At 42.4% G+C, this 121896-nt stretch overlaps 2 protein-coding genes across 5 annotated transcripts in view; one reads left to right on the forward strand and one right to left on the reverse strand.

Annotated features, from left to right (window-relative positions):
* Positions 1-3532, reverse strand: part of adam10a (ADAM metallopeptidase domain 10a) — a 146456-nt gene extending 142924 nt beyond the window's left edge. The window contains exon 1 of the mRNA XM_073032922.1: positions 3337-3532. Coding sequence (XP_072889023.1) covers positions 3337-3388 — 52 coding nt within the window. The 5' untranslated portion in view covers positions 3389-3532. The remainder of the gene's footprint in view (positions 1-3336) is intronic.
* A 32701-nt stretch (positions 3533-36233) lies between these two features.
* On the forward strand, positions 36234-121367 carry mindy2 (MINDY lysine 48 deubiquitinase 2). Of its 4 annotated transcripts, none has more exons than XM_073032926.1 (9): positions 36234-37425; positions 37873-37930; positions 58647-58711; positions 69269-69427; positions 77737-77839; positions 80320-80462; positions 104208-104381; positions 109835-109981; positions 117590-121367. In XM_073032926.1, the coding sequence occupies exons 1-9, from the start codon at positions 36643-36645 to the stop codon at positions 117701-117703; spliced, it is 1746 nt and encodes a 581-aa protein (XP_072889027.1). In that variant the 5' UTR covers positions 36234-36642; the 3' UTR covers positions 117704-121367. The 4 variants fall into 4 exon arrangements, with proteins under 4 accessions (XP_072889027.1, XP_072889029.1, XP_072889028.1 ...); XM_073032925.1 differs by having other exon boundaries at positions 36236-37425; positions 109805-109981; XM_073032928.1 differs by lacking the exon at positions 104208-104381 and having other exon boundaries at positions 109805-109981.
* The last annotated feature ends 529 nt before the right edge of the window (positions 121368-121896 follow it).

A 121896-nucleotide genomic window follows, 5' to 3' on the forward strand; every position in this document is an offset into this window, starting at 1 on the left:
AGCCAGAGGGTGATGAACCTCTGCAATTCACTGGCATAGACTGCTGTGCAGGTAAAAATATTTGGTTATTTAATACTGAGGTTGATAAGATTCTTGATCAATCAGGGTGTCAAAAGTTACAGGGAAATGGCATGAGAATGGGGTTGAGAGGGAAAATAAATCAACCACGATGGAATGGCAGAGCAGATTTGATGGGCTGAATGGCTAAATTCTGCTCCAATGTCTTAAGCACAGATAGTCAACCTTTACTTGGCAGCTTTTCCAAATAGCAAATCAATGGAGTACTTACAACTTACTCCAAAATTATAACCACAACTATAAAAGAACCATGCCCACAACGCCGTTAAGAAACAAACCAAATGGATAAGAGATAACACTGGCTGCAGTAGTTTCAAAATGAGTGCAACATTGGTCGGGCTGACAGATAACAATTATAGGGACTCCAAGCAAAGCCATTTACAGGACAAGTTCAGTGTGTTCAATTACTACAGCATGCACTTACTTAATAGGATTTCTGTTGACAGTATACTGAACATTAGAGCTTATCCTGTTAAAAAAATGAAGCACCAAATGACCTCAGGCACGAGACAGGAGAGCTGGAGGCAAGGGGAGCCATGAAAGGTGAAGAAGCATAAAATTGAAAGATGTTTTTTCAGTAATTAAAGTAAAAATGTTTTAAAAGTGCAGGGATCTGTCTGGCCTGCAATTGTCTAGAATCAAAGCAGGGAACAAATATTAAATTTGATTTTTAATCCAAGCAAAATATGTTGGATGCAAGGCAGTGTTAAACAACTTACGCAAAGGGCCTTGTCAACAGAATAATATACATTTAACCACATCTTTCAAAAGACAAAGACTTCTGCTGATGCAAACTCAATAGACGGACGCCTATTTATAACAATTGCGTAACTACACTGAGAATTCTCATTTGTAAAATAAATTCAACACAATGTGTTCTTTGAAATTTCACAGCAGGGGATTGGCGAGTTCAGCATTCATTCATTTGCCATCCTCTTACAAATAAGGGTAATGGCCAAGGGTGCAAGGTAAACAGGGAAATAAAATTATTTTCCTCTTTCTCAGGAAATAAATTACTTTTCAAAAATAGGTCTGAAAACTGCAGATAGCAATAATCAAGAAATATCAAAATTGGGGCAACCATTATTTCTATAAACACATCTGACAAAAAGAGAGACTGCAGATGCCAGAATCTGTAATAAAAAGAAACTCTGAACATGGGAAGAATTCAGTAGGTAAAAGAGCAGCTGGGGAAACAAAAGGTGAATTGACATCAAGTCAAAATCCTGCACAAGAGGAAAGAGGAAAGATTGCTAGTAGGAGCAATAAGCCTGTGGGAGTGGGGTGGAAATAGATGCTGGTAGATTAAAGCATATTAGGGAGGGTATGGGAAAGGGAAAGGAGAACTAGGGGAACAAGTGAGGGTGTGCAGGAGGAGCCAAACCTGAAGACTCAGAAGTTCATGCTTCTGGGTTGTAGGCTATGCAAGGGTGCTGGTCTTGTGAGCTGTGACTGGTCTCTCCCTGGCAATGGAGAATGCCAAGGAGAGGTCACTGTGGTAGTGGGAAAGAAAGGATGGACATGGCACAGAGGGACCATGAACCAGTCACTTACATTTCGTTTCACTAATGCAGAGATCTGTGCAGGTGCAAATTTTAAGTCAAATATCAAGTTCCTTGTTTTAAAGATAGCAGTAGTTAAGGAAAACTTCTGGCACCCTTGCCGCAAAAACAGAGCCATTAGAAAATTTTATTTCCCCACAATGAGCGGAAAGCTTAAGAAATGGATGGGAAATTATAACAGGAAACAGCAGCAAACCCACTGGTCCAATCATCTTGATGCAAGAGTTTTATTCTTGTTTGTGTTGCAAAGCTAATTTATGGGTTATCTGCAACTGTTAGGTGGAGTTCAAAAAATTCATTTCCTCTCACACACACACACAGGATAACTAAATACCCCACACTGTAATGAGATTTTAAAGGAGCATCACTCTGAAAAACTTACACAAAATTAAAAACTGATAACTGTGAAACCTTGTGAGTTGTGTCATTGTTCCTTTGTGTGAAACAAGATAACATGATTGAAAACTTCCTACTTTTGCCTGAGAAAACCCTTGGACACAGCCTAAAAGACATATCTTCACTGTGACTTTAAAGCATCTTACTTTTAAGCGTATTTATTATGATGGATCCAATTTAAATGGAAAGTCTCTTCTATTTGCGTAACAAATTTAAAAAAGGAACTGTAGCATAAAACAAAAATACTGCCACGCATGACAAGTGCAATGGAATAGCAGCCATTAACATGTGCTCCTGCATCCTCAACATATTATCCAGTGACAGCTACCAACAGCTACAATATTTTAAAATATATTGATATCTTCTCTGAAGTACAACAGGTCAACATTTTACAGATGAGCAAAAACAAAAATAAACAGGTCATTGGCATCAACCTTAAGAAACTCATCGCAGTTACAATGAAAAAGATTTTTTTTTTAAAGTGCCTTCTCAACATTTGTACACACACACACACATACACAATATTCGCTCCGCTTCCTGGAACAGTAAATGACTGCTCCAAGCTGGAAATCATCTCTGGGTGTGGACATCCACCACCGGCTGAGATGACCTAACCCTATGAAGACCAGGAGTGAAAAACAACCGTGTATGACGAACGGTCAGTGAATAGGAAACATCAGATTTGATCTTAGATGATTAGGTAACAGAAATTTTACAACTTCTTACGTTCCTCTGTAAGCGCGGAAGAATGGGATCCTCGCCCCTTAAGTAACGTTATGATCTGATATGAGTTTACAAAATCATCGGAACGAAAACCTCAGCAATCGCCCACATATAACAATACGTAAATCACACTCAAATGCCAACCAACATACACGAACGGTGCTTTCACCGAGCATGCACCTGCCCGGACCCCAAACAAACTGCAGTCTCGCTTTGTTTACTAGCGCAAGCCTTTACCTTACCACATTAATTAAAAATTAAAGCAGCACAATAGTCAACCCGAATCATACGTTAAATCCAGCTAGCGTTGCTCGAGTGAAGGAGCTAGGACTGCCGTGGCCGGGGCTGTGCTCTCGCCGAAGGAAGGCAGAGAGGCGCCGCCGTTTCAGCGACCGCGGGCCGAGATCAGCCGGCTCCGGCGGCACTGAGGGAACCACACGCCCTCCGACGTGGGTGAGGGGGCCGAGGGGAAAGCTCCGGCGCCCGGGTCGCTCGCCGGAGAGAACGCCGGGCTCCGGGCCGAGGCCGCAGGCTCTGGTAACCGAAGAGAGTGGCGCCGTACCCGGCCGCCTCTTACCCATCAAACTCGACGCCCAGCACAGCAGCAGCGCGGCTCTGAGCCACCGCATCGCTGGAGCCCGATTCCCCGGGGCCTGGCCCTGGCCCGCAGCCGCTCTGCCGGATCAGATCGCCGACGTCCAGCCGCGCGTCCTCGGTGGCCAGCCAGCGAGCGAGCGAGCAGTTCCTGTCTTCCTGAAAGCGCCGCTCCCCATCCCCTCCGCCCCCGCTGCCAAATAAGGAGCCCGGGCGCCCTTAAAGGAGCCGCGCCCTGCTCGCCAACTCTCCCTCCCTCTCTGCCCTTTGTAAACACTTTAGATCAAAACCCAATGACAGAAAATTGCATAGATCTCTAAAATTCGTTCGCGATAGCAGAAATAGGCCATTCGGCCCCCCATACTTGTTCTACCATTCGTAACTGATCTACTTCTTAAAATTTTACACCTCTATCTCTTTATTCCTTTATTAAGAAATCTGTTGATTCCAGCAGTGTGAAATCTCGCAGTGGCTGAGCCTGCACAGCCCTCCACTGTAGAGAAGTCCAACCATTCACCCACCACTCTCAGCTGAATCCTAAATGGCACATCCCTTATTTTGTGTCTGTGAACCCAAGGTAGGGACTCAGCAGTCAGTGAAACATCTTTCCCGTGTCTGTAGTCTCCAGCTTATTGAGTCTTTGATTCATTGCCAGCCCGATGAAAAGGAGAAGCCAGAGGGTGGAGTGGCGTGACGGGCTTTGGATTAAAACAATATTTCTGTACAGAAATATTCCATAAAGTTTCAGTATAGTTGGGTCTTCACCTTGAGCAGTGGATAACTTGTTGATGGAATGAGAAGCAAATCATTGATCATAAGTTATCATCTAAAAAGGCAAGGCTTGTACCTGCAGTGTTAGTTTCAACAGGCAGGATAGTGAGTGTTGATGGAATGGAAGAAGGAATCATGCTGTCCATGAGAGTCAAAGTCAAAGCAGATGAAAAGTCTTGACCCAATCCATGTCCCTCCACAGAAGCTGCCTGACCTGTTGAGTTTTTTCAGCAGCTTGTTTTCCCTCTGCTCCAATTATACTCCCCTCCCTTCCCTCTTTTCTCTGCAATCTTAAAATATAGTTTGTCTCCAAATGTATCCACTTCCAAAGGAAAATCATTTTCATTATCTTACCATGAGAGATCAGAGCTAAAATGACATCAGTCTTCACAAATGGCCATCACTTTCAACTACTTTCTGTCAAAGTATGAATGCCGGTGCAGAACCATCTAGAAAATTATATACAATTAACTCACCATATCTGATGCAAACTCTACAACAAAACAGATGGTGCTTTAACTCTTTAATTGGTTGCAATATATCTTTCAATTTCAACAAAATTTTGTGTAATAAAATAAATTCTTGTTGGAAACATGGCCACATCATGAAATCTTTCAAAAAATAATGTATGCAACTGTCCAGATCAAAACATTATAAATAAGATTTACATTATAAACTTTAAAACATATCAGTTTCCACTTTGTACTTATAAAAATAAAGCACAGAAATCATACAACAATGCAGTGTATAATTTAATATGTGAGTTATTGCTTGATAGGTGCAAGAAATATCCCGCATACTGAAACTTATAATTAAACAATGTCTTTAGAGAAGTTGAGAAGATTCACCATACTATCAAAGACAAATTTCTAAAGATGTACAGTGGAAAGCACTTTGACTGGTCGCATCAGACCTGGTACAGAAACTCTAATGCAGAGGAATACAAGATGCCACAGAGAGGAGTGAACACAGTCAGTTTCATCATGGGTACAGCTCAAGGACATCTACAAGAGGCAATGTCTCAGGAGGCAACATCTATCATCCAGGGCGCTGACCCTCCAAGCCATACCCTCTTCTCAATGCTGCTCTGAGGCAAGAGGTATAGGAGCCTGTAGACCCACGTCTTAAGGTTCAACAACAGATTCTTCCCCGCTGTGAGCAGGATCTTGAACTGACCTGAAAATCCCTGCGAACACCTCAGACTATATTTCTTTTTCTCTCTCTCAACTTGCACAAGTGACATTAAGTTTATTTTGTTGTGTAAGTTATGTATAGCTAATGCTATTTTAAGTTTATGCTAACTTGTTTGTCATGTTTGTAAAATATGATGCTGCTTGTGCAAAAAAAAGCTAATTGTTATTGACATTTATACCCTCTGTATGTGTGCCTATGACAACAATAAACCTGAACTTCACCTGAATTAATATTCATCAGGGTTTGGATGGGGTCACAATTTTAAATGAATATTTTAACTTTTATCCACTTAACCACTGTGCTTATAATGTTCAGTACACCCATTGTCAGATTGAGAAGATAAATATTATCTAGAATTATTTTGAAACCATAGTACCTATTGCATTTCTTGCATTTATATTCTAACCCCTTCTCTTCATTCCAAGAACCAGGAATAGGCTCCCTTGTCCTCAGCTTTCAAGTCACAGGGCTTCATGTTCAATATATTATCATCCAAAATGTTTTAAAATTTCCATAATGATGCAAACATAGGACTCATTCCATTACAGCATTCCAAAATATTCACTCATGAACAGTATGACTCCTTTCATTTCCATCAATACTCACTTAAAATAGAAAGTACAAGTCTTGCCCCTTTAAATCATAACTTGCCACCATCAGTGATTTGCTTTTAATTCCCTCAATTTAATATGTTGTACCCACTGCTCATGATGATAGCCCCCTACGCTCAAACTGGGTGACAACATTAAGAAATCTCTACAAAATACAAAGTAAATTTTATTATCAAAGTACATATACAACATGTCGCCATATACAACCCTGTTTTCCTGTGGGCAAACTCAGCAAATCTGTAACAGGATTCATGAAAGATCAACCAGAATGCAGAAGGCAAGAAACAGTGCAAATGCTGATATAAATACATAGCAATAAATCAGGAGAACATGAGATCATGAAATAAGGAATCCTTGAAGTGAAATCTTTGGTTGTAGAAACATTTCAAAGATGGGGCAAATGATTGCAGTTATCCCCTTCCCGATGGTTGAGTGTTAGTAACTGCTCTTGAACCTGATGGCACAAGCCCTGAGGTTCTTGTATCTCCTACCTGATGGCAGCAGCAAGAAGAGACGTGGATGATGACGACCTCCCTGATGATGGATGCTGCTTTCCTACGACAGTGTTTCATGTAGACGTGCTCAGTGGTTAGGAGAGCTTTACCTGTGATGTACTGGGCCGAATCCACCACCATGATGCAGCCAGTCAATATACTCAGTGTGCTGTTATACTGGGCCGAATCCACCACCATGATGCAGCCAGTCAATATACTCAGTGTGCTGTTATACTGGGCCGATTCCACTACCATGATGCAGCCAGTCAATATACTCAGTGTGCTGTTATACTGGGCCGAATCCACTACCATGATGCAGCCAGTCAATATACTCAGTGTGCTGTTATACTGGGCCGAATCCACTACCATGATGCAGCCAGTCAATATACTCAGTGTGCTGTTATACTGGGCCGAATCCACCACCATGATGCAGCCAGTCAATATACTCAGTGTGCTGTTATACTGGGCCGAATCCACTACCATGATGCAGCCAGTCAATATACTCAGTGTGCTGTTATAATCCTAAATTTCTAGTTGTCTGTCACTCCTCTCCCGCTCTGAACTCTACCCCAAGATGTTGCAACTTTCTAGATTCAGAGTAATTAATTTCACATAATAAGCACTTCCTGATTTTCATTTCAGTTTTCCACATATTAACGTGACAATTTGTCTTTTTCTCGCCTTTCGTTTTTATCATTTATCATGCAGTTTCTTCAACTTTCCTGCCAAAGTACATATATGTTACCAAGCACTACCTTGACATTCATTTTCTTGCAGACACTTACGGGAAAATAAAGAAATACAATAGAATTTCTGAAAACCTATACATAAACAAAGACTGACCAACATCCAATATGCAAAAGAAGGTACATTTTGTAAATAAAAATAATAACACTGAGAAAGCAGAATTGTAGTGTCCTTGAAAGTGGGTCCGTAGGTGTGGAATCAATTCAGAGATGTGGTGCAGATCCAGGTCACTCCAGAGGTAGGAGCTGATATGCTCAGGAACAAGCTCACAAAGCACTTTATGTAGGAACAAATGTCTCCTTCCTCTACATTTTGAAAACTCAGTCCTGAACCTGGAACCCAGTTCTGATTCATTTGTTTGGTTATTGACTTGTTTCTCTTCCAGCAGCATGCTCTGTTTGTATCCCATGGATGTATGTGTTAATCTAACATAATGAATGAAATATGAAAGAACTTTTTCCTGTAGGGCTTCTAAATTTGTATCAGAATTAATTGCCAGTCTAACAAAGCTGCAACACACAACTACATGCATGTTAAGGAACATACTGTACATAGCATATAATAGAGCAAACTGGCCTCAGACCAAATAACAACACAGTGGAAAGCTATTAGAGCTACTGCCTCAAACACCAGGGAGCCAGGTTCCATATTAGGTTCTGTCCCCGTAGATTTCCTTTGGGTATTCCGATTTCCTTCCACATCCCAAAAATGTGCAGGTTGGCAGGCTAACTGGCTCCTGTAAATTGCCCCCTAGTGCATAGGCAAGTGGTCTAATCTGGGGAGAATTGATGAGATTGCAAGGAAAATTAATGCAATTAACATAGAATTAGTGTAAATGGGTGGTTGATGGTCACATGGACTTGGTGGGCCAATGGATCTGTTTCTCTGCTCTATCTCCATGACTATGACAAAGAATCAGATTGTATCTCTGCAATGCATCATGTCCAGTCATAAACGATGATGCACAGATAAATATATGGGAGGAAGAGAGGCTCCAAGAACATGCCTGTCAGCCATCCACCATTACAACTGAGTTCTTAGAAGATTAGCATATTGAAGCAGAGAGGTTCATCTGCCTTGGCTTCATCCAGAGTTCCCCATCGTTGTAGAACGCTGGTCATCAACCAATTCAGTTTGCACTATGTGATGTAAGGAAACAGCTAAAAGCATTTGATACAGCAAAGACTTTGAGAGACAACACTCCAGCTGTAGCATTGGAGACTTGTACTCCAGAACAAGCTACAGCTCTAATCAAGCTGCCCCAGTACAATTTCAACACAGGCATCTATCCATGCCAGTGGGAAATTTCCCAGATGAAGTCTGTCCTATCGACAAAAACACAGGACAAACCTAGTCCAGTACAATTATTCTATGCTCAATCACCAACTATATGGTATCATCAACAATGACACTTTATACCATTAATCTGCTCGCGGGTGCACACTTTAGATTTTTCGAGTGGCCCGGGGCCTCATCACAGCCTGAGTCAAAACATAAAGCAAGCACTCAATTACGGAAGTGTGGTGAAGGCAACTACCCTTAACGTCAAGGCAGCAGTTGAATGAACCTACTAAATGGATGGTACTCCATTCCATTCAATGGACATCAAAGGAAAATGCCACTGGTTAGAAGACCATCTTGGTTGTTCGAGGTCCATCATCAAAGTGTGATGATATTATTGCGGGGTTCCTCAGGGAAGTGACTTGGGCCCTTTCCATTGTAATGTCAGTAATGATATCTGTGCAATATCCAAACTCATTTGTAGCTCCTTCGCAAACTACTCAGCCAATGCCCAGCTACAGCAAAATCTAGCCATTATTTTGTTGTGGGCAGATATTGTAAGTAGCAAGTAATAATTTTGTCATGACTAGTGCTAGACAATGACTATCTCCAACACCAGAGTTTACCTTTAATACTCGTTAGTATTACCCCCTACTACTCAGGACATGCCCTCTTCTCATTATTACCATCAGAAAGGAGGTACAGAAACACGAAGGCACACTCTCAGCAATTCGGGAACAGCTTCTTCCCCTCTGCCATCTGATTCCTAAATGGACATTTAACCCATGAATACGGCCTCACTACTTTCTTTTAATTTCTGCTTTTTTGCACTATTTATCTTAATTTAACTATTTAGTATACATATATATACTTGCTGTAAATCAGTTTTTTTTCTATTGTTATCATGTATTGCTTTGTACTGTGGCCACACAGTTAATTTATTTCATGACATATGCCAGTGATATTAAACCCATTCTGATTCTGATGACTAACAGCAGATCCCCATTAATATCCTGGGTGGGTGGGAAGGGGATATCCGCAATGACTAGAAACTGGATCAGTCACAAAAATACTATGGATATAGGAGCAGGTCTGAGATTTGGTATCCTGCAGTGAGTGACTTATTACTCGGCATTCCAGAACTTTTCTGAACAACATACATCAGGAGCCTGATGGACTTCTCTGGATGAATGCCACTCCAACAATCCTCAAGAGACTTGATAACATCCAGGGCAAAGCTGTCAACCATGCTAAGCACTCAATGGTATGATTCATCAGGAGTAAACTGTCTACAAAATGCACTGTGGGTACTTGCCTACTCTGATAGCACGACTCAGGATTATCTTTCTAGATACTTTCATCCAGCTGCATGGAAACTCCAGCACGTGCAGCTTGCCCTCTGTGTGGCACACCGTTCTGACTGCCAAGCTTATTGCCAGTCATTCGTGGTCACTTTCCAAGACGACCACAACTTTGTCGTAGTTTGGAGGCTTGTATGCCTCAATAACCCGGAGAGCTACGTTGGCTTTATGCTTTAGCTCTTGGTGGGGTCATCTGTGCCAAACAAACCAAGAGGCAGAGGCCAAACTAGCCCTCCACTGGCCGCTGGCCCTCCAGGTTTGGGGGTTCAGCTCAGAGCTAACCACACTAACTAGCAATACTGTTAAGTTCAAAGGTTCATTTATTATCAAAGTATACAACTCTGAACTTTGTCTTCAGATGGCCATAAAACCAAAAGAACGGCGGCATAATCAACACTCAAATCCCTCCTCCCCAGATAAAAAAATGAACAAAAATAGAACAAGCACATTGACCCACCCCCCTGCCAAACCCTCCTCTCCAGCACATAAAAAAGCTAGAATATCAAAACTTTAGGACTGAGACAACTCTATAGTTCAAGTCCTTATCCAAAACACAGAAAACCTGGGTAACATTCTCCGGGCACAGTGGCAGACCTTTCCCTCTCCGGCAACAAGAGTGATCCCACCAACGATTAAAAGGCAAGTCTCCTCGTCTAATAGCAGCATGATCCCACGAGCGATCAAAAGGCAGTCACCCCTCTCTAGTAGCAGAGTGATCCCACCAGCGATCAAAAGGCAGTCACCCCTCTCTAGTAGCAGAGTGATCCCACCAGCGATCAAAAGGCAGTCTCCCCTGTCTAATAGCAGCATGATCCCACCAGCGATCAAAAGGCAGTCGCCCCTCTCCAATAGCAGAGTGATCCCACCAGCGATCAAAAGGCAGTCACCCCTCTCCAGTAGCAGAGTGATCCCACGAGCGATCAAAAGGCAGTCACCCCTCTCCAGTAGCAGAGTGATCCCACCAGCGATCAAAAGGGTGTCGCCCCTCTCCAGTAGCAGAGTGATCCCACCAGCGATCAAAAGGGAGTATGCCCTGTCTAGTAGCAGAGTGATCCCACCAGCGATCAAAAGGCAGTCTCCCCTGTCTAATAGCAGCATGATCCCACCAGCGATCAAAAGGCAGTCGCCCCTCTCCAATAGCAGAGTGATCCCACCAGCGATCAAAAGGCAGTCACCCCTCTCCAGTAGCAGAGTGATCCCACGAGCGATCAAAAGGCAGTCACCCCTCTCCAGTAGCAGAGTGATCCCACCAGCGATCAAAAGGGTGTCGCCCCTCTCCAGTAGCAGAGTGATCCCACCAGCGATCAAAAGGCAGTCGCCCCTCTCCAGTAGCAGAGTGATCCCACCAGCGATCAAAAGGGAGTATGCCCTGTCTAATAGTGGTGTGACCCCAGCAGTGATCAAAATGCAGGCACCAGGGCTCTCCTTCCACATTCGCCTCGATGTTTCAATCTCCCCCATTGCTTTAAATGGCAAACAATGGAGTCAAACATTCGCCTGCACCCCGTCCTGCAGACTTCTCTCCACAAGGTTCGCGCAACCTGCTTTGTCTCCCGGAATCCTCTCAGAAATTGCAGAGCGCTGAAACTCACAATCTCCAAACTGCAAATCACAGGAACCCCAACAGTTCCAGAATCACATTCAGGATGAAAAACAAATGTAAAAGACATTCGTGATCTATGCAGAAGATGTCAACTGAAGGAGCAATATACGCAGGTGCCATCTTGACCAGAAGTTTATGGAAACAGCAATAAAGAATCCTCCTGCATCTGCGTCCCACTGCATTCCTGAGTTTCCACCTGGGACTTGCATGGCTGACAGAATTGAAAACTGAGAGGAAGCCCTGAACACCAAGATCAAGATCAAAACTGGTTTTGGCCAAAGACAGACAGAGATGGAGGACTTTTGTTGCTGCCTCAAACACCAGCTTCACAAAGTGTATCCTTGGAATTTCCTACCCAAGGACACCGTGGCAGTATCTTCATAGAAAGTTTCAACAAAAAGACAGCTCACCATCACCTTTTCAAGGGCAATGAGGTATAGGCAACAAACTCTGGTCTTGGACTGACTTGATGCCCAAATTCAAAGAAATACCAATATTGTTAATGTAAGATTTTAATAACCCTAAAAATCACTGTTTACAGACCAATTGCCAAAATACGAGATTCATCAGAAGACAATGAACATTGGTGCTGCTCTATCACATTACAAAACTGATGCTTCTATTACTGGAGGATGACAGTTATCCTTTATAAGACAGAAATCAAATATTGGAGACCAGGCTAATGATCTGTGTTGCTGTTTGTATAAAATATCAACTCAGCATAATATTGAACATTGAATAAATTGGAGATGTCGCTAATCTACAAAATTAAAATGTATCAAAAGGAATTTCAACAAATGGTTCTTCTTGCATGTGCTTATACACTTGTATTGTACACGTAACAATATTTTACTCACAAGTTGAAAGCTTTTAATATGTGTGGATGACCACCACTAATTTTTGACACAATTTCATGTAAAATAAATGGATAGAGTCATAGAGCAGAGCACTAAAGCACAGAATCAGGCTTTTGGCACAACTAGTCCACACCAAACTATTGACCTACACTTGAACCATAGCCCTCTACACCCTTCCTGTCCATGTACTTACCCACAAGTTCCCTTAAATACTGCAATCAAATCTGCATCCATCAATTCCACTGCCACTTTGTTCCACACTCTCACCACCCTCTCAATGAAAACGTTCCCTCCCATGTTCCACTTAAATATTTCTCCTTTCACTGTTAACCCTTGACCTCTAGTTTTAGGTTAATCAACCTCAGTGGAAACAGTCTGCTTGCTTTTACCATGTCTATAACCACATATCTTCTAAAGTTGATACCTCAAAAAGGTGACATCCATCTTTAAGGACCTCCATCACCCAGGACATGGCCTCTTCTCAATGCTACCATCAAGGAGGAGGTACTGAAGCCTGAAGACAAACTCAATGGTTTAGGAATAGTTTCTTCTCCTCTGTCATTAGATTTCTGAATGGACAATGAACCCATGCATACTACCTCTATTTTTTCTTCTTTTTAATCTCTTTTTGCATAGCCTACTTAATTTTTTAAATATATATAATTTATAGTTTTATTATTATCATATATTGCATTGCACTGTGCCACAAAACAACAAATTTCATGATATGCAAGTGATGTTAAACCTGATACTGATACCCCTCTCAAAGCTCCCCTCATTTTTCTACACTCCAGGGAATAAAGTTCTAATCTATTTAAACTTTCCCTATAACTCAGGTTGATAACTTTTTCAAATGTCATTGATATCTTAAATTTCTTTACTGCAACGGCAATGAGAATTTTATATGAATGCTTTAAAGCGTGGAGGTAATTGGCAATCCATTTAGGTTGCCAATTAAATGAATACAAGACAAAAATTAAGATCTGGAGATAAACCAGAAAGAAAGGGACATTTCCAACTGTCCAGCAAAAGAGGAAATGCTAATGAGGTTAAGTAGAAGTTTAGAAAACGTGGTCAATAAGAATGACCTACTTTGAGTGAGAAGAATGGTTGAGAAACATCCTGTTTTTTTCATAAGAATGTAGAAGAATAAATACGACATCATCATCACTCAAAGTCATAGAGTTATGCAATTATAGATAGATACATCACAGAAACAGGGCCTCTGGTTCACCAAGTCTGCTCTACCAAGAGCCAACTTGCCACATTAAGCCCATATTTGTTATTGACACCACTTCGTCACCTCACATTCTACCAATCAATGACAAACAGGAGCAATTCAGTGACCAACGACCCTACTAACCTGCAAATCTCTGGGATGTGGGGGTAAGTGGAGCACCAGAAAATCCGCACAGTCCTAAGGAAACTGTAAACTCCACAAAGACAGCTCCCAAGGTTGGAAATGAGCCTGGGTTTTTGGAGCTGTGGGCAGTCACTCTGTTATCTGTGTCACCGTGAGTTGCTACTGAGATAGTGTATCCAGAGATACTGGCTGCGTAACAGTTGCACTGCCACCTGGCTGGTCGGAGGACACACCACATGCCAATCAACATTTGGTCCCTCCCAACTAATCAATGCACACCTAAATTATTGGTCACCTTAATTGGATTATCACGCCCAGCACCATGCTATAAAAGGTGAGACATGTGCCTGGCTCGCTCTCTCTTACAGACCACCTCATTGAAGGTAAGTGCATTGATTTATGTTTGGGAAGGTCTATCGTTTGTCCTGGTAAGGGAGCCGCAGCTATCCAAGGTCGAGGGGGATAGCTGTCGTAGTGCTTTTCCCTTGTTCTTTGTATGTGTAACTGTACCCTGTCCCCACACCGCTTTCTGTGTATTGTAGTTGCTTGTGTTGACCCGACTTCCCCTTGTAAATAAATTCCTTATTATTAAAACTGTGTGTGTCCAGGCCTCTACTGTTGAGACTCAAAGAACCAGTTATTTTCCATCACAACATTTGGCGCTGCGGAGCAGGGTCTCATAGGTTTTGGCTGGACACAAGCACAGGGGATAATGTTCTGGAATAAGGGGAAGAAAGCCAGTGCAGGCACCCAGGATAAGATCCCCGGGTGGGCTGATGAAAGGGAGGGATTTGAGAGTCTGGCCAGCATGCTGGCAGACCACGGAAAACCAGTGGACTGGTCTGAGCAGTTAGAGCCCCGTGGAGAGAAGCTGGGCCATCATGTGGTCTCCCTCCTGAAGGAATCAGGGTTCCCCAAAGCCAAGGGGAGTCAAAGGGGTGCCTTCTGGTTGTTTGTGTCCCTGCTGAGACGCCAGGTTAGAATTACTGATCACCTGCAGCACTTGTGTGCTCAGAAGGACAGGGAAATTGAAGACCTCAGTCAGCGATGTTGCACGCTGAAGGAAGCAGCACAGGCTGCCCAGGCCCGAGCCAACGACCTTGAAGTTAGGGGAACTGAACTTGCCTGTCGCCTCATAAAACTTCAGCAGGCCAGGGCAGCCCGTCGGTCTGGCTGGCAGCGGACCCATTAAAGATTCGAGCCTTAGTCCAGTGTGGCGACAAGCTGGATGCATGGCTGGGGGATGGGGACATCTGGCTGGATAGTGACGACGAGGGGGTGCCCGAGGAACCAAGGTCCCACAACCACCCTTCCCCCTTCTCACCCGAGCTCCAACATGCCCGACCCGTCACCACGCGGTCCCAGGTTCACCGCAGTGAGGAAGGGGACAAGGGGGAGACGCTCGGACCTTCCCCTAGTCATTCCGAGACCACGGAGACCCGGGACTTCTCCCCCAGGGAGCTGACCCAACTGGCGGATCGGTACCGCCAACGACCAGGCGAGCACCTCGCGGCCTGGCTGCTCTGGCTGTGGGACGAGGGGTCCCCAACCTCAGCCTCTCCCATCAGGAGGCAAGCGCCCTGGGAAGCCTCTCTGACCAGCAGAGCATATAAACAATGCGCTGCGGGTGCCACAAGCAGAAATCCGCGAGGGCACAACCCTATGGGATCGGGTGGGAACCGCGGTACGAGCTCGCTATCTCACACTTCTGGAGTGGGATCTACACGGGCGCCCGCAATGGGGTACGGTCAGTGAGGGCACACGGGTTATCAGGGAATGGGCACTGGTCAACGGCATCTATCAAGGTGCCTGCGACCGTAACTTCCTTGAAAACACACGAGTGACCGGTGCCCTAGCGGGATACTTGGTCACTACCGCACGCCCCGATCTGACGTCTGTAACCCTGCCCCTCATGGCACCAGCCAGGGGTAGGACCGTACGGGATGCCATCACCCTCCTGGAGGGATTAGAATATATGCAGAGGGGGGCACCTACGCAGGTCCGCAAGACCGAGACAAGGGCCCTAGACACTGTCCCTCTCAGATATACACGCAGGCAGCTGTACACGGACCTGCTGCGTGCAGGGGTGGATCGTAACAATATAGATGGCATCCCCACCCCCAACCTATATGCCCTGTGGAAGGAGCATTGCAGGGGGAAGACTACTTACAAAAAGACCGCCAGGCCAGACCATGCCCACACCAAGCTACCCTCCACGCCTCCCCTACCTGAAACTGTCTCGAAGGCCCTCGAAGCTGAATTCAGACAGCTCGTCAGGCAGGAAATGTCCCACCTCCACCAGCAAAGTGCCTCACCCCCGGCGTGGCAGCCCTCTTCCCCCCTCCCATAGGATGAGGGCCAGGGCCCCCGGCGCATTTGCTCTCTCACCCTTTCCCACCCGGGGGACCTGAGGCCACATATACCCGTCACAGTACATTGGGGAAAGGGAAACACTTTTGGATGGGGCTTGTCGACACAGGCACCCAGCACACGATTATCCCAGGCAATCCTGCCTTATGGAGGGGTATGGACATGCAGATAGAGGGATTGGGGGCTCCCTTTTACCCACCAGGGAGGTCACCCTTCGCCTAGCCATAGGCAACCATTCCCCCAGACGTGTACAAGTCCTTATTGCCTCCTCCCCGGAATGTATCCTCGGGATCAATGTTTTAAAGGGACAATCCCTTGAAACAAACAGGGGCAAGTTCACCTTCGGCATTGCACGAGCCACTATTGTGGTCGGGGTGGCTAAGTGGGAGCCAATTGTTGTTCCCCCCCCCTCCAAGATCATCTGTAACAGTCAGAACAGAGTGCCGGGGGGGCGCCAAGAAATCGCAGACTCCATTCAAGCCCTGTTACGGGAGGGAATTATTAGAACTACTACCTTGCCTTTCAATAGCCCCATTTGGCCTGTCCGTAAGAGGAACGGCTCCTGGCGGATGACCGTTGATTATAGGCAATTGAACAAGGCTGCACCCCCCCCCCCGCTGCCACTGTACCTGACATTGTCACCCTTATTGAAGACATCGCAGGTCGTCCCCATAAACCCTCGTACGCTGTTGTCGATTTAGCGAATGCATTTTTCTCGATTCCCCTGCACTCAGATAGCCAAGACCAATTTGCCTTTACTTGGGATAGCAGACAATACACATTTTGTCGCCTACCCCAAGGCTACATTCACAGCCCCACTATCTGCCATGGCCTTGTCTCCCGCGATTTACACAACATCCAATTCCCACCGGAGATTTCGATTGCACGTTATATAGACGATATCCTTCTCCAAGGTCCTTCTGAGACCATTGTGTCAAAGGCCCTTCACATGCTAATCGAATCCCTCGGGATGGGGCTGGGTCATTAATATGGAAAAAATACAGGGCCCCAGCCAGGGTGTCATTTTCCTCGGAGTACAATGGAACTCCGGGCACAGAAGCATACCCGATGCCCCTAAAAATAAAATTTTAAATTTTGCCGTCCCCTCGAATAAAACTGACACACAGAGATTCGTGGGGCTCCTGGGCTATTGGCGGCAGCATGTACCCCACCTGACCATGCTTCTCCGGCCACTCTATAGGATCTCCAGGGAAAAATCCACATTTCTCTGGGGGCCAGCGGAACAGGCTGCCTTTGATAGGGCGAAACTAGCGGTGGAACAAGCCATGCCACTTTCTTCCCGCCAGGCGGGTCTGCCTTTTGAGTTACAGGTCTGAGCGAGCGAGACGGTCGCCGAGTGGAGCCTCTGGCAGAAGACCCTAGGGTGTAGAGTCCCCCTTGGTTTCTGGACTAAGTTCCTACCTGAAGCGGCAGTGCGCTACAGCCCCTTCGAGCGCCAGCTGCTAGCCTGCTACCTGGCGCTCCTCGCCACAGAACACCAAACCAGCACCGACCCTGTCGTCCTTCGCCCCCAGCTCCCCATAATGCGATGGGTCAAGTCCCCCGATTCTACCCACAAGGAGGGCCGTGCCCAGAGGTCCTCCATTGTCAAGTGGAAGTGGTACATTGCGGACCGGGCTGAACCCGGTCCTGAAGGGGTCAGCCACCTCCATGAACAAGTCATAGCTTTCCCCCAGTTCCAGGACCCTGCCCCGGACATCCCCGAGGTACAACCCTCCCTAGCATGTTGGGGTCAACCCTTCGAATCCCTCGACCCCGACAGCAAACTGCGGGCCTGGTTCACAGACGGCTCCAGCCGCTGGAAAGGGGGTAAACAATTTTGGAAAGCGGCAGCACTTCATCCCGCCACGGGTAGAATTTTAACCACCGAGGGAGAGGGGGGTTCCGGTCAACTTGCCGAGCTGGCGGCAGTAGCCCTCACCCTCCAAAACACTACCGGACCAGTCCACATCTACACTGACTCCTGGGCAGTAGCTAACGGCATTGCAGTGTGGATGGCCCGGTGGGAAATACACGGACGTCCCCTCTGAGAACAGCACCACTGGCGTTTCATTTGAGACCAGGCTACCCACAGGAAAATTTCTGTCCACCATGTGGATGCCCAAACTCGGAAAGATAATGAAGAGGAAACGTTTAATGCTGCTGTGGACCAGGCTGCCCGAATATCATCTGCCACCACTTCCACCCCTGACACAGACCCCAGTGCATTAGCTGCGTGGGCACACCACAAAGATGGCACGCGGCGCTGGGCTGAACAATTCGGTGTCGCCTTGATCAATGTAAAACATCTGTAGATAACTGCCCCACCTGCCAGCAAGTCAAGCCACGGGACTGGCCAATAGGGCCACCGGGCCACATTCATCACGGCACGGGAGCGGGTCAGGTATGGCAAATCGACTATATTGGACCGCTCCCGCGACAGAATAAGAAGCAGTATGTCCTCACGATGGTGTCCTGGTGGCGGTGCCCTGTGAGAGGGCCGACCAGAATGGTACCAACAGCACCTCTCCTCTCTCTATGGGGTCCCATGGGAGGTACAATCCGATCAGGGCTCGCACTTTGCTGGGACCAAAGCCCAGACCTGGGCGGCTGAGGAGGGGATCTCGTGGCTGTTCCATATACCCCACCACCCCCAGGCATCGGGCTTAATTGAAAGAATGAACGGCCTGCTCAAGGAAAAAATCCGCACTCTGACACCCTCTCGCACGCTGCAGGGGTGGCTAAGTGTCCTTCAGCAGGCCGTCGACCAGTTAAACACACGGCCCACTAGCCAAGGGGGATGCCCACTGGCCCGCCACCTGACACAGTCCCCATCTCCCGACTGGGAAACCACCGAGCCTCCCGAGACCGAGGACTCGGGCAGAGTACGGATCCGACAGCCGCAGAGCCTCCCCAGAAAGGGAGAAATTGTCACGCGCGGTCCAGGGGACACCCGCTGGGTTGCCATTCCAGGCAAATCTGATTTGTCCTGTATACATACCTGGCATTTAACCAGACGGGAATGAGTTTCCTCCTACACCTACCCCCACCCCTCCACCCCCGTCTCCCTCCACAGGACAGTGGTGCGACTCCAGTCATCCCTCCTGGTCGCTGCGATGCTCGGCTCCGTGACAGCTGCCAACACCTTCCTCAGGGTCGCTTACGAGTTTGCCAGCAACACCAACAGATCGGACTGCTGGATCTGCTTGCGGGCGCCAGCACACGCTGATGATGCGCTGCCACTCACGCCGATCCCGCTGGATGACATTGAGATGAACTGTTTACACAGACTGTTTGCTCCAGCTGGTTTTGGTATATCTGTTTGGGGGGGCCCTGCTGGCAGTCCCCCACCACTCTCCTCCCCACTACACAATATCTCGTCCCTTGACCCCCGATGGGCTGGGTGCTTCAGGAACTGGTATGTCCCTCCCTACAATTTGACCTCCACCCGAGTCCCCACCCTCAGAGTTATTCCACAGCCACTGAGTAGACCTAACGAATGCTGGTGCAGACTCTGCAATGAGCACACTTCTAACTTTTCAGTTGGTCACAGCCACTGTGAGCGAAACTGGTACCTGGGTGCCCCAGAGACCACTGCCAACGATGCCGCTAAGCTTGGATCTCCCTGGACCCTGAACGGGACCCACTGGATCTGCGGCCACCGCGCCTACCCACAAGCTGGTACGGCTGCTGCTTTCCAGCATATGTGGTGCCCTTCATCCACCCCCTGAATGACCTTGGGGAGCATCAGGCGTACAGTGGCCACCGGGACAAGAGGGCTATTACAGAGGCAGAGAGGTTCTGGATGATAGCCTTTCCCAGTTGTGGCACAGCCCGGCTGTCCCAGGAGGTGATCCAGATGGCCAGTGTGCTCGAGACTCTGGCCAACGAGACGGCAGTGGCACTGCAACACACGGAGGATGCCTTCACCCGAACGGCGGCAGAACTGACAGCTGTCAGGATGGTCGCCCTGCAGAACCGAATGGCACTGGACTACCTACTCGCTGCTGATGGTGGAATGTGTGCAGTGGTTGGTAAGGAATGCTGTACCTTTCTCCCTGATGAGTCCAGCAACATCACTCGGCTGCTCACATTCGGGACTCGGTGGCTAAAATTCAAAAATCAAGGGACCAGCTCCTCCAGCACAACACCTCATGGGGCAATTGGTGGCCGTTTGGGTCCCTAGAGGGGTGGTGGGCAACTGTCATTCACTGGTCCATCGCACTCATTCTTGTAATCATAGCCATTTTTATACTATGTTGTGCATGTCAGATGATTAGGAGTGTCTCTGCATTTACTTAGCTGCTTAAAAATAGTTATTTCTGGTATGTGATATTGTTTCACCCTCTTATGTGTGTTGGCTATGTGGTGTGTCTTCCGAGGGGTGAAGTGTATCCAGAGATACCGGCCACGTGACAGACGCACTGCCACCTGGCTGGTCGGAGGACACACCACATGCCAATCAACATTTGGTCCCTCCCAACTAATCAATGCACACCTAAATTATTGGTCACCTTAATTGGATTATCTCACCCAGCCCCATGCTATGAAAGGTGGGACGTGCCTGGCTCGCTCTCTCTTACAGACCACCTCATTGAAGGTAAGTGCATTGATTTATATTTGGGAAAGTCTATCGTTTGTCCTGGTAAGGGAGCCGCAGCTATCCAAGGTCAAGGGGGATAGCTGTCGTAGTACTTTTCCCTTGTTCTTTGTATGTGTAACCGTACCCTGTCCCCACACCGCTTTCTGTGTATTGTAGTTGCTTGTGTTGACCCGACTTCCCCTTGTAAATAAATTCCTTATTATTAAAACTGTGTGTGTCCAGGCCTCTACTGTTGATACTCAAAGAACCAGTTATTTTCCATCACAGCAGATAGCTCTGTTCTTACTTTGACAGTTTCTTTCAGAGGAAAGGCAATAATCTGTTTCATCAAAAACCATTGAAAATATAATTTTTTAAAGAGATTTCCAAATGCTTGTGCAACATGTAAGATTTTAAACCTGTTTGTAGTAGATGGAAATTTTAAAAGCTCTGGAGAGTGATATGATCTCTCGCCATAGGCCAACTAGTAGAGTCACTGCCTGACAGTTTTAGAAAAACAGGTGCAATGCTCACCTCCAATGTTGTCTGGATGACATTTTCATGTTCCCAGTGTTTAGCCTCCCCTGTCATAAGGGGACAGGAGGCTGGACCCAAGTGCAGGACACAGGTACTGAAGTACTAGGGGCAGGACAGGAACAATTAAACAATAGACAAGATGTGGTGACCGTGGTGTGCATGAGGGATGTGACGTTCAAGGTAATTCTGGGGTTCCAGGACAGTCTTAGAGTTCAGGCAGGAAGGAGGATCTCAGAGCTCAGGCAGGATCTAGGAGTTCACTGGGCAGGCTACATAACTCCTAGGCAGGGCCCAGACCTCCCAGGCAGGAACACAGGGGCCTGAGCAGGTCACAGGACACCTGGGTAGGTAGCAGGGCACAACCCATCAACAAGAGATAGGTAGGGGCAGAGACCTCTGGGCAGGCCACATAACTTCTAGGCAGGGCCCAGACCTCCCAGGCAGGAACACAGGGGCCTGAGCAGGTCACAGGGCGCAACCCATCAGCAGCAAGGGATGGAAAAGGGCAGAGTCCCCCACCAGGCAACAGCAGTCCAACCAGGTTTGCCCAACAGAGGCAAGGGATAGGAAGGGAACTAGGTCCAGGGTGACTGCCAGACTTAAAGAACTCATCTTTAGCCAGGGGCCCTCTAAGCCAGAGAAACAGGATCAGCAGGACAACCCACCCCCAACTCCACTCAGTCCCAGAGCCCCCTATATACACCGCCAGCCAATGGGCATCAGGTGCGCCTCCTTGAGTCCAAACAAGCCACGATGATCCACAGGTGTGACTAATTGGGCTCAAGGGCGAAAGGAGAGATGGCTACAAGACCCGGAGTCTGGAGTCTGCGGACCGGATCAAGACCCGGAATGCGGGCACCGGACCGGACCATAACATCCCCAGGGTTCTTCGGTTTCCTCCCATATCCCAAAGGCATGTGGATGACATTGACCCTAATGTGTGGGTGAGTGGTGGAACCCTGAGGGAATGGATGGGAATTTGGAAGACTTAAATAAATAGCACTTGATGCTTGACACTGTCTCAGTGGGTCAAATGGCTTGTTTCCATGACTGCCAGTACCATTCTTGAGTCAGCCACTATGACTGCAGAAGGTGATGATGTACTCTGATGTTTCTATTTTCCTTATTGGGAAGCATAAGTTCTCTGCTTATCACATCTCCAGATGGCACTGCTGAAGATTGCAGGTCGCAGGAACACATTTTTCATCAAAGTGATCAATTACACAATGACTGCAGAAATAATTATATATTTAAATTCTATTAATGTGCAGCAGTACGACTTGAACTATGTTTTACTTGTCTAAAATATTACTACTTATTATTTGCATTTCTTGTCCAAAGGATAAAGAAGAATTTTCCTGTGATAATTGGAATACAATTTTGAAAAGTAAGGACTTTTTTATATCTATCATATCAGGCAACTCTTTCGAAAATTAGTAGCTGTGGGATTATATGATGAGGTGAAACGTTTCCATCTTAAATCAAAATGGCTTAAAAAGATCACAAAAGCGATGTTTTTGTAACAACGTCAGTGGGTCAATATATAGTAGATTCTGATTAAGCGGGATACATTGGGACCAATTAAATGGCTGCCCAATTAGCCAAAGATTCATGGAAATAGCTAAAAAGGTAAAAAAAAACAATAAACAACAAACCACCAGTTAACTGAGTAACAAATTATATATTTAAATAAAATACAGAACAAGTTAGAACACTTTCAATTCTATTACAGTACTATAAAACTTAGTATTATTTCTTTATAGTTATCGAGAGAGGAATTCATCCAGTGTACATGTTCTTTTGATTGACTATAAATGAACAAAATCAGCGTAGTTAATAGACAATGCCAATGATTGTATCCTTCAAATCTTTATTTTCATTGTAACATTCAATACTATTTGTTGATACCTTCAAATTCTTCATAATTCCTAACTTACTGAAATAGTGAAATTATTTCCTTTTCACTCTCAGCTGTTTCTGGCATCTGTAAGCCTGAATGCTTGAAACTGCAGTGAGTCTTGCTTCTTATTTCTTGCTAACTATCTGTGACAAAAAAACACTGCTTTTTGAATACAAATACATGCAACTAATGCTATTTAAAAACTGTTCATTCTAAACATGGTGTATTGTCTTACATCTATGTCTGATGCTATTTAGAAACTGTTTGGCAACAGTCTCTTGCCCCAATTAAGCAGCAGAGTGTCCCAAATAAATGAAGGGAATCCCAGCTATTTTCTCGATTAAGTTTTGTTCTTTAAGGGTTGTCTCAAATAAGCAGCTGCCCTGCTTAACCAGTGGCCCAATTAACCAGAATCCACTGTAGCAGCTGAATCAGTTCGTATTACATATATTCAACGCAGACAACATGAATTCAAATCATTTCCATTGATGTCCAGAAAGGTATTTGTGATTGGATGCTACATGTTGCTAATTCCCTCAACTTAAGTCAGCAACCTGAGTGTGGGAGCCACGTATCTGTTCTCTATTTGCTCTGTATTCTGTGTTGCACATTTGTTATGGTAACTAGTCACATCGGGGACAAGGAAATAAATTACGTGATCTCAGTTATTTTGTGGCAGTTTGTAACTTGGGGCAGCCAGACGTCATTTCTTTGCTGACCACGTAATATCGCATCAAGATTGTAAGTTTGCTAAGTGCTGATAAAGGTTTCAACTCTTTTGAACAATCGTTTCAATGGTGCTGAGGCTGCATCATGCACATATAACAACTCCGTGGCGGTCGCATGCTTGCGGCAATTGTTTTCATTTTGGATTAGTTTTGTAAAATTTAACAACTAACATTTTTAGGTGCAGGAAATTTTGTGATGCTCAAGCAGAGCGGTCAGTGAAGGAGTGGAGCTTTGAGGCTTTGGCTCGAGAGGCTTTGGCAGTTGGAGGTGGAGGACGAGCTTGCTCCCAGTGAGGCAAGTACGGGTAGGTTTCTTTAATTAATTTAATTAACTTAGGAGTTGGTCATGGAGGCAGTAGATAGGGCAGTCCAGTGCTCCGATTGTAGGATGTGGGAAGTCAGGGACAGCACAATTGTCCCTGATGACTACACCTGCAAAAGGTGCATCCAGCTGCAGCTCCTGTCAAACTGAGTTAGGGAACTGGAGCTGGATGAACTTTGGATCATTCGGGAGGCAGAGGCAGTAATAGATCGGAGTTTCAGGGAGACAGTCACCCCTGAAAGTCAGGAGACAGGTGACTGTCAGGAGAGGGAAGGGGAATAGACAGAAAGAGCAGAGCACCCCTGTGGCCATTCCCATCAACAGTAAGTATACTGTTTTGAATACTGTTGGTAGGGACGACCTACCAGGGACAAGTTGTAGTGGTCGCGTCTCCAGCACTGAGACTGGACCCTCAGCTCAGAAAGGAAGGAGGGAAAAGAGAAGAGCAGTAGTGATAGGGGATTTGATAGGGGGACAAATAAGAGGTTTTGTGAGAGAGAGAGATCAAGAATCCCGGATCAAACACGAGGAAATCTGCAGATGCTGGAAATTCAAACAACACACACAATGCTGGTGGAACATAGCAAGCCAGGCAGCATCTATAAGGAGAAGCACTGTCGACGTTTCGGGCCGAGACCCTTCGTCAGGACTAACTGAAAGGAAAGATAGTAAGAGATTTGAAATAAAGTGGGGGGAGGGGGAAAATGCGAAATGATAGGAGGACCGGAGGGGGTGGGATGAAGCTAAGAGCTGGAAAGGTGATTGGTGAAAGTGATACAGAGCTGGAGAAGGGAAAGGATTGTGGGACGGGAGGCCTCGGGAGAAAGAAAGGGGGAGGGGGGAAGCACCAGAGGGAGATGGAGAACAGGCAAACAACTAAATATATCAGGGATGGGGTAAGAAGGGGAGGAGGAACATTAACAGAAGTTAGAGAAGTCAATGTTCATGCCATCAGGTTGGAGGCTACCCAGCCGGTATATAAGGAGTTGTTCCTCCAACCTGAGTTTGGATTCATTTTGACAGTAGAGGAGGCCGTGGATAGACATATCAGAATGGGAATGGGACGTGGAATTAAAATGTGTGGCCACTGGGAGATCCTGCTTTCTCTGGTGGACCGAGCGTAGGTGTTCAGCGAAACGGTCTCCCAGTCTGCGTCGGGTCTCACCAATATATAAAAGGCCACACCGGGAGCACCGGACGCAGTATACCACACCAGCCGACTCACAGGTGAAGTGTCGCCTCACCTGGAAGGACTGTCTGGGGCCCTGAATGGTGGTGAGGGAGGAAGTGTAAGGGCAGGTGTAGCACTTGTTCCGTTTACAAGGATAAGTGCCAGGAGGGAGATCGGTGGGAAGAGATGGGGGGGACGAGTGGACAAGGGAGTCGCGTAGGGAGCGATCCCTGTGAAAAGCAGAAGTGGGGGGAGAGGGAAAAATGTGTTTGGTAGTGGGATCCCGTTGGAGGTGGCGGAAGTTACTGAGAATTATACATTGGACCTGGAGGTTGGTGGGGTGGTAGGTGAGGACAAGGGGAACCCTATCCCGAGTGGGGTGGCGGGCGGATGGGGTGAGGGCAGATCTGCGGGAAATGGGAGAGATGCGTTTGAGAGCAGAGTTGATGGTGGAAGAAGGGAAGCCCCTTTGTTTAAAAAAGGAAGACATCTCCTTTGTCCTGGAATGAAAAGCCTCATCCTGAGAGCAAATGCAGTGGAGATGGAGGAATTGTGAGAAGGGGATAGCATTTTTGCAAGAGACAGGGTGGGAAGAGGAATAGTCCAGGAAGCTGTGAGAGTCTGTAGGCTTATAGTAGATATCATTAGATAGGCCGTCTCCAGAGATGGAGACAGAAAGATCAAGAAAGGGGAGGGAGGTGTCAGAAATGGACCAGGTAAATTTGAGGGCAGGGTGAAAGTTGGAGGCAAAGTTAATGAAGTCAACAAGCTCAGCATGTGTGCAGGAGGCAGCGTCAATGCAGTCGTCGATGTAGCGAAGGAAAAGAAGGGGGCAGATACCCGTATAGACTTGGAACATGGACTATTCCACAAAGCCAACAAAAAGGCAGGCATAACTGGGACCCATACGGGTGCCCATGGCTACACCCTTGGTTTGGAGGAAGTGGGAGGAGCCAAAGGAGAAATTATTGAGAGTAAGAACCAATTTGGCTAGATGGAGGAGAGTGGTGGTAGAGGGGAATTGGTTAGGTCTGGAATCCAAAAAGAAGCGAAGAGCTTTGAGACCCTCCAGGTGGGGGATGGAGGTACATAGGGCCTGGACATCCATGGTGAAAATAAGGCGGTGGGGGCCAGGGAACTTAAAATCATTGAAAAAATTCAAAGCGTGAGAAGTGTCATGAACATGGGTGGGAAGAGATTGAACAAGGGGGGATAAGACAGTGTCAAGGTATGCAGAAATGAGTTCGGTGGGGCAGGAGCAAGCTGAGACAATCGGTCTACCTGGACAGGCAGGTTTGTGGATCTTGGGTAGGAGGTAGAAACGGGAAGTGCGGTGTGTGGGAACTATGAGGTTGGTGGCAGTGGATGGGAGATCCCCAGAGCTGATGAGGTTGATGATGGTATAGGAGACAATGACCTGTTGCTTCTTAGTGGGGTCATGATCAAGGGGTAAATAAGAGGAGGTATCAGAGAGTTGTCACTGTGCCTCGGCCAGGTAGAGGTCAGTACGCCAGACAACAACAGCTCCCCCCTTATCAGCAGGTTTTATAATGAGGTTGGGATTGGTGCGGAGTGAGTGGAGAACAGAGTGTTTGGAAGGAGTGAGGTTGGAATTGGAACAGGGTGTAAGTGAAGTCGAGACTGTTGATGTCCCGTCGGCAATTAGCAATAAAGAGATCCAAAGCAGGTAGAAGACCAGAGCGGGATGTCCATGAAGAGGAGGAGGGTTGAAGAATCCTGAATGGTCTGTTGCCTCCCTGGTGCCAGGGTCCACAATATCTCGGATTGAGTTCTCGGTATTGTTATGTACCCCGTAACTGGGTGTCTTACCAGCAGAGATAGAAGTGTCTGTTGGAGCCTGGTGATACTATTTTCAACAATATTTATTAGCAAAAATATACAAAATAATATCAATGCGAATATACAGAGAATATACGTTAGCAATACTAAACCTAAAAGTGCGGGTATAATAATAATCACTAATGAAACAAGCTCTATCGTTGTCTAGGGGATAATGAATAGTCAGATGGAAATAGTTCAGTTCAGTTCATACAGGCTGCGGTAGTTGTTTGTCGATGTGTTGCAATTGTTGGAGAGAGAGAAAACGTGTGAACAGTAACGGTTATTATCTTGCCAACCTTCCTTTATGATTTTGATCCGTCGATGCGTTGTTGTTGTGGTCATTCACGTATGACCCCTTCGTCCTTTAGCTAGACCGTTCTTCCGTGGTGGACTCATCACCCAGGCAAGGGTGAACACACACACAAGCCCCCACCGGTCTCGCTACAAAATACTGAGTTAAAATTTACCGACCCTTCATTCGGTCTCCGATCTCCAACCCTGTCTCGTGGGATTCTGATGCTCACTAGCGTTTCTCCTGGTGCGTCTGAGGGGTGTTACCCCAGACCTCACTTTTATCCCCACTCACGGGGTCTCAGGTGTCAATCAGGTTGGGATGATGTAACCCATCAAACCAGCCCACTCTGGTTGCCCCCTGAGGGGTTTCAATGAATAGAACAGTACCAAGTAAACAATCCTTCTCCAAAAGACAATAGCAGTAATCAATGGTTCCGCTCCTCTTTTGTCAGTTGTGTCTCTCTCTCATTAACTTTCATGAGCTGTTATCAATAACAACTGCCCTGGCAGCTTTCCTTCGTCTCGTACTTCCTTGATAACAGCATCGAAATAGTAGCAATTTGCGATTCTCCAAAAGGGGGGGGGGGCATGGGCAACTCTGCACCCTTCTGCCCATCAGAGTTGTTCATCCTTCGTAACACCCCCATCCTTCTAAGAATTTTCACCAAAGGGGAAATTTAACTAATACAGAGTCTTACAGAATTACAGAATCTAACACAATACAAAAGAGGTTTTAACTACAGAGTAATACAGATATACATTCAACTTAGCATCTAAACAGTTAGCGATTACATTGTCACTTCCTTTAATATCTTAATATCTTGTACCTTAATAAATTCCTGTAGCATCAGACTCCAATTTAATAACCACCTATTTTTATTCCTTTTCTTCAGCAAAAACAAAACTAAAGGGTTGTGATCTTAAGTATATATTACAAAATGTGAACCAATACATGTGTGATTATTCTGTAGTACATTACAAAAGTTTATGCAAATACTAATCTTTATTTTACTTTTAAACTTAACAGTCAACCTTCCATGGTGTTGTCTTTATTATTTACATGCTTTGTTGAAATCCCTCAAAACCAGATCCTGTTATTTAAAGTGGCATTTTGTCAACCTTTGCCTCTTTTCCACTTAACTCTCACATGGTTAGCTTGCTCACCAGTGTGGAATAGGCTTTCACACACTCCTTTCATAGGAGTTATTTTATCAACAATGTTTTCCAAGCTTAGCCCATCTTCTGAACTTCCACACAATTCTTTATTTTTAAGCAAGTCATTAGTTTTATCTTCAGGACCCTTCATTCTATTAGTTTTCAGTCTAACATCTGCAAGTTGTTTACCTTTAAATTCCAAAACAAACTGTAATTGATTCACAGGCACCTTGTTAACAAGCCATTGTTCCTTCAGCCTGGTTACTGCTTCTGAAACCAATCCAGACTTTAAATTTTCTTTATTCAATTTAGGAACTACACTTTTCCCTTCTCCTTCAACAATAATATTCACATCACCAGCTCCCATCTCCTCACTAACTTTTAACACACCTTCTAACACAGACAACTGAGAATTCTCACTTCCCACTGGTACCAAGGTTAACCCTTTCTTCACTGAACCAAGTCCATCTGACCCAAAAGGACTGCATTCCTTTTCAACTAAATCAGATACCTCAGACTTTTCCTGAGTTTCATTACTAGGTTCAATACCATGTGCATCCATATCTTGAACACACTCAAACAGGACATCTGCCTCTTCCAGGCTTTCCATACCAGTCCCTTTTTCAAATTCTAAGTTCCCCTGATCCTCCCAGTTACTCTCTGGGCAACTCCCATCCGGAGTAAACTCAACCCTGCGGGTTAAAACAACTTCATCTGCTAACCCAGCAGACTCCTTCAAGGTAACGGCATCCTTTAAATCTAGGATTGCCCTTATATCATTATCGGGAACACGTTTAAATTTTTCAACCTTTTCAAACAGTTCTGTCAAGCCAGACAGATCATCCATGTCCAACCCTGGACCTTCTAACTGCCTTATCTGTTTCTCATCTTTACTCTGTGCCTCTATAAATTCCCTCTTGGCTAAGGGTAGGTCTACCTCCTCTCCTTTACTCTCTTTCACCTCCCTATTCTCCGTTTTACCATCCCCTAACCCCTCTTGGTACAGGGTCGGTAAAAACGTCTCAGCCAAATCGACACTGGACTGATTTAAACTGGTCTCTTTCTCAGCTGCCTTTCTCGACATGCTGCGAGTGATCACGCATGCGGGATAGATCTTGGAATCTAGGGGCGGGTCCTCAACCTTCACAGGCTTGCTCGTCAGCTTCCTTGCTGAACACACCTCACCCCCTGCTAAATCATTACCAAGAAGGACGTCCACGCCGTCTCTCGGTAATTCTGACCGCACCCCTATTTCAACTGGTCCAGATACCAGGTCACAATTTATAATGATCCCATGCAAAGGTACAGCTTCTGTCCCTTTTCCTATGCCTCTCAAAACTACCTCTCCAGTCTCAGGACCAAAATCTAGTACCTTACCGAGAATCAATGACTGCTCAGCTCCAGTATCTCTCCAGATCCTCACTGGAACTGGGGCTTCTCCCTCTTTCATAGACACGGTCACTTCTGAAATAAATTTCTCACGCCCCTCTCATATTTTATCTACCTTGGCCTTTCTCGTCGATTTGCTGATCGACACAATACACCCTGTAGGGACTGCTGCGTTCCCTTTTCCTGTCTCCTTCCTCGGAGCAAAGCACTTAGATGCAATATGACCAACCTTTCCACAATTAAAACAGGTCAAGCCAGGACCAACCTTTCCACAATTAAAACAGGTCAAGCCAGGAACCCTCCTGCCAGCCTGCTTTTCTTCCTCCTTACCTTTACCACAAGCTCCCAGCTTATTTTCTACCTCAGCCGGCGGGCTTTCTCTACCGTCCCTACGGTCTTTCTGGTAACTCTTATTCGAGGAAAACTTTGTCTTGTGGGTTAGGGCATATTCAACTGCGAACCTGGCAAATTCTGATAGAGACTTATTCGGTTTCTCGTTCAAATACATCCGGATATCATCCGAAACACAACCTTTAAATTCTTCAATCAGAATTAACTCTCTGAAACAATGGAAATCCTCCTCCACCCTTTCTGCCACACACCAACGATCCAAGAGCACACCCTTCTCATAGGCAAACTCTGCATACGTCTGATTCGACACTTTCTTTAAATCTCTGAACTTCTGTCTATATGCCTCAGGTACCAACTTGTAGGCCTGAAGGATGGCCTGTTTTACTTCCTCGTAATTCTCAGACTTCTCCACAGACAACGCCGCATATGCCCGTTGTGCCTTCCCTTTTAACACACTTCGTAACAACGCCACCCACTGATCTCTGGGCCACTTCTGATTCCCTGCCACCTTTTCAAAATGCAAGAAATAACTATCAACATCTGTCTCCTCGAACGGAGGTACTAACCTAAACTCCCTACTAACATTAAACTTCTCCTCTCGGTCTGCCCCTTGGAACCTTCCCTGTTGCTTTAACTTCTCCATTTCCAGCTCATGCTGCCTCTGTTTCTCCTTTTCCTCCCTGTCAGCCTGTTTTAACCTAAGTTCATGCTCCCTCTGTTTCTCTTTCTCCTGTAACTGGAGCTCATACTCCCTTTTCTTCTGTTCCAACCTTAATTTTTCCAACTCTAACTGAGCCGTCCCAATAGCTGGTACCTTTTCAGGGATATGTTCCAATACCTCAGCCGAAAATACATCCTTCTCAATATAATACTGAGTTATGGCCCTCCGCATCTCCCACTTTTTCATTGACGACTTCACCTCTGTGAGATTTAATCCTTTCGCAATATTTACCAAGTCCGTCTTTGTGGCCTCCTCTAGCGCCTTCAAAGTCGGGTTTTGTGTAAATTCGTCTACATCCATCTTTGCTGGTTTCCCGTCTGGTTACCCACACAACCAGATCAAAGTCTGGACTTATAGCCCGATTCACTGGCCCTCCAATTTGGTATCAAATCCCGAGTCGAGGCCCCAATTTGTTACGTACCTAGTAACTGGGTGTCTTACCAGCAAAGATATAAGTGTCCGTTGGAGCCTGGTGATACTATTTTCAACAATATTTATTAGCAAAAATATACAAAATAATATCAATGCAAATATACAGAGAATATACGTTAGCAATACTAAACCTAAAAGTGCAGGTATAATAATAATCACTAATGAAACAAGCTCTATCGTTGTCTAGGGGATAATGAATAGTCAGATGGAAATAGTTCAGTTCAGTTCATACAGGCTGCGGTAGTTGTTTGTCGATGTGTTGCAATTGTTGGAGAGAGAGAGAGAGAGAGAGAGAGAGAGAGAGAGAGAGAACATGTGTGAATGGTAACAGCTATTATCTTGCCAACCCTCCTTTATGATTTTGATCCGTCAATGCGTTGTTGTTGTGGTCATTCACGTATGACCCCTTCGTCCTTTAGCTAGACCGTTCTTCCGTGGTGGACTCGTCACCCAGGCAAGGGTGAACACACACACAAGCCCCCACCTGTCTCGCTACAAAATACTGAGTTAAAATTTACCGACCCTTCGTTCAGTCTCCGATCTCCCACCCTGTCTCATGGGGTTCTGATGCTCACTAGCGTTTCTCCTGGTGCGTCTGAGGGGTGTTACCCCAGACCTCACTTTTATCCCCACTCACGGGGTCTCAGGTGTCAATCAGATTGGGATGATGTAACCCATCAAACCAGCCCACTCTGGTTGCCCCCTGAGGGGTTTCAATGAATAGAACAGTACCAAGTAAACAATCCTTCTCCAAAAGACAATAGCAGTAATCAATGGTTCCGCTCCTCTTTTGTCAGTTGTGTGTCTCTCTCTCATTAACTTTCATGAGCTGTTATCAATAACAACTGCCCTGGCAGCTTTCCTTTGTCTCTCGTACTTCCTTGATAACAGCATCGAAATAGTAGCAATTTGCGATTCTCCAAAAGGGGGGGGGGGGCATGGACGAGTCTGCACCCTTCTGCCCATCAGAGTTGTTCATCCTTCGTAACAGTATTCTCAGGAGAGAGGGTGAGCAGCCAAATGTCGTGGTTCATGTGGGGACCAATGACATAGGTAGGAATAGGGATGAGGTCCTGTAGAAGAAATATAGGGAGTTAGGAAAGAAGTTAAAAAGCAGGACCTTAGGGTGGTAATCTCGGGATTGCTGCCTGTGCCACGAGACAGAGAGGGTAGGACCAGGAAGTTATGGCAGATGAATGCGTGGCTGAAGAGTTGGTGCAGAAGGCAGGGGTTCAGATTTCTAGATCATTGGGAACTCTTCTGGGGAAGGTCTGACCTGTACAAAAAGGACAGGCTGCACCTGAACTGGAAAGGGACCAATATCCTGGTGGGCAGGTTTGCTAGAGCTGTTGGGGAGGGTTTAATCTAGTTTGGCGAAGGGCGGGGTGTGGGAATCAGAATGTGTGTGCAGAGATTAGGGTAGAAGGACAAGGACATGATGCTATGTGTTCTGAGTTGGTGAGTAAGGACAAGCAGGGGACAAAACAAATGTAGTCAGTTAGAGGGGTTGAGATGTGTCTATTTCAACGCTAAGAGAATTGGGAATAAAGGGGATGAACTTAGAGCATGGATCAGTACGTGGAACTACGATGTTGTGGCTGTTACTGAAACTTGGCCGGAGGAAGGGCAGGATTGGCTGATGCAGGTACTGGGATTTAGGTGTTTTAAAAGGAATAGGATGGGAGGTAGAAAAGGTGGGGGAGTGGCATTACTGGTCAGGGATAGTATCACGGCTATAGAAAGGGAGGACACTGCAGAAGGAGTGTCCACAGAGTCAGTCTGGGTGGAAGTCAGAAATAAGAAGGGATCAATCACTGTGCTGGGAGTAGTCTATAGGCCCCCAAATAGCCCTCGGGAGACTGAGGAGCAGATAAGCAGGCAGATTTTAGAATGGAGCAGGAAATACAGGTTTGTAGTTATGGGTGATTTCAACTTCTCTCATATTGACTGGCACCTCCTGACTGCAAGGGGGATAGATGGGGCTGAATTTTTCAGGTGTGTTCAAGAAGGATTCCTGACACAGTATGTGGACTGGCTGATGAGAGGAGAGGCTATACTGGATCTAGTTCTGGGTAATGAACCTCTTGGGGGAGCATTTTGGTGAGAGTGACCACAACTCCGTCAGCTTCAGCATAGCTATGGAAAAGGATAAAAACAGACAAAATGGGAAAGTGCTTAACTGGGGAAGGGCTAACTTTGAAGGGATGAGGCAGGAACTAGCGAGAGTAAATTGGAAACAGCGTTTCAAGGGTGAAAGCACAGAAGTAATGTGGAGGAAGTTTAGGGACCACTTGTGCTGGGTTCAGGATAGGTTTGTCCCACTGAGACAGGGAAAAAATAGGAGAAGGGAACCGTGGCTGACGAAACATGTGAGGCAACTTGTCAAGAGGAAGAAGGAACCATATGTTAGATATAAGAAGCAGGAAGCAGGAGGGGCTTGTGAGAAATATAGGGTAGCCAGGAAGGAGCTAAAGAAAGGACTTAGGAGAGCTCGAAGGAGGCATGAGAAGGCCTTGGCATGTAAGATTAAGGAGCACCTCAAGGCGTTCTATGTGTATGTGAAGAACAGAAGGATGAGAAGAATGAAGGTGGGGCTGCTAAAGGATAAAGAAGGCAACGTGCCTGGAGGCGGAGGAGGTTGGGGAGGTCCTAATTGAATACTTTGCTTCAGTATTCACAAGTGAAAAGGACCTTGATCAGGGTGAGGTCGAAATAGAATAGGCCTGTGTGCTGGACAACGTGGAGATTAAGGAAGAAGTAGTGTTGGATCTTCTTAAAAACATCAAGATTGATAAGTCCCCAGGGCCGGACTTGATGTACCCCAGGTTGCTGTGGGAAGTGAGAGAAGAGATCGCTGGAGCAGTAGCTATGATCTTTGAATCTTCTTTGGCTGCAGGGGAGGTGCCGGAGGATTGGAGAATGGCAAATGTAGTTCCCTTGTTTAAAAAAGGTAATAGGGAGAATCCTGGGAACTATAGACCAGTGAGTCTTACGTTGGTGGTCTGCAAACTATTGAAAAGGATTCTTAAGGATAGGATCTATGAGCACTTGGAGAAGTACAGCCTACTCAAGGACAGTCAACATGGCTTTGCGAAGGGAAGGTCATGCCTCATGAGCCTAATAGAGTTTTCTGAAGAGGTAACAAAAGAAGTTGATGAGGGTAGGGTGGTAGATGTGGTCTACATGGATTTTAGCAAGGCATTTGACAAGGTCCCCCACAAGAGACTCATCCAGAAAGTCATGAGGCATAGGATCAGTGGAACCTTGGCATTTGGATTAAAAAATTGGCTTACAGGAGGAAGGCAGAGGGCAGTAGTGGAAGGAAAGTATTCTGCCTGGAGGTCAGTGACTAGTGGAGTGCCGCAGGGATCTGTCCCGGGACCCCTGCTCTTTGTGATTTTTGTAAATGACTTGGATGAAGAGGCAGAAGGATGGGTGAGTAAGTTTGCGGATGACACGAAGATTGGAGGAGTTGTGGATGGAGCTGTAGGTTGTCGAAGGTTGCAAGAGGATATAGACAGGATGCAGAGTTGGGTAGAAAAGTGGTAGATGGAGTTCAATCTGGACAAGTGTGAGGTGATGCATTTTGGAAGGACAAACCAGAAGACTGAGTACAGGGTTAATGGTCAATTACTTAAGAGTGCGGATGAACAAAGAGACCTTGGGGTTCAAATCCATACATCCCTCAAGGTCGCTGCACAACTTGGTAGGATAGTTAAGAAAGCCTATGGGATGCTAGGCTTCATTAACGGGGGATTGAGTTCAAGAGTAGAGAGGTCATGTTGCAACTCTACAAATCTCTGGTGAGATCACACTTAGAGTATTGTGTTCAATTCTGGTCACCTCATTATAAGAAGGATGTGGAAGCTATGGAGAGGGTGCAGAGGAGATTTACCAGGATGTTGCCTGGATTGGAAAACATGTCTTATGAGGCAAGGTTAGAAGAGCTAAGACTTTTTTCTTTGGAGTGTAGAAGGATGAGAGGGGACTTGATAGAGGTCTACAAGATTATGAGAGGCATAGGTAGGGTGGATAGTCAGTTCCCAGGACATGAATAGCAAACACCAGAGAGCATATGTACAAAGTTAAGCGAGGGAAGTTTAGGGGAGACATCAGGGGTAATTATTTTACTCAGAGGGTTGTGGGTGCCTGGAATGACTTGCCAGGGATGGTGGTGGAGGCTAGAACATTAGGGGTATTTAAGAGCCTCTTGGACAGGCACAGGGGTGAAAGAAAAATAGAGGGTTACAGAGAAGAGTGGGTTTAGTACTTTTTTTAAAGAAATATATGGGTTGGCACAACATCAAGGGCTGAAGGGCCTGTACTGTGCTGTAGCATTCTAGTGTCTGGTGTAGGAAACATGGCAACCAATTTGTACATTGACAGCTCCCACAAACAACACTGAGATCGTTTCCAGATGTTTGTAATTTTCCCAAATGATGCCGCACGATTTTTTTTTGCATCCTTCTGAATGATCGGCCTTGGTTACAGGTTAAATCAGAGGATAACGTTAAAATATGCTGAGTTTTCTGGGCGGGGTTGGGGGAGGGAGTCTCATTTCAACTTTCTCATGTCCTGCCCACACTGAGCTACGATTCAACGCAGTTCAACTTTTTTATTATTAAGGTGCCATTGCGTCATCACGAGTAGCTAAACTTTAGCTCCACAACATTTCTTGATGCAGTTTACCTTTAATCCCGCTTTAAGAATATAGGCGTGGTCACCACAGCGCATGCTTACAATCCCTGATCTCAATTTCCTGCCAGATAGTGTTCCTTTGTTTTCATGTTATCGCATTAAAGAGAAAGACCGTAATCCTCTCTGTCGTCAGAATTATGAAACACAGAAATCTCTCCAGGAACAAATGTCAGATATTGATGCTGTTGCAAACACTTTTCTCAGCATTTTGCAGAAGACAACGAAAGAGGTTGAGTGCACGTTAAATAGACTCTAACCACTTTCTGCATGCTTTTTGTTTGCAATTTAAATAAAAATGAGAATGGCAGTTCAGCAGCAAATCTCGGGGCCCGGCGGAGCGGCTGGGCGGAGAGTGGCACGCGGGGGTCTGACGTCACGGGCTGCTGGCAGTGTCATGGCGGCTGCCTGTCAGCGGCTGGAAGCTTCTTCTATGTAAACACCTCGACACTCCCTCCTCTCCTTTCCCTCCCTTTTCCCTCCCTCTCCCCCCACCCACGCACCCTGCCTGGAAACACATGGAAAGTAATGCCGGTGCCGAACGGGGCGACGGCGTGGCCGTGGAGGGAGTGGGAGCGGGGCCGGCCGTTGCCAGGGGCGATGGCAGCGGCGAGCGGCCGAAGGGCACGGAGAGTCTGGGGGCCGGGGCCGGGGCCGGGGCAGCGGCTTCGAGACGCGCGGCCGTCCCCGCTCAGCGAAGGGCCGCTGCCCGGACTGATGCTCCGTGCTCGAACGGCGCGGCACCGCCGCAGCGGGAGGAGAATGAGGGAGAGGTGGAGGGCACGCCCGGCCGGGAAGAAAAAGTCAGGGATGGCCCTCTGCAGAACTTGGTAAACAAGATGAGCGAAGTGAGTGAGGGGGCTACAACCGGCCCGAGGAAGGATGCTCTGCCCGGCCTTGCTCTACAGCCCACGGATCATCAACCGCAGGAGGAATGTAGCCCGATTGAAACTCCCGACTGTGACAAGAACCACAGCGCCAGTGACCAAAGCTTGCCTGGCGAATCGCGAAGCATCGACTCTCTCGAGTCCTTTTCTAATTTGAACTCTTGTCCCAGTTCTGATCTTAATAGTGAGGGGACTGAAGATCGAGGCCTGGCTCTCACTTTACAGAGCGAAGAGAATAATAACAAGGATGGTGTTGCCAAGCCATCTGGTTCAAAGGAAAGATTCCCCGGACAGTCAGTTTATCATATAAAGTGGATCAAATGGAAAACAGAAAACACGCCCATTATTACACAGAATGAAAATGGCCCTTGTCCTCTACTTGCGATCATGAACGTTCTTCTTTTGGCATGGAAGGTATAATTTATAGTGTTGAAAGTTTCTTGATAATATAGTGATGCCAATTTATCTGACACCATTCTTGCACTCATCGTTAAGACAAAAACCTTGCTTTGTTTCGGCATCAGTTTAAAAATCCTATTCTTCATATTCAAATCTCTGTGTGTCCTAGCCCTTACTACCTTCCTATTCTCCGGGCTACAATGCATTGATGCACTCAGATTTGGAGCTTGGCTAATTTGGAGAATGGCTAAAGGCGTTCTTGCCTGTGGTGGGTGAAGAAAGTGGGGAAGTGCATAATGTGTGAGGCTGGAAGGTAGAGAGTTCTTGTGTCTTTCTTTTAAGATACTCTTGTTGTTTTCACTTAACCTATAGCACTTTTTGGATGTGATATTTTAGTAGATGCTATATAAATGTAAAGTTTCTGTATTACATTTGATTTATGAATGTCCATTTTTACTGTAGATTAAATTACCACCCATGATCGAAATTATAACAGCAGAGCAGTTAATGGAGTACTTGGGTAAGATTGTTTTTTCTTGATCCTAAAGTGAATTGTTATACATTTGAAATTGTTTCACTGTTATAGCCCTTATTGTGACACTACTAATTGTTGTTTTTTGCTTTGTCAAATGAAAGACTGGAAATTCTATAATATTTGAAATGTTTCTTTGCAAAGTTGGAAGACTTTAAGATATAAGAGCAGAATTAGGCTATTTGGCTCCTCAAGTCTGCTCTGTCATTTCATCATGATTGATTCAATTTACCTTTTCAGCACCATTCCGCTGCCTTCTCCAGGTGTCCCTTCATATCCTGACCAATCAAGAATCTGTCAATCATTGCTGCAAATATACGTAAAGACTTGGCTTCCACAGCTGCCTGTGGCAAAGAATTCCACAGATTCACCACTATCTGGTTAAAGAAATTCCTCCTCATCATCTTTCCAAAAAGACGCCCCTCTATTCTTAGGCTCTCCCCTTTGGTCTTAGATTCATCATCCATGGAAATATCCTCTCCACATCCATTCGACCAAGGCCTTTCAACATTTGATAGCTTTCAATGAGTTCACCCCTCATTCTTCTGAATTTTAGTTAATACAGGCCCAGAGCTATCAAACCCTCTTCATGTGACAAACCATTCAATCCTGGAATCATTTTCGTGAACCTCCTTTGAACCTTCTTCAGTTTCAGCACATCATTTCTAAGATAAGGGGCCTAAAACTGCTCACAATACTCCAAGTGAGGCCTCACCAGTACTTTACTCTCAACAAAGTCTCAACAGTACATCCTTGCTTTTATATTCTAGTCCTCTTGAAATGAATGCTAACATTGCATTTGCCTTCCTCACCACAGACTTGACCTGCAAATTAACATTTAAGGAATCCCAAGACCATTTGCACCTCAAGTTTTTGGATTTTCTCACCAATTAGAAAATAGGCAACCCTTCCCCCCTTGCTCAGTACTTAGTTGAGCCACCTCTCGGAGCTATTACAACCAGTAGTCTTTTTGGATGTATTTTATTAGCTTTGCACAACGTGATGAAGCAAGATTAGCCCATTCATTCTTGCAAAATTGTTCAAGCTCTGCCAGGTTTGTTGGTGAGCAGTGGTGGACAATAATCGAGGTCTTGACAGAGATGTTCAATTGGGTTAAGGTCAGGACTCTGACTGAACTACTCAAGGAAATCAATTTTCTTAATTTGAAACCACTCCATGGTTGCTCTAGCACTGTGCTTTCGGTCATTGTCCTATTGAAAGATGTACTTGTTTGCTTCAGCTGAAATGTAAAACACTTTAACTGTAAAGTACTTTAATGGGAACTTTCTTGTAGTACTCTTGACTGAAGTAACTTTTAAGTTGTTTCATCAATGACCATCTTCTGTCATAGGATCCAAAATGGGACTGTTGGTCATTAAGTAAGGCACAGCAGTCTCCTCCATCTGTGCCTTAACTAATGATTTTGTCCATATCCAGATGCAGTGGGGTCAGGATGATATATAACCTTAAGCTGGTATGGTGCAGGCCATCACTTTCACTTGTGCAGCCCATTCACAACAGGAGGGAATCTAACCAATTCCCTTTGCTGCTTCAGTGTCATTGCCATCACTGAGGCCTCCCTCACCAGTATCTTGAGAGTTAGCATTAATATGGATTTAAACCATATGAAATAGGAGCAGATTTGCTATGCCATTTCATCATGGCTGATTTATTATCCCTCTCAACCCTGTTCTCTTGCCTTCTTCCCATAACTTTTGATGCCCTGACCAATCAAGAACTGATCGATTTAAATATATTCAACAAATCCCATAGATTCACTACCCTATAGCTAAAGAAATTCTTCCTCATCGCTGTTCTAAATGGATATCCCTCTAGTCTGAGTCTGTGTCCTCTGGTCCTAGACTCACCCGCTATAAATATCTTCCTACATCCCCTCTATCCAGACCTTTCAATATTCAACAAGTTTCAATGAGATTCTCTTCCCCCCCCCCCCCCCCCCCAATTCTTCTAAACTCCAGGGAATACAGGCACGGAGCCATCAAATGCTCCTCATATGTGAACTCTTTTATTCCCAAAATCATTCTCATGAACCTCCTCTGGACCCTCTCCAATGCCAGCACGTCTTTTCTTAGATAAGCAGCCCAAAACTGCTCACAATACTCCAAGCACATTCCGACCAATGCCTTATAAGGCCTCAGCATTGCGTCTTTATATTCTAGTCCTCTCAAAAAAAAATGCTAAGGTTTCATTTGCCTTCCTTATCAATGACTCAACCTGCAAGTTAACCTTCAAGGAATCCTGCACAAAGACTCCCAAGTCTCTTTGCACTTCTGAATTTTGAATTTTCTCCGTTTAGAAAATAGTCTACACCCTTATTTCTTCTACCAAAGTGCACGACCATACACTTCCCTGAGCTACAGTGCCTTGTAAAAGTATTAAGCCCCCAATCCTTCATTTACATAAATGAGTATTACAACAAGGGATTGTGATTGATTTAACTGAGTTTGTTTATTTATGAATCACATGCTTCATTTTTCACAGTAGAGCCCAAAAAACATGGAAGACTGTAAAGCAAGAAAAACAAAAATTCAAAAATGGAATTGTTAGAAGTTCAGAAGTATTCATCCCCCTTTGCCCAGTACTTAGTTGAACCACCTCTTGGAGCTATTACCGCTAGTGTTCTTTTTGGATAAGTCTCTATTAGCTTTGCACAACATGATGGAGCATGATTTGCCTATTTGTTCTTGCAAAATCGTTCAAGCTCTGCCAGGTTTGTTGGTGAGCAGCGATGGACAGCAATCTTGAGGTCTTCCCAGAGATATTCAATCAGGTTAAGGTCAGGACTCCAACTGAATCACTCAAAGACATCACCTTTCTTCATTTGAAGCCACTCTATGATTGCTCTGGCAGTGAGCTTTTGGTAATTGTCCTGTTGAAAGACGGACTTCCTCCCTAGTTTAAGCTTTCTGGCAGAGGCTAATGGGTTTTCATCCAGGATCTCTCTGTATTTAGCAGTATTCTTTGACCCTGACCATAAGACATAGGAGCAGAATTGGGCCATTCAGCACATCGAGTTTGCTTATGGCTGATCCTGGATCCCACCCAACCACATACACCTGCCTTCTCATCATATTCTTTGATGCTCTGACCAATCAGGAAACTATCAACTTTTGCCTTAAATATACCCACAGACTTGACTTGTACCGCAGTCTGTGGCAGAGCATTCCACAGACTCACCACTCTCTGGCTTAAAAAAACTCCTCCTTACCTCTGTTCTAAAAGGTCGCCCCTAGTTTTGAGGCTCTATCCTCTAATTCTGGATACCCCCACCATATGAAATATCCTCTCCAGATGCACCCGATCTAGTCCTTTCAACATTTGGTCCGCTTCAATTAGATCACTCCCACCCCCTCGCGTTCTTCTAAATTCCAGTGAGTACAGACCCAAAGCTGCTAAATGCTCCACATATGTTAACACCTTCATTCCAGAATCATTCTCATGAATCTCCTCTGGATTTTCTCCAAAGACAACACATCCTTTCTGAGATATAGGGCCCAATACTCCGAGTGCAACCTGACTAGTGTCTTATAAAGGTACAGTAGTACCTCCTTGCTTTTATATTCTATTCCCCTTGAACTAAATGCTAACATTGCTTCTGCCTTCTTTACCACACTCTGAACCTGTAAATTGACCTTCTGGGAATCTTGCACGAGGACTCCGAAGTTCTGGTGCACCTCTGATGTTTGAATCTTCTCCCCATTTAGATAATAATCTGCACTATTGTTCCTTGTACCAAAACATATTATCAAACATTTCCCAGCACTGTATTCCATCTGCCACTTTTTTGCCCATTCTTCCAATTTGTCTAAATCCTGCTGCAGTTGCATTGCTTCCTCAGCACTACCTACCCCTCCACCTACTTCATATCATCCGCAAACTTTGCCACAAAGTCATCATTTCCATTATCCAAATCATTGACAAACAATATGAAAAGTAGCAGTCCCAATACTGACCTCGGAGGAACACCACTAGTCACTGGCAGCTAACTGGAAAAGGCCCTGTTTATTTCCACCTGCTGCCTCCTACTGTCAGCCATTCCTCTATCTTTGCCAGTATCTTTCCTGTAACGCCCTAGAAATTTATCTTGTTAAGCAACCTTCCTGTGGCACCTTACCAAATGCCTTCTGAAAATTCAGCTAAATGACATCCATTGCCTTTCCTTTGTCCATCCTGCTTGTTACTACTTCGAAGAACAGATTTGTCAGGGAAGATTTCCCTTTACATAAACCGTGCTGTCTTTGACTTATTTTATCATTAGTCTCCCAAGTACTCAAAACCTCATCCTTAATAATAGACTAACACTTTCCCAACCACTGAGGGTTAGGCTAACTGGCCTATAATTTCCTTCCTTTTGCCTTCCTTCCTTCCTTAAAGAGTGGAGCGACATTTGCAATCTTCCAGTCCTCTGAGACCATGCCAGAATAAGTAATTCTTGAAAGATCATGACCAATGCATCTGATCAGATTAAATCTGACCTCGCTACTAAAAAGTATCTCCTTAGCCTGACACTACTTCTGCCATACTTTACAGTAGGGACGGTGTTACCTGCTTGATGTGCAGTATTGGATTTACGTCACATGCACTGCTTAGTGTTGAGGCCAAGAAGTTCCACTTTAGTCTCATCCAACTGCAAGACCTTCTGTCGTATCTTTGCGGTATCTTCTAAGTGACGCTTCGCAAAGTCTTTATGGGCAAGGGTGTGCTTTTTTTAGCCAGGGCTTCTACCTTACCACTTTTGCATAATTACCCTTTTTGTGCAAGGCCTTAGAGATTGTGGTGCCGTGAACCTATTTCCAGTTGCAGCCACTAACTTTTGCAGCTCACTTAGAGTGACTGTTGGTGTCACAGTAGCCTCTCTTAGAAGTACCATTCTTCTCTGGCAACTAAGTTTAGAGGAGCAGCCTGACCGGGCTAGGCAGTGTGGCTGTGATTTCATATTTTTCCACTTTTTCATGATGGGCTGCACTGAGTTCTTGAATTGTGTTCAGTACCTTTGTTTTGTACCCTTCACCAGATATATACTTACCTATTATCATTTCCCTGGCTTGACTTGAATGCTGTTCTGTCTACATTTTAGTTTGGTCTGTTGAAAGTCTACCACACTGTTGGATCTTTCAAGCGGGGGGTATTCTTAGGAACTAATTGAATTCAATTCTATATCAACAATTTGGGTGAGTACGTAAGTAATATACAATACTGCACCTGAGGAAAGTTAGTGTAGTGATTACAAAGGGGATGAACACTTTTAGCTTCACAATTTTGGTTTTTAATTTTTGGTAAATTATTGACAGGTTCTGGAATTTTTGATCTGACATAATACACAATGCTTTGCAGATTAGCTCAAAAATCTTCCTTCGGTATGCAGTTTTAAACTTAGAAAACGAGACAGTAACGTGAAAATAGTTTTGGGTGCTGAATACTTTATAAGATGCAGTATATTCCATCTGCCACTTCATTGACCATTCTCCCAATCTAAGTTTTGAAGACTCTTCTTCCTCAACACTGTCTGCCTCTCTGCCTATCTTCGTATTGTCTGTAAACTTAACCACAAAGCTATCAATTTCAAATCATTGACATTAATGTAAAAAAGAAGCAGTTCAAATCCTGACCCCAGCAGAACACCTCTAGTCACTGGCAGCAAACCAGAAAAAGCCCCATTTATTCCCACTCTTTGCCTCCTGCCAGTCAGCCAATCTTTCTGTACATGCTAGTATTTTTCCTGTAATACCATGGGCTCTTATCTTGTTAAGCAGCCTCGTGTGGCACCTTGTCAAAGGCTTTCTGAAAATCCAAATGAACCACAGCCATTGATTCTCATTTGTCTATCCTGCTTGTTGTATCCTCAAAGAATTCAAACAGATTTGTTAGGTAAGTTTTCCCATTAAGGAAACCATACTGACTTTGGTCTATTTTATCATGTGCCTCTAAGTACCTCAAAACCTTATTCTTAGTACTGTAATGGATTGCAATATCTTCCTAACCACTGAATTCAGGCTAACTGGCCGACAATATCCTTCCTTCTGCCTCCCTCCTTCTTAGAGTGGAGTATCATTTGCAATTTTCCAGACTTCCAGAACCATTCCAGAATCTAGTGATTCTTGAAAGATCAATACTAATGCCTCCACAATCTTTTCAGCTACCTCTTTCAGAACTCTCAGATGCAGTCCATCTGGTTCAGGCGACTTATCTACCTTCAGACCCTTCATCTTCCCAAGCACCACTTACTTCTGCCCTCTCACACTTTCGCATTTCTGGCATTTGGTATTGACCTCTATAGAGAGAACTGATACAAAGTTCCCTTCCCATTACTACCTCTCCAGTGTCATTTTCCAGTGGTTCGAATCCACTCTTGCCTCTTTTTTTACCCTAAAGTCTGGGTATTATTGGCTAGCTTCCCTTCATCTGTAACTTGTTACTTCATTTGTAATTGCCCATACATATTATGGTACCTAGACACTGGAATAGTGAGCAGTTCATTTAAATGCTTTTAACCTAAATTGCATAAGTGAAGTGTAAATGGAATACTCACACTTACAAGGTGTAACAGCATTCAATAAGTCTGATACTAATAAGCAATCCACTTGGTTGCTTCCCTTACAGGCTGTATCTGTGGGCTAGTAATTGTAGTTTTCACACAAATCTTTTGAGCTAGTAGGAAATTCATAAAAGCTGCTTTGTTGTCTTTTAAATAGCCTGTGGAATCTTTGGCTTTCTATGTCATAACTGGGGATGAGGAACTTCCGTTAAGTAGAGAGAAATAGAGAACAGAGTATTTTCTTTAGTGTAGAGGAGGTTAGGAGAGTCTTAAGAGGGATTTTGCTACGATAAAGTAAGAATTCTTCTCCAGAGTTGGAAAAAAGACGACACTAATTTAAGATAATTGGCAAAGAACCAGAGGGCAAAAGAAAATTCTTTTTCATGCAATAAATTATGATCTGGTTTGTAATGCCTGAAAGAATGATGGGAATTAAATATAAACCAAGTCCCTGGTTGACTTTTATTTGTTGGCATCAGGGAGCTACTGAAACAGCAACTTGAATATGCATTAGTGTTGATGTCTTGGAGATTATACTTGTGGAGCTTCATGAATCTAAGCTATTTGTAGGTGACACAGATTTTGGATTTATATGGCATGTTAATCTATCTAAAGTTTGTAAAGGCTCGATGAGCTTTGCACGACATCATCAGGTACAAGTAGTATGAGCCAAACTTAATAAAAAATGAAGTTTTAAAGTTATAGCGCAAAAGGCAACTTCTTGAATAATCCATTGTTAATCGTATGCTGAAAAGTAATTGTCTTTCAAGGGTTTTAAATTGATTTTTATTAGGATTTTTAAATGTGGAGTGCAGAGCAAATCATACACAAGATTGAGCAGGTGTTGGAAAACTAAAGGAATAAAAAAAATTCTGGAGGAACTCAGCAGGTCAGGCAGCATCTATGGAAATGAATAAACAGTCGACATTTTCAGCCAATACCCTTCATCAGAACTGTAAAGGAAGGGAAAAGAAGTCAGACAGGCAAAGCCAAGTGAGGGGGGAAGATGTTTGGATTAGGAAAGAGGGGATGAAGTGAAACTGGGAGGTGATAGGTGTAAAAGGTAAAGCGCTGAAGAAAGAACCTGATAGGAGAGGAGAGTGGACCAGGGGAGAACGGAAGGGAGGAGGGCACTGGGGGAAGCTGATAGGCAGGTAAGAAGAAGAGAAAAGGTAAGCTGTGAGCCAGAGTGGAAGAAGGGGGAAAGAGAAGGGGGAAAACTTACCCAAAGTTGGCGAAATAAATGTTCATGCCATCAGGTTGGAGACTACCAGATAGCACATGAGGTCTTGGTCCCTCAGCCTGAGAGTGGTCTCATTGTGGGAGTAGAGGAGGCCTTGGATCAACATGTTGGAATGGGATTGGAATTAAAATAGTTGGCCACTGGGAAAAACTGCTTGTTGTGGATGAAGCAGAGGTATGCTGAATGTGGAGACTCATGGGATTGTAGGTAAGGAAAGAGAAACTCTATGCCTGTTAAGGTGGTGGGAAGATGGGTTGAGGGCGTATGTCCGGAAAATGGAGGAGATGTGGGTGAGGGCAACATCAACGGTGGAGAAAGGGAATCCCCGTTCTTTGCAGAAGGAGGTTATCTCTGATGTTCTGCAAAGGAAAGCCTTATCCTGGGAACAGATGCGGCAGAGATTAAGGAACTGAGAAAGGAGAATGGCATTTCTACAGGTGAGAGGGTGGGAAGAGACACAGTCAAGATAGCTAAGAGATTCGGTAGGTTTATAAAAGTATCAGTGGACAGTTTGTCTCCAGAGATGGAGACAGATTGAGAAAGGAGAGAGAGGTGTCAGAAATGGGCTGTGAATTTAAGAGCGGGGGCAAGTTGGAAGTGAAGTTGATGAATTGATGAGTTTAGGATGAGTACATGAAGCAGCACCAAAGCAGTTGTCAATGTAGCGCAGAACATTGAGGTTCTGTCACTGCGTTGTTGGGAAAGAAGATCATGGTCATTGACTATGTGATCTAAAGGAATCCGATTAATGTGGACTGTGAAACTTTAATTTGTTTAATTATCTAGAATAATTTAATTACCACAAAGTCAAAATTTGTCCTCTCTAGTATATGCAATGAAGTATTTAAGCTGCAGATCACTTCAACCTCTCACGCTGCTCAGGAGTTAAATAATTCCATAGACTATTGTCACTCATTTGTCTCATGAATTGGAATCTTGTTCATTTTATAATATGTTTAAAATTATGCTGAAATTTTCTGAGCATTTGCAAAGCAAAATACAACCTATTTCTTGACTTAAAATTTAACAGATCTACACAGAAACCTTTGAAGATTTACGCTGAAAAATCTAGAATCCCCAAATGTGATTTCTTGTAAGAACACTTCAGGAATAATAATGAAAGCCTAATACCTATGTCAGCAGAGCTTTAACTAATGAAGCCAGCAGAAGTTTACAAAAGGCATAAGATGGTACAAATCCACTGCTTTAGGGTCACAGTGCATCATTATTTATGGGTGTACATGCTGATAGGAGAATGCTGACTTTGCCATGACTTGAAGTGACTCTTGAAGTGATCTTGTCCACCTTTCTATTATTATAATTCAGTGCTACATTTACATGAAATAATAAGTTAAAGATTTGATTCAGTCAAAAGCAAGGATGCAATGTTTGAATTAAATTACTGATTTAGTAATCTGTAGGCCTAAATATTTAATGCAGAAAAATTTATATGAAATGGCAGTATGAGAATTTAAACTTGGTCCAGAGATCTGAATCTTAAGGAGAACTAAAATGTGAGGCTATTGGTGGTTGTTTCAGGGATGGGAAACAGATGACTTTAACTTGATCTGACTTGTTTGATTGCCATCTCATCTCAGCGCCATTGACCTTCAGCTGTCTGCTGAAGTGGCTTGTCCTGTTACTTAATGCGCAATGTTATCACATCTTTGTCAGGGCATAAAATAAAGAAAATTAATTAATACTTGCTTTGACAATGAGTCCCAGAATTCAAAGAATTCAAGTTCAAGCATTGAAAGATAGGTCCCTTTTATTCAAGTTATAGTAAAAAGCTTTGGCATCTTTAGCCTGTGCTTTTTGTCTGGTGAGGTATTAGAGGGAAGAAACATAGGATTGTTCAGTAGACACCTGTTATAACCATAATTAGATAGTTCTAGTCATTAGATAAAATATACAGGTACCCTACAGTTTAGACTCAGGCCCAGTGTCATTTGAAGTGTGAGGGCAGGCTGTACAGGCTGAATGTTGTGCACCATGACCCAATGGTCTCTATAATTAACGTGATCAATGATTTTATTCAGGAACTTTAAACTGTTTACTAAAGGAGACATTTATTTATTATTGAGATATCGTGTGGAATAGGCCTTTCCGGCCCTTCGAGCTGTGTAGTCCTGCAACCCACCAATTTAACAGTAGCCTAATCGCAGGACAATTTATAATAACCAATTCAACTACCAACTGGTATATCTTTGGACTGTGGGAGGAAACCCCTGTGGTCACGGAAAGAACGTACAAACTCCTTACAGGCAGCGGTGGGAATATTTAATTGTGGGGGCATAATAAAGTAAGAGTTTGACAGTCATCTTAGATTTAAGTCTGCTCAGTTAGGATATGCCTTTTTCCTTTCTGAAATTCCCTTCATCTCTCTCTTTCCAAGTGCCTACAAATGAAGCTGTCTCTGCTTCTCCAAAAGTTGGAACATGATCATACCTTATTATTCTAACTGGCTTTCTGTCTATCTGTCCATGCTGCATCTTGGTCCTGTAGGTTGAAGATGCGATAAATTGCAGTGGAGAAGTTTGTTTGCAGTGTTTCATTTTATTAAGTTTTTTGAAAATTCTTTCTTCCGGAGTAAATAGATAGAAAATAGAAAACCTACAGCACAATACCGGCCCTTTGGCCCACATTACTGTGCCGAACATGTACTTACTTTAGAAATGACTGAGGGTTACCCATAGCCCTCTGTTTTTCTAAGCTCCATGTACCTATCCAGGAGAATCTTAAAAGACCCTATCAGTCCGCCTCCACCACTGTCGCCGGCAGCCCATTTCATGCACTCTGCATTTAAAAAAAACTTACCCCTGACATCTCCTCTGTACCTACTTCCAAGCAGCTTAAAACTGTGCTCTCTTGTGCTAGCCATTTCATCCCTGGGAAAAAGCCTCTGATTATCCAACCTGCTAACTTTACCTTTTATTCTTACAGGCACATTCAAGCATTGTTCTCTCAAAATTTCACTTCTGAAGGCCTCACACCTTTGGCATAAATAGCCTGTTCCAATCCACACTTGCCAGATTATTTTTGATACCATTAGAATTGGCCTTTCTCCAATTTAGAATCTCAACCTGCAGAACCAGACTCATTTTTGTTTGCATATTTGCTTTAAAACTAATGTCATTGTGATTACTAAATGCAAAAATGTTCTCCTACACAAACTTCTATCACCTGCCCTGTTTCATTCAAGTATCTCATGCACTCTCAGTGGGACATCTGTGTACTGATTAAGGAAACTTCCCTAAACACATTTTCCAAACTCTATCCCATCTAATTTTTTACAGTATGGGAGTCCCAGTCAATATGTGGAAAGTTAAAAATCACCTATTACAACAACCTAATGTTCCCTGCAATGGTCTGTGATCTCTCCATAAATTTTCTCCTCTAAATCCTGTGGACTGTTGAGTGGTCTGTAATATAGTTCCATTAATGTGGTGTTACCTTTCTTGTTCCACATTTCTGCACACAAGGCCTCACTGGACAAGTTCTTCAGTCTGTCCTGACTGAGAGCTGCCATGACATTCTTCCTGACTAGTAATGCCACTCCTCCTCTGTTGCGTCTAAAATAGCAAATCTCGGAATATCGAGCAACTAGTACTGCCCTTCCTGTAACCAAGTCTTTCTAATAATTCCATGTGTTGATCCATGCTCTGAGCTCATCTGCCTTTCCTATGATACTTCTTACATTGAAATATATGCATCTCAGGACATTAGTCACATCATGCTCAACCTTTTGATTCCTGACTTTGTCTGAGATCTTAACATCATGTCTCCACAACTTGTCCATTATCTGGTCTGGTACTCTGGTTCCCATCCCCTGCAATTCTAGCTTAAACCACCCTACCCCACCCCACTAGCATGTGGCATGGGTAGCAATCCTGAGATCCCAACCCTGGAGGTGCTGCCCTTTATCTAAGCACCTAAATCCCTGAACTCACCTCATCACTCTTCATGCAGATGTCGTTGGTATCTACATGGACCACAACCTCTGGCTGCTCACCCTCCCACTTAAGAATGCTGAGGATTCAATCCAAGATGTCTCAGACCCTGGCACCGGGGGGGGGGGGGCAATGTACCATACTGGAATCTCGTTCTCGTCCACATCCACACAATCTCCTTTCTGTCTCCCTAACTAATGAATCCCGTATCTTCACAGTTTGTGTCTTCTTCCCCCTTCCCTCTGAGTCACAGAGCCAGACTCAGTGCTGGAGACCTGACCACTTTGACTTTCTTCTGCTAGGTCCTTCTACTCCCCCCACCCCCTCTAACAGTACCCAAAATGGTGCATCTGTTGTGATGGAGATGACCTCAGGGATACGCTGCACTGGCTATTTAATCCTGACTGTCACCCAGTCTCCTGTGCCTTTCACCTTGTATGTACCTCTCTATATGTTCTATCTATCACACCCTCAGCATACTGAATGATCGGAAGGTTATTGAGTTCCAGCTCCAACTCCTCAATGCAGAGTATTAGAAGCTGCTGCTGGATTGGATTGAATTGAATTAACTTTATTACTTACATCCTTCATATACATGAGGAGTAAAATTCTTTACATTCCATCTCTATCCAAATGTGCAATTTATAATAAATAGTATGTATAACAGGACAGTCAATAGAAATACAGTTGTGTTAGCATGAATTAAGCAGTCTTATAGCCCATTGGAAGAAGCTGTCCTGGAGCCTGTTGGTCCTGGCTTTTATGCTGTGGTACCATTTCACAGATGGTAGCATTTGGAACAGTTTGTTGCTGGGGGTGACTTGGGTCCCCAATGATCCTTAGGGCCTTTTTACACACCTGTCTTTGTAAACGTCCTGAATAGTGGGAAGTTCGCATCTACAGATGCGCTGGGCTGTCCACACCACTCTTTGCAGAGAACTACGATTGAGAAGAGTACAGTTCCCATACCAGGCAGTGATGCAGCCAGTCAGGATGCTCTCAATTCTGCTCTTATAGAAAGTTCTTAGGATCTGGGAGCCCATACCAAACTTCTTCAACCATCTGAGGTGAAAGAGGCGCTGTTGTGCCTTTTTCACCACACAGCCAGTATATACAGACCACCTGAGATCCTAGGTGATATTTATGCTGAGGAACTTAAAGCTGTTCACCCTCTCAATCCCAGATCCACTGATGTCAATAGGGGCTAGCCCGTCTCTATTCCTCCTGTAGTCCACAACCAGCTCCTTTGTTTTTGCAACATTGAGGGAGAGGTTGTTTTCTTGACACCACTGTGTCAGGGTGATGACTTCTTCTCTGTAGGCTACCTCATAATGATGTGAGATTAGGCCAAACAGTATAGTGCATTTGTAGGTGTAGCAATTTCAATTTCCTGGCTGTCAAGACTCTGAGGATCTAACCTGGTCTCAACATATCAATACATCTATAAAGAAGGCCAGACAGCAGCTCTATTTCATTAGGAGTTTGAAGAGATTTGATTTGTCAACTAAAACACTCAAACTTCTATAGATGTACAGGTGGCCCCCATTTTCCGAATGTTCGCTTTACGGCACCTCACTTTTACGAAAGACCTGCATTAGTTACGTGTTTTCGCTACTGGAGAAGTGTTTTTGTTTTTACAAAAAAAGGCAGGGCGCACCCCAAGAAGCCAAGCTCCTGCCCTGGAACTGCATTCTAGCCGCCATAGCTTAAAGAATAAAGACATTTTTGCGAAAGTGGAATTTAAAGGTAGTCATGGGTAGTTTGATCAGTTTTTGAGGCAATTGCAACTTCATAGCTTAAAGGTTACTGGAGAGAGTACTTCCGCTGAGAGCACTTCTGCCAAGAGTGCTTGCATGAGATTTTTGCTACGCTTGACAGTGCTGCAATGATTGCAAAAAGGTATTTCTAATTTATATAGGCTGTCAACACACACAAAATGCTGGTGGAATGCAGCAGGCCAGGTAGCATCTATAGGGAGAAGCACTGTCGACGTTTCGGGCCGAGACCCTTCGTCAGGACTCATATATAGGCTGTGTAGGTTTTATGTGTTATCTGGTATGATTTGGTAGGTTATTTTTTGGGTCTGGGAACACTCACAAATTTTTCTCATATAAATTAATGGTAATTGCTTCTTCCCTTTATGCCATTCTGACTTACAAACCGTTTCATAGGAGTGCGGTACCTTCGGATAGCGGGGGAAACCTGTACCTTGGAAAGCAGTCTGACAGGCTACATTACTGTCTGTTATGGGGGTGGGGTGGCTACTGCACAGGACCTTAAGAAGCTACAGAAAGTTGTAAAATTAGTCAGCTCCATCTTGGGTACTAACCTCCATAGTACCCAAGATATCTTCAAGGATTGGTGCCTCTGAAAAGTGATGTCCATTATTAAGGACCATCATCACCCAGTACATGCAACACACACAAAATGCTGGTGGAACGCAGCAGGTCAGGTGGCATCTATAGGGAGAAGCTCACCCAGTACATGCTCTCTTCTCATTGTTACCATCAGGAAGGAGGTATAGAAGCCTGAAAGCACACACTCAGCGATTCAGCAACAGCTTCCTCTCCTCTGCCATACGATTCTTAAATGGACATTGAACCCATAAATGCTACTTTACTTTTTAAAAAATATATATTCTTTCTGTTTTTGCACTATTTTTAATTTATTCATTATATATATATTTACTGCAATTTATTATTTCTTTTCTTTATATCATCATGTATTGCATTGAATTGCTGCTACTAAATTTACAAATATCATGACACATGCCGCTGATTCTGATTCTATTTGTCAGGGGCACTGGATGTCTCCCTACCAGCCCACATTCCTCAAAGCATTCAACAGTAGGGGATGCCTGGCATTTTCACTGTTCTAACTGATCAAATAAAAAGGAAAACAATAAATAAACTGGAGGAGAATACTACCTGCAGCTTTTTCATCTCCTCTCACTCAAGCCTCTTCTTGCTGAAGTTTTGAGGAGCTAAAGCCTCAAAATCTCCGCTACAACAATGGCCATTCCACTTGACCCTGCTTTATTTTAATTTGTTCTTGCCAATCAATCCCAATTACTGATTGGCTGCTGCTCAAAGCACCAAACTACTGTGAATCGATACCATATGTACTCATTCAGCGATCCTGAGTGAGCTATGTCTTCTCATGCTTCCTATCGCTAAATGGCCGCTGCCACCTTTCTGTCAGCTTGGAGCAATCTGGCCATTCTCCTCTGACCTCTATCCAGTATCAAGGGTTTTTCACCCACTGAACTGCTGCTCACTGGATATTTTTGTTTGTGCACCTGTCTGTGTAAACTCTAGGAACTTGTGTGTGAAAGTCCCAGATCAGCATTTTCTGAGTAGTCAAAGCACCCGGTCTGACACCAACAATCATTCCATAGTCAAAGTCACTCGGGTCACATTTCTTCCCCAGTTCTGTTGTTGGGTCTGGACAACAGTTGAACCTCTGATTCTGCATTGTGTTGCTGCCATGTGATAGGCTTATTAGATATTTTCATTAACGAGTAGTTGTACCTAATAAAGCAGCCACTGAGTGTAACTTGCTTTGTTTTCTTCAGAACGGTAATTTTGGTAGGGTTGTGATACTGTATGGTAGAGTCTGCAGTTGATTTTTAATACTGTTTTACAGTATTGTATCATGGAAATCATTGTCTTTTTATCTGACAAGTCTAATGAATGTCTTTAAAATTTTAAATTTAATCTACATGTGGAAAATAATAGACCATCACAATATTAAAAAATTGCTTGTATCTCAAAAATAGATCACTTTATCATTCACTGTTTTTCCCTTTTGCTTTATAAACAAGTTCAGAGTACAAGAGATTCTGCAGTTGCTGGAAACCCACAACAAAACACAAATACTAGAGGAACTCAGTAGGTCAGACAGTATCTATGGAAATTAATCAGGACTGGAAAGGATTAAAAATGGCTGGCCATTAGGAATTGTGCTTTTCGTAGATGTAGCGAAAGTGCTTGAGAAAACAGCCCCCCAATCTGCATTGGGTCTTCGTCTTTCTTTTTAGCTTAAGAGCTACAGCACTTCATTGGAATTTTGTATTTTGTTCTGTCAGGATGTGTTGCACAAAAATGTATGTGTATTCTGGTAACTAGTCATGTGAGTAGGGGCGTGGTAAAAGCGAAGGGAATAAGTTGCATATTTATGCTTTGTTCTGGGCAGTTTGGGGCTGGGGACCACTTTTTTTGTTGACCACTTATGCTTAACTGTATCACTTCTAGATTGTTTTGCTAGTTGCTAATAATAATGGATCAAATACATATCTTCAACTTCTTGAACATTATTATTAGATTGATCGGCGGGCAGTCATGCAAGGATAACAATCAGTGGGGGTTGCCAGCAGCTGCATTAGTTAGTTGGAATTGGCCATTACGTTCTGTCAACAAATATTTCTACAGTTATACCAAATGAACATTAGCATTCAAGCATGTCTTCAAAATTACAAGTTCTGCAGCTAGGAGCATCTTGTGGCAAGAAAGAACCTTTTGTTGATTCATGCTGTGTGTTAGGGTTTGGAACACAGTATGGAATGGTCATTGCAGACTATGAATTCTGTGGTGTGGTGTTTGCCTAAGAGTTCATTGGTTGGTTCTGTTGAAACACTGATACTTAGATGTTGACATCTGAAGCGAATGTCTGATTTGTGCACCTGAAAAACAGCATGAGTCAAGCTGGAAACATGACCTTGAAGTCTACACTAAAAGAGGGATTAAAGCTGGAACAGCTTTGGCAACTAAAATTGATAATGTTTGAAAGAACTACAATAAAATTGTTAAAAAGATTAATGATTTAATACCATTAATTAGAAGTTTCCTGCTACCAGAAGAACAACAAGATGTTTCGTGAGTCCAGTCTCATTTGGGCGATTGAAAAAATCTTCATGAAGATGTTGCTGAGCAACAAAACTTGCTGTTGTCTTTAATGCCTATCTCAGAACAAGATAAACAAACTGAAAGCTATGCAAATATTGATACTGTTATTAATACAGTCACAACAGAGGCTGAGCAATGGTTGAAACAAATGTGATGTTAAGGTCACATTGCTGGAGGAAATGAAAATGTGTCTAAAGCCACAAAACATGCTGTGACTACATATAAAACTGATGATTTTCAAGATGACGTACAACCAGAAGACTGTGCGTGCAACAGGTTCTATTGCTAGTAGATCATCCTATGTGTCTGATACCATGCCTGCATGCATTAAAATGAAGGCTAATTTAGCTGCATTATTTGCATGGTAACAATTATTGAAACAGAAAGAAGAGCAGGAGGAGCAGCTTCAGAGGAGGAAGGAGCAGATTAAGTTGCAGGAAGAAATTGCAGCCAAGATGGCCAAAGTACTAGGGGGCTCATTTGGGTGTAAACATGGGCAGGACAGTTCCATTGTGTGATTTCCTGTGCTGGCACGGCACAGAGAAAATCCAGCATACTTGATGTCAGTGTGGATACATTTGAGGAACAAATGTCTATGAACTGCGTTTGGACCTATAAGAGGTATTTCAGGATGTTCACTGTCAGCCTGCACCAGGGAGGCACTGAACCTATGCCATATCCAATAACACAAAGTGCTACTGAGAACATTATTTTACAGCATGGTGACATTTGTGTTTCAGATGATAAAAGTTCAAATAATCAGCTGGAGGTCATAAGAACGCAAAAGGAAATAATGAGCTTAGTGATGCCACAGCAACTCATTGCATCTCTGCCTAAAAGAGAGATTCAAATCTTCAATGGAAATCCATTGCAGTGTCATTCATTTATGAGGGCTTTCAATGGTAACATTGAAGGCAAGACTGCTTATTATTGTGACTGTCTCTATTTCCTCGACCAGTTTACTTGAGAACTTGAGAACAAGTTGAGAACTTGTCAAAAGTTGCCAGCAAGCCAACCCAGAGCAAGGATATCTCAAGGCCAGAGCTTTACTACAGGAACATTTTGGTAATGAGCACAGAATTACATGGAAAAGGCTGTTTTTGGCACATAGCAAATCAGAAGATGTGAAAGCTCTTCAAGACTACAGTCTTTTCTTAGAAGTTGTTATAATGCAATGGGAGATATTTGATATATGCAAGAGCTAGACATGCCTATTAATACGTCAATTGTTGTAAAGAACTTGCCTAGTATGCTTAAGGAAAAATGGAGATGGTTTGCCTGTCAGTTACCAGAGGATCACAACAGTGATTTCACTGTTACTTTCACTGACCTAGTCGAGTTTATTGAAAAACAAGTGAGAATTTCTATACACCTGATATATGGAAATATGTCATACTACACCACCTGCAGTAAGCAAAGGTGTGAACAAAAGTAAGCCACAAATTCATTCTAAAGCTAAAGGAAACGACTTTGCTACTACTGTGGGTACTGTGACAAATACAGCTAAAACTGAGCCTGGAACTAATGAAAAGGTTTGTCTGTTCTGCCAGGGTGAACATACTTGGATTTGTGCTCAGGTGGAGAAAAAGGTTTATAAGGAGAAGTTTGCCTCCTAAAAGAAAATTGTGTTTGCTTTGGTTGTTTGTGTACAGGACAAATTAACAAGGATTGCAGGAAGCGTCTTTCTGCTAAGGTATGCAGTAGCAAGCATCCCAGTATACTTCATATTCACTCTGAAGAAAAGGGTACAGGTTCGAAACAAGCCATGAAAGAATCAAGCTTATTAGCGAGTAGTGCCCTGGTATCTAATGGCCTTACAGGGGCTGGCGAACATGATTGTAAACTTACTGTAATTCCAGTTCAGGTGAAGTTATGAAGAGTAACAAGACAGTGGTTACTTGTGTTTTCCTAGATCAATGAAGTAAGCAGGGTTCTGCACAGTGAGCCTCATGACTAGGCCTCAAGCTGCAACATTGCTTGTTTACAGCTGCCAAGGAGAGGCGTCAGGGCTAATGCCATCAGGGGCGGTGTGGTGCAGTGTTCACTCAGCAGAAGACAATCTCCATTGTGGTCGTCTGCAGGTTTTGCTAGCGTTGGATGGCTCGAGTTTGGACTTGAGTGACTGAATCTTTCGATCTTATATGTGCTATGTGTGAGACTGTTGGTATTGTGTTTTACGCTTTGACCCCAGAGTAACACTGTCTTATTTGGCTGTATTCATGAATGGTTGAATGATGATTCAAATTGAATTGAACTGAATAAGCTCAACCTGTCAGGAAAAAGAATACGCATTCTCTTCCACACTATAGGTCAAGAAAAGGTTGTGAGTAGCAATGTTATTTGAGGATTGAAAGTGGCAGGCTTAGATAGTGAAGACTATTGTGAACTGCTAAACATCTATACGCAGGAACGTGTGCCTGTCCACAAAGGGAATGTTCCTCATCAGAGAGATCTTCGGGATTGGTCTCACCTGAAACATTTTCATTTGCCAGAAATTGAGCTGCTGAATGTGTGTAAAGCATTGGAGCCATTGCAAGTGACTGTTAATAGACCATTGAAAGGAGACCATGGTGGAAGAGACTACACTCAGCCAGAGCTGACACTGAACAGGATTTCAGTTTTGCACTTGGATGAGTTTTGGCAGCGGTGATTCACAACAGATTTCCCTGAATGCAGTCAAGATGAACAAGCTGGTTTGTCGAGAGAAGGTCACAATCCAGGATAGACCGCTTAACTGAAAGAGGACATATGTGTGAATGTTAAGATATCGTTCTCCTGTGTTTTGGTAGTGTGCAGTTGTTGTTATAATAATTAGGGGGCTGAGATGCATAATATTCCATGCTGCATGTTTATTATTTGCGTAACGTGCTGTAAGGTTTCACTGCTAATGTAATGACCACTCTGTAATGTTTCACTACAAAGGTAATGGTTTCTCTGTAGCAGCAATGTTTGGGTTATGACCAGAGATAATGGAGGCTTTGGAATGTATACTATCCAATGAAAGGGATGTTGTTCTTTGTGGGTCTGGGAGTAGGGATTTTGTGGTCTTTGGTCGGCAAGAGAGAAGATGTGAGTGGAGAGAGTTGGTAGACCACTGGATGGCATGGATGAGGAGCAAGGGTCTGAAGGTCAGTGACACTCGGAGGAGGTCAATGGGAAACAACTGGCTGAATTTGTGAGCTCCAATGTGCACATTAGGCTGTTTCATTAAAATGGGCCCTTTTCTTTTTATATTCTTTACTAACCCTCTAGTCAGATTAAGATTTATAAAGTTCAGTTGTTTAATTGCTTATGTTGTACTGTCTGATATTTTGTGGTTTGGATTTGTAACCGGGCAACATACCACTCAGCAGCCACACAAACGAGATTTCTCGGTTTGGCTGGGCCAGAGGCTGTCTTCCTCGAGACTAACACATGCTGGCCGAACATAAGGACTGCATGTGTATTACAGTAGCTAATCGTGAATGGGGCTGTGGTAAAAGCGAAGTTGTGTATTTGTGCTTTGTTCTGAGCACTTTGGAATTGGGGACTGACAGATGTCATATTCTGTTGAATGCTTATTTACATTTAATTATGCTTAATTACATCACTTCAAGATTTTGTTTTGCAAGTTGCTAATACAGGATCGAATTCATTTCTTTGACTTTTTAAACAATATTATTGGATTGATTGAAGGGCGCATCATTCAAGGATAACAGTCCGTGGGGGTGACCAGCAGTGGCATTGATTTGTTAGAGTTTGCCACTACATTATTTATTTTGGTAATTTTCTTCATAGGCTTTATGATAAATTCTGAAAATTATTGAATTGTTACAGTGATATTGGTGGACAATGTGACAGTTTTACACATGTTACCCCAGTCTTTTGGACTTCATGGTGCCATTGATTTCTTTATCAACCTATCGTTGTTATTGAAGTTTGAATAGATTGAGGAAGAAAAGATAGAACTCAGGAATTGTAGGTAGAAATGTTTAAGTGCCTGAGCCTAATTGATGTAAAATATGAAAGTGGTTATTAATGAATACTGAAGATTTTTTTTCTTTTTTCTTAGGTGATTATATTCTAGATGCAAAGCCAAAAGAAATCACAGATGCTCAGAGACTGAACTATGAGCAGGTACTAATCTGTTGACTGTATTCCTTTACAAGGTGGAATCTTAGAAAGGATCTTAAAAAAACCCCAAATAGCAACATAGTAATATTTGTCCTACATTTCAAAAATGCCCTCAAAGGAAAAAGAATCATAGATTTTATTCACAAATTATTTGATTGACCATTCTTTCTATGACTTAACTATTTAGTGTTAAGATGTATAATTGTTTCAGTTTGGGTATATTGAATTTTAAAAATCACTTGTGCATTTGTTGAATTATCAGAGGATGGGCATGTTTTAATACTTTTGAACTCCAAACCCCATGGCAAATTAGTTGTAGGCTGACACTAGAGCAAAAGGTCGCTTGGAGAGATTATTGTAAGTTAGTGTATTTGTTGGAAGATGGGTTGAGTTTAATATAGTGGATTCCAGTTAATTAGGCCAAGGGTTAATCAAGGAAGTCGCTTATTTGGGAAAACTCTTAAAGATCAAAAACTAATTGAGAAAATAGCTGAAAATTGGGGACACCTCCCTCTCCCTTGCCAGAGAGAGAGAACCTGTGGTTTGCCGAATTTCGGATGAAATGCGAAGCTATTGGGGTAACTTTGGTCTGTGTCTTTGCTATTGCTTAGCTCGTGCTTGGGCTCGTGATGGTACCAATGAGTGTTCCTTTTTGCTGGTGGGGGGAAGGGGGGATCATTGCTTACTGCTGCTTACGCACGGGGGGAGCTGGGGGGCACTTTGGGGTTCTCATGTTTAACTGTCGTTCATTCTTTGGGGCACTTCTCTGTATTCATGGATGTTTGCGAAGAAAAAGCATTTCAGGATGTATATTGTATATATTTTTCTGATGTTAAATTTGACCTTTGAACCTTTGATTCCCTTCATTTATTTGGGTCATTATGCCACCTGATCGGGGCAGGAGATTGTTGCCGGTTTCTAACTAGTGTCAGAAATATGCACTTGTGTGGCCATTAAGCACTACACTGTGCCTACAGCAAACAGTTTTTAAATGGTATCAGTTGTGTGTGCTCGTGTTCAAAGAGCAGCAATTTTTGTCACTGGTAGTTGGCAAGAAATAAGCAGTAAGACATTTCCGAACTGTTTTGTTCACTGTGGTTTCAAGCATTCAGGCTTGGAGATACCAGAGACGACCAGGAGTTAAAATGAAACCATTTCACTACTTCAAGTTAGGAACTCTGAAAAATTTCACGGTATTGACACTCATCTTGAACATTGCAAATAAAATGAAGAAATGGAAGTTGTAATTGTTGAAAATTGTATGAAGGCAATCCATTGTGTACACTAGGTGCTTGTGCTGATTTTATTTGTTTACAGTCAATCAAAGGAGCATGGCGGTGTAATTCTTCCATCAATAACTATTATGAACTAATGCACAGTTTTATAGTACTGTTGTAGTGTTGAAATGTTTTAATTTGTTCTGTATTTCATTTAAATACATAATTTGTTTCTCAGTTAAATGGTACTTTATCTTCTTTTACCTTTTTAAACTATTTCCATGAAATTTCGGCTAATTGGAGTATCTGCTTAACAGCGCCAAAATGTTCTGTTCCTAATGTGTCCCAATTAACTGGAATCCACTGTATGTTGAGATATACCCCATCATGCTTTAAAAACATTAAGAAAATGTTATTCTTGGAGTGGCTGGGAATCCATTTTCTGCTGAAAGTACTATATGAAGTCTCTCACCTGGATCTGAAAAATACTTTAAAATATACTGATGACTCCAGAGCAATGTTTGTCATGTTGCTTTCCCAGGTTTCTTTCATGTACAGAGTAGTCTTATTATGGTTTATCTGGATCTGGAAATGGAAAAGTAGGTAAAATGAGTTTGCTGGGATATGGACTTCTGCAAATTTTTTTCTTTAATTGTCTGGAATGTTAGCACCAGTTTGTTTAGTGCATTCAGTTCGTAATAAATATACTTAGACCATTTTAAAAATCAATTATAAATAGGAAGAAAATCAGTAATTTTTGTTAAACATTCCACAGTACTCTGAAATATATCATTGGTTAGATCAGTAAGCTAGTTAAAGGAACTATGGATTTAGATGCCAAGTTACTATACTATCAAAGTTGTTTGGGATCTTTCTGTTTACTATGTACTTTTCCTTTGCACTTTGGGAGCAAGTACAATATCTCACACTTGGCTGGATTAAATTCCATTTGTAATTTCTCTGCCCATACCAGCAACTGATTTATATCCTGTTGAATGAATCCTTTGGCATTCTTTTACGATATCCACAATATCACCAATCTTTGAGTCATCTGCAAACTTACTAAACTTACTAACTTATTCACTCAGACTTCTATCCTGTCCAGTTAAGGTGCAGCCCACACCGATTATACAAGCCATTCCTGACCCAAAAAAGATTCCAATTATCCAGGAATAGAGCCAGTTATAGAGTCATAGAAATGTACAGCTCAGACACAGGCTCTTCGGCCCATTTAGTCTGTGCTGCCAAACCACTTAAACCGCCTGCTCCCATTGAGCTCTACCAGGAAACAGTCCTCTATACCCTTACCATTCTTATACCTATCCTAACTTCGCTTAAACATTGAAGTTAAACTCACATGCACCACTTGAGCTGGTAGCTCATTCCTCACTCTCACGACTCCCTCAATGAAGAACTTTCCCCTTGTGGTCCCTTTAAACTTTTCACCTTTTACTCTTAACCCATGACTTCTGATTGTTGTCCCACCCAACCTCTGGAGAAAGCCTGCTTTCATTTACCCTTTCTATGCCCCTCGTAATTTTATATATATCAAATCTCCTCTCAATCTTCTATGTTCCAAGGAATAATCCTAACCTATTCAATCTTTCCTTATAACTGGTGTCTTCCAGACCCAGCATCATCCTTGTAAATTTTCTCTGTACCCTTTCAACCTTGTTTACATCTTTCCTGTAGGTAGGTGCCAAAACTGCACACAATACTCCAAGTTAAACCTCATCAATGTCCTATACAACTTCAGTGTAAAATCCCATCTCCTATACTCAATGCTTTGATTTATAAAGGCTAATGTGTCAAAAGTGTTCTTTATGACCCTATCTACCTGTGGTGCCACTTCCAATGAATTATGGACGTCTATTCACAGATCCCTTTGTTCTACCACACTCCTTAGTGCTCTATCGTTCACTGTGTAAGAGCTATCCTGGTTGGTTCTACAAAAGTGCAATGCCTCACACTTATGTGCGTTAAATTCCATCTGCCATTTTTCTGTCCATTTTTCTAGCTAGATACCACTAAAAGCCATGATGGCCTTCCTTGCTGTCCACTACAGTCCCAATCTTGGTATTATCTGTAAATTTGCTGATCCAGTTAACCACATTATCATCCAGATTGACTATAGATGACTAATAACAATAACAGCACAGAATCCTGTGGTACTCCACTAGTCACAGGCTAGTCAGAGAAATAATCATCTACAACCACTCTTGGGCTTCCCCCAATGTCTAATCTAATTTAATAACTCATCTTGAATGCTTCTTGAGCAACCTCCCATGTGGAACTTTGTCAAATGCCTTACTAAAGTCCATATGGGCAACATCCACTGTTTTGCCTTCATCAATTTTCCTGGTAACTTTCTCAAAAAACTTTTAAGGCTGGTTGGACATGACCTACCACACGTGAAACCATGTCCTTAATCAGTTGGTGTCTATCAGAATACTTACCTTATTTCTTGGAATAGCTTCCAATAACCTTCCCACAACTAATATTAGGCTCACTGGCCTGTAATTTTCTGTATTAGAACACTACAGCACAGTACAGGCCCTTCAGCCCTCCATGTTGTGCCAACCCATATAATCCTTAAAAAAAGTACTAAACCCACATTACCCCATAACCCTCCATTTTTCTTTCATCTATGTGCCTGTTCAAGACGTTCTTAAATACCCCTAATGTTTTAGCCTCCACCACCATCCCTGGCAAGTCATTCCAGGCACTCACAACCCTCTGTAAAAAAACAAAAAAAAACAAAAACAAAACTTAACCCTGATATCTCCCTAAACTTCCCTCCCTTAATTTTGTACATATGCCCTCTGGTGTTTGCTATTGGTGCCCTGGGAAACAAGTACTGACTATCCACCCTATCTATGCCTCTCATAATCTTGTAGACCTCTATCAAGTCCCCTCTCATTCTTCTATGCTCCAAAGAGAAAAGTCCCAGCTCTGCTAACCTTGCTTCATATGACTTGTTCTCCAAACCAGCCAACATCCTGGTAAATCTCCTCTCCACCCTCTCCATAGCTTCCACATCCTTCCTATAATGAGGTGACCAGAATTGAACACAATACTCTTAAGTGCGGTCTCACCAGAGATTTGTAGAGTTGCAACATGACCTCTCTACTCTTGAACTCAGTCCCCCTGTTAATGAAGCCTAGCATTCCATAGGCCTTCTTAACTACCCTATCAACCTGCGCAGAGACCTTGAGGGATGTATGGATTTGAACCCTAAGGTCCCTTTGTTCATCCACACTCTTAAGTAACTGACTGACCATTAATCCTGTACATCAGTCTTCTGGGTACAGGATTATTTTTAGTATTAAACAGTGGAATAGCGTTGGTTATCCTTCAATCCTCTGGTATCTAACCTGCCGTTAAGGATGATTTAAATATCTCTGCTAGGGCACCTGCAATTTCTGTACTTACCTCCACCAAGGTCCAAGGAAACACCTTGTCAGGCCCTGGGGATTTATCCATTCTAAGACTCAAGACAGCAAACACCTTCTCCTCTGTAATCTGTATGAGTCTATGAAGTTGATGCTGCTTTGCCTCACTTCTCTAGGCTCTGTGTCTGTCTCCTGAGTAAATACAGATGCAAAAAAATTATATAAAAGATCTCACCCTTGTATTTTGGCTTCACACATGGAATACCATTCTTATCTTCCAGAAGATCAATTTTGTCCCTTGCAATCCTTTTTGCTCTTAACATTTCTGTACAATTGCTTAGGATTCTCCTTTACCTTTTTGCTAGGTCAATTCATACCTTCATTTAGACTTCCTGATTTCTTTAAGTGTTTTCTTGCATTTCTTATACTCCATTTGTTCCTACCTGCTCTGTACCTCCTTTATTTTCTGAGCCTGGCCCTCAATATCTCTTGAAAACCGGGGATCCTTACACCTGTTGTCTTTAACTTTTATTCTGACAGGCACATACAAGCTTTGTACTCTTAAAATGTCAGTCATGAAGACCTCCCGCTTACCAAGTACACTTTTGCCGGAAAACAGCCTGCCCCAGTCCACACTTGCTGGATCATTTCTGATATAACCAAAGTTAGCCTATCTCCAATTTACGATCTCAACCTGCGGACCAGACCTACTTTTTGCATATGTGGAAGAAAATTAAGAGAAAATTTTAATTTTGAATTAAATTTTGTTGTCATGCTTGACCAGCTACATATTGCCTAAGACTTGGATCATGAGGGTGACAGGGTAAGATGCAGATGCTGCCTTGCTTGTGCGAGCTAACAATAGCTAGCAGTAGATCATGCCAGTGATGAGGTATTGTTAACTTTTGTCCGAGATTGTCTAGCTGATAGAGGAACTGACTATAGCTGTGCAATTCTAATTTTGTAGACTTGCTGACACCTAACAAGTGCTACTTGAAATCGAGGACCAAATACGTTTAGCTATTGGCTATTGCCCAAAATTTACTGTATAGGTTTAAGATGTAACCTGACATCGGCAGAGTCGTAAGACAAAGGCTCCCTATGATCACGTATTAAAGGGTTAACCTTATACCGAGGTCTGTATCTTTATTTCTATTCCCTAACAGAGTAAAGTCTCTCATAGTAAATTGGTGATGAAATTCTGTTACAGTAAAATTTGATAATTCAGGGTAGATTCTTTGACGCTTATTTACTTTGAAACTAATGGCCTTGGGATTACTAGAAGCAAAGTGTTCCACTACACAAACTTCTGTCACCTGCCCTGTTTTACTTCCTAATAGCAGATCAAGTATCGCACACTCTTATTGGGACTTGTATGTACTGATTAAGGAACCTTTCCTGAACACATTTGACATCTAGTCTTTTTACACTATTGGAGTCTGTCAATATGTGGGAAGTTAAAATCTCTTACTACGGCAACCTTGTTTCTTGCAACAGTCCGCAATCTCTCTACAAATTTGTTCCTCTAAATACTTTGGACTATTAGCTGGTCTATAATATGGCCACATTAATGTGGACATACCTTCCTTCTTCCTCAGTTCGATCCATAATGTTTCACTAGACGAGCACTGTCAAGACATTTATCCTGACAAGTAACAGCACCCCTCCTCCTTTAATCCCTTCCCACTCTGTCACGTTGAAAACATCAGAACTATGGAATATTGAGCTGCCAGTCCTACCCATCCTGCAACCAAGTCTCATTAATGGCTACAATATCATAATTTCTTGTGTTGATCCATGCCCTGAGCTCATCTGCTTTTCCTATGATACTACTTGCATTGAAATTTATGCAGCTCAGGACATTGTTGCATTATGTTCAACCTAACTTTGTTGAGGTCTTACCAATATCTGTCTCCACAACCTCTCCACTATAACTGTTGTGGCACTCTGGTTCCCACTCCCCTGCAACTCTAATTTTAACCCACTGTGCAGCACTAACAAATCTTCCTGTTAGGGTATTAGTTTCCTTACGATTCGAGTCCAAACAGTCTGTTTTGTACAGGTCCCACTTTCCCTGGAAGAGAACCCAATGATCCAAAAATCTTATGCCCTTCCTCCTACACCAACTCCTCAGCCATGTGTTCTATTTTATTCTGTCTTTCTATTTTCCTAACCTTATAGCCCTTGGCTCTGAGAGTAATCCAGACGTCCTGTTTTCTAGCATCTTCCCTCAGTCATTCTCACTGCGCAGGAGTTCATCCTTTCTACTGACAATATTGCTGTCAATGTGCACTATGCCAGTGGCTGCTTGCCTTCACCTGTGAGAATGTTCCGTAACTGCTCTGAGACATCTTTGACCTTGGCACTGAAGAGGCAACAAACCATCCTGGTGTCTTTTTTGGCCACAGAATCTCCTATCTGTCTCCCTAACTATAGAATCCCCTATCACTTTTACTCTGTCTAACTCCCCTCTACCCTGTGAGCTGGGTGATATTCTAGCTTGGGTTTTCCTCCCCTAGATTAAGTTCCATTTGTGCTTCCTTCCTTATAAATTCCAGCACTTGTAGCCCTTGTGTTTCCATTTATCACCCTTTATTTATCACCCCTTTTCCATTTTCAATCTTCCCTCCCTTCTCGCTTTTGCTCTTTGTCGTCTTCCACCTACCACTGATGTGGTTCTCTCGTCAAAGTCCAGCCTTTCCCTTCTCTCATCTGCCCATCAATGTTTAACCCTCCTTAGTCAACCTATCACCTACCAGCTCCTGTCTCATCTCTTCTCCCTTTCCACTCAATCCAGATGCAGAGTCTCGACCCAAAATGTTGACTATTTCCTTTTCCTCAGAGATGCTGCTCAACTCACTAAATTCCTCTACTGGTTTGTTCATTTCAGGCATATAATGCTGGTAGTTTGCAAAAGGCATAAATCAGAAACTATGGTGACTAATATTGAAAACCCAGTGTTTTTATTCTGGGAAATGGATTAATATAGAACACAGAATACTATAGGCCCTTTGGTCTATGATGTCGTGCTGACCTTGTAACTACTCCAAGATCAAACTAACACTTACCTCCCACATAGCTCTCCATATTTCTTTCATCCATGTGCCTATCTAAGAGTCTTTTAAATGACCCTTGTGAATTACCCCCTACCAGCACCCAGACAGCATGTTCCGTGCACCTACCCATTCTCTCAGTAAAAGAAAAACTTATCTCTGGTATTCCCACTATACTTTCTTCCAATCATCTTAAAAATTATTCTCTCATGTATAAGTGATTTCTGTCATGGGAAAAGGTGCTGGCTATTTATTCTATGTCTCATTCACTTCTATCAAGTTATCCCTCATTTAGAGTTTAATCATTTTGTTTTCTGTAAACTTATGAGCTTCATTATCTATTGATTTATAGCCATTCTGGACCAAGAAAACTGGAACTAAATAATAGAGACACATAGCTTATTAAGTAACTTGTTTTGGCTGAGTTGTGAAGCATGGACAGCATAGCTGAGCTGATGAGTTGCTGGCAATTACTGTATGTTCTTTATCTCATCGTCTATTTAGCCTATCTATAAGTGGAAATTGAGGCACTTATTAATCCCTGCACTATGAAATTTCTTTGTATCTAATGATGAACTCCATCATTAATTGTAAATATCCTAAGCTTTTCTACTCGCCAGAGTATTTTGAAATTCTGAAATTTAATAAGAATCATTTGAATAGGAATATGCAGTACATAGGTGTTGATAAAGATCTCATTCACATTTTCTTGGGTTGTAGGAGGCCATTTAGCTCTGAGCCAATGGCAACTCAGTTCATCTACTTAATTACCTGTAACTAATTCTCTTGGGTATTCATTAATACCCTCCATCCCCACCCAGAATCTCCTGCCATCTGTCTAGGCCAGAGATAATTTAAAGTTCCAATTATAAAAGTAGGTATACATTATATACCCTAGAAATTCATCTCCATATAGGCAACCACAAAACAAAGAAACCCAAAAGAATCTATTTCAAAAAAAAGATCCAATGTGCACAGAGGGAAAAAAAAAGCAAGGTATGCAAACAATAGAAGTAAGCATATAGGATTCAGAACAAAAGTGACTCCACAGACATGAAGCACGAATCAGGCTACAGCCTCAGTTCATTGCAGAGCCAAGTAATTGTCACAGAGCAATGAGCATAACCGTCCTCCCCCCACACCTCTGGTCCCACCATGCTGCCTTTTCAATCTGACCCAGCACTGGGCCGTTCCTCACTGTAGAACCCGGGTCCTGTCATTTCAATTTACTGTAACCAGTTAATTGTGAGCACATCATTAGGATGTGTGAGGAAGGCAGAGCACCTCAAGAGAATATGAAAGGTTAGAATTGAACCTAGTTGTTTGATCTGTTAGCAGCAGTGATTCCTAATGCACCGCTGTATATCTTGTTGAATTTTAATCATTGTTGCATATCACAGTAACTTTACATTACCAGTGAATATACAAGAAAACCAAAGGAAGCAAATATTTCTGGGTAGAATAGTGGAAAAGTTGTCAAAGATGATTTAAAATTTGGGACAGTTGGAAGTTAAAGTTGGTGGAATACAGAGCCACAGAAGTCACCTTTTACATTGATGACTAAATGAAGCAGAAGCCTAATGAAGAGGCAGGTAGATTTTTGCTGTATCTTGGCAATGATGGGAATTACTGGAAGGGGTTAGAGTTTATTGGTATAGGGTTAAGGCAAAAACCTTTCCCCCAGTGTCAGAATGAAGAAGTTTGTCATTGATTTTGGGAAGCAGACTAGAACACACACTTCTGTCTTTATCAGTTGTGCTGAGATTGAGAACTTTAAATTCCTACATGTAAATTTGTCCTGGTCCAGACACAAGGACACAACAGCCAATAAAGTACATGGAATGCCTCTACTTCCTCTGAAGTCTAAGGAATTTTGGCATGTCCCAGATAACATCATTTTTTTAATGTACAGATGCATCCTATCTTGCAACACACATTGGTATGAAAACTGCTGTACCCAAAACCACGAGAAATTATGGTCCGTCATGTAAACCAACCTCTCTTCCCTTAATGCTGACCATTCTTCCTGGTGCCTTGGTAAAGCAGCTAATGTAATCAAGGACCCTTCCCAACCTGGTCATTCTATCTTCTCTCTCCTCCCCTCTCTTGTCAGGTAGAATATTTTAAAAAACGCTTAAGAGCATAAACGACCAGACTGGAGGAAAGCTTTTTATTCCAGTGTTGCAGGACTTAAAAATAGACCTCACACACTCAATGATGACCTCTTGATCTTCCAGTCTACCTTGTGTGGACTGTCTACCACCACTGCACTTTCTCTGTAAATGCAATATTTTATTCTACAGCTTTGATATTATTGTGTTTGGCCTGATCTGCCTGGATGTCACATAAATCAAAAGCTTGTCTTGGTACATGCACATTGTAATGTGTGGCACTTAGAAACCAATACATAGTCCAAGCTACAGGTACAGGTGTCCCCCACTTTACGAATGTTCGCTTTACGCCACTTCGCTTTTACAAAAGACCTACATTAGTAACCTATTTTGGCATCACAAAGAGGTTTTCACTTTTACGAAAATTTTTCCCATATAAATTAATGGTTCTTCACTTTATGCCATTTCAGCTTAAGAAAGGTTTCATAGGAACGCTCTACCTTTGTAAAGGGCGGGGTGGGAGGGGGTTATACCTGTACTTATGAGTGGTCAGTTCCATAAGTTGTGTGTGTCTATTTTCTATTTTTTTGGTGTTCTCCATTTCCCAGCCATTATTTATGGATGTTGGTTTAGAGTGGGTAAAGAGTGGGTAAAGCTTGGGTTATAGATCTTTGACACTTAAGTTCTTGTGATAAATGGTAATTTGGGCAATGTACTAATTTCAATATCTACATTGAAATTTTAACGGTTTTATAATGCTAATAATTCTATTATCTTTCTGAAACAGAATATGAGTGATGCAATGTGCATATTACACAAACTGCAGACGGGATTGGATGTAAATGTAAAGTTTACTGGTGTAAGAATATTTGAATATACACCCGAGTGCATTGTATTTGATCTCCTTGATATTGCACTGTACCATGGATGGCTGGTGGACCCTCAGGTGAGAATACTTTGAAGTATGCATAATCTGTAATGTTTCTTTAAATTCACTTCATGCATTGTTGTTCCAATGGATGTTTACCCATGACTTCTATTTCCTTTCACCTTTTGGATGGGCAATGTGAGAAGTCAAGTTAACCTCCAGCACACAGAAATAAGGCTAATATTGGCAAGTTAAATCCTGTTCTTCCTGCTTTCTGCATGGTTATCTGCAATCTAGCAGCTACCTTAACAGAGAAGCCGATGTCAGAAGCTTGATGAATTATACTCAGTGGCCTCTTTATTAGGTACAGCAGTGGTCTTATGCTACGGCAGCCCATTCACTTCAAGGTTCAGCATGTGCATTCAGGGATGCTGTTCTGCACACTGCTGTTGTAACTCAGGGTTGTTTGAGTTACTGTCACCTTCCTGTTAGCTTGAACCAGTCTCCTTTGACATCTCTCATTAACCCGGTGTTTTGCCCACAGAACAGCTGCTCACTGAATATTCTTTGTTTTTCACACCAACCTCTGTAAACTCTAGAGACTATTATGTGTGAAAATCCGAGATCAGCAGATTCTGAGATACTCAAACCTGACACCACCAGTCATTCCATGGTCAAAGACACTTGGATTACATTTCTGCACAAACTGATGTTTGATCTGAACAACAACTGAACCTCTGTTGCTGCCACATGATTGAAAGAACAGCTATTTGCATTAACGAGCTGATGTGCAGGTGTAAGTAATAAAGTGGCCACTGTTTGAACTGATGCAGATTCACTATAATTGTGAGGCAATTTTTGTTGTTGCTAACTTGTGTAATTGAAAGGCAATTTGCCTGTTCTTAAATTTACCTGTGCATGATACTACAATTGGTGGAGAGGCAGATGGTGTTGAGGAAGAAGGGAGGCTGCAGAAGGACTTAGATTAGGAAAATGGGCAAAGAGGTGGCTGATGGAAAATAGTGTTGAGAAGTGTATGGTCATGTACTTCTGTAGACAGAATAATAACATAGACTATCTTCTAAATGGGGAGAAAATTCAAAAATCCGAGGTGCAGGATTCCCTAAAAGTTAATTTGCGGTTTGAATCGGTGGTGAGGAAGGTGAATGCGTGTTGGTATTCATTTCAAATAGTCTGGGATGTAATGCTAAGGCTGTATAAGGAACTGGTGAGGCCTCACTTGAAGTATTGTGAACAGTTTTGGGCCCCTTACTTAAGAAAGGATGTGCTGACATTTGGAGAGGGTTTAAAGGAAGTGCAGGAGAATGATTTTGGAAATGAAAGAGTTATCCAAGACATCTTCAAGGATGGGTGTCTCAAAAAGGCAGCATCCATTATTAAGGACCCCGAGTACCCAAGGCATGCCTGTTTCTCACTGTTACCATCAGGTAGGAGATACAGAAGGCTGAAGGCACACATTCACCGATTCAGGAACAGCTTCTTCCCCTCTGTCATCCGACTCCTAAATGGGCAACGAACCCCTGAACACTACCTCACTCTTTAAATGTATATTATTTGTTTTTGCACGATTTTTAAACTATTCAATGTACCTATACAGTAATTGATTTATTTATTATTATTTTTTCTGTATTATGTATTTCATTGAACTGGTGCTGCTAAGTTAACAAATTTCATGACACTTGCCAGTGATAATAAATCTGATTCTGATTACAATTCTGATTCATATGAGTAGCGATTGAAGGCTCTGGGCCTATACTTGCTGGAATTTAGAAGAATTAGGGGATCTCATCAAAACCTGTCGAATGTTGAAAGGCCTAGATAGAGTGGATGTGGAGAGGATGTTTCCTTTGGTGGGGGTGTCTAGGACCAAAGGGCACAGCTTCAAAATAGCGGGACATCCATTTAGAACAACAATGAGGAGTCTGTGGAATTCATTGCCACAGGTGGTTGTGGAGGCCAGGTCACTGGGTGCATTTAAGGTGGAGGTTGATAGGTTCTTTATTAATTTAGGGTGTGAAGGCAGGAGAATGGGGTTGAGAGGGAAATGGATCAGTCATGTCGAAATGGTGGAGCAGATGCGATAAGCTGAATGGCCTAATTTGCTCCAATGTCATATCTTAATGAACATTCCTCTGGTTCTCAGGGTATAGGCTGCTGAAAATTTTACAATTGTTCAAGAACCTTTAGTTTTGACAAGTCTAGCACACCAAGAACTTTGGGATACTTCTTAGTTTCTTTGAGGAGCTGTAATCTCAATTTCAGATAAATTACCACTTGAAGAAATTTAAAAAAAACTTTGAGCAACACACACAAAATGCTGGAGGAACTCAGGAGGCCAGGCAACATCTATGGAAAAGAGTACATTTGACATTTCAGGCCAAGACCCTTCATCAGGATGGTCTTGGCCTGAAATATTAGCTGTACATTTTCCCAAAGGTGTTGTCTGGCCTGCTGAGTTCCTCCAGCATTTTGTGTGTGTTGCTTGGAATTCCAGTATATGCAGATTTTCTCTTGTTCATGAAGGAAATTTAAGACGTCACTGATATTTTGCTATATTAAATTTCTTGAGCAGTTCAGTTTGTGCAGTGGGGTGCTCTTTGAATGTTGTAATGGCTATTATTTGATTTTAATTTCAAATGCATTGCGCTCTGAAGCTAATAATTTAGATCATTAGAACTGCATTTGCTTATGCATGAATTACTCTTAATAATGGTGTCATTGCTGCTTCTGCAACAAATATTTGAAAATACAATTGTTAGTTATTATTTGCACCAAGGAAATATATTTTAAAAACAGTATTTCTTGTTGCTAATACTGATGAGAAGATGCTTGGGAGGCAGAAAAGTCTGAAAGTAAGTAGACCAAATGGACTACTTCCCAGGGCTCTGAAAGAGGTAGCCGAAGAGATTGTGGAAGCATTAGTAATCATCTTCCAAGAATCATCAGGTCCTGGAATGGTTCCAGAGGAGTAGAAAATTGAAAATGTCATTCCACGCTTTAAGAATGGAGTGAGGCAGAAGAAAGGAAACTATAGGCCAGTTAGCCTGACTTCAGTGGTTGGGAAGATGTTGGAATCTATTATTAAGGATGAGGTTTTGGGATATTTGGCGGCACATAGGTCGGCGTGGTTTTCTTAAATAGTACTTATGCCTGACAAATCTGCTAGAATTCTTTGAGGAAATAACAGGCAAGGTTGACAAAGGAGAGTCAGTGGATATTGTTTACTTGGATTTTCAGAAGGCATTTGACAAGTTGCCGTACATGAGGCTACTTAACAAGAGCCCATGGTATTACAGGAGAGATAGTAGCATGGATAGAAGAGCAGACTGGCAGGAGGCTAAGAGTGGGAATAAAGAGGACTTTTTCTAGTTGGTTGCTGGTGACCGGTGGTGTTCCGCAGGGCTCATTTTTGGCATTGGTTCTTTTCAAATTGTATGTCAGTGATTGGGATGATGGAATTGATATGGCTTTGTGTCCAGGTTTACAGATGATATGAAAATAGTTGGAGGGGCAGGTGGTGTTGAGGAAGCTGGGAGATTGCAGAAGTACTTGGATTATGAATGGATGAAGAAGTGGCAGATGGAATGTAGTGTAGGGAAGTATGTGGTCACACACTTTGGTAGAAGGAATAAAGGTGTAGACTATTTTCTAAATGAGGAGAACGTTGAAAAATCAGATGTCCAGAGGGACTTGAGTCTTCGTGCAGATTCTGTAAAGGTTAACTTGCAGTTTAAGTCGGTAGTAAGGAAGATAAATGCAATGTTAGCATTCATTTTGAGAGAACTAGAATATAAGAGCAAGGATGTAATGTGTCTTTGTAAGGCCGTGGTCAGACCACACTTGGAGTATTGTGGCCAGTTTTGGGTTCCTTATGTAACAAAAAGATGTACTGGCATTGGAAAAGGTCTACAGGATGTTCACAAGAATTATTCTGGGAATTAAAGGGTTAATGTATGAGGAGCATTTGATGGTTCTGAGTCTGTACTCACTGGAGTTTAGAAGGATGGGGGGGGAAAGAATCTCATTGAAACCTATTGAATTTTGAAATGTCTAGATAGAATGGATGTGGAGAGGGTGTGTTTCCTATAGTGGGTGAGTCGAGGACCAGAGGGCACAGTCTCAGAATAGAGGGATATCCATTTAGAATAGGGATGAGGAAGAATTTCTTTAGTCAGAAAGTAATGAATGTGGAATTTATTGCTGTGGAGGTATTTAGCTATATTTAAAGCAGAGTTTAATAGGTTTTTGATTAGCCTGGACACCAAAGGTTATTAGGAAAAGGCAGGAGAATGGGGTTGAGAGGGATAATAAATCAGCCATGATGGAATGACGGAGCAGACTCAATGGGCCAAATAGCCTAATTCTTCTCCCATCTCATGGTCAGAAATCTCCAGGGTATTACTGTTGGCACATCTCAGTAAGTGCAGAAACAGGATGTTGATGTTGACTGTGTGTTTTGAGAGCTGAGACAAAAAGGACGGCTTTAGAAATGGGGGAAGTAGAATCTACAAACCATGTGACAGTATCCTAACAGAACTGAGATCAATGTCCTTGAAGAAAGTTTTTAGTGCTTCTCTGAAGGATCAATAAGGATATTGGGAATTCGTAGTTTCAGAAGGAAAGAGACATACAAACCCCATTTCCAGAAAAGTTGGGATATTTTCCAAAATGCAATAAAAACGAAAATCTGTGATATGTTAATTCACATGAACCCTTATTTAACTGACAAAAGTACAAAGAAAAGATTTTCAATAGTTTTACTGACCAACTTAATTGTATTTTGTAAATGTACACAAATTTAGAATTTGATGGCTACAACACACTCAACAAAAGTTGGGACAGAGTTAAAATAAGATTGAAAAGTGCACAGAATATTCAGTTTGGAAGACTCCACATTAAGCAGGCTAATTGGTAGCAGGTGAGGTATCATGACTGGGTATAAAAGTAGCGTCCATCAAAGGCTCAGTCTTTGCAAGCAAGGATGGGTCGTGGCTCACCCCTTTGTGCCAAAATTCGTGAGAGAATTGTTTGTTAGTTCAAAAGGAACATTTCCCAACGCAAGATTGCAGAGAATTTAGGTCTTTCAACATTTACAGTACATAATATTGTGAAAAGATTCAGAGAATTCAGAGACATCTCAGTGTGTAAAGGGCAAGGTGGGAAACCACTGTTGAATACGCGTGATCTTCGAGCCCTCAGGCGGCACTGCCTAAGAAACCGTCATGCTACTGTGACAATTATAGCCACCTGTGCTTGGGAATACTTCAGAAAACCATTGTCACTTAACACAGTCTGTCGCTGCATCCAGAAATGCAACTTGAAACTGTATTATGCAAGGAGGACGCCATACGTCAACTCTATGCAGAAACACTGGCGAGTTCTCTGGGCCCGAACTCATCTCAGATGGACTGAAAGACTGTGGAACTGTGTGCTGAGGTCAGATGAGTCCACATTTCAGCTAGTTTTTGGAAAAAACGGGCATCGAGTTCTCCGTGCCAAAGATGAAAACGACCATCCTGATTGTTATCAGCGAAAGGTGCAAAAGCCAACATCTGTGATGGTATGGGGGTGCATCAGTGCCCACGGCATGGGTGAGTTGCATGTATGTGAAGGTACCATTGACTCTGGGGCGAATATTAGGATTTTAGAGAGACATACGTTGCTATCAAGGCGACGTCTTTTCCCGAGACGTCCATGCTTATTTCAGCAGGACAATGCCAGACCACATTCTACACGGGCTACAACAGTGTGGCTTTGTAGACAGAGTGCGTGTGCTTGACTGGCCTGCTGCCAGTCCAGACCTATCTACTATTGAAAATGTATGGCGCATCATGAAGAGGAGAATCAGACAACGGAGACCACGGACTGTTGAGCAGCTGAAGTCTTATATCAAGCAAGAATGGACAAAATTTCCAATTGCAAATCTACTACAATTAGTATCCTCAGTTCCAAAACGATTAAAAAGTGTTATTAAAGGGAAAGGTGATGTAACACAATGGTAAACATGCCTCTGTCCCAACTTTTGTTGAGTGTGTTGCAGCCATCAAATTCAAAATTTATGTATATTTACAAAATACAATTAAGTTGGTCAGTATAACTATTGAAAATGTTTTCTTTGTACTTTTTCAGTTAAATAAAGATTCACATGAATTAACACATCACAGATTTTTGTTTTTATTGCATTTTGGAAAATATCCCAACTTTTCTGGAAATGGGGTTTGTAGACGGAAGACAAATGATTAAAGCAAATCGTGCTGGTGGTAGGAGCAAAAGGTGGAAGAAAGTCATCAGGTAACTTTGGAGTGTTTTAAATTTTACTTCAATTTAACTCTTGTAGAAAATGATCCAAGGGCACAAATATGTGAATGAATGATAGTGTAGCTTTACTGAAACCTAGCTTAAAAAAGGGTCGAAATGGCAATTGAACATAATTGATTATTTGGTTCAGGAAGATGGTCACATTTCCTTCCTCTCTACCCACAAAAGCTACTTTCCATTCAAGCTAATGTACATATCTTACTTCTAACAAGAGTAAACACCTGAGAGTAAGGCCATGTAAGGGACAGTATTTTCAAAGAATCTTGGAATCCATTGTGCAGCTTTTTAAACAAACTCTGAAATTGTGGTTAGTGCTAGTGAAAGCTTTGCACAGGATAAACTGGTGCTGAGCCCCATCATTGTGTGGACTCCTTGGATTGGGAAGAAAGCAGGGTGAGAGTCAAGGCCTTGAGCAAGTCTTCAAGTACAGCCTATACAAAGCTTCTAGGTCAATAGGGTAAACTGGCTTGTGCTACTAGCAATCATTCTGTTTATCTTAGAGTCATAGAAAAGTACAGCACAGAGGCAGACTCTTTGGCCCATCTAGTCCATGCCAAAACCATTAAGACTGCCTACTCCCATTGACCTGCACCTGGACCATAGCCCTCCATACTCATACCATCTATATACCTACCCAAACTTAACTCAAACGTTCCCAGAACTGATGTCAGGCTCTCCGGCTTATAATTTCCTGGTTTATTTTTAGAGTCTTCATCCTCACCATGTAGCACTAGCAAACCTCCCTGCTAGGATATCTTGGCAATTCCCATTAATGTTCCCATGGCATATGTTGGAAGTACAGGAAAGAAATACTCCCATGATTTTTGTATCTCTTCCTAAAGTGGGATATGTCATAATATTTTTGGAAACCCTAGGTCAGGGAGACTTTGTGTTCCTGTCTATGGACACCTGAATGGAACTTGATGTTTAGACATATAGAATACAAGTCTGGGGAAGGTCATGCTAGGCAAAGTAGTAAATGCTATTGTGGACATAGCTCGGACACAGTTCTGGCACTTTGTTACAAAAACATTGTTCTCAACAGAGCTGGAACAAAGATGAGGAGGAATGTTTGGGCAGGTTTGAATTGTTTGCAACAGAGGACACTGAGGAGAGTTTAATCAAGGTGTACAAAATTGAGAGGCTAAGATGGGGAAAATGGGGAGGGCCTATTTTGTTAAAAGAGAAGACAATAGGTGGGTAATAAATGCTAATGTATTAAAAGAATAAAAACAGCAAATGCTGGAAGTATTCAGCTGGTCCAGACAACATCTGCAGGCAGAGAAATGGCTGATATTTCAGGTTGAAGGAGAGTAAAGAAGCTTGCTTAAGCTATTAGGAAGGTGGAGTAAAAGTGATGCCTAAGGTATGGTAAAGCTGCAGTGAGGTTTTCTGATCAATGAGTAAGTGAGCAGTTGAGGGTTGAGAATGTTGATAGAAATATGTAGATATTGTAAATAGCTGAGTGTGAAACCATGTCATGAGGGTCGGGTTGGGCGTGAACTCCACTGTCAGATTGGTGGGGGGTGGGGATGAAAAGTAAAGTGAGAAGGGGTAACAAATAAGCTGAGCCAATATCATTGATAGACAGCTGATGGAGACAGAGGGCTCAAATAATTTAAAGGTATAGAATTTGTTTTTGAATCCAGTGGGCTCCAGCGTGCTCAGACAGAAGATCAGATGGAGTTCCTCATGCATTATTTTAGTGCCACAGACTAATAAGTCACAGTGGAATAGCGAATTCAAGTGGAAGGCCTGATATATGCATTTGTTTCATAGAACTGGAACAATAAAAGGCCATTGAGTTCTTGTTTTTGCTCCTTACATCTTAGTGCATTCAGATATGTTTTCAGAGAACTTGACACAACAAGCATTGTCGTTGTGTGCACTGGTCTCTGTATTCTTCATGATTTCAGTTTTATGAAGCTTTAGACCCTTGGATTAATGCATGAGTGAAGTTCTAAATTTATGTAAAATGAGGATTATGTAGCCTAGTAGTCTGTTGCAAATCACAAATTTAACTTTCTGCTGACAATTCTGTTTTATAGAATGCTGATCTAGTGAAAGCAGTGGGAATGTGCAGTTATAACCAGCTGGTGGAGAAGATTATCTTCTGTAAACAGTCAGAGAACAGTGAACTAGTCAGTGAAGGTAAGGGAAAAGAAAGTCTGTTCAAAAATAGTACACACAAAGGAAGAAAACTGGAGTATTGTTGAGCACTTTCAAATGCAGTTTTGTGCGGGATTGATCTGAAGCAATGTAATAATTGATGTTTAGCAAAGTTGACTGAAAACAATTCAATGAAAAGTTATCCTAATTTGCAAGCCTGACAGTTACTAACCATACTGATGAAAGTTGACTTAGAGCAGCCGATTAATTCTGACTGCAGTGCAGATTGATGATGCATGTTTTCTTTCTTTTAAATCACTTCAATACTTTTTTACAAAATTTGATAGTGGAATGAACAGAAGGGACTTTGTTACAATGATCAACAAATAATTAAAAGTGTTTGATGCATCGATTTTGAATCACTTATCTTCTCAATGCTCTTAAGAGGAGAAGAATCGAACAGTAATCTTCTGTTAACCTATAAGTAAATCAGGCTCCATTGAGCCCTGTTAATCAATAAAACTAATTGTAGGCTAGATTTCATGATTTACCAGTGAGCTTCCTTTGCTCATTGGTGGCATGGCATTAACAGCACACTATATCTTACACTGAGCTTTCAGGTGCAACCTCCCTAAAGGTGGCAGGCCCCAGGCAAATGTGACTGCAGGGCACAGAGCATTTCTGACCAATTGGCTTGGCCTACTCCAAATATCATTGTGTTTTTATAAGACTTCTTGCTGGACATCTGTACTTAATGCTGTCTTGGATAAGTAATCAAAGACCCTTCCCACCTTGGACATTCTCTCTTCTCCCTTTCCCATCGGGCAGAATATACAAAAGCCTGAGAGCATGTACCACCAAGCTTCAAGAACAGCTTCTACCACTAGTTTTAGAGTAACTCCCTAGATGGACTCAATACCTCACAATCTACCTCATTATGACCTTGCATCTTACTGCCTGCCTTTACTGCACTTAATCTGTAACACTTTATTCTGCACTCTGTTACTGTTTTCTCTTGTACTGCTTCAGTGAAATGATCTTTATGAATCACTGTAGTTTGGGTCATGCAACAATTATAAACTAGTTAACCAGTTTAGGAGCTGGAGGAGAATGCTCAAGATCCTGAAGCAGTGATGGCTTGGATAGGGATGGAGTGGGAATGTGGCTGGTAATGCAGCTGGGTGTTTGGGGTTGCTCAGTTTTGAGCAGCTAGGAGCACTGGGGAAGGAGTTAAGGACAGGAGGACTGGGGAAAGCTATGGGGAGGCCATTGCCAAGAAGCTATGGGGCATGACAAATGCAGTGGTTGGGGATGTGGAGGTAGTGCTGGAAGGCTGAAAAATGGGGAACGACAGTGGTTTGCTTGCTTCGCTGGAAGCTGGCTTTAAAATTTGCAAGACAACAATTGCCTCCTGTCATGTAGGAGACCAGATGCACTGATTGATTCATATTGGTGCTGCCTGGATTGCTTATAGCAGGAGAGTGTGGAGACCTGAATGTAATTGTGCCTGATGAGTTGGGAGATCATCAGGCAGCCCTTCATAAAGGACAGCCTTTTTGCAATTAGAGCCTAGATAAAGGCACAAATATTAGTTAAAAGTTGGTTTCATTTCACAGAAATGGACTCTACTTTTAATATTGGGATTTCATTTTTGGCATAAAATTCTGAAACCAAGCTGTTGGTTTTAAAAAGTTCACTTTTTCAGTTATTAGTTTGGCATTGCTGACAGGTGGACCTTGATGTTCATCAGTGATTTCCGATGAGTTTTTGATGTCATTTAGGGGTGAAGAATTGCTGAATTTAGCTGCTTTCTTTCTGGAATAGCAAAAGTAGCAATGAGTAGTTTCAAGCACTGTATTTTAGTAGTTTACATTTTTCTTCTCGTTCTGGGTTATCTGTGAATTTAGTGAGATGGTACAGAGAGTACTGCCAGCCTCCTGAGTTCTGTCAGACCTCAGCAGAGCTGCTGGATCCCTGAAGCAAGGGTCTGGTGAGTTGGGAGACCAGCAGATGGTTGTATTTGTCTTTTTATTCTTGTTACGAATACATGATATTGTGAATTAAAGTTATGTCTTCATCACCCAAGGACATTTCACGTATATTTTTTAAAAATGGAATTTGAGTTCTGATTGTGCTTTGTAACAATGTTTCTAGAAGGCATGATCTAAAATAATTATTGTTACACTTATTTGACGCCTAAAGCCATTAACTAATTTATTGTCAATGAAATCTATGTTTAACCGATTATTGGTACTGCAAATGAAAATGTTCGTTTTTCAATATGATAATTCATGAAGCCTACATTTGAAGCTTGATACAAATCTTGGGAATTTTATTTTTGTCAAGTGTAAGTTAGTTTTTGATGTAAAAATTTAGATCATTACCTCAAAAAGAAATGAGCAAAGACCATTTGTTATTCCCAGTGGTTGAATTTAAAGTTGTAAATGTGTCTAATGAGTTTTCAATATGTCTAGTATTTGAATTGAGCTGGAATAATCTGAGTAACTTCCTTGTTTCTTTAGGTTATGTTGCAGAACAGTTTTTGAACAACTCGGCAACTCAGTTGACATACCATGGGTTATGTGAACTGATTTCTACTGTTGAAGAAGGAGAATTGTGTGTATTCTTCAGAAATAACCATTTTAGCACTATGACAAAATACAAGGTATTTCATGTTTTAAAATATTTATGCTGTGTATTCTAAATGTTGTCTTTTGGCAGAGGTAAAATAAGAGTTTACCAAATACAATAACTAACACGAGTGAATGAAGGGGGAATGGAGGTATATAGATTGCGTCTGGGCAGACAGAATTAGTTTTCATTGGCATCATGGTCAGCACATACACTGGCCAAAGAGCCTGGTCTTGTGCTGCTCTGTGTTCGGTTGATCTATGTTGCAGAAAATATTTCTTGAAAGCCAGTGAATTGGCATTATATTTTCTTAGGTCAACTTGCGAATTTACCCAGAAATCAAGTTATACCTGAGTGGACTTAAGAATTGAATCAGAAATTCCTGAATGCAGCCCTATTCTAAATCAAGATTAATTTTAATGTTTATCATTGTTAATGATGGAAAATGAATTTATATCTAATATGTATCCAAAGGTATTTATGGGTGCATCAGACACTCCATTGTGCCCACATGATGGTTTTCTACATCAGTATATCGAAGAGCCAGCTGGTGAAAAGGCTATTCTCATCTTTTTATGTGATGAAAATTAATTGATAATTGTAATGGGGTCATAAGAGTGGACGTGATATGATAGAATTCTGCACTGTTTAAAAGTAATCCAAAATTAGTGGCTTAAATCAAAATATTTAACTATGAAGGCATGAGAGGAGAATTGGCTGTGGTTGATGGGGGAAAATGCACTCAGTGGTCACTGTTCTAGGTACACCTACTTGGTAATGTAAATTTTGAATCGGCCAATCGTGGAGCAATTCTGCATAAAAGCAGGCAGACATAGTCAAGAGGTTCATTTGTTCAGACCAAATATCAGAAAGGGGAAGAAATGTGAACTAAGTGGTTTTGACCATAGAATGATTGTTGGTGCCAGACAGGGTGGTTTGAGTATTTTGGAATCTGCTGATTTCTTGGGATTTTCACGCACAACAGTCTTTAGAGTTTACAGAGGATGGTGCAAAAAAAAACCCAAAAAGCATCCAGTGAACGGCAGTTCTGTGGGTGAAAATGCCTTGAAAGAGGTCAGAGGACAACAGCCTGCCTGGTTTGAGCTGACATGAAGGCAATAGTAGCTCAAAAAACCATGTGTTTCAATAGTGGTGTGCAGAAGAGCATCTCTGAATGCACAGCATGTCAAAACTTGAAGTGGTTGGGCTACAGCAGCAGAAAATCACACATGTACACTTAGTGGCCACATTAAGTGACCACATTTATTAGCTACATAAGGAATTTAATAAAGTGCCACTGAGTATATATGGAGAAATTGAGTGGTGGATGGGCAGTGACTTGCATTTGAGGAAATTATGCATATGCAGAAGAAAAATACATCATTTTACATGCTTATTTTAAAACAGAAGTCCAGCAGGAAAAGTGGTCCATCTACGTTTGACAGGAGAAATTTAAAGATGGTACTAAACCCACTAAATAGGCTTAAGGTGCGAAAAATATGAGCATAGGCAACATTGGCAAAGGAAGACTGAGAAATTGATATATGAAGTCAAGTTAGAATATGAAAGTAACTCAGCAAGAAACAAAAAATGTGTGCTGATTATGTAAAATGGAAGAGACTAGTGAAGTTAAATGTGAATCTTAGATAACAAAGATGGGAGAATTTATAATGGGGAATGATGAAAATGTTTTCACAGAGGAAGTGTCAGAACAAAGTGGAATGGGAATGTGGATCTGAAGGAAATGAGTCGTAGTTACTCTGCACAGAAGCAGGCCATGTAAACCATGGTAAACCATGTCAATGCTGACCACCTAGCACCTATCTGTATTAATCCTTTTAACCAGCATTTGCTCTGTAGCATTTTATATATTGGAAATTCAAGTGCTGGTCTACTTCCCTGTAAATGTTGAGAGTAACTGCTTCCACCACCACTTGGGTCATGTACCAGAATCCATCTACTCCTGAGTGGAAAAGGTCTTTCATTAATCCATTCCCCTTAAACATCTTGCCCTCTTACCTTAAATTTATGCCTTCTAATTTCATCTTTTTCTTCTATGGAGAAAAGTTTCCTATTATCTACCTTTTCTGTGTCCTTGGCCTACTCTTCTCCAAGGAAAACAATCCCTCTCATTGAATGCTTAAGCGGTCTCAAGGGACAAAGGGACAGCTTATTCCTGCTTCTGTGTGTAAGAACCATTCATGAATTAGCAGATGACAAAACCTAGAAATGTGGGAAGTAGTGAAGAGGATTGAAATTGGTTTCAAGAGCATATAAAGACAGAATGGGCAAGTGTAAGATATTAACTTCCAAAACTCTGAGTCTGTAATTGACCTCATGCACTGGAGGGTGAGAAATGTGGCCTTTCAGTTTCAAGAAGAAGAATTTAAGATAAAATAACTACCAAGTTAAAATAAAAAGATGTTGGAAACTCTCAGGACTTTGGGCTGCATTTGAAAAGAAAAACAGTTGCTGTTCAAATTAAAGACTGTCAGAATTTGGGAAAATGAAAAATTAAGTTGGGTTTAAGTTGCAGAGAGGGTGGGGTAGGGATGGATTGAAAAAAGGGGAGATTTTGAAGTTAGCGTTGTTGCAGTGATATGTTGGTGATCAAGCCATCTGATAGATTAATGAAGGAAATAAGATAGGAAAAGAATTAGAAGAAGGAAATTAGAGAACAAAACAAAAACCATCTACAAACAAGACAAGATCTGCAGATGCTGGAAATCCAGGCAACACACACAAGATGCTAGAGGAGCTCAGCAGGCCAGACAACATCTATGGAAAAGAATACAGTTGTTGTTTCAGGACTGGAGAAAAAAAGATGAGTCAGAGTTAGAAGGTGGAGGAGGGGAGGGGTGATAGGTGAAACCAGGAAGGGGGAGAGGGGTGAAGTAAAGAGCAGGGAAGTTGATTGGTGACAGAGGTACAAGGCTGGAGAAAGGGAGAGGACAGAAGGCCACGGAAGAAAGAAACGGGGAAGAGGCAATGAGGGAGGCGATGGGCAGGTCAGGAGATAAGGTGAGAGAGGGAGAAGGGGTCATTATTGGACAAATGGGACACTTCTGAGAGTTATCAAGAGTTCAGGACCAATGTATTCTGATAATGGTGAAAGATGAGAGTGGCAAGAATAAGGAACTCTGAACGATATAAGTTATTGAAGGTTTAATCAGGTTAAAAAGCATATGATGCGTGTAGGCAACTACAATCAACAAGTCCCTTGAGGAATGTTGGATTGCAGGAGAATACAGGAGAAAGAAATTAGGATGTTAATGCAATATCCTTGGCATGTATGCTTGAGTTAATATTTTCGGAGCAGGAAAGAATGAGTTCTCTTCTGGACTAATGATGTAGTATATGTAGAAAGCCCAAGAATGTAGGGTGAAATTCTAAATGAAAACTTTCCATCTGAATTCACCAAGAAGAGGGACATGGAGGATAGTACATTTAAGGAGGTATGTGATTTGTTGATATTCTGAAGAATGTCTACATTCAGAAGGTAAAGTGTGATGATTTGGAATACATAAGGGTGGGCAAATCGATAGGGCGGGTTAAGATGTATCCCATAATGCTCTGGGAAGCAAGATTGCGAGGTCTCTAGACAGAGAACTTTTCCGGAGGACAACTAATGTTGTTCCTTTATACAAGGCGAACAGTGATAATCACAGATCATTGAGCCATGTATCAGTGCGAGGGAAATTACAGGAGAAAATTCTAAGGGGCAGGATATATGTACATTTGGAAAGGCAAGGACTAATTAGGGATAGTCACGGAAGGGAAAAGGCATATTGGTCTTTAGGGTCACATGAAAGGGATCATCTAAAGAAGTTGAGGAAATGGTACAGATGGAATTGATGTTTGGGCATAGGCTTGATGGGCTAAATAGCCTTCTGTGTTTTAATTAATATAAAAACTGTTGCATTGATTTCTCTGACATCTGATAATTTCTTCCTTCTCATGTCTTTTGGAGCAGTTACACATTCTAGTGATTTTAGAAGATAATTATCAATATATCCATGATTTCTGCAGTCACCTCTTCTGGAAGCTTGCAATGCAAACTATCAAAGCCAGCAAACATGTCTTTTAGACCCCAATTTCTCCGTGACTTCAATCACCTGAAAGTAATAATTTTAATCAAGTCTCTTGATTTCCCCATTATTTTGTGTAGTTAGAATTCTCCAGGGAAGAAAATGTAAAATATTTGTTCAGAATCTCCTTACTTTCCCTCAGTAAATTTTCACCCTTGTGAAAAGTGATTCACATCTTTTATATTTTTGTATAAATATAGAAGCTCTTACAATCTTGTGCTGTAATTTCCTAATCTTACCACCTTGTTCTTTAGCAATTTTTTGGTCCCTAGTTGCTTGTTCTGAGAATGACATTTCCTCAGGGTTGTAAAATTGCCAATGTTTTAAGCCTCTAATGCTGTTTTAAAACTTCTTGATTAGCATGGATGGATTATTTTCCCTGAAGATTTATTTTTCAGTGAAAAATGTGAACAGAGAAAATAATCCACCTACACCCTTAGGTTGTTTATTTGCTGGGAAACCTTTCAATCTAATTTCCCTTGTACTTATTTAAAAGGTTTGATTTAAATTCGGAATTCTATTTGCAACTCGAGCAAATTGACCTTTTTTCTGAGGAAAATCATCACCATAAGATTATGAACTAACCCTTTCCCTGCAATTTAAAATTCTGATTATATGGAAATCTTAATGTTGTAGTATCTGGCTCCTTGGGTACTTATTTCCTACACTCCTTTTCAACTCAACATTCTGTGGGTAGAGAAGCAGAGCTAATGCTTGAAATCATTGGTGGATGGCACAGCGGCTTCAGTAGTACAACTGTCTTGCACCGTCAGAAATCCATGATTGATCCTGACTGTTGCTGCTGTCCGATTGGAGTTTCCACATTATCCCCATAACTGTGCGGGTTTCTCTGGTGTTCTTGTTTCCTCTTATATCCCAGAGATGTGCTGTTTGGTTGGATACTATTGGTTGCCTATTGGGTAGATAGTTGTAAGGAGAATAGCGGCGGAGGTGATGGTTGAGAGAAATTAGGTTACAGGGAAATGGTGAAATGGATTACTAAAAGCCAACGTAGACTATTGGGCTGACTGGCCAGCTTTTCTGTTGTAAGAAATTGTAGAAAATTAAGTCGATGACTCTCAATATAAACAAAGGAGAAAAGAGCTTAAATCAGGAGGAGATATAAGGGGCCTTGAAATGTCCTTGGTGACTAGGATTAAGGAACATCACAAGGGATTTTATATATGCATACAAAGAAGTTGGTAGCTAGGGAAAGAAACTTGAGGACAAATGAGCAATTTATGCCTGGAGTCAGAGGAAGTACTGAAGGTGAGGTACTACATAAGTACTTTGCATTGGTGTTCACCAAGTCAAAAGACCTGGAGGATGGTGAGATCAGGAAAGGGCATATTGAAGGAGAGAGTGTTGGATCTCTTGAAGAAGATTAAAATTAATGTAGATAAGATGATGGAATTTCCCCCATGTAATTGAGGTTGGCAAGAGAAGGAGATTGCTGGAGCGTTGATGGAGATTTCTGTATCTGAGGTCCCAGAGGAGAATAGCAAAATGTTGTTCCTTTTCTTTAGATGACAACAAGGATAATTTAACAAATTGCAATGCCGTATGGAAATTGTTGCAGAAGATTTTTAGGGATAGAGTTTACTCATTTAGGAAAGTATTGGCCCTTTGGGGCTGGTCAACATGGCTTTGTGCAGGAGAAGTCCTGTCATTCAAACTTGACTGAGTTTTTTTGAGAAGGTAATGAAAATGTTTGAAATTTAGTGTTATTTTCCAATCAGTTCTGGCCAAGTCCTCTCATACTCCTGGAATTTCCTTTACTCCACTGCAATACTGATACACCTGACTTTAGCTTCTCAAGTTTCAGGGTGAATTTGATCATATTGTGATCCCTTTTCCCCTAAGAGTTCTTTTACCTTAAGCTCTCTAATCAAGTCTGGTTCATTGCACAGCACCAAATCCAGAATAGCTGATCCTCGAGTGGGCTCAACCACAAACTGCTCTAAAAAGCCATCTCCTAGGCCTTCTTGAAATTTCCCCCTCCTGTAATCCAGCACCAACCTGATTTTCCCAATCTACCTACTATTGAAGTTCCTTATGACTATTGTAAGATTGCCCTTTTGGCATTCATTTTCTATCTCCTATTGTAATTTGTAGACCACATCTTACTGCTGTTTGGCGGCCTGTATATCACTTCCATCAGGGTCTTTTTACCCTTGCAGTTTCTTAGCTCTACCCACAATGATTTAACGCTTTCCGATCCTGTGTCACTTCTTTCTAAGATTTGATTTAATTTTTTTTTACCAACAGAGCAATCCCTCTGCCTACCTGCCTATCTTTTCAATACAATGTGTATCCTTAACTGTTAAAGTCTCAAAGTTGGACAAATTTAGATTGTTTCCTTTCTGGATGGAGGAGGAACCTGATGGAAATTTATAAAATTAAGATAAGGTTGATTGTTGAATATCAAACTCGAGAGAGCATAGCTTTAAGGTCAGAGGGAGAAAGCTTAAGCAGAGTGGGGGTGTCTGGAATGTACTGCCAGGAGAGGTAGTAGAAGCAGACATGACAGCAACATTTAGATAAGTACATGAATAGAAAGGGAATGGAGATATATAAACCATGTGAGCAGATGGGATTAATTTAGTTTGGCATCGTGGTCAGCACAGATATTGTGGGCTGAAGAACAGTACAGGAACAAGTTTCGTAGAGAATACAGTCCAATCTCTTTGTGGATTACATGTTGTCCAAATCTTCCTTTGACTACTTTTGCCAGTTTTGATTTTTTTTTAGTGTATATGTAGACTAAAGCCTTGCCCCATTTTTATTTTATTGCTGCTTGATTTGTACTCTTGATTAATAATCTTTCCAACTGTAATGACATTGTTTGGGACCCTATCTCCTAATCATACTTATCTCCTGTTCTCCTGTTCACTCAAGCCAAGATTATTTAAATGGTCATAATGTTAATAAGTTCGCCTCAACTAATACTTCCTTCTTGGATGTGCTTTCCAACTGTCAAGCACCTGGTAATATTTCATTGTGTTCATTAGTCACCATGAAAGTGCACTTCAAACTGCCATTAGGTTGAAGCTATTCATCTTTATTCTTGTGATTAGTTTGTCTAACTGTTACCAATCGTCAGTGTTTTCAGATGCAAGCAAAATTGGAAACTGGAGATATTGGCCACCGATATATATCATTCTCCACCAATATATTAATTTGTGAACCATCCTCTACCCCAAGCACACCCTCACTCTTCTGTCAGCACACAGATAACACACTAAGAAATCTAACATTCGAATCACAAGTCTAACCATATATTTAACTAAATATTGAGATCAGTTTTTTTGTTAAAAAACTTCATTGCTTGAAAATGTTCTGTTTTGTCTTCTGGGTAGCACTCTCAGTCAACCAAGTGTATAATCAAGTAGTCTGTGTAGTTTAGCATTAAGGGCATATTAAGGAAAGTATCTGTGATCTGGCATTAAATTATAGAATCTTCTGCCTGCCTAGGTCGATGTAAAAGATCTGGTGATATTTTAAAGATCAGGGAGCCTTCATTGTGGTATTACTATGTTTGTCCCAAAATTAATCACCATAAACCGATGTTCTGGATGTTTATTGTTTCTGTTAAATATTGGACTGCATTTTATTTTAGAACTAACCAATTGGTTGTAAACTAAGTCCTGCTCACCTGGTCCTTTCGCTCTTTTAGTATTATAAGAGTCATGGATTTCCGTGAGTTCGATTTGCGAGTGTATTGTGTATTTCCATTGTGTATTTTCTGATCAAATTTTACAAGTTACTATACCGGTGTTTTGCAAAGAGACATTTTAAACAATCCCCTTTGCGTAGAGTGATAAATTTATATAACCTAGAAGATCTTTTATGGTTTATTAGGTCTGTGCTTGAGCAGTTCAAATATAACTAATGAAAATCCAAAATAAAATGACAGGCACTGGAAATCGCAAGTTTGGAAAATGTTGGTAAAATTCAACAGGTCAGGCACTAACTATGGGAGGAGAAACAGTTAATGTTTAAGTTTTGGGACTCTTCATCAGAACTCACTGTCCGAACTGATGGGTCCCAGACCAAAACTGTTAATTATTTTTCTTCCTACAGACGCTGCCTGATCTGTTGAGTTCAACTTGTCTTCCTTTCCCCCGTTTTTCTAAAGCTTTATCTTCAATTTTTTTTTTTTATCAACTCTTCACTTCAACATTTAGTGGCCTGTCTCAGCAACTCCAAATGACAAGTAAGAATCTAACAACACAACACCTGCATTAAATAAAGTTCTCCTTGATCCTTTTATTTTCCTTGTCATTTGAAATTGCTGTCACACTTGCAGTGATTCCCAGCAAATCGGCTTTCCCACATTATTCAATAACTTGAGGTAATCATTAAACTTTTTTAGTCCCATCTGTTGCAAAGAGAATAGTTCAAATGTCATGGAATATTCCTTGTAGTACAGCAGGTTTGTTAGCATCCATAGAAAGACATAGCTTAAGCTTTAGACAGCATGCTTCAGAGCTGAAAGTTGAAGTATTTAAATGGAAATAATACAATGTGCACAAGGTTGGTGCAATTTAGTTGGCTCTTCAAGAAGTTTAAAGCAATTATGCAGTTTCTAGTGTTACGTACCCCGTAACTGGGTCACTTACCAGCAAAGATAGAGAGGTCCGTTGAAGTCTGATGGTACTATTTTTAACAGTATTTATTGATAGAAATACACAAAAATAATATCAATGCAAACACACAGATGATATACGTCGTCAATACTAAATCTAAAAGCGCGGGTATAATAATAATCAATAAGAAATAGCTCTATCGTTGTCTAGGGGATAATGTATTGTCCGATGGAAATATAAAAGTCACTTTAGTTCAGTCAAGCTGTAGGCTGCAGCCTTTGGTTGGAGAGAAAGAAGGGTTAAAACTTGCCCATTCCTTTTATGATGACAATCCTTCGAGAGTCGTTGGGAGTTGATTTCCCCGTTGTTAGCTAAAAACCGTTCTTCCGTGGTAAAGGCCACCGATCTATTACGGGATCGCTGGCGTTTCTTCTGGTGCGTCTGAGGGGCTGTTCCCCCAGACCCTCTTTTTATCCTGACTCACAGGGTCGCAGATGTCGATCAGGTTGGGATGATGCAATCCCTCCACCAACCTCCCCCACGGTTCATTGCCTGGGGGGTGGGGGGGGGCTTCGATGCATCTTGCAGGATGCAATACACAAATCCGTCTCCAAGAGACAATAGCCGGTATCAATGGATCCGCCTTTCGGAGGCCAGGACACATTCCAACCCTTTTGTGGATTCTGCATGTCTTTCTCTCATTTCCTGTGTCCCCTGAACTGACTTAATAGTGATCTTGCGATTCTCACAAAGGAGGGGGCTACCCCGCACCCTTCGGCCCCGCAGAGCTGTGGCACATTCGTAACACTAGATCTTTAAAATGACTCTGGATTATATTATTTTTATAATATAATTTCTTTGTATTATGAAGGTGCCACGGTAGCATAGTGGTTAATGTGACACTATTACAGCTCAGAGTGTTGGAGTTCGGAGTTCAGTCCTGGTGCCATCTTTAAGGAGTTTGTACATTCTCCCCATGGTCACATCAGTTTTCGCTGGGTGCTCCAGTTCCTCTCTCTCTTCCACCCCCCCCACCCCTGTAGGTTAATGGGGTCGGTATAAAGTGTCCTGTGATTAGGTTAGTGTGGGTTACTAGGTGGCACAGCTCATTGGGCTGGAGGGGCCTGTTACGCACTGTATCTCTATATTAAAATAACATTTTCTGAATTTTGATAAATTATTATTTTGGTGTATTTTCAGAATGAGGACAATATCCAAAATAATAATTTATTTTTCTCATTGCATTTAGTAACTAACCCCCTCTGCCAAGCTGATTTTAAATCACTTAAGTACAATTAAGTTTAGTTCTGTGTTTAAGTGAACTGGGATTGCCAGAAAAGACACACATAAATTAAAACCATGTCTCCACAATTCCATCAGTTCTGAAATTCTTAAAAAATCTGTTAGCTATTGTTGTTATGGAACAGTTCATGTCAGACCATTAAGGATTTTTAAAAAAAATGCATAATTGTACCACGCATGTTGCACTCACCTAGCACACAAGTGTAATAGAACTTTTTGGTCTCTGTGAAATGGTGACCCTGCTTTGTCAATCTGAATACAATGAGCATCTCCTTGTTTTGAATTTTTTAATCAGTTGGTATTTTGCCAATCTGATCAGTGAAATAACATTCCTCCTGTGGATTAAAATGCTGTTGTTTATTTTGAATAGAAGTCTGGCAGACTGCACCATATGGCAATATAATCTGGGGCAGGCCATAAAAACAGATCTCGAGAAGGATATTGATGTTTTCTACTTTTTGTGCTCAAGTGTCGACTTCTGGTGATTGCTATTATCTTTTTATAGGTAGTGCCTGTTTATTTTCTGTTCTGCGTATAACCACTGAGCCAAGATAAGAGTAATACATTACACTTATCCTTCACTTGCCTGTACATTAAAGACTTGGGATGTTCTTATCTGCTTCGGTGAACAGAAGTTTCTCATTAATGATGAAAATTCCAGGAAGCAGATGTTTTATTAGTGAATGTTTTGGAAGCCAAGGTTTGACCCATGTTGATGACTTTTGTCAGTTGAGTGAATACATGTTAAAAGTTGAAAATTTTAACTTTCAAATTTTATGAAATGCTATCCATTTCAGAGTTTAGTGCATGAAATAGTTACTTAATCTGAGAGACTTTTGCATAGTTCTATTACTCTTAATGATTCCAGATTCTTTTCAAAATTTATAAAGGTTTATACAAGCTTTTAAAATTGAAATAGGTATGAGTTTTACTTTCAGTTTTTTTTTGCCTGTTTGGCTTTCCAAATTCTGTAATTTGGGAAACTATTATAAGATTACTAGTATATACAGAAACTAGCCAGAAGCATGTTTCACGTCAACTACTACAAGAAGCTTCCATGATCTCAAGATTCAGCAATGTGTTAATAAATATTGATATTTTAATGAAATGCAATTACTGTTGCATGTTGCTGAATTTCCTAACATTTTGGGAAATTACAAGTTAAGTCCTTCCCCTAACCCATACGATCACAATGTGTTGTTCAAATTGCTGATAGAATATTACTCCAAATATTGCAGTAAGTTCACGTACAGATGGCATGAAAAGGTACTAGTTTATTTGCTATCAACATTAGATGCTTGGTTTGTTTACATTTAAATTGCAGGATGGATCTTGCAGACTTGTGATCAGTGTACTGAAGTCAGCAGTTTAAATGTAGAGGTTAAACTTTGAAATGACCAGCTAGTTAAAATCAGTTGGATCCACACCTTTATTTGCAAATTTGAAAGTAATGTTCACTTAAGATGCTGAATTTCACACGTTGACACATATTTGCTCATGTGAACTAATGCTCAACAACTCTGAGAATAAATTCATCTAATTTCACACTTATCAAATTTGTACCTTTTTCATACACAAATAACTAAACTTGAGCTTCAGTTTTTCATGTGACTGAGAATGTGAAAATACTAGTGCATGTTATTTTCCACTCCCAATGAGATCAGTTTGATTTCAGAAGTAAGAGTATAAATACCTGAATTTAAAAATTGCCACCACTGCAGTACTTTAGATGTACCTTTCTGTTTCATTGTAACTTCAATAACTATGAGCGATTCTCTGATGGGAGTCCATCCTTTGAAGCATGTATCTTGATCTTTAGTTTGTACCACAGCACATAGAATATAGAATAATACAGCACAGTTCAGGCTCTCTGGTCAGCAATGTTGTTCTGACCTTCTCGTCTATTCAAAGATCGATCTAGCCCTTCCTTCCTACATAACCCTCCATTTTTCTATCAGAATCAGCTTTATTATCACCGGCATGTGACGTGAAATTTGTTAGCAGCAGCAGTTCATAGTATAGAAGAGGAAAAAATTATGAATAAAATAAAAATAAATAATAAGTAAATCATTACAGTATACATTGAATAGATTAAAAAACATGCAATAAATAAAGACTGTATATTTAAAAAATGAAGTAGTGTCCAAGGGTTCAATGTCCATTTAGGAATCGGATGGTAGAGGGGAAGAAGCTGTTCCTGAATCGCTGAGTGTGTGCCTTCAGGCTTCTGTACCTCCTTCCTGATGGTAACAGTGAGAAAAGGGCATGCCCTGGGTGCTGGAGGTCCTTAATAATGGACGCTGCCTTTCTGAGACATCGCTCCCTGAAGATGCCCTGGGTACTTCGTAGGCTAGTACCCAAGATGGAGCTGACTAGATTTACAAACCTCTGCAGCTTCTTTCGCTCCTGTGCAGTAGCACCCCCCCTTCACACCCACACCAGACAGTGATGCAGCCTGTCAGAATTCTGTCCATGGTACATCTATAGAGGCTTTAGAGTGTATTTGTTGACATGCCAGATCTCTTCAAACTCCTAATGAAGTATAGCCGCTGTCTTGCCTTTTGTTTTGCCTGCTGGGCTTGGTAGTTAAGTAACAAGTGAAGGCCAAGAACTGGACTTGGTTGTCAGAGGCTATTTGAGACACACACCATTGGGAGCATTTAATAGGTAATGGGAATTTATCTCCACTACCAGCCCCAGTTACTAGAACCTTAAAGAACCAACCTAAACCTTCTTTCGTCCTCTTGATTAGATGTTCCATGTCTCTTGTCAACCTACCGTCCTTTCCTTCATCAATGGGACAAACCTGTACAAGCGTTTCCTGAACAACCTCCACTTTTCCATTGTGCCTTTCCCTGAGTATATCTGTTCTCAATTTCTGTTTAATAGCATCGCAATTCTTCCTCCCCCATTTAAGATACTTTCCCATGCTGTTTGTTTCTATCTCGATCCAGACTTAACTTGCTTCATTGCCTAGCACCAGATCCTCCTCTAGTCAGCTTGTCTATATTTAGCATCAGGAATCCTTTCTGGACATAACTAATGAATTCCACCCCATCTTAACCCTTAGCACTAAGGAGATGTCATTCAGTATTTTAATTTTTATAATTTTATTTAGAGATACAGCACAGTAACAGGCCCTTCCAGCTCGTTGAGCCCATGCTGCCCAATTACACCCTTGTGACTAATGAACCTACTAACCAATAAGCCTTTGGAATGTGGGAGGAAACCAGAGTTCTCCTGTGGTCATGAGGAGAACATACAAACTTACAGACAGCAGAGGGAACTGAACCAATCACTGGCTCTATAAGCTTTAAGCTAACAGCTACACCATCATGCCACTTAATTATTAGGGAAGTTGAGGTCCAACATGACAACAACTCTATTTTTTACGCTCCTTTCTAAAATCTGCCTCCTGATCTATTCCTCGGTGACTCTGTTGCTATTTGGGGGCAGGAGGGGTGTCTATAGAATACTCCCAATAGAGTAATTGCTCCCTTCCTGTTTCTGACTTTCACTCACACTGACTGAAGCCCTGGATGAGCAATGAGATGTGCATTCTGCTGAGGTCTAGATCAGTGGCATTCAGGTCTGGTGACCAAGTTAAGTACAAGAGGACCAGGTATGAACTCCGGAAGGCCCTCTCATGTGCAAAGTTGAATCACTAAAGGATACTCGATAGCTGTGGCAGGGCTTGAATGCTATTATCTCCTACAAAGTGAAGCCAAGCAATTTAGGTAACAACAAGGCCTTGCTCGCAGATGAGCTCAAAGCCTTTTATGCTAGGTTTGACCATCAATTCATGGAGGCACCTTCACAAACTCTGACAGCCCCCAGTGACCCTGTGATTTCAGTCTGTGTGGCTGACATGAAAGCGTCCTTCAGGAAGGTGAACCCACAGAAAGCATTTGGCTCATACGGGGTACCTGGCCGAGTACTAAAGGCCTGTGCTGATCAGGTAGCTGGAGTGTTCACAGATATTTTTAACCTCTCACTTCTGCAGTCTTAGGTACCCACTTACTTCAAACAGGCTTTGATTATACCAGTGCCTAAGAAGAATGTGGTAACCTACCTCAATGATTATTGTCCAGTAGCATTTACATCCACTGTGATGAACTGCTTTGAGAGGTTGGTGATGAAACATATCACCTCCCACCTGAGAAGTGACTTGGATCTGCTCTAATTAGCCTACTGTCACAACAGGTCATCAGCAGATGCCATTTCATTGATCCTTCACTCAACCCTGGAACATCTGAACAGTGAAGATACATACATCAAGATGCTCTTCATTGTTTACAGCTCAGCATTCAATACCATCATCCCCTCAAAACTAATCAAGAAGATTCAAGTCCCAAGTCTTTGTGCAACTGGATCCTCGATTTTTATCACTTGTAGACCCCAGTCAGTTCAGATTGGCAACAGCATCTCCTCTACAATCTCCGTCAGCACAGGTGCACAACAGGTTGTGTGCTTAGCCCTCTGCTGTACTTGCTTTATACTTATGATTGTGAGGTTGAGCACAGCCAAAATGGCATATTTAAGTTTGCTGATGATGTCACTGTCATTGGCCTAATCAAAAGTGGTGACAAATCAGCATATAGAAGGGAGACTGAAAATCTGGCTGAGTGATGCCACAACAACAACCTCTCACTCAATGTCAGCAAGACCAAGGAGCTGATTATTGACTTCAGGAGAAGGATGAATTTAAAGTTACTGACCTTCTCCAGAGGATTTGTCCTGAGTCAAGTACACAAGTGCCATTACGAAGAAAGCATGGCAATGCCTCTATTTTCTTAGAGGTTTGCAGCAACTTGGTACGTCATCTAAAACTTTTGACAAACCTATAAAGATGTCTGGGGGACAGTTTATTGGCTGACTATATCACGGCCTAATATGGAAACACCAATACCTTTTACAGAAAAACCTACAAAGAGTAGTAAATAAGGCCCAGCCTGTCATGGGTAAAGTCATCCCACATCATTAAGCACATCTACCATAGAACATTACAGCACAGCCTTTTGGCCCTTCTTGGCTGTGCCGAACCATTTTTCTGCCTAGTCCCACTGACCTGCACCTGGGCCATACCCCTCCATACCCCTCTCATCCATATACCTGTCCAAGTTTTTCTTAAATGTCAAAAGTGACCCACATTCACCACTTCATCTGGCAGCTCGTTCCACACTCCCACCACTCTCTGAGAGAAGCCCCCCCCAATGTTCCCTTTAAGCTTTCCCCCTTCACCCTTAACCCATGACCTCTTTTTTTTCTCCCTAGCCTCAGTGGAAAAAGCCTGCTTGCATTCACTCATTCTATACCCATCATAATTTTATACATCTCTATCAAATCACCCCTCATTCTTCTACACTCCTGGGAATAAAGTCCTAACCTATTCAACCTTTCTCTGTAACTCAGTTTGTCAAGTCCCGGCAACATCCTTGTAAACCTTCTCTGCACTCTTTCAACCTTATTAATATCCTTCCTGTAATTAGGTGACCAAAACTGCACACAATACTCCAAATTCAGCCTCACCAATGTCTTATACAACCTCACCATTACATTCCAACTCTTATACTCAATACTTTGATTTATAAAGGCCAATCTACCAGAAGCTCTCTTTATGACCCCATCTACCTGGAGTGCTGCTGCAGAAGAAGGCGTATGGAGTACTAAATCACAAACACACAAGATTCCACAGAGGCTGGAAATCCAGAGTGACACCCACAAAACACTGGAGGAATTCAGCAGGTCAGGCAGCATCTATAGACAGTTTATTCCTTTATATATATAAAGAAAATATATACATACATACACAGTGACCTGGGAAAGGAGTTTGTGCGTTCTCCCCATTACCGCATGGGTTTTCTATAGGTACTCTGGTTTCTTTCCACAGTCCAAAGACACACTGGTTACTAGGTTAATTGGTCATTGTAAATTGTCCTGTGATTAGGCTCGGGTAAAGTTGGGTGTTGCTGGGCAGCACGGCTCGATGGGCCTGTTCCGCGCTGTATCCCAATAAATAAAAGCAGCATCCATCATCAGGGACACCCGACCATCCAGGCCATGTCTCCTCTCAGCTGCCAGGTACAGGAGCCTCAGGACCTGCACCACCAGTTTCAGGAACAGTTATTACTCCTCAACCCAAAGGGATAACTTCATCATTCACTCCTCACTGAACTGGGCCCAATTTCAAGAACTCTTTATCTCATGTTCTCTGTTATTTATTTATTATTATTTCTTTCTCCTGTTGCACAGATTGTTTTATTTTGCACATTGGTCATTGTTCGTCCTGTTGGATGTGGTCTTTCATTGATTCTATTGTGATTGTCTGCAAGAAAATGAATCTTAGGATGTATAGTGACATATGTACTCTGATAATTGATTTTCTTTGAACATTCACCACTGCAATCCTCTTCTTTCCCTTCCCTTCTGAGCCAAAGAGCTAGGCTCGATGCCAGGGATCTGATCGTTGTGGCTTTCCCCTGGTAGGTAGTGCTCCTAACAGTATCCAAAATGGTGTACTTGTTATTGAGGGGAACTACTGATTCCTTTTCCTCTTCTGCCTACTGCATGGCTTATATCTATCACCTCTTCATTCTCCTTTGAGCTGAATGTCATCCAGCTGCAGCTCTAATTTACTTTCCTCCTTTCTCTTCATACTGACCAATGACATATTCAATCTCTGATTGATATGGACAGTATACTGACTTCTCTCCAACTCCTGATCTTCCATAATTTGAATTTATTGAGAAATTGAAGCATTACCACTTCGCCATTGGGGAAAATTGACACTGCTCTTTCTGCAAATTTAGTGGTTTCATTCAATATGCTGTTTCTTTAAAAATAAAATTCAGAGACTGGTCAAAGTGACTCTCCTTTAGTACTGTTGAGTTGTCTCATTAGGGAGAGCTGCCTTTGTACTCTTGAGTAGATCTTCTCTGTTTAATCTGGAGGCCTGTTCCCAGAACACCCTGATGATCCACAGAAGCTGATTGCTGTTAATGAGTGTTCAAATTAACTAACAATTAATACAAAATTAAAATAAAACAATTCAATTTTAAATAATCTTAAATGTAAAGTTATTCAAAGTAAGTTAGCCAATGATTCACCTGGCTTCTTTCACGGGATCTATAATTCTATTTAGAAATTGGCTTGTGATGATCAGTTGTGGTAGCATGCAGCTGATGGCATGTCTACAAAGTGATCCAAGGTCTCACCTCACATGTGCCTGGATTCACTAGTCCACCAGCTGACTCTTGAGTTTTGCATTTCAGTACAGGCATGGAAGATGAATGTAAGCTGAACAAAAAGCAGGAGATTGTCTGAATTTGCTATCCAAACCCTTTGACAAAAAGCAACTACAATCACAGAAAATATTGTGGTCCACAGTTGGTAGAAGCTGATTTTTTAAAACATTGTTTAATTTGCAGTATAAAGCCAATTCCTATAAAGAATAAACCTACAAAAGATGTGTTACAAAAGGTATGTTGAGGCATAATACTGTGGTGCGAATAAATACGAGAAAATCAAAGTTCAAAGTTGTTTTATGAAAGTACATACTGTATATGTCACCATATTACAACCCTGTGATTTTTTCCTTGCGGGCTTTCTCCGTAAATCCAAAATGGAAGACCACACACAACAGGATGGACCAACAACCAATGTGTAAAAGACAACAAATTGTGCAAATACAAAAGAAAGAAAGAAGCAATAAATACTGTATCAAGAACAAGAGCTGAAGAGTCTTCTTTAATTCTTTAGGAAATGGCAGCTACATTTGTAGTTTTCCCACAATTCTAGTCCAGTTTTATTTTTGTTTTATTTATACTTGAACAAATTACTCATTCTAAACTGGAACATTTTCTGCCATACACTTGATAAGCATGCTTGAGATCACTGTGCACATGTTTTTTTTAATAATTGACATACTTTCAGTGCTGAAATAGCAATGTTTATTTTGTTATTCTAATGGAAAAAAATAAGGAATTATACGAGTCATGTTAAAATCATGCTGGATAATAGTTTTTAAAATTTGTGCCCCAGGACCTTTAAAGTAATGAGATGATTAATAGGCATTAGAGAGGAATTTTTTCTCCCCAATGAATGGTTGATATTTGGAACACGTTGGAGAGGAGGAGGTGGAATCAGATGCAATCGCTATCTTTAGAGACAGTCACTTGAATAGACACAGCATAGGGGGAGTTAGGATTGGTCTTTTTCTGTGCTGTAAAACTCGAATAACTCTGATAAAAATTTGACAGAGGGCTTAAACGTTTAATTTTGTATCTCTATCTCAAGGAATGTATTTATTTTGCAATTATATATCATTTCAATATAGATAGCTCAGTCTGCTTCTGTGAGGCATGTAATATGAAATACATTTTTACCTTCTGATCCTTCATGCTGACATCACATCATACAGCTTGATTTGCAATACCAGGTCACTCACTGTATAAATGTTGTACTACTCTCGGGTTAAACAGCAATCATGTATAGATGGCAGTGGGAGAACAAAAAAAAAGTCGTCTTTTGGCCTCTCGTATTAGAGTATTCAAAACAGGAAGGGCGTAGACTTATGTTCTGGGATCAGTGTAACTCTCTTCGTCCAAAATCCTAACAATATGGTAATTAACACCCAAAGCGCTAGTCATTTTTGTTTAGGTTGAATACTCAGGTAGATTATTTCACCAATATTTCAATTTATTGTGCAATAGAAGTTTAGTATTTACAGGCCAAAATTTAAATTTTAGTTGGATATATTGCTTCTTCATTACATGTAAATATTAAGCAAGCATAATTTTTAAAATAATATTTTTTATTGAAACATGTACAATATAAATTGAGTAAATTTAAATCTCCCTGATTTGGCAACAACTACAATTTCAGTAGGAGACGATGAAGATTTGAGCAGGTTGCCTGAGAGTGGTGTGGTGAGAGTGAACAGAATGCGTAATTAACGATGTCCAATAAATGATGAAACCTGTCGTTGCCATCTGTTTATGGCATTGTTCAATACTGTTCAAAGACAAAAAGTGAGTTATTAATTTGAGTACTGGCAAGCATATTTCCTTCCTCCCTGCATTGGTGACAAAGTGGATTATCTGCACAGTTAATTTGCATTATTAATGCTATGTTGTGTGATAATTTGCTGCCACCTTTGGTCGTGTAACTGGCTGGACATTGGTGACACCCAGCTGACAGTCTCATGGAAGACCACTAGCAACCTGAAGTGTATTACAAATTTCAGCCAGAAGTGGGCACATGTAATTTCACTCTGTCCCAAATTGAGCATTAAGTCCAGGAAAAGCAAAATACTCTGAATGTTGGGAATATGAAGTAAGAACAGACAATGATGGAAATACTCAGCAGGTCAGCTGGTATCAGTAGAGAGAGAAAAACTGTTCACACATTGGATGGATGAAGTGTTGTTATTAGCTTATGCAACTTATTGACCTCAAGAGTTATACACCTCCCACCTGCGCCCTCTGGTTTACCTAGCCCCATTCATTTGAAATGGATTGCTGACTTTCACTATGTTGCTCTTTATCATTTAGTTTTCCTTATATCCACTATATATTTGGTTTTACTTAACAGTATTTTAATGTATTTTTAAAGTAGTTTCAAATTTTCAACAGCACAAGTTGTCAAAGTTGCCAAAGCAGTGGCCTGTGTAAGGTCGCTGGACGTGATGTCGATCACAATTTCTCCGTCTCTGCCGCATCTGCTCTCAGAATGAGGCTTTTCATTCCAGGACAAAAGAGATGTCTTCCTTTTTTAAACAAAGGGGCTTCCCTTCTTCCACCATCAACTCTGCTCTCAAACGCATCTCTCCCATTTCCCGCATATCTGCCGTCACCCCATCCACCCGCCACCCCACTCGGGATAGGGTTCCCCTTGTCCTCACCTACCACCCCACCAGCCTCCAGGTCCAACATATAATTCTCTGTAACTTCCGCTACCTCCAAAGGGATCCCACTACCCAGCACATCTTTCCCTCCCCCCCCCTTTCTGCTTTCCGCAGGGATCGCTCCCTATGCGACTCCCTTGTCCACTCGTCCCCCCCATCCCTTCCCACCGATCTCCCTCCTGGCACTTATCCTTGTAAGCAGAGCAAGTGCTACACCTGCCCTTGCACTACCTCCCTCACCACCATTCAGGGCCCCAGACAGTCCTTCCAGGTGAGGCGACACTTCACCTGTGAGTTGGCTGGTGCGGTATACTGCGTCCGGTGCTCCCAGTATGGCCTTTAATATATTGGTGAGACCTGACGCAGACTGGGAGACCGTTTCACTGAATGCCTACACTCTGTCCACCAGAGAAAGCAGGGACTCCTAGTGGCCACCCATTTTAATTCCACGTCCCATTCCCATTCTGATATGTCTATCCATGGCCTCCTCTACTGTCAAGATGAAGCCACACTCAGGTTGGAGGAACAACACCTTATACACCGGCTGGGTAGCCTTCAACCTGATGGCATGAACATTGACTTCTTTAATTTTCGTTAATGCCCCTCCTGCCCTTCTTACCCCATCCCTGATTTATTTAGTTTTTTCTCCCCTCTTTTTTTCTCTCTTTCTGCCCATCACTCTGCCTGTTCTCCATCTCCCTCTGGTGCTCCCTCCCCCTTTCTTTCTCCCGAGGCCTCCTGTCCCATGATCCTTTCCCTTCTCCAGCTCTGTATCCCTTTTGCCAATCACCTTTCCGGCTCTCAGCTTCACCCCACCCCCTCCGGTCTTCTCCTATCATTTCGCATTTTACCTTCCCCCTCCTACTTTCAGATCTCTTACTATCTTTCCTTTCAGTTAGTCCTGACGAAAGGTCTCGGCCCGAAACGTCGTCAGTGCTTCTCCCTATAGATGCTGCCTGGGCTGCTGCGTTCCACCAGCATTTTGTGTGTGTTGCGTGATGTCGATCAGCCAGGATACCTCCACTTGTGGGACGGCCGGTGGTTTAGAGCTGTGAGGAGCAAGTGCCAGGCCAATATAACAATATTTAAACTCATGACTTTGGCATACCCTGAAACAAATGCTGAAAAATGGTTCGGCACAGCCAAGAAGGCCCAAAAGTTCTATGTTCTATGGTTCCTAATATCGGTGCTCTTACATGTTAAATGTCCATGTAAAGTTTCAGCCAAGTCAATTGTTTCTGCAAAGGTAAAAGAATGCAGAACTGAAAATTAAATAAAAACTTAATTCTATAAACGTAGTATGTTGGACAGCATTTTTGTAAAGTGAGACTGAGGTAATGTTTTGTATCAAAGGTCTTCCCCAGATCTGGTGAAGGCAGATTTAATATCACTATGGTTGTGTGTAGGACTCCTATTTCTAGTGGAGTCAGTCACCTGAATTCAACTTCTTCCTATATCCCATTTTCCAATTAAGATGGTGCTGAGTTGCTATATCTTTTGAGGTCATGACTCTGACTGCTTGTTATTTAAATTCATAGGAATGGTTTTGGTGGATAGTGTGGGGAATTAGAGAAGAGGTTAGAGTTTAGGGTCAGGGATGAAGGGAGTCAGAGCAGAAGCACAAGTACAGGTTGGAGCACTCCATGGTAGAAGGCCAATGATCCCTGTGGCCAGATATCATGTCGGCAGGCACTGAGACATAGACTAATGATCAAAGTCAGCAGGCCCTGTGAGCAATGCTGGCGACTACTGAGCACCCCCTCTCCACCCGCCAGTCGGTGAGTCCCAGGATCAGAGGTCAGTGAAGGCACGAAGCACAATTTGCTGGTTGCCAAGTCCTGGTGTTGGAGATTCATGCAAGTCTGGAGTTCAAAGCCCTGTGATCAGCAAATCCTGGAATTGATACCAAAGGTGAGTCTGGAAGATGGGACCCAAAAGTTATAGCCCCTGGGTCAGCATATTCCGAGCTTGGAGGCCCAATGTCTATGCGTCTGGGCCAGGTTGAAGCCTGGAGGCATCCTGTTCTGGGATTGGAGACCTACTGTGAATGGGTCGGGGGAAGAGAGAAAAGGGGCTTGTTTTGCTGTTGCTCTGTTGAACATTGTTGACATGCTAAGTTGGTGTCAGAACGTGGGCAACATTTACAGGCTGTCCCCAGCGCATCCTTGGGTTGTGTTGGTGTGCAAATGATACATTTCACTAAACGTTTTAAGATATTTGATAACTATGTGAATTTGAATTCTGAGTCTGTATGATGTTCCAAAACCGCATTTGTTGTGCTGAATGAATTCTGTCCAATTCTGTAACCAGAAGCAATGTATTATTTCCCAAAGTAGCCAAATAGATAGATAGATAGATAGATACTTTATTCATCCCCATGGGGAAATTCAACTTTTTTTCCAATGTCCCTTACACTTGTTGTAGCAAAACTAATTACATACAATACTTAACTCAGTAAAAAAATATGATATGCATCTAAATCACTATCTCAAAAAGCATTAATAATAGCTTTTAAAAAGTTCTTAAGTCCTGGCGGTAGAATTGTAAAGCCTAATGGCATTGGGGAGTATTGACCTCTTCATCCTGTCTGAGGAGCATTGTATCGATAGTAACCTGTCGCTGAAACTGCTTCTCTGTCTCTGGATAATGCTATGTAGAGGATGTTCAGAGTTATCCATAATTGACCGTAGCCTACTCAGCGCCCTTCGCTCAGCTACCAATGTTAAACTCTCCAGTACTTTGCCCACGACAGAGCCCGCCTTCCTTACCAGCTTATTAAGACGTGAGGCGTCCCTCTTCTTAATGCTTCCTCCCCAACACGCCACCACAAACAAAGAAATGGATATTTCTGTACTTTTACCAAGGAATACAGTTGCTATTTCCTTTCAAAGTTGGTTTCTTATGACTATTATGGCATGTGAGAAGAAAAATGTGATGGGGAGTAAATGTGCATGTGTATCTTTTTCACTTGAAATGTATTTTATTAATGACCCTTTGACACAAATATTTTATGCAATACTTTGCACCAATACTTAAAGGTAAAGATGGCATCTTTTTGTTGAGAAGAAAAACTGGGAAAAAATAGGTCAAAAGCATTCATTAGAGAATGTACAATATGTATTCATTTAGGTTTTTAATGTCTGGACTTGGTTTTGCACTAGAGTGGCTTGTTGTGTGAGTATTGAAATGGCTAAATTTTCCATTGTTATATTGAGTAGAGGGTAACAGTATGTAGACTTGATTTAAATATATCAAAAAGGAATTGATATCAATTTGTTGGCACATAACAAATGCAATATCATGGATTGAGTGTGGATCAGGCCAAGTTGTCTCAATCACACGATGGTACCAGTGTAAATGTTTAATTTTTTACACCAGTCATTTTTAATTGCCTTTGAATTCTTGAATTTCATGAACCTGATAAGACCTCGGTAATTACAATCCAAGATATTTTCATGTGGCTTCAGGAGGGAAGGAGTGGGATAGGAGGTGAGAGGAGGGAGCTGAGTGATAGGGGTTGGAAGAGAGTGAGTGAAGGCTCCTGGGCTGGAGGGCTGGTTTCCATTTTGGGTAAGAAACAATTGAGTTGTTGGAGTTTGGGGTATAGTTCTGCATTTTAACTTTTGGAAAAGGTATTGTGATGTGTGCTAATCTCAACTGATACCAACTTTAATGCATGTTTGAGATAATATTCTTGTTGGGAATAAAACACAGGCCAAAATTTTAACTTTTTTTCCGAATTAAGCTATAAATGGCCAAGTACTAGAAGAGCACAGTGGTTCAGGCAGCATCTGTAGAAAGAGAAGCAAGTTTTAGGTCAAGGCTCCTTCAATTTTTGATTTCGATTTTCTGAGTTCTTTGCATATTTAAGCAATATTTGCTTGCTAATTTATTAGGGCCAACTCTACCTACTGGTGACGGACCAGGGCTTCCTTACAGAAGAGAAAGTGGTCTGGGAAAGCTTGCACAATGTGGATGGAGATGGGAATTTCTGTGACTCCGATTTTCATCTGAGACCTCCATCTGACCCAGAAACTGTGTACAAAGGACAGCAGGATCAAATAGATCAGGTATGCCATATGGTGCATTCAGATGCTGAAAAGCAAAGAAACTGCAGATGCTAAATGTCTGAAGTCAAAACAAAAAAAAGTAGAGATATTGCTTGGGTCAGGATGTGTTGATTGGAGACAGTAAACCTTTAGGTAGGCAGCCTTTCAATGATACTGCAGTTAAGCGAATTATCCACCCATTTGGGTGAACCTACCACAATACTTTGTGTATTGGTCTTTAAAAAAAATTCTATATTGTTCAAAGTACATTTATTATCAAAGTATGTACACTATATACAACCTTGACATTTGTCTCCTTACAGGCAGTCACAAAACAAAGAAGTCCAACAGAATCAATTAAAAAAAAACACCCAATCTGCTGGAAAAACAAAAAACAAACTGTGCAAACAATAAAAGTAAGCAAATAGCATTCAGAACTGAAGTTCACGGCAGTGAGTGTACAGACAGAAAACCAGCAGCTGATCTAGTGGCCCGCTAGTTGCAGGCCACAGGCTCAGTTCAACACGGAGTAATGAGCTGAACTGGCCTGTCCCTCGCTTCCAGCCCCGACACCCTGACCATTTCAATCTGGCCTGGCACTTAAATCATCCAAACCCTGGGTTGTTCCTCACTCTTGGACCCAGGCCCTGCCACTCCAATGCACTCTTGGGCCTGGGCCACCCTGTCTCGATTTGGACTGTACCTGACTTTTTCAATTTGGCCCGGTGCTTAAATCAATGAAACCTTGGATCTTTCCTCACTCTCAGGCTCGGGTGCCACTTCGACTCTGCCTCGCTTTGCCTCAGTTCGAATCGCCTCCAAGTCCATTCCAGCAATGGTCAAACGTTAGTTAATTCCCCACTCTCATGCTTAGGTCCCGCCGCCTCAGTTTGGCCTGTGCAAGCCACACCTTCAGTTCATCAGTTCACGTCGCAGTAATGCCAGGTGGTACAGGGCAGTTCGAAAGCTCAGCACCAAAAGGGAAGTTACAGACTGTTGATTGCAGTAATCGTTTACCAGAAAAAGTGTGATCAATAAAGTAGTTGGTAGTTTTCTTCGTTTTGTTTGCCGACAACAAGTAGTCGCTGTGCTTCATCAGCACCATCTTAAACAAGAAGCTTCCTTTTACTTTTTATCTACCTGTCAGCTGTAAACCTAGAATGGTTAATAATAATTAGTTAGGTCAGTTACTTTTAGTAAAAAGCAGCATCCATCATTAAAGACTGTCATCATCCAGGAAATGGACTCTTCACATTACTACCATCAAGGAGGAGATGCAGGAGCCTGAAAGTACACACTCAAAAGTTTTAGGAACAGCTTCTTCCCCATTGCCATCATATTTCTGAAAAGGCAATGAACCAACCCATGAACATTGCCTCACTGTTTTTTAGCTCTATTTTTTGCACTACTTATTTAATTTAATATTTTATTTTGCATATTTTATTTCTTATTGTAATTTATAGTTTTATTATATATTGCACTGTACTGCTACTGCATAACATTTCACGGCATATAACAGTGATATTAAACCTGATTCTGATTCATTGTTACAGGTGAGCCTCTTCGATGTAGCTTGTTAACCTGGGTTAATACATTTGATCAGTATTGTTACGAACCCCGTAACTGGGTCACTTACCAGCAAAGATAGAGAGGTCCGTTGAAGTCTGATGGTACTATTTTTAACAGTATTTATTAGTAAAAATACACAAAAATAATATCAATGCAAATATACAGATAATATACGTCGTCAATACTAAATCTAAAAGTGCGGTATGATAATAATCAATAAGAAATAGCTCTATCGTTGTCTAGGGGATAATGTATTGTCTGAAGGAAATATAAAGTTCACTCAGTTCATGCAGGCTGCAGCCTTTGGGGACCGCTGGGTTTGCAATGGTTGGAGAGAGAGAGAGAGAGTTTTTGGGAGAAAAACTTGCCGGCTTTCCTTTTATGATTTCGATCCGTCGGAGTTTCGTTGGTGTGGCCGTTCCCTTGTGGCCTCTTCTTTAGCTAAGCCGTTCTTCCGTGATGAGCCTGCCACCCTGGCAAGGGAGGACGCACACAAGCCCTCACCGGCGTTCGCTATAAAGCGCTGTCACTGGATTTCCAGTGTTTCTCCTGGTGCGTCTAAAGGGGTTGTTCCCCAGACCCTCTTTTATCCTTACTCACGGGGTCTCAGATGTCAATCAGGTTGGGATGATGCAATCCCTCAACCAGCCCACTCTGGTCGTCCCCTGAGGGGCTTCAATGCATAGTACAGTACTCAATACACAATTCCGTCTCCAAGAGACAATAGCCGTTATCAGTGGTTTTGTTTCGCTGAGGCCAGGACACATTCCAAACCTCTCTCTCATTTCCTGGGTCCCAGACCCGAATTAATAGCGATCTTGCGATTCTCAAAAAGGAGGGGGCGACTTTGTACCCTTCGGCCTCTCAGAGTTGCGGCACATTTGTAACAGTATCCATTTTCCAAAACGTATCGTACTGCTCCAAATATGTATTTTAAATTACTTTATACATGGTAACCTTTATGGTGGTCATCATCCTCAACTCTTCACATTAATGGTGGGGGTGGGGTGGAGAGTAACCTGTTGTGGTTGAAAGCTGAGAGAACATTTGAAAAGAATTGCCTTGGAAATCAAAATAGAAAGTGTGTAAAGAAAGGAAGGAGTTGATAGAGGGGTACAAAAGTAAACTGGCATCTTTCTGGAACAATTGAAATGAGAGATGATAAGTGCAGTTAATCAATTGTGCAAAGGCTGATTAATGAGTTTTAACTGTTCTTAGTCCCTGCATCTGCAGCCCTATGCGGGAAAGCTAGCTTCAATTAGGACTTTTAATTTAGTACACAGATGGTTTTTGAATTGTGAGAACCACCAATGAATTGAGTCAGCATCATATCTCATTGTTGGAATGAGAGGGGAAAAGAGAGACTGTAGAAATTGTCTGCCAAGGATGATTTAATAATCATTCTTGTGAAGGTTTCTGACTGATCTGAAGTCTCTGAGCAGAAAGGTCATCGAAATATGCAAAAGGTATATTGTCACTGTAAATGCATCAGATCAGTTTCATTTATTTATTGATTGAGATAGTTCAATCCTTAAAGCGTGCTACCAAGTAACTCCCGATTTAACCCTAGCCTAATCATTGGACAGTTTACAATGACCAGTTAACCTACTGTCTGGTTCTTCTTTGGACTATGGCTGGAAAACAGAGCACTAGGAGAAAATCCAAGTATTCTACAGGGAGAACGTACAAACTCCTTACAGATGGCATTGGTATTGAACTCCGAACTTGACGGCCCTCCCCCCCCCCCCCCCGAGCTGCAAATGTTGAGCTAACCATGACTCCACTGAAGAGCTTAATTAGTAAGCTTTTAAATGGAATGCCTATTTTATACATATTTTCTCCATTTCACAACTTCTGTAATAACTTCAGATACATTTCTGCCTTTCCAACACATCAGGTGTTTGTTTCTTGCACGAAACTGTCTGGAAATTTTTGGCAAGTTTTTAAAAAAAAAACACTTACAAAGAGCCAGTTGTTGTCGAAACTTCCAGTATCAGAATATTTCATTTGCGTCTTCCTTTGAACAATTTGTTCCAACTTTGTTTTGTTACGTGACTCTTGCTCCGTGTCCTTAGTTTCCTTGTATTGTTAAAACTCTATAGAAATATCATTAAACATAATACTGGCCATACTTTCTAAAGGATGTACTGATGACTCTTTAGATATTTTTCTGAAATATGAATTCTAATGTCAGGTTCAGACTAATTAAAATAATTTTGATAAGTTGTTGGTATCACAACTGTTGCAGTAACTGGTTGAAATTTGTTTGTAGTAAACAGTAGAAGTTTTGGTTTCTTTGGAATATTTCCATTTTTGCATTTAGGTATTAGTAGGGAGCCATTGATCCCAGAGGATCAAGGGTTTGCACCTCTGGTGGACTATGTCAAACTGCCTTAAGGACTCCGGCTCCGGATTTCTCCTGAAGCCTTTCCTATGGGTGGGTATGGCAGCAAGGCAGTGGAGGTTTAAAATCAGAGTTTTCCTTTTCATAGGCGGGCTGCCGTCCAAGGCTGACGAGCCCCACCTGCCCGAAGCAAATGGTTTTGAGGAGTCAGTAGTTTCTAAGGTTGTCATAGCTGGGGATGGTGCTGGGCATAAGCTCCCACTACCTATGAAGTGCTCCAAATGACGTGCATCTCTAACAGCCACTGACAACCAAATTCAACTCTTGGTCTTCACATGGGCTTAGCTACTAGGCCAGACAGAACTGTTTCTACTGACGAGAAGGGGCAAAGGTGCATTTAGAACCTCTCTTGAATTTGGTGTCAGTAATAAACCCACTGTCATTCCCAGTGAGAGTGGGAATTTCTGGTTGTTACTCTTGAGTAATTACAAAGTGTTTGTTCCTGCATTAAGCTGTTGAGGTCTACCTTATATCTGTATTTTAGGATAAAATGGATACATAAATTAACAACAGGGATAGGAGGATGGTGTTAAAAAGGTTTAATGAAGTAGGAAAAGGTACGTCCAGAGCGAAGTTGTTGGTAATGAGTAGTTGAACCAAATGGCCCATTTCTGTTGTTCATTGAACAGCCCCCAGCATCCCACTCGGATCAGTATGCCAGCAATGTTTACAATTCAACAAGCAAAAACCAAAGAGTTTATAACACAACTATAATGATTTAATCAATGCTGTTCCCTATTAGATTATTGACTTACTAGTGTGCTCAATTAATAGGATCTTAGTCATGACATTTCCACTTGAAACCTGTGCTTTGTGATCTGGTTTCTATGCCCATGGCTTCATTTTAAGGCATCTAGCTTGCATACTTCCTTGGGTTATTTTCTATATGTGTTAAATGTGCACAAGTGTTCACCGGATTCTGTTCATTGACTAAAGAAAGCAGAGAATTCTGATGGAAAGGGCTTGCTGAAATTTTAATTTTTTGGTATATTGTAAGATTAAAATGTAAGACTTTAAAAATCAAAGAAGCTTCTTTTAAAATGTTAAAGTATTAACACACATTTTAGTTTATTATTTGATATTTCTATAGTGGTGTGGCGGTGGAGTCTAGGACCAGAGGGCACAGGCTCAGAATAGAAGGACGACCCTTATGTGGAACCATTCGAATTCATTGCCGCAGGCAGCTGTGCAGGCCAAGTCATTGGGTATATTTAAAGCAGAAGTTGATAGGTTCTTGATTAGTAAAGGTTAAGGGGAAAAGGCAGGAGAGTGAGGTTGAAAGGCATAATAAATTAGCCATGATGGAATGGTAGAACAGACTTAATATGCCTAATGGCCTAATTCTGCTGTAATGTCTTATGATCTTATGGACTTAACATTGCTGCATATCAGCAAAACTATTAGTACTTTAAGGGTAATTATTGATCCCTTATCCAGGGATTTCCTGATTGGACATTATTTCTTCTCTCAGGACTATCTGATGGCCTTGTCCTTACAACAGGAACAGCAAAGCCAGGATTTAACCTGGGAGCAAATACCTGAAGGAATTAGTGATCTGGAGCTGGCAAAAAAACTGCAGGAAGAGGAAGACAGACGAGCATCCCAATACTATCATGAACAGGAGCAAGCAGCTGCAGCTCAGAGCCAGGTAATGACACTTTACTGGTAAATGTGAAGCGGAAAACTAAGGGCACAGCAAGTTGATTAATAATGGAAAGTGCTGGGAATTACTGGAGTAGAGGCAGCATCTGTGGTGAGAGAAACCGATTACATTTCAAATTGATAATTTGCCATTTGAACTGAAGGAAGATCATTGATGTATAGTATTTACAGAATCTTCTATTTGTCATGTGACCTTTTACCAAGTAGAAAACAGTTCGGTGGTAAATACATTGACCATTTTTATGTAGTATGCTTCCCTAACCTAAGGATGGAGGCTGCTGAGCAACTGGCTGATTTCAGGTTTCAACAACACAAGGTAAAGGGACTTGAGATAAAGAAATAGGCAATTGGTCTCAGCAAGGGTCAAACAGTGAAGGATTAAAAATGGAGCAACATGAAAAATAATTAAGATAAGCACAAGAAAGGTGAATGAATGAAAACATCATCCAAGGGAAACTAGTCTTGAGAATTCATCAGAGAAAAAGTTTAATACAAACAGAACAAAAAGTGAAGGCAAGTTGGATGCATTTGTGAATAAGTGGTTAAGGAAACACCTGACTTAACCCCAATCCCTTTGTTTGTTGAAGAAACGTTCTTCTGTTTGGTTCATACTCAATGTAACTATTTCAATACACACCAAACCAGCCTTCATCATTCTATTCTCTACAGACCCGAAATCATCCCAACTCTGCTGTCCATATTCTAATTTGCAAATTTTCACTCTCCCCATTTGCCCATTCACCACAACCTTCATACCATCTTGCCCACTACCCTGCCAATAAGCCCCCACTCCCTCCCAATCTCCACTGACCTATTCTGACTCCTTCAGAATTTGTGGCTACATTGTCGCCTGTTGGAAACCTTGGCATTGGCATTTTCCCTTTAACTTCATCTATCTAACTTAGTTTGTTCAGGACTCTGCTAAAAAAGATCTGTGATGCACAGTACATCAACTCTTTATAGAGAGTCCAACCTTGATCTGAGTTTTTTAAATAATCCTGTGAATAGTTTTGGGGTGTTTCACAATGTTAATGGCTTGTTGATGCAGTTCGGCAGGATACAGGAAAGCAGTAAATTTGCTTAAATGACATGTCCTCGGATTCTTGAAAGATCGACTATGATACATTATAGTAGACTAATGGACAATTTAAAACTTTTACAGGCTTGATTTCAGACGTTTTACCCTTTGTTGTTATTGAATCAGCCACTAGATGGCATTGCAGACTGTATGAACAATCTGCCTACCCAGTCAGGTGTTTGGAAATTGGGCTGAATTCTTTTAAGTGTAGGAATTTGGTGCACTGTGATGCACCATAATACGTGTCATGAGCTTTCTGAAATATAGTATTGTGGCGACCCACTTCCTAGTGCACTCAAACCGGCTCACAAATAGCCAGCGCGCCGGCATGAAGGCCAGTCCCAAAAGGGCGCCAAGTCTGCTTCACCAACAAAGGGAAAAGCCTGCGGGGGATTGTGAGTACGTGCCCCCTACAGCATCCGTGCCCGGGGAGGGCGGGATCAGGGAGGCTTTAAAGCAAGGCTGTGAAGTTCGAATAAAATCTTCTTTAACTGCAGTTTACCGACTCCATGTCGTTATTTTAGCGCTGCGTGTAGCACACCGCTACAATTGGTGGCCCCTACGGTCCAAATGATATTTGGACCAGAGATGAACGACGCCGCATCTGTTCATGTGGTTTCGTTGAAACTGCCAAGCTTCTGGATGCTGCGACCTCACCTATGGTTCCAGCAAGCAGAAGCCCAATTCCACATTCGGCAGGTAACCTCAGAGGACACACGTTACTATTACGTGGTGAGCTCCCTCGACCAGGAGACAGCCGCCCAGGTTGAGGAGTTCATACAGTCGCCCCCGGAGGACGGCAAATACACAGACTTCAAAGCCCTACTCATAAGGACTTTCGGACTCTCACGGCGTGAGCGGGCTGCCCATTTACTGCACCTAGATGGTTTGGGGGACAGACCTCCATCGGCTTTAATGAATGAGATGTTGTCTCTGGCCGGCGGACACAAGCCCTGCCTCATGTTTGAGCAGGCATTCCTGGAGCAGCTGCCCGAGGACATACGCCTGCTGCTGTCCGACGCGGATTTCAGTGACCCCCGGAAGGTGGCAGCCCGGGCGGACTTGCTGTGGAACGCCAAGAAGGTGAGTGGGGCATCCGTCGCACAGATCACCAGGCCACACTCCCAGCAGCAAACCAGACCAGGCCCGGCCACAGAGCCCGCTAACCCCAGAGGCAGGGGTGAGGAGACCAACGAACAATGGTGCTCCTACCACCAGCGGTGGGGCGCAGAAGCCCGCCGCTGTTGCCCGCCCTGCAAGTTCCCGGGAAACGCCAGGGCCAGCCGCCACTGATGGCTATGGCGGCTGGCCATCGGGATAGCCTCCTGTATGTGTGGGACCAGCAGTCGGGACGCCGTTTTTTGGTCGACACCGGTGCCGAGGTCAGCGTCTTACCTCCGACGAGTTACGACACCCGCAGCAGGGCACCGGGTCCCCCCCTGAGGGCCATGAACGGCAGCACAGTAAGGACCTACGGCACCCGTACGGTGCAGCTACAGTTCGGCTCCAGACGGTTCACGTGGGATTTCACACTGCCGCCGTAGCCCAACCGCTTCTGGGTGCGGATTTTTTGCGGGCTCACGGCCTGCTGGTCGACCTGCTGAGGCAGAGACTGGTCCACGCCGAGACCTTTCAGACGTTCTCCCTGGGTGAAGCCCAGTTGCCAGCCCCACACTTGGACTCCATCACGCTGTCTGACAACGACTTCACCAGGGTCCTGGCAGATTTCCCATCGGTTCTGGAACCGCAGTTCACAGCAGCCATGCCCCGACACGGCGTACAGCACCACATCCCGACCCAGGGACCACCCCTCCACGCCTGTGCTCGAAGGCTTCCCCCGGACAAGCTCCGACTGGCGAAGGAGGAGTTCAAGAAGATGGAGGAATTGGGGATCATACAGCGGTCCGACAGCCCATGGGCCTCCCCCCTGCACATGGTGTCCAAAGCGACCGGGGGCTGAAGACCATGCGGCGACTACCACAGGCTGAACAAGGCTACCACACCGGACCGCTACCCTGTGCCGCACACTCAGGATTTTGCAGCAAACCTGCATGGCGCACGGATCTTCTCCAAGGTAGACCACGTCCGGGGATACCATCAAATCCCGATGCATCCGGACAATGTCCCCAAAACGGCACTCATCACCCCATTCGGCCTTTTCGAGTTCCTCCGCATGCCGTTCGGCCTGAAGAATGCCGCACAGACGTTTCAGCGGTTAATGGACGCGGTGGGACACGTCCTGGACTTCGCTTTCATCTATTGGGACGACATCCTCATAGTAAGCAGCAGTTGTCAGGAGCATGTGTCCCACCTCCGTCAACTCTACGCCCGACTGAGTGAATACAGTCTAACAATCAACCCGGCCAAATGCCAGTTCGGGCTCGACACCATCGACTTCCTGGGCCACAGGATTACTAAAGACAGGGCAACCCCTCTGCCCGCTAAGGTAGACGCAGTCCGCCATTTCCCCCAACCCACCACAATCAAAGGCCGTCAGAAATTCGTGGGTATGGTAAATTTCTACCACCGCTTCCTCCCTTCAGCTGCCCGAATCATGCACCCCCTGTTTGCCCTGATGTTGGGTCCGGGCAAGGACGTTACCTGGGACGAGGAGTCCGCCGCCACTTTCATTAAAACGAAAGAAGCCTTAGCAAACGCCGCGATGCTAGTGCACCCCGGAATGGACGTCCCTACCGCCCTCACAGTGGACGCATCTAACACGGCAGTCGGTGGGGTACTGGAGCAACTCATCGCGGGTCGCTGGCAACCCCTGGCGTTTTTCAGCAAACACCTGCGACCACCCGAGCTCAAATACAGTGCTTTCGACCGGGAACTGTTGGCACTATACCTGGCAATCCGGCATTTCAGGTACTTCTTAGAAGGTAGGCCCTTCACCGCGTTCACGGACCACAAGCCGCTTACCTTTACGTTCACAAAGGTGTCCGATCCCTGGTCGTCCCGCCAGCAGCGCCATCTGTCCTACATCTCTGAATACACGACGGACGTCCGGCACGTCTCGGGTAAGGACAATGTCGTGGCGGACGCACTCTCTCGCCCTAACATTCATGCCCTTTCCCAAGGGGTAGACTTTGAGGCGCTGGCGGAGGCACAGCAGGCAGACGAGGAGATCCCAAGTTACAGAACCGCAGTCTCCGGTTTGCAGCTCCAGGACCTCCCCGTAGGCCCAGGTGAGAGGACCCTACTCTGTGACGTCGCCACCGGCCAGCCCCGTCCCGTCGTCCCGGCACCTTGGCAGAGACGCGTTTTTGATTCCATTCATAACTTAGCGCACCCCTCCATCAGGACAACCGTCCGGCACACCAAAGCTCTGCCGCAGCAGTTCCACCCGACCCACCGGCGTTTTGACAACATTCATGTGGATATCGTGGGCCTCCTGTTAGTGTTGCGCGGAGCGCGGCACCTCCTGACTATCGTGGACCGATTCACAAGATGGCCAAGGGCGATCCCGCTCACCGACACCACCTCTGAATCTTGCGCCCGGGCACTGATCGCCACCTGGGTATCCGGCTTTGGTGTACTGGCCTACATTACCTCCGACAGAGGCGCCCAGTTCACCTCTGGCCTGGGGTCAGCTATGGCCAGCCTTTTGGGGACACAGCTGCACCACACCACTGCCTACCACCCACAGTCGAATGGCCTGGTGGAGCGTTTCCACCGTCACCTAAAGTCGGCTCTCATGGCCCGCCTGAGAGTAGCTAACTGGGTGGACGAGCTTCCCTGGGTCCTACTCAGCATCCGCACGGCGCCCAAAAACGATCTGCACGCCTCGTCGGCCGAGTTGGTGTACGGCGCACCCCTGGTCGTCCCCGGGAAGTTCATACCAGCCCCAAGGGGGCACGAGGAAGAACCCGCAGCAGTCCTGGGCAGACTACGCGAGAGGCTCGGCAACCTGGCCCCCATACCCACTTCGCAGCATGGGCAGAACCCGACCTGTGTACCCAAAGACCTGCAGAACTGTAAGTTTGTGTTTGTACGAAGGGGCGGGCATCGGCCACCACTGCAACGGCCCTACGAGGGGCCGTTTATGGTAATCAGGAACAATGGGTCCACGTTCGTGCTGGACGTTGGGGGGAGAGAGGAGGTTTTCACAGTGGACCGACTCAAACCGGCCCATGTGGACCTGGCGCAACCGGTCGAGTTTCCGGCACCACGGCGCAGAGGCCGACCTCCCAAACAGGGTCCGGCCCAGACTGTGGACATTGGGGGGTGTATCGCCGGTTCTGGGGTGGGGGGGGGGGGGGTTATGTGGCGACCCACTTCCTGGTGCACTCGAACCGGCTCACAAATAGCCAGCGCGCCGGCATGAAGGCCAGTCCCAAAAGGGCGCCAGGTCTGCTTCACCAACAAAGGGAAAAGCCCGCGGGGGATTGTGAGTACGTGCCCCCTACAGCATCCGCGCCCGGGGAGGGCGGGATCAGGGAGGCTTTAAAGCAAGGCTGTGAAGTTCGAATAAAATCTTCTTTAACTGGTTTACCGACTCCGTGTCGTTATTTTAGCGCTGCGTGTAGATAGATAGATAGATAGATACTTTATTCATCCCCATGGGGAAATTCAACTTTTTTTCCAATGTCCCATACACTTGTTGTAGCATAACTAATTACATACAATACTTAACTCAGTAAAAAAATATTATATGCATCTAAATCACTATCTCAAAAAGCATTAATAATAGCTTTTAAAAAGTTCTTAAGTCCTGGCGGTAGAATTGTAAAGCCTAATGGCATTGGGGAGTATTGACCTCTTCATCCTGTCTGAGGAGCATTGCATCGATAGTAACCTGTCGCTGAAACTGCTTCTCTGTCTCTGGATGGTGCTATGTAGAGGATGTTCAGAGTTATCCATAATTGACCGTAGCCTACTCAGCGCCCTTTGCTCAGCTACCGATGTTAAACTCTCCAGTACTTTGCCCACGACAGAGCCCGCCTTCCTTACCAGCTTATTAAGACGTGAGGCGTCCCTCTTCTTAATGCTTCCTCCCCAACATGCCACCACAAAGAAGAGGGCGCTCTCCACAACTGACCTATAGAACATCTTCAGCATCTTACTACAGACATTGAATGACGCCAACCTTCTAAGGAAGTACAGTCGACTCTGTGCCTTCCTGCACAAGGCATCTGTGTTGGCAGACCGCTCCAGTATTTACATTATGTTATTAGAAAGCAGTAATGTTATATCACTACATAAGGATCTAAATTTCTAGTTCATTGACTTAAAATACTTTGAGTTATCTTTGTTTCCATTCACAAGCTAAAATAACATTGATTAAATAAAACATGGATTGTGAAATCTTTCTTCATTAGTGCCATTACAAATGGTTCTAGTTTGTTAAACTTCTCTTTGAGTATGGTTATGGATTTTGTCAATGTGGCATCAAAACACCATGGGAAGTGGAAAACACTCCAGCAGAGTTAGGCCTCACAAGGAAAGATAATTTTGTTAATCCCAGTTTCAGGTGTTCCTCAGGGCTGTGTGTGAAACCCAGTCATCTTCAGTTGTGTTATCAATGATCTCATGTCTATTGTCAGTGAATTAAAATGTTTCCTAAATTTCACCCAGTGTTCAGTTCCTCAGGAGATGAAGCACTACTTATTTGTATTCAGCAAGACCTGGAGAACATTACAGAATGTGCTGAAAAGTGGCATGTAATACTCCAGCTGTACAAGTAACCACATGCCCTGGTGTTCAATGGCACTGATGTTGCTATGTTCTTCCACTGTCGATCTCTGGACCAAGTAGACTGCTCACATAATTTAAGGCAGATATTGATAGGTTCTTGATTGGCATCAAAGGTTATGGGGAGAAGGCTGGGGAATGGAGTTGAGGGGAAAAATGGATCAGCTATGATTGAAAGGTGGATCAGATTCTGGTCTAAATGGCCTAATTCTGAGCCTATGTCTTATGGTCTTAGGGTCTTATGATTGGCTACAAGAGCCAGTGGCTTATATTGAATAACCAACCTGCTGGTGCTCCCAATGCCTTTCCACCAAATAATAACTCATTAGGAAAGTCAGCAAGACTGCTTCTCTGACTTCTAAAACCTGCAGACACCATTATTAAGAAGGAGCAAGCCAGATCTTACACCATTGTGAATTGGTGGTTCAGGAGAAGTTCACTTTCTGGAGGACAATTCAGGATGAGTAGTAGTATTTGATACAGATAGCCAATGATTGGCTTCTGATATGGACAAGCTATATATGAATAAAAATTAAGAACCTGGCATCTTCACTTCCTTTTCAAATGGCATTTTGATTATGAGACTGTCCATATTATCCTCAATAATTTGATTATCCACTTGAATTAGTCTCTTTCTCTCACATGAGCTAGCTTGCTGAACTGAGCATGAGGTGTGGTGAAGGTTTGAATGGTTGCGCTGGGTGCTTGTTGTACGCTGGCTGGAGGTTGCATTTTAGTATTCTGTTAAATCTCTTTCAGCATTGAGCACTTACATTACTTGACAGCTTTCACTTTGCATGAATGCTTTCTCAAACATTGCAGGAAGGGCAGCAATCACAGGCAGCAGCAACCGCTGGAAAACAATCGGGAGGCACCGAACGGAAACAGCGCAAGGAAGCAAGAGAGAAAGAAAAAGACAAGTGTATTCTCTTGTGATGGAGCTAAAATATTTACCAGAAACTAAATGTGTAACCCTTAAAAGAATCCAGTGATATGCCGTCTGTGCCTGATCCTTAATTGTTTGTATTTTGAGAAGTGAAAGGATGACTTCTTTGATGCAGTCGGCCAAACTCTCTGTTGCACAATGCACTATATTCACAATGAAGTTTCTACCGTATTGATTGATGCAGTTACATTTTATTTGGACATAAATCGTCGTTTAAAACACGTGGAAAGCACCTTTACATGTAACAGTAAAATCACCATGCCTCTCCTCAATGTTTGGCATTAGTTAATGCAAACAGCTAATAAGCTATTCTGAATAATTACAGCCTCAGTTTTGTTATAGGACAATGATTGGCAGGTTTCATGGTTTCTTTACTTTTCATTCTCTGCTTACAATAAGAGAAAATAGAATATTTTTAGCTTTCCTTGACTGTTCCTAGAGTTGAACTCGTAGGGAGATAAAGGCAAAAAAACTTAAAAGGTCGTTCACAAATTCTGCTGGAGGACAGCTATAGAACTGGACAATCTTTGCTAATGATGAAGAGTTTTTTGTATGAGTCACAATAAAGGATGCAAGGAGAGGGGTAAATATTTGTTAGTGGTGGTCTCTTGCTTCAAGTTTTCTTTAACTGGATGTGCTCATTTTGCATGATTGCTCCATCCAACAATAGTCACTCTGGGGAAATGCCTAAAAGTAGATATTTGATCATTATATTTGAATATCAGCAATTTTAAAACAGAAAGCTTAATATTTTGATTAAATATACTTTCTGGCAAATCAGAAAATAGTTTCAGATTGGCTAAGAGGTATTGCTTGGATAAGAATCCTTCTCCATGGGTTTGATCTCTTTGAATGGTAAAAAGCAGAACTGCAGTCAGCTTTGCAGTGTCTGACATCTTGGTTTTGAATTCCTTGGTGATTAGTAATTTACCAGTCATTGTGATCTTTTGTCTTTACTAATATGTTCAAGTTTATTTGGTCAAACGTAATCCATGCCATAGACAGTAGCAAAGTTATTTTTCTCAAGGGGACCAATATTTAGAAATGGATGAATTTTAAAATATTAAGGACGAAAGAAACAACTTTGATACAGTCGCATGTGGATTTTGTATATGCTGAATGCTTTTCCTTTGGTTTGATGGTAAGATGTTCCAAATATATTGTCCACTGGGCTCTGTTGCTGGAAGACACTTAAATTCTGAACAGTTGACATTGAAGGAAATTTATCTGAAGGATCATTTTATACTGTTTCTGATTAGTATTGTCACTTTAATAATGTAGCTGTTTTGTAGATTTTAATACATTTGACCAGTATTTATTTGAATGCCTCTACTAAGGCACCTTCAGTTAGAGTACTTGAAGCAGCTGTGTAATAGAGGATCAACAACCTGAATGATGAGAATAAAGCATTTAACCTGTTTACTAAAACATAATTATTTATTCATTGTGAAGTTTTGTTAAATTATTTTGAGATGAGCACCCCCAGAGTATCCTTTTTGTGTGTTTTCAAGAATCACATTGTACTTAGAAATTTCCTTTTATCAAGAATTCTTTACCAGGAACAAAAGCTTGATGAGGGACATTAAATTTTACTGCCCAGTTGTATTATGAATTAGCACACATTTATAGTGCATGACAGTTGTAGTAGTACTTATGATAAATGTTCACACAAATGCTTATGTTCCTCATCAAAATATGTTAATACTAAAAGCACCAGGATTTCAAATATGTATGGACCTAATTATTTGCAATCCTGTCCAAGCAATTATTTGTGTTTTCGTTAAATTGTGAATATATTTAGACCAGTCTGATGCAGGGTTGTGCATTGTGATTCAACTGGCCACTAATAATAGCCCTTTGGAGTCCATTTTACAATGGAAGTGTAATGGAAAGTTATTGTCAATGCAGGGCTCCATTGCCCTTTCTGTTGAGGGCTGGGCGTTGTAAAGAGTCACACGTGTAGGCTTGTTTGTGATACCTTGATTGATAAAACAGCCCAGTACATGCACTTGACTGTTTGAATATGCTAAATGTTTCACATAAGGATTGAAAACAATGCTGAAAGTCTTATGGGCTGATTATGCTTTAAATTTCACTTTGTTTTGCACATTTGTCTACCACAAGGGTGTGTGTAATTGAACTATTCTGCAAAGGAAATGTTACAGATTTTCTGAATGCAGGTTCTGAATGCTTTACTGAAATTCAGTGCATGAGAGAGCTCAATAATTAAGATTTCATGGCTCAGTAAAAGCTGTATGTTGCGATTTAATTCTTCATGATGGAATATTGGCCTGACATTTTAAACATATTATGTTCTCTTTTGGAGATTTAATCTCTTATAACACCAGCGGGCATTGGGGTTTCTCATTGTTTATTACAACTGACTGCACAATATAGTTCAGGCCAATATTGTCTATTTCACCGTAAATTACAGAAAAGTATTGACACAGAACCTGTTACTTTCAAAAACTTTTGTTGCACCTTTGAGTTTTGTTGCTGTGCTTATATTCAGACTTAATTACCAAAAGACTTGTGAATTGTATTTAATATACATGATGGAAAAGAAGTATGATTTGCTATATGTAATCTTTGTCTTCTAAATGACAGCCACTTTTCCTTGTATTATTGTATACCTGTACTGTTACAAGTCCTGCATTTGTAAGTGTCTACCTTGCGGCAGATGCTAATTACAAGACATTCTGTTGTATTTTATTTATGACCAAACATGTATGTAGCATACTGCCTTGATGTGCATTATATTCTTGTGGCTTGTGTGAAGTTTTTCGGTCTCCTATCCTACCTTAGGCAGCACAAAGCTCAGACACTAACGACTTGATTTTTAAAAGAAAAAGTACTTTGAATGTGGACAACTTTCTTCAGTTTGTAATTCTAGCATTAACCCACCGAAAATGACAAAATACCTAATCCTTTATGGTGTATATCTTGTGCTGTCTGGGAAGAATAGGAGGAGACAGCAGTATATTGTGCCATAATTTTAAAGATTCCATATGATAGTAATAAATTTGAGGCATTGTATGTATTTTCATTTGTTTTTTTTAAATTCTGGGAATTGGGGGTAAAAATGCATCATATGTATTGTGAATAATGTACAATTGAGGTGGGGGGGGCGATGGAGAGAGAGATGTGTAGAAAACTGAACCAAAGTGTTGAAAATGAGGGAAGAGGTGGAAAATGGAGAAGATACCGTATCACGTGATAAGACAAATTGCCCACGCACTCTGCCGTTAGACCAGAAAACTGACATGCACATTTATTCACTAACGTGACTCGTTATGCAGCTTATTTTCCTGTTTATTTGGCATAGAACAAGCATAGATTACAGAGTAACATCAGATAGCCACGTATAAATTTTGCAAGGAATTTTAGAAAAAGGTATACTGTGACCAAATCAGCTCTACCAGCTGAACTGTACACCCATTAGTGCCTAGATAACCATCAAAAAGAGTGAAATGTGGCTTTATTCGCGGTTTCATATGTGAAACAGTGAGAATCATGTTACATTGTTGGAGCATAAAACTTCGAGTGACTGTCTTTAATTTATTTGGTATCATTTAGTGCAGAATCTTCTGTTGCAGAATGATGTTGAAATTGGTAATACTACAGCCTAAAATAAAAAAAAATAATTTCCTGCAATGACGTGTATGACGTTTTAATTGACACATTCCGTTCTTTCAAAGACCTGATTGTGTTTTTGATGCTGATTGACAGCAGACCTGCCGACCTTCCCCCTATCTCTATAGCCCGCCTCCTAACGGAAGCTCCGCCTGATGACTGGGTGACAGTCGTCCTGTCAGTCCCGCTCACTCTCTGTCTATTGGTCACCTCACAGTAGCCCGTCCACTAACCTTTCTTCAGGGTCTGCGCACTGATAGCTCGCTCTAAGATGTTCATAACTTATGAGGAATTTTTATTATGTAAAATGAGTTCATTTGGGTCAAGTTTAACGGTGTAATTAATCTGAATAACGTTTCAAATGTGCTGGTCAGCCTCACGGGAGTCCATGTGTGGATGAATGGGATTGGTCAATTGGACGAGAGTGCGGTTGGAACCCCTCCTTTCTTCCCTACCATCTCCACATCACCCCTCCCCGCCCATCTTTAAATTTTGGGCTTGGCTATCTGTAGTGGGGAAACTATTGGAGAAAGTTCTGGGGAAAGGATCT

This window comes from Hemitrygon akajei, chromosome 30 (assembly GCF_048418815.1).
Source record: "Hemitrygon akajei chromosome 30, sHemAka1.3, whole genome shotgun sequence".
NCBI lineage: Eukaryota > Metazoa > Chordata > Chondrichthyes > Myliobatiformes > Dasyatidae > Hemitrygon > Hemitrygon akajei.

Excerpts from the sequence above, each read along its gene's own strand:
- mindy2 (XM_073032925.1), top strand. The coding sequence starts at position 36,643 with ATGGAAAGTAATGCCGGTGCCGAACGGGGCGACGGCGTGGCCGTGGAG. Across the intron at positions 37,931-58,646 it reads GCAGTTAATGGAGTACTTGG|GTGATTATATTCTAGATGCA; the intron begins GTAAGATTGTTT and ends CTTTTTTCTTAG. Across the intron at positions 69,428-77,736 it reads GATGGCTGGTGGACCCTCAG|AATGCTGATCTAGTGAAAGC; the intron begins GTGAGAATACTT and ends TCTGTTTTATAG.